This window comes from Tamandua tetradactyla, chromosome 6, assembly GCF_023851605.1.
Source record: "Tamandua tetradactyla isolate mTamTet1 chromosome 6, mTamTet1.pri, whole genome shotgun sequence".
NCBI classification, from domain to species: Eukaryota; Metazoa; Chordata; class Mammalia; order Pilosa; family Myrmecophagidae; genus Tamandua; species Tamandua tetradactyla.
The window spans coordinates 2,668,797-2,809,327 of record NC_135332.1 but is presented as its reverse complement, the minus strand read 5'-3'; the positions used below and the strand labels follow the sequence as shown (position 1 = coordinate 2,809,327).

At 53.3% G+C, this 140,531-nt stretch overlaps 2 protein-coding genes across 9 annotated transcripts; one reads left to right on the top strand and one right to left on the bottom strand.

Annotated features, from left to right (window-relative positions):
- Nucleotides 1-53,181: 53,181 nt before the first annotated feature.
- On the top strand, nt 53,182-121,416 carry EPN2 (epsin 2). Of its 6 annotated transcripts, XM_077163454.1 has the most exons (11): nt 84,891-89,131; nt 91,166-91,890; nt 93,624-93,791; nt 94,108-94,110; nt 106,676-106,788; nt 108,115-108,207; nt 108,779-108,956; nt 115,534-115,710; nt 116,321-116,407; nt 118,307-118,519; nt 120,073-121,416. In XM_077163454.1, the coding sequence occupies exons 2-11, from the start codon at nt 91,296-91,298 to the stop codon at nt 120,372-120,374; spliced, it is 1,929 nt and encodes a 642-aa protein (XP_077019569.1). In that variant the 5' UTR covers nt 84,891-89,131; nt 91,166-91,295; the 3' UTR covers nt 120,375-121,416. The 6 variants fall into 6 exon arrangements, with proteins under 6 accessions (XP_077019564.1, XP_077019568.1, XP_077019567.1 ...); XM_077163449.1 differs by lacking the exons at nt 84,891-89,131; nt 93,624-93,791; nt 94,108-94,110 and adding an exon at nt 53,182-53,268 and having other exon boundaries at nt 120,073-121,414; XM_077163452.1 differs by lacking the exons at nt 84,891-89,131; nt 93,624-93,791; nt 94,108-94,110 and adding an exon at nt 54,108-54,489 and having other exon boundaries at nt 120,073-121,414.
- Nucleotides 121,417-125,077: 3,661 nt separating this feature from the next.
- Nucleotides 125,078-133,627, bottom strand: B9D1 (B9 domain containing 1). Of its 3 annotated transcripts, XM_077163456.1 has the most exons (8): nt 133,439-133,625; nt 132,299-132,439; nt 131,976-132,044; nt 129,783-129,894; nt 127,805-127,949; nt 126,844-126,906; nt 125,584-125,651; nt 125,078-125,310 (listed from the first exon to the last, which is right to left on the bottom strand). In XM_077163456.1, exons 2-8 carry the CDS (start codon nt 132,344-132,346, stop codon nt 125,168-125,170), a joined length of 648 nt encoding a protein of 215 aa, XP_077019571.1. In that variant the 5' UTR covers nt 132,347-132,439; nt 133,439-133,625; the 3' UTR covers nt 125,078-125,167. The 3 variants fall into 3 exon arrangements, with proteins under 3 accessions (XP_077019571.1, XP_077019570.1, XP_077019572.1); XM_077163455.1 differs by lacking the exon at nt 132,299-132,439 and having other exon boundaries at nt 133,439-133,627; XM_077163457.1 differs by lacking the exon at nt 132,299-132,439 and having other exon boundaries at nt 127,805-127,901; nt 133,439-133,621.
- Between the last annotated feature and the right edge of the window lie 6,904 nt (nt 133,628-140,531).

The window sequence follows — 140,531 nt, the reverse complement described above, 5'->3', positions numbered from 1 at the left end:
ACATTTGTAAGAACAGGTTAACCATTGCCTCCTTCATAAAGCTGGGCTCACCTTAAAGAAGTTCCCTGGAAGGTGGAGGGGTTCCTGCAGGTTAGTAAAGCAGGGACCACACAGGGTCTATTGACTCCATGTGATCTGGTATCCTGGTCACTTCCACACCCTAGAAAGCTGACTAATCAAAAGATGTTTGCAGATGCCCTTCCAAGGTTGAATTTGATGGTAATTTTAAAAAAAGATATTAACTATGTGTATTTTAATGTTAACAGAAAAGGTCAGGGCAGCCCAACAGCTTCTCAAACTTTTCCTAAAGGTGGAGGTTCCCCAGGAAGTCATCTTAGGACCATCAATTCATGTCAGTAGCCAGTAGCATGCATCCCCAGGAAGGTGCTTGCCATGAGCTCAGCCATCCAGGCACCTACCTTGACCTGGAAAATAGCACTGGCTCAGGTAGGCTTCTGAGGCAAAATATGACACTAAAAGAGAGGAGAGCCATGTATGACTCGCTTTGATGAATCGAATTCATCATGGCCAGCCTCTCTTCAAGTACCATATGTGAACTCTGGTGAGAAATCCTTTGCCTTTCCTACACAGTGGAAACCCCTCAAGGGCGTCCTATTTGGAATGGGCAGGACAGCGTTGGGTAGGAGGCCAAGTGGCATACACTAGATTGGGTACTCCCTGGGGCCACACATACTGAGAAGGTGCTGTACCACTGCCCTCCCCCTTGTAGGGGGTGGGTCTTGGTTAGTTCTCCTGGCCGAGAGGCAGTGCCATTCCATAGCTGCCCCAGGGTGAACACATAATGGGTAGCTCCTTGGCTTCTAGGGTGAAGTGGTACTGACTGGAGAACCACTGCCACTTCCCAAAGCTGCCATCACTTCCAAGGATCCTCCTGTGGAGAGACAGGATGCTGGGGGTCAGAGGGCCAGGTGACATAGCTCCTAAATAAAGGAAATGGTCTGTAGAGGAATAGCACACACACCCTGGACTGGAGCTGGCACGCTTCGGATCCTGCATCCAAAGTCAACATCATACCCAAGGAACGTTCCAAGGAAGCTGTGAGAGGATGAAGAGGTTCCCAAGGATGACTCCTCACATTTAAGACACCCCCAAGACCATGTTTTGCCCCAGTCCACTGAATAGCCTCAGCCAGCAGTCTACCACTGCCTTCCTCAAAGTTGGCAGAGTCTCCACTCAGTCTTCCTGAGCGGGATGGTGTTGGTGGTGACTAGGTGGCCCACAGGGGAGGAGAATGTAACCCCCTGGTCAATCAGTCACATACCCTGGGTAGTGCCATCTCTTCTGGAAGGGGGCCTTGGGCCAGCGAAGCTTCTCTTCAACATCTTATAAGGTGACCATGGTGACAGAACTCCAGCTGTTCCCCCTGCTGGCCGGCCAACAGGAATGCTTCCTGGGATGGGTGCTCTGGTCGGCAGGCCAGGTGACTTACACCCAAGCTGGAGCTTGTTGCCCACGGTCAGTCATCCATTCCTGGTTTCTCCACACAGTAATCACAAAGTTTGACTACCTTGAGGTTGCCGTTGGGTCTGAGAAGTCCTTAGAGGTAGCATTTGGTACTGAAAAGTGTTGTCCATGAATGATTCTTCATAAGTAAAGAGAATCCACCATGAACAACTTCTCTTCAAGTACCACTGAAAAGCAGACAAGATAAACAAGGTGTCCTCTTTCGCTTCTGCCAAGTGGGCTTGGCCTCCAAAATGCATTCCTATGGAAGATTGGACACTGAGGCTTAGTGAGACATTTGACGTGTGGCCTGAGAAAGCCCAGTTGTTCAGTGAGCCAACTACTCACCTCTCCTAGAGGGGCGCTGACACATGCTCCCTTCCCTGAAGTTGGCATTGAATTCATGAGTCTCCACATGCAGAGTTTAGAAATGAGAAGAGGGAGGCTGCTTATTGGATTTCATAATAGCAGGTCACAGGTCAGGTAAACTGTGAGCATGTGTGGTTCTGGGGGTTCCTGAGGTGGGGGCTGGGGACTTCTCAGTAGAGCACATTGCTATTGATCAAACACAGCAAGGCCTCAGCTGAGCTCCTGCAGGACTGACGGGCCACCATGCCTGTTCTGGAGAAAGCCCCATCTCCACTGCTGAGGTGTGAAGGAGGCCTCCAGGGCATACAGTTTCCCAGAGAAACTCCTCAGCACTGGCCCCAAGGTGCCCACCCTCAGGAAGATTTGAGGGAAGCTCCTCAAGGTCTGCACCATTCTGGGAGACCCCAATTCCTTTCCATCCTCACTACCCCACCACCCATCTCACCAGAACCCAATTCCAAAAGGGACACTATCTTCCTTCTCCCCAACAACCCTGGGCCAGTCATTGCCTAATCCCATTTCCCAAACTCACTAGGAAAGTCTGTCATCCCTCCGAACCCAGATCCTCCTCCCCAAATGGCTCAATGTAAGAGCCCACCTTCCACTCTTCCTTACCCCACCCCCATCCCACCCCACAATCCCAACAACTCTTCCACAGCTTGTTCTGGAATCCAAGCCCCTCGTGTCTTCTCTACGTCCCCAACACTCATGTCTGGGGTAGATGGATGGCCTCAGAGCTTCACATTCCCCTCCCAGTTCACCTTTTCTCCCTTCTCCTCTTAAAATCCCTGCTTGTCCACAGTGCATTTGTCAGACCACACTGCCCACACCAGACAACTGCCACCCAGACCTTCCTCGATGACGTGAATTCCCCACATGCCCCTGATTTCCTGTTTGGTAAAGAGAGCATTCCTGTTGGTGCTCCACCCAGCTCACCAGCACTGGTTCCATGATCAGTCATGGCAAGGCCCATTACCTTTGCCTCCACCACATTTGGCAATACTAATCTGATACTAACTCCAAAAGCTCTCCAACCACCCACTGGCTCACTCTGGTGCCTGGACTCCTTTAGATTGTCTGGTCCATTCCCTCCCTCACCTTCCACACCCTTCCTCTCCCACCTCCTTTTCCCAGCTAGGCTCATCCAATCAATCAGCAGATCTGCTTTCAGATCTGCCTTCAGGACACCACCACATTTATATGTCTCTCTACCTCCCCATCCTCACCCCAGTCCAGCCTCCATCAACATTCCTTTGGATCTGTGCCTCCCACACAGACACTCTGCTTTTGCCTTGGTGGTTAGAATGAGCGTTCCAAATTAAGTTGGATGACAACCCTTCCTGCCCAGAACCCTCCACACTCCCCATCACACTCAAGAAAACCCCAAACTCTGCCTCAGCTTCAAAGGGTCTAGCAACTCCCCAGACCTTGGACCAGCCCATGGACCTTCTTGATTTCCCTCGAAGATGCCACAGGGCTTTCCACCATGCCATGCCCTCTTCTTAAAAAGCCCCCACCCCATACGTCCAGCAAGTCCACACCACCCCCCACACTTTGTTCAAGTCCCTATCTCCATGCACCCTCCCCAGCAAGGCCTTTCCAGACCTTGAATCTAACACAAACATCCACCCCACTCTGCCTCATTCTAGCACCCTAACTTGCTTTCCATTCTTCCCTCAAGCTTCTTGGTGGACAAAATTATATTTTGTGTCTTGTATTTGTTGTCTGTCTCTCTCATCAGAATGGGAAGTCCATAGGAACAAGGACTGTCTTGTTCACTGCTCTGCCCCCAGTTTAGAGGCAGCAGCTAAGGCCTAGAATCTTCTGAAACACAGCATGTACTTGATAATTATTTGTTGAATGATAAATCATTCCATGTTGACTGATCACTTCCTGTGGTATGTAGTCACACTGAATAATAAGAGAATGTGATAACAAAAAGATTCTCTATTTGACATCTATCATGAAGAGAACATATTTAGGGTGACCTTTCTTTCAATCCCAATAACAGACTAAGTGAAAGAGGTACCGTACCACGGCCCAAGCACAAACCCAGCGGGAAGAGAGAACAATGGGCTGGATCACACAGGATTGTGAACAAGCAAACCGCATCAGAAACAAGGCACAGACCTGGACCAACTAAGTCTTCACTGAGGATAACACTGCTTCCAAAATGCTCCCCCCCCCCAAGCAAGATTTGACACTCAAAAAAAGAGTCTGCCCTGAAGGAAATACAGCAAGGAAAACCAATTGTTCAAACAATAAAACTCTCAAGAAAAACACCGCCTCTTCCTTGCACTGGCATGGTCTCCAGGAATTCATGTTAGGAAAGGAGGAGACGTACACAACTTGAAATAGGGGATACATGTTCTGTGTGAGTGGGATTCTCACTGGTGAGCTTCCTACTATGTACAACGGCTGAAGGCAGCACTGCACACTTCCAGGAGATGGCAACCATATTTGGCAGTTCCCTGCAGCTTGGGTCCTGATCACATGCACAGCAAGTGATATGCATCACCAGCTAGTGTCAGCTGCCTGCGTGCTTACCCTGGGTAGGTGCTGCAGTCAAGACCTCTTTTCTGAAAGTGGATTGTTTCCAGGAAGCCGTCCAAAGCAGTATTTGATACTGAAGAACTGGATGTCCCCGTATGATTCATCATAAATAAAGCGAACACAGCAGGGATAACCACTCTTCAAGTACCGAATGCTAGTGCCGATGAGACACATCTTCACCAGTGCCAACCTCATCTCCAGCCAGTTCTCCTGAGGATCAATCAGGTTCTAGGGTTAGGAGGATTGGGGGTTGCACATTGTAAACCCAGTTCATGCTCTCAGGCCAACCACGCGCTCCTGTCCCCTCGAGAGGGCCCGGGGGCCAACAGCTCTTCCCAGGAAGTTTCTTAAGCAAGCTCAATACTTAAAACCACCAACCTCCCCTCATATGACTCAGCACACAGAAAGCAAAGCAAGAGAAGAGAACTTGAAGAGAAGTTCTCTTCCAATAATACCACCAACCAGAAAAGCACCACCTCTTCTTCCATGCTGATGTGGCCTCTGGGAGTCCATCCTAAGAAGTGTCTGGATAGGTAGGGACTGTGGATCAGTTGACATACATTGTTTATAAAATGTATGTTCTCTGATCAACCATCCACCCCCCTATCATGCAGTGGGTCCCAAGCGCTGGTCTTTAGGTTGGAGTCCTGTCAAGGCCTGTCTCCCAAGTGGGCCTTTGTCCTGAAAAACAGTAGCTCTGATGAGACTAGTCAATGCACAGTGAAGGCCCAGCAGTCAAACTAAACAGGATTCACCCCAAAGGCCCAAGATTTCCAGGCTGAGGCTCAGGGGACCATGTGGCTTAATCCTAATGGAAGGGTCAGTCTCTGCTGGGGACAAGTCTTTCAAGCATCTGGGGGAGGCCGTGACACTGATGCCCACTCCTTGGAGTCAGAAATATATCCAAGAAGGATACAATGCCGTATGACTACTTAATATTATGTTTCTTGTCGGGAAAGCATCACAGAGTGAACCTGCCGTAGACTGGGTCCCTGGCACAAACACAGCCTCACATCCAGGAACTCCTCCTTAAGACAGGTTGGAAATGGGGGTTAACAGAAACAGGTGGCCTCAGTCATGAATAAAGCATAAGCAGGCTGCTGACCTCGTGTCTTACCGCTGTCACAGTAGGACTGACACAAGAGACTTGTCCCTGACATTGGTCTTGATCTGGGAATAGTAATCCTGTAATATGTTATGAATTAAGTGAGCCCATCAAAAATAACCATTCTCCAAAAACCAAAGCACAGTGTGCTGATTCTGGGAAGTTCTCTCATGATGGATGGCATGCAGAAATGTGGGAGAGCACAACCTCTCCAGCCTCAAACTGCTAAAAGTATGGCCCATAGGCCAATGAAAAAAGCAACATGGGAGCTCGCTACAAATGCAGACTCAGCCCCAGAAAAAGAATCGGCCTTTGAACAAGATCCTTAGATGACAGAAATCATATACACATTTTAAAGTGTGAGAAACACTGCTGTGACCAACAACCATTCCTATAGCTCCTTACCTCCACCCCAAGTGCTGCTGCTAACCAAAATGCGTTATTCCTAAAGGTTGTACCACAGCCGAGAGTTTCACTGGATGTGATGGGCCCAAAATAAGGCCTGTAGCTCTGTCGTGCGTGCCAAGAATAAACAAACCCTATGGGAATGAAGGAAATGTGCTGTGTTTTCCTTAATGTCCATGTCTCATCTAAGAAGCCTTCCCTCTTCATAATGGACACCAAAGATCAGGAGAGGCTGGCCCTAGATGCCCTTGGTCCACCTGGCCTATCTGCCTCATCTGAGAGATTCCTGGTACCATTTCTCTTCAGTGGAGTCAGAAATACTTCAAGGAATTCCTCATGGCTATAATTTAATAACAAGACAAGAAATATTAAAACTTGTTAACATCCTTCAAGTAACATTGTGTGGCCCTAAACCCCCAAATAGTTTCTCTACCCTAATGCTGGCTTAGCTCAAGGGCAGAAGGCATGCCCCTCAGGGTCTATGAATTAGTTATTATAAATCATCAATAAAGTCATGCTCCACAATGGGGTTGGGTGCCAAAGTTCTCTTGCTGAAGCTAGCATGGTGCTTGAGAAACCTTTTGAAGCAAAGTTGGATACTAAAACAATGGTTGTCCGATATTAATCATCATAAATATAGAGACCATACTATGGACAGCCATTCCTTAAGCACCAAAGAATCACACCATCAAGGAGATCACAGTGTCTTCTCCAAAGTGATGAGCCGTCCAGAAAGTTCTCAGAACAAGTGGTTCAGACAATGAGCATTAGGAGGTCAGCTTCACATATTGAGAGTAGCACACACTGGGGTGTCAGTCATACTCTCAAACCCAGGAGAAGGGTGGCTGACACCAATGACCAACCCCAGGGGTGGGTGTTATGTCCGAGAAATGCCTCCAAGAAGCAGGATTTAAAGACCAAAAGAATGTCAGCCAAGTCACCCATGAAACAAACCCATCATCGAATGGCAGCCCCGAAGAGCCCACCCACTCCCAGAGGAAGGAATTGCATGCTCTCTCTTCTACCATCCAGGCACAAAGGGCTGACACATGCATCTCTTCACAGAAGTTGTCTTGGTGTCCAGGAAGTCTGCCGAGGCAGGATTTGATACTCGAAAAGAAATTGTCCTTGTATGATTCATCATAAATAAAGCGAACACATCAAGGATAATTTCTCCTCAAGTATGAAACAGCAGCACAGACAAGAAAATCAGCATCTCCAGATGTTTGGATCAAGGTTGGATAGTGATGGAAACAACTCACTAGACCGAGGTACTTACATGCATACTCTCTCTCTCTCACACACACACACACACACACATGCAGTGTACCATAGACAATCTCTCTTTAAGCAGCAGGGAACAAAGCTGCCACAGAAGCTATGTGTCAAAGGGTAGGGAATCTATGGAATGGCCCCCTTAAGTGGAGCAAACATTGTCAGTGGCTCTGTTTTCCCAGGTCCGCTGATCCCACCACATTTGGCATGGTGTTCTGGAAGCCACCACAAGGTTAGCCTAGCCACTGAGCCCCTAGCATCTCAGTCACCCCCGTGATAAATACAGCACAGACTCTGGGTTCCAGAATCCATCCATTCACATACCTGAGGGCAGGGTTGACTTCCACAGATGACAAAGCTCCAAAAATCCATGGCGAGATTTTAATATCACCACCACCAACAATGGCAGCTTCATATCATCATCATGACTGTTCACAAAGTGCTGTGCATTGAGCACTGTTCTAAGACACATGCAAGTGTGACCTCCTTTGGTCCCCTGCAGCCCCACAAGGCTGGCACCATCATGGCTTCCATTTGACATGGAAAACAAGAGGCACAGAATGATGGGATTCTTGCCCAGCCCACACGGTTAGTAAGTGTCACAGGTGGGTTCCAAGCACAGCAAACGGGGTTCGAGTCTGTGCTATTGATACTGAAAAAGTGGATGACCCTGTACGATTCGACACCAGTAAAACGAACAGGACAGGGACAACCACTCTTCAAGTACCAAAGACTAGAATAGAAAAGAAAGCCACTGGCTTGGCCGGACTTTGCTTCTCTTCCAGGTGAGGTCCAGAAGATGAATTAGATGCTGAGGGTTAGTGGCTGGGTCACAAGCATTAAGCGTAATACGCATGCTCAGAAACCATATGGTGAAGTTGGTGATAAAAACACTGCCCCCATGCCACACTGACTGGGCCGGTGACCCATCTTCTGGGGAAGCAGGGACCCCAACCGCATACCCAGAGTGTGCCTTCTGACTACTCCCCCAAGCAAATCCTGGCCAGGTGATGGTCCCGAGGCTGCTGCCTTCCCCAAAGGCAGCAGTATGCCCACAAAGCCATCTCTGCAGAGTGGTGACCCACACAAAACACAAGCCACATGGCTATGTATGCACATACCTCATCCCTGGAAGAAGTGTGGATGGGGTCCGTACAGACAAGGTTTGATGCTTACAGAGAGCTTGCCCTTGTATATTCCATGTCAATAAACTGAATATACAAAAGGTAACCTTGCTTTAAGTACCAAACAATAGCACTGGGCAAGTCTCTGTCATTCACGAGGCTGACCTCGTGGGGTCTCCATCCTAGGGAGGGATGGATAGGTAGGGTTAGCAGGCCAGGTGGCAAATACCATCTGGCAGGATTATACTCACTAGCCAGTTCTCCATCCAACATAGCTTAGAGTGTTGTGGATGCCAGTGCCTGTTCCCTGAAGTTGGCATTTCCAGGTGTCACTCCAAGTTCCTGAAAGATCGACCCCCATAGGACTTCAAGTGCACAGACTGAGCTCAGCCTCAATTTTCTGCAGACAGCACTGGGGCTGGAACCATTTCCTCCCTAGTGCAGACACTGCCTGCAGAAAAGTTCCCTGAATGATGTATTCAGTTCTGAGGGCAAGGACACAGTGAAAATTTACATTGTAGATAAAGCAAAGGCCCCATGGTCACCATCTGTCCACAGTGATGTCACTGTCATTCCCTGCCCCCACCCACCATCCCCAAAACTGGCATGGAATCCAGAAAGTCATGCTGGGAAAGGGGTGTCCAACTTGGGTGGGGGCTGCTCCTGCTGTCCCTTCCCTAATCTGACCTCAGGTCCAGATGCCCCCACAGCAGGCAGAGGGTAAAAAGCAGAGAACCACAAGGAACAAATACGATTGTGTCACCTTCCCTTTTAAAACACCCCACATGTTGTGATCACTGCAATATCTCCAGTCTTATACAATGCTGTCTGCATCCCGGATACACTGCTATCTTTACGTGGTACAGAGTCTCCATCTTCAAGTTTTACAAACTTCTGAGGAACTTGACCTTCCTTGAAGAAATCCTGTATTACTAAAATTATTTGCATTACAGAGACTCCGTTATGTGTTCTTTGTGTCAATGTATTCTCCTGACATTCACATGATGGAATTACACAACCCATGGCCAAATCCAAAACCCACAGTTTGGGAATGGTTATGGTAGTAGGCGGTCTGAGTGCTAACATGAATTTTGGCCAGCCACTGATTACACAGACTTGCACAGGAATCTTTAGGCTTTTGGGTGGGTGAGGGCAAATGAATGATTTATAATATGTAGTACACAGGTAGAGAAAAGTTGGCAAAAACACAAAAGAACAAACACAAAGAAACATATTTTCAAACCTTCCAAAAAGGTGATGGGTCTGCATATGTGCAGGTTAAATAAATACTCTCCAACAGGGAGGACAGCATGCTTAGCCAACAAACTTACAATCCTGGACACAGCACTCCTGCTGGGTAGCACCAGGGTTGTTTCCAGGACTGCCTGAACAGCCATGGAATTGCAGACTACACTCCCATGGTGTTTTATTTTTAAATAATTTCAAACTCATGTGAAAGTTGCAAAAATAATATAGAAATTAAAGAGAGACCTCCAACACATCCCCCAGATACTCAGTTACACTAGTTTGAACATTTCCCCCTCATTTGCTAAATCATTCATCCATCTCTCTCTCTCTCTCTCTCTCTCTCTCTCTCTCTCACTATATATATATGTTCTTGGCCCTGTTGTCTTATGTGCTCTCATCTAATCCAGGGATCCTGTTTTAGTCATGCTATATCCGCAGGGCCTAACCGAATGCCCATCACAAAGAAGGCATCGGGTATATTTTAGAGATATGAAAGAATGAATGGGTGAATGAATGAATGGATAATATCCTTTAGCTTCACTGAATATTGAATTAACTGTCAACTCTGAGGAAAGAATACCAAGATTTTTACTTTGATACCACAGTAAATTCTTTTCACTTCCTTTTCTGGGCCTTTTTTTTTTTTTTACCTTTATTTACCACTGCATTAAATTCTCTTTTTCTTTCATGCTCTCCCTTTCAAGAGAAGTTTCCATCCAGCTGACTTAAAGGCTAATATAGTGCACTTTATGGCATCAAAACTTTTTTCTGACTGACAAAATCCAGCTGGCTTTTTGTATTCCACTTTTTAAAAACCTCTGATTTAAGTTGTATTACTAAGTATTGCCACGTATGTTTTCCAATTTGGAAATTGGAGGAAAAGAGATAACTTTTAATTGTCTTTGAACTGGGCAGCTTAACAGGTAAACCCAGTACTCAGAGGCAGGCATTCAGAAAAACCAGTTTTGTTTTTTTATAAGCCAGCAGCCCATTCTCTGAGCTAGTTATTATAAAACCTCTTTCACCCGAAAGTTTCCTTTCAACTTCAGTAGAGTAGAAGAATGGACTCTCCAGATCACAAACTGAAATTTAAGGCATCCAAGATATTTGTCTGAGTGTTTCTGATAATATATTACAACAGTTACCTTTAACAGCAGCATAATTTGACCTTTCTGAACATGGTAATAATGATGCTTTCACTTCCTCATAAAATAACTTTTAAAGATAATTTTCTAAAATAACATACAGTATATTTTAAATGTCCCCTTACAGATAAATAATATAGTTTAAACTATTAACATTAAAGCTACATAACACAGTAATAGCCATGAGCCTATTATGTAGGTATTATCTTCCCTATTTTACAGATGGCAAAACTGAGGCTTAGTGAGGTTATCAGTTTTGTCCAAAGTCACATATTGAGGAGTAGTTCTCAGATTTTTTTTTTTAATACTAGAGACCACATGTTATGCCAATGGCTCTTCTTAACCAGTTCAACTCAACTGTTTTGAAAAACAGTTTTGAAAATAGTTTTCATTGGCGGATGGTGGATGGGGAGCTTTGAGATATTTTTTTTTTTTTTTTTTACATTTTTTTTTTTATTAATTAAAAAAAGAATTAACAAAACAATTAGAAATCATTTCAATGTACATGTACAATCAGTAATTCTTAATAACATCACATAGTTGCATATTCATCATTTCTTAGTACATTTGCATCGATTTAGAAAAAGAAATAAAAAGACAACAGAATAAGAATTAAAACAATAATAGAAAGAAAAAAAAACAAAAAAAACAAAAACAAAAAACCTATACCTCACATGCAGCTTCATTCAGTGTTTTAACATAATTGCATTACAATTGGGTAGTATTGTGCTGTCCATTTCTGAGTTTTTATATCCAGTCCCGTTGTACAGTCTGTATCCCTTCATCTCCAATTATCCCTTCTCTTTTTTTTTTTAATTAACAGAAAAAAAGAAATTAACCCAACATTTAGAGATCATACCATTCTACACATGCAATCATTAATTCTTAACATCATCACATAGCTGCATGATCATCATTTGTTAGTACATTTGCATTGGTTTAGAAGAACTAGCAACATAACCGAAAAAGATATAGAATGTTAATATAGAGAAAAAAATAAAAGTAATAATAGTAAAATCAAAACAAAACAACACAAAACAAAACAAAAACCTATAGCTCAGATGCAGCTTCATTCAGTGTTTTAACATGATTACTTTACAATTAGGTATCATTGTGCTGTCCATTTTTGAGTTTTTGTATCTAGTCCTGTTGCACAGTCTGTATCCCTTCAGCTTCAACTACCCATTGTCTTACCCTGTTTCTAACTCCTGCTGAACTCTGTTACCAATGACATATTTCAAGTTTATTCTCGAATGTCCGTTCACATCAGTGGGACCATACAGTATTTGTCCTTTAGTTTTTGGCTGGATTCACTCAGCATAATATTCTCTAGGTCCATCCATGTTATTACATGGTTCATAAGTTTATCTTGTCTTAAAGCTGCATAATATTCCATCGTATGTATATACCACAGTTTGTTTAGCCACTCTTCTGTTGATGGAGATTTTGGCTGTTTCCATCTCTTTGCAATTGTAAATAATGCTGCTATAAACATTGGTGTGCAAATGTCCGTTTGTGTCTTTGCCCTTAAGTCCTTTGAGTAGATACCTAGCAATGGTATTGCTGGGTCGTATGGCAATTCTATATTCAGCTTTTTGAGGAACCGCCAAACTGCCTTCCACAGTGGTTGCACCCTTTGACATTCCCACCAACAGTGGATAAGTGTGCCTCTTTCTCCGCATCCTCTCCAGCACTTGTCATTTTCTGTTTTGTTGATAATGGCCATTCTGGTGGGTGTGAGATGATATCTCATTGTGGTTTTGATTTGCATTTCTCTAATGGCCAGGGACATTGAGCATCTCTTCATGTGCCTCTTGGCCATCCGTATTTCCTCTTCTGATAGGTGTCTGTTCAAGTCTTTTTCCCATTTTGTAATTGGGTTGGCTGTCTTTTTGTTGTTGAGATGAACAATCTCTTTATAAATTCTGGATACTAGACCTTTATCTGATATATCATTTCCAAATATTGTCTCCCATTGTGAAGGCTGTCTTTCTACTTTCTTGATGAAGTTCTTTGATGCACAAAAGTGTTTAATTTTGAGGAGTTCCCATTTATTTATTTCCTTCTTCAGTGCTCTTGCTTTAGGTTTAAGGTCCATAAAACCGCCTCCAGTTGTAAGATCCATAAGATATCTCCCAACATTTTCCTCTAACTGTTTGCTTTGAGACATTTTATTGGCTTTAAAATGGTTCCAAGAGAGATGTATGTGATACCTAGAAACACAGTGTTTTCTGAGTTGTGGAACTTTCCCAATAGCTATTAGGTGGTTGTTTTTTTTTATATAATTTGCCTTCATATGATAGGAATGCTTGTCTGGTGAACACCTACAGATTTGCTGTAAAAAAAAAAGCCCATGATAGCTTCCCATAACCACTGTCAATGAATGCTCAGAACTAAGTCCAGGGATGTAGATACTCCACCAATCTATAAATGTGGTGCATCCCTGAGATTTTCACTTAAGGTCCAGCCCTTGCAGCCTCTCTGAAAATAAAGTACTAATTTTCACTCTGGGAGTATATTATTTGTGGACTTCATCTTCTCAGGGTCAGCCAAAAAAGAGGTGAAGCTGTTCTTGGAATTTTTGTGCACATCTACCAGTGATGTGCACAAAATGTGCACAAAATGCACAAAGACATTGTGAGCTTGTCTTTGCCTTTTTATTTTCAATGGCTCTTTTCTGTCTTAAACCCTTCTCTATTCCTGTCTTGTTTGATCTTGAATTAGAAAAAATGTGACAGGCACATACCTACAAGATATAATGTCATGATTTCAGGGGTCCTCTTAGAAAACGGTTTCTTCCCAGAACCTGTTGCCAGTTTTAGTTTCTTGGTGATACCCAAAGGCCTTTATGAAGTGACTAAAACTTTTGCTTTACATTTGGCGATAAAGGTTAAAAGGAAGATGTCCAGTGAGAGAGCAAACACACTGATTTGTATGTCTGTGAGGAGTATGGGGCAGATAGCATTGTACCCCAATTTAGACATGTTCTCCATCTTAATCTACATTTCTGGCAGTGTGAACCATAAATAGGACTTCTTGAAAATGTTATTTTTAGTTAAAGTGTGGCCCAATGGAATGAAGGTGAGTCTGAACTGAGATTACTGGGGAACTTATAAAGATTAGAATCCAGAAGTTGGCAAAATCTGGACGAGCAAACATGAGAAAGGAGAGGACATTATCATAGTCCCCCTTTTATACCCCCCAAAGACATGCTCTTCTCACAGGTCAAATACATTCACCCATCCCAAAATATCAAACGCCTTAAATCATTTCAGTAACAACCCTAAACCCAAAGTCTCATCGAAATCAGTTATGAGTGTTCTCATCCCACAACTTCAACACTTAGCTGGGAAATCTGCTCAGCTAAATATACAGTTTCATCACTTACAAGTTCTGTCTTTCATACCAAATCAGAAACCACTTTCAGCAACTTCTCTGACACTTTATAACAAAGGATCTGACTTATTAAATGACTTACTTAAAAAATATCGGCCGTAGTTCTTCTGCCCTGAGATAGCGTGTTTTATAAAAGGAAGCAAACTTTTAAAAAAGCACATAATTGCTTACAAATAAATAGTAATGCATTTCTGAGGTTTTTAATTTTGTTCTTAATGGAGATTCCTGTAGATCAAAAATCTTGTTCTATCATTATTGCAGATAAAAGGATTTGGTGTTGGGTAGACCAGTGGTTCTCAACTAAGGGTGATTTTGCTCTCCAGGGGACACCTGGCAATGTTGGTTGTCACAAATGGGGGAGAGGGTGCTACTGGCATCTAGTGGGAACAGGCCAGAACTACTATTAAAAACCCTTCAATGTACAGGACAACATCCCACAAGAAAGAATTGTTTAGGCCAAAATGTCAGTGGTGCCGAGATTGAAAAACCCTGGTTTAGGCTGAAAATTTCTTATTTATTTCTTTTCAATATAATAATGTGGAGAAGATACGCTATTCATTATCATATAATAACGTATATATTTGCGTGTTGGTATATTTTTGGGGTATATATAGTAAAGGCTCGTTGTAATTTGTCTGAGAGTGCTGTAATGTATATGGTACTTTAAGATTATATTAGTCATTGATATGCATTGAATTTAGCAAAAATGTGATAAACTATCTGATTATTTTAAATGCTTGATCACAACTGCTAAGATTCCATCTAACAGTTTCATGGACCCGGTGTTGGCCTTGTTGCAAGTGCAATTGAAAATACATGGTTGCGTGGTATACTGAGAACAAATAGGAAAGGACAGTTAATTCCCTCTATGTTGGAAAATGCTAGTTGTGTTTTTGTTACTAAATAGCAGTGATAAATGTATCATTGATATATGAAGCTTAGGAAAGTTTTAGGTGTTGAGAATGTGTGGCAAGAGCAGAAGTAATTAATGTAAAGAACAATTGCTGTTGAATCATTTGAAAAATCCAGAATCTAACTTCAAAAACGTTTTCAATCAATTTATTTGCAATAATAATTTTTACTGTTCAAACAGAACTAGGGTACTCTTTTTGTATTTCTGTATTTATACATATTAATGTGTGATCTAATTTTCTAACTGACTTCTGCTTCATTATAGAAGTAGTAGTTTGAATTTTTCCAAGTATGTTTGAATTATCCCATTTATTTTGGAATTGCATATATTCAAGAGCTTAGTTGCTATTTTTAGTTTTTACATCCCTGATTTAATGGATGGATAAGCTCTGGCTTTGCTTTTCTTGTTCCTAGTTTAAATGTTTACTGAAGCAGTGAACTTACTACAGCTTCTCTGCACCAATGAATATTTAGGGAGTGATTATTATTAACCATTTCCTAAATATCCACACTAAGGTTAGAGAACAGGCAGCATAAGTGCACAGGGCTGTCTGCGCACTTGTTCTATAAAAGGCCTGCAGGAGAACAAGGCACAGAGGCCACCACATTGCAGCACAGCACACCAGAGAGCTCCTGTGTGAAGGAACAAAAAAGCAAGTGTCATGTCTTCCTAGAGTATCTGGTCAAGCTAATGGTATCTTGAGGGTTCTTCAGACTCTCTCCTGCTTGGTGAGTCAGCTGTCATTTCGTGAATTCAACACTCTGAACCAATGTGGTTGCATCCACAGCTGATTACATCTGTAACTGATTAAGGGGAGAGTCTTCTGCAGGGAGTGATAATTAATCCAATCACCCAAAGGTTTTTTTTTTTTAATATTGATATCGAGAAATAGCCACACACATACAGTCCGACCATATTATACAAACAATGGCCCATAATATCATCACGCAGTAGTATACTCAGCTTGGTACTAGGAGTGGTTCTTGAGAAACAGAATTTTAAAATGGGTTTTCTACTCTGATTATACTCAAAGGCAGTAATGACTGTTTCCAATAATCAACATGGCACTGTCAGTCAAGGGGATAAACCTGTAATGATGTGCCCTGAGGACATACCTGTACCGCCTCTGTCCTGCCTTGAGGAAAGAGCTTCCAGACCTCCAGACTGCCCTGAGGAAAGAGCTACCCAAGGTCCAGTCCGCCTTGTGGAAATGGCTTCCAGACCTTCAGTCCACCATGAGGAGTCAGCCAATCAAACTATACCTGAAGAGATTAACACTTCAGTGCCAGTGAGACACGTAACCATCTCCCCTGGGGAAAAAACCAGGGAGAGATTAATCCTGTTTCACCAGATGAAACTGCAAAGGAATACCCTGAAGTAACTGGCTTGACAGACACCATTAATTCTTTTCATGACCTACCAGACCTATAATTAGACTAAAGTCCCAAAAGAACCCAAAAGGTGAGGTACAAGTGTCATCCATGAGGAGGTACACCACACTCCAAAAGAACTGCTTGAGTTTTCCAATTTATACAGACAGAAGCCAGGAGAATATGTGTGGGAATGGATATTAGGGGTGTGTGATAATGGTGGAAGGAATATAAAGCTGGATAAAGCTGAATTTATTGATATTGGCCCACTAGGGAAGATCCTGGATTCAATGTTGTAGCTCGAGGGGTTAGAAAGGGCATTAACAGTTTGTTTGGGTTGTTGGCTGAAACACAGATCAATAGGTAGCCAACATTACCTGAGGTTGAAATGGCAGGACTGCCCTGGTGTAATGTAGATGAGGAGATCCAAAGGCTTAGAGAGATTGGAATATTGGAATGGATTTATCATGGAAGGCCAGCTTGCACACCCCAGGAATGTCCAGAGGACATATCTTTTACCAGAACTGTGAGAAATAAATTTGTGAGACTAGCTCCATCATCCCTGAAGAGCTCTATAGTTGCCTTTCCCTGTGGGTCAGATATTACTATGGGAATGGCTGCCACTGAGTTGGATCTTTAAACAGAATGGGGATGATTGGATCCTGAGTTGGCAGAGGCAGATGCAGCACTTAAAATCACTGAAGACAAGGTGGGCACGGCTATCATAATGGTCAGCAGTCTCAAAGCAGGAGTCACAATACTCTGGCTCAGAGAGACCTATGTCGTTTGCTAGCAGATTATGGGTTACCTAGAAGTACAATAGATGGGCAGTCTACTACATTCTTGCTTGAGCTGTGTAAGCAGAAGAGTCCTAAGTCAAGTGAACGGAAGTCTAACTTGAATTATAAAAACAGAGAGTCATGGCTCCTTAATGAATTCCCAGACTTAAGACAGTTACAGATCCAGAGCCCCTTGAATAAGGGGACAGCCGTATCCCTTTGGGGAAGGACCCTGTTATACTGACACAAATTTATATGTTAATCCTCCTCCCAGCCTTCTCCAAGGAGACCTGCAGCCTTTTACAGTGGAAAAGGATTGGGGAAAAGAAAATGATTGTTAGACACTGGCTCAGAAGTGACATTAATTCCAGGGAACCCACAATGTCTCTACGGCCCGCCAGTCAGTGTGAGGGCTTATGGAAGTCAGGTGTCGATGGAGCTTTAGCTCAGGTTCATCTCACAGGTCTCGTGGACCCCTTGAATGCATTCTAGAATGCATAATTGGAATAGACATATTGATCAAATGGCAGAGTCCCCACTTTGGCTCCCTGACTCATGGAGTGGGGATTATTATAGTAGGAAAGGCCAAGTGGAAGCAGTAAGAACTGCCCCTACTTAGGAAAAAATAGTAAGTCAGAAGCAATACTGGATTACTGGAGGGATTGTAGAGGTTGGGGGAAAACGGGACCCCATTTACGCAGCTTCTCTGACACACTAGGAACCTCATAACCCTTGCGACGGGGTGAGATGAGGGCAGCTGGCCTACGAAGCAGAAGAGCTCGGGTTCGAACCTGCGACCTTGGGGCGTCAGAGGGCTCCTGCGATGAGCGCCTCTGCCCTCTAGCGGCAACTCCCGGAACTACAGGGCAGCGCGCGTGTTTGAGGTTTGGGGGCGCGGACGCGGGACAGACCCGCAGAGGCGCGCCTGTGTCCCTTGGCGCCCAGGCACAGACTTCCGGGGACCATGACCCTCCCACCGGCCCATTCCCCCCGCTGTGGACTGAGAGGTGCTGGGCCATGGGGCGTGCAGCCAAGAAGTCAGAGACCAGCCTGGAGCTGGGGACCCCAGTCTGCTGGCTGCAGGGCTGCAGGGGCTCCCCCAGACCCGGGTTTGGAGGTGCAGGAGCCCCGGGACTTGCAGGCTGGAGCTCGGGTGAGGCCGGGGCTGGCAGCCTTTCCTCCATTTCTTCATGTCCTGCCAGCCTCGCATTTCACCTGCCAAGTACTTAATAATGCTTATATATTTTTTTCTAGAAATAGAATGACATTTTATTCAGGAATGACTTTAAATCACTGCTCTAGACGGAGAACTTGTTATCACTTTTGCAGGCAGGAACAATGAAAATCTGACAAATAACATAAAAATACGAAAATATGATAAAAACCAAGGTTATTAATAGCTGCTGGACACAGTTGCCCATAAAAGCGCTGCAGAGGCTGCTCGCTCTTAATGACAAAGGGAGATGAGCAAAGCGTCAGAGCAGCGGCTTTCCGACACATTTACGCTGGACTCAGTAGACACGTATGAAGACGAAACAAAAGTTTCACAAAATAATGCTTTTGCTGTTCTGATATTTTCTATTTCTCAAAATACTCAAAGGTGGGTAGAGGCAGCAAACACAAAAAGATGTTGGTGGAGGCTGGAGCTGGGTGACAGTGTCTGGGGGATTTACTCTCTACCTTTGCGTGTGTTTGCAAAAAAAAAAAAAACACTACTGGTTTTGACCCAGTAAACTGATTTTATACCTCATTAAGGTTACAACCCACAGCTGGGAAAGTGGAATTGCGAGTGACTTAAAGTTGTCCAAGCACCAGCCGGAGATTTCTCCCGGAGGTAATGAGAAGCTTGAAAGAAGGTTCAGAAGGGAACTGCTCTCCCACCGTAGTGGATTATCTGCAGACTGCCTCCCCCCCACCCCCGCCCCCTCCAATCCACCTGGCCCTGCGGCTGCTTCAGCTGACAGAATGCACCAGAAGCAAAGTCCCGGGACTTCTGAGCCAAGGCAGCAAGAGGGCCAGCAGCTGCTGGGGTCTGTCTCTGTCTCTTGGAATCCTCCCTTTTGGAAGGAGCCAGCATGTCCTGAGGAAACCCAAACGGTGACATGGACACCCCCGCGGGGGGCGGGGAGCTGAGGGGACCAGTGACCAGGCACAGGTGGCAGCAACACCAGGGCTGGAGTGGGGGGGTTCCCACCTGCATCCAGCCAGAGAAAACACAGGAAGCCCTGGTGCCCGATGCAACTGGATTTTCAGATAAATAGTGAGTAATTCTTTAAAATATTGCATGGACATGCACAAAAATCTTTGTCGTTGTATGTGTAATGCACATTTAACTGGGAGTCCTGGATTTATTTTTCTTTGCTAAATCCAGCAATCCTACACCTCAGGCACCTAGAGGCTGTCTCTGGTTGCAGGAGCGAGCTCAGCCCAGGCGAACGGTGAAGGAGCAGCGGGCAGCTGAAAGACAAATGCCACCTTCCCTAGCGCTCATTGGGGCAGTACTGAGGACTGCGCCCCTAGTTTCTTTCAGAGTCCCCCGTGGCCTGGAGCTTCAATTGCTTGCGGCAGTAGCCTCCTGCTTTGTGGCTTTTCCTCCCTTTTTTGTCACTTCCCGTTCCTTGCAGGTGCTTCCTGGAGTGAACTCCCCAATAAAACCCCGCCCCCCATCCCTGACTTAGGGTCTGCTTTAGGAGAACCCAGACTAAGACAGTAAGAATGCAATAAAGGTTAACTATATCGTGATGACAAGGAAAATAATTATTGTTTATTATTACAAAAATAATAATTCTAATTACATAATAATATCACGATTAGCAAATACTAATAATGATGATGGCTCACCCACGTTTTCTACAGCAGTGAAGGAAAGTGAATCTGAAGGTATTAATCACAGCTAACATTTATTGAGCACTTACTTTACATCTGATGAGGAACTATGAACTCACTTCTCACTCAAGTATCATTATAGCCACTTTACAGATGGGGAAACTGAGGCCTGGGGAGGTTAAGTGACTTTCTCAGGGTCTTGCTGGGGTAAGCAACAGAAGCAGGACCCACACCCCGGAAGCGTGGCCCAGCAGGCATGTACCCCCCACAAGGCTGCGAGGCCCCTCCACCCCTCAAGCTGTAGGATGAACCCAAGCTGCCTGGCCTGGTCCCCAGCTTCATCCCTGCACCTTCACCCTCCTCTCCAGGCAGCTGAGTCACTTGGGGGGGGGGCCTCAGTGTCCCTGGCTTTTCATCTACCATTTCTTCCACCCAGAACACCCATCCCTCTGTCTTCGCCACTTTGCGATTCTCCAGGAAGCCTTTCATTTCAGGACCTGGGTGCCTTCGTAGGTGCAGAGGGAATATCTGTGGAATAAATACATACTTTTTTTTCTTGTTAAACTGCATATGTTGATTTAGTTGGTCGGTGATGGGCCCTAAGGATACGTTTTGCAGAAGAGGAAACCGAGGGTCAGAGAGGGAAGCCGATTTACTCCAGGCTGCGTGTAGAAGAGAAGCAAGACAGGGATTTGAGGCAGATCTGGGCCGACGCGCTCTCGGATCTTCCAGCCGCCTGTGGGCCCCTGGATCCGGGGATCCACGCGCCCCAGCCTCGGGTGCGGCCGGGTCCCCCGCGGCAGCGACGGCGCGATCAGAGCTGTCGACAGAGGGCGCTGCGGCCGCGCATCTGCACCCCGCAGGGCCCGAGGGGCTGAGCCCTGGGAAGAAACGGGAGCTGGGCCGGGGGAGGGGGACGCAAGGTGGGGAGAAGCGGAGCAGGGGGAGGCTCCCTTTACGGGGGAGGGGGCGGAGGGCCGCCGGTCCCGGGCCCCCTCCCTCCCAGCCCGGGGCTGAGTCCTGGCCCAGAGCTGCCCCCTCCAGTCCCAGCCTCAGAACGGGTGCGACGGGGGAACCCCCTGTTGGTACCCACCCCGCCCCGGCCCAGTGCATTGTCACAGACCGTGGGGAACCTGGAGCCCCCGGCAGCAGTCCTCGGGCCTCGCTTGGCCTGGGACGCTCTGGGCCTGAAGGTCAGGGGTCCAACGTGGTGGGGGGCTGGCACCCACATCTGGGCGGCCCCTCGGGCTCTGCAGTGCTGGAGAGGCTGGGGGGCGGGGCACGGCCTGGTGGGGACTGGGCAGGGCTGGGGGGCTGCACCAGGCTGCTTCACCCCAGGGACCCCACCCACATCTGCCTCTCCCCAGGTACTTTAAGTGAGTTACAGATTTCTTAAGTCAACCTCTTCGCACAGGAAGAAACAGAGACTGGAGCAGGGCCTGCTGTGCGGCCTCAGGGCGGGGAAAGGACCCCTTCAGATCCACCGGTCACTTAGCAGCCGGGCCAGGCCCTTGTCTGGACACGGAGATCTCTGTGTCCCCAGATAAGCCACCTCTAGGCCAGGTGAACTGGAGGCCCAAACGCAGGTCTCCGCAGCCAGGTCCTGAGCTGCCCTGTGGTGGGGCCAGCCCGGGCCAGGGGAAGAGCTGCCGGAGACTGGGAGGCAGGCCCTCGTGTGGCAGCCCTGGGATAAAACTCCCCACTTCCCCTCTCCCTGGCAGCGTGGTTTTGGGCAGGTTACCCAGCTGTGCCTCGGTTTCCCCTTCTGGGGAACGGGGATAGTTACTGTCACATGGGCCCTCCTCGGGTAGCTCTGTCGCTTCTGGTCCTTGGAACCTCCTCTCACTTTCGGGAGATGAGACATCGTGGGGAGCACTTGGGCTCCTCTGTTCTGTCCCCTGAGGCCACAGGTCTCCAAGGTCAGATGGGGTCACCTGCCCCCACCTGGGTCCACTGGCCAGGGTAAGGCCAGCCCAGAGCCCACCCGAGAGGCATCTCTCTGCCTCAGAAAAATGTCTTGACTTGTCGCAGAGTCAGGAAGCCAGCCACGTGCAAAGTCTTTCTTCGGCCCCTGCAAAGCTGCAATTTTCTGTATGCATCCAACCTCCGTTTCTGCCGGAATGGGAGGGAAGGACAGCGACATCCCTGCCCACAGGCTCCTGGAACTGTGGACCCTGAGCTAAGTGCTTCTGCCCTCCTACTACATGGCCTCATTCCCCAGAAGGGGTGACTGAGCTCAGAGAGGATATACAGACAGTCAGGAGAGAGCCTGGCCTGGAATCCAGGGCTGAGTGGCTCCTGCCCCTTACCAGGACTGAAGGATGTGAGATTCTCAGGATGCACATCGCCCTTCTCCTTCCCAAGGGGTGGGATTAGAGCCCACTTGCCTTTGCAGGGTTTCTACAACCTGAGTCCCTGTAGACTGTGTGACCCTGAGCAAACGAACTGACCTCTCTGACCCTCTGTGTCTTCCTTGATCAAACGAAGGTCCTTACCTCCCCCCTGATTCCCTCCCAATACGAGGCCCAAATGAGATAATCCTGTGAAGACAATAGGGATGGATATTAATGGTCAATAACCTGGGGCTCTTCTGGGGGCTGGCACGATTATTAGTCTCACTCCAAGAATAGGAAACTGAGGCTCAGGTGGGGGAGGGACTTGCACGGGACAAACCGCTGGCCGTGGCGGTGAGGGAGAGAACCTGGAGCGTCACGTTGGCTGGGTGCCTCATCCTGCAGGCCCACCTCCAGACTTTGTTCCCGGCTGGGTGATGAACGGGGCTGTGGGGGAGGCGACCCGGGGCTGGTGGGGAGGGGACTGGACATGATGACACCTGCCCAGGTCACAGCTCTGACCGTGTGGGCCGTGGCTCGCCTCCCTCAGGGCCTCAGGATGGCCATCTAAGAATTGGGGACTCGGGGGGCGACTAGACCCTGAACCTTGGCCCACATCCCAGCCATGGCCTTGGGAGGGGTCCGCCATCTACTCAGCCTCTCACTTTGTTCGGCCACGAGGCTTGCTTTGGGCAGTGGGGTGTGTGTGTTTCTTGTGACTGGTGTGACAAAAAAAACCCGCAAACCAAACATCAAAAATGTGTTCTGTCGCAGGTCTGGAGGGGCGTGGTCCAAAACCAGAGGGTCAGCGGCCTCCCTCTCTCCTAAGGGGACAGTCCTTCCCTGACTCCCCAGCTCCTGGGGCAGGCCGACTGCCCCTGGCTTATACATGCCTCACTCCAATCCATGCCTCCATTGTAATGTGGCCTTCTCCCTGGGGTGCTCTCTGTGTCCCCGTTTCTTCTTATGAGGATGCCAGCCTCCTTTGCAGGCTTTGTACAATCTGAGTCCCTGCAGGCTGTGTGACCCTGAGCAAACAAACTGACCTCTCTGACCCTCTGAAGGCCCCCCCCCCCCCAATAAGTATGGATTCATCTTAACTAGCTACATTACAGAGACTATTTTCAAGTAACGTCACGGTCCTGCATCTCCGTTTGCTATTTTAAGCCACTGGGTTTTGGGGTGGTTTGTTACATGGCATCATCATCACAAGAACTGACTGATACTCTCTAACTCTGCAACTACTTATGCCTCCAACTCCAGGACTCTGTGACCTGCAGTTAAGGCTTTTGGGAAAGTCAGCTATATTATTTCAGACAATAATTATTATCATAATTCTTATTAATTTTGCTCCATCTCCTTCCAGCTTTCCTTAAGACACACTGAGCGTGTAAAGGTCAAAGGTTATAAGCCTCAAAACAAAAATAACTGCCGAATCCCAGGTGAAGAATAATTTCTACTTCTCTGCACCCAGTTGAGCGCTGAATTTCTTGGCAGCCAAGAAAAGAGATGAGTTATTCGTACCCGGAGGAGCAAGTAGGTCTCCTGGGCTCTCGGTCCCATGGGTTGTCTGGCTGCCCTGTCCACCTCCCCCTCCCACCCCAAATGATATGTCTTCTAGCACAATCCCCTCCTCATCCTTCATCCCGGGGGCCCTGCCCCAGTGTCACCTCTACCCTGAAGTCTTTGTGATTATTGGAAACTTCCCACAGATTCTCGTCTCACTCAGGCATTATAATTAATTCAGTCCACAGATACCGGAAGTCACTTATGCTGTGCTCTGAAAGTGCTTACAGAGTGAATGAGGAGATGAATTAATGAACAAGGGAGGGAATTAGTGAGTTCGAAAGAAAGTGAGCGAATCAACAAAGGAGACAAAGGATTGATGAATGGGCTGAGTAAATACGTGTGAGAACAACGAATGAGTAAAACAAGGAAAGAGTCAAAAATTAGTTTTTTCTTTAATAAAAGTCTATTGAATATTCCCCGTGTGCCGAGTCCCGGGGTCTGCTTATGAGGGGCTCCTGCTTGAGGCAGGGAGGCAGATGCAGAGCCAGCCTGTGCTTGGCAGAGACATCCCAGAGGAACTGAGGGGGTCCACAGATGAGGGAGCATGGACAAATTTAGAGAAATGGGAACAGCTAAGCAGATCTGAATGAGAACCAAATAGAACTTCTAGAAATTAAAACTATTGTAACTGAAATGAAAAACTCAGTGAACAGTTTTTCCAGCAGATTAGATATAGGTGAATAGAGACTTAATGATCTGGGAAGATGGGTCTGAAGAAATTATCCAGAATGCAGCCAAGAAAGGCAAATAAATGGAATTTAATAAAAAAGGGAAATATTTCTTTAAGTGGTTAGGTGACATGGAGGATCAAACAAGAAGACCTAACATTAAGTTCCAAAAGAACAGAGAATAGGACATGTGATAGTTAGGTTCACTTGTCAACTTGGCCAGATGAAGGCACCTAGTTCTGTTGCTGTGATGATGAGCCAATGGTATGGAACCTCATCTGTTGCCGATTTACATCTGCAGTCAGCTAGGAGGCGTGCCTGCTGCAATGAATGACGTTTGACTTAATTGGCTGGTGCTTAAATGAGAGAGCGCAAAACATCACAGCCCAAGCAGCTCAGCATACCTCATCTCAGCACTCGTAGCTCAACCCAGTCCTTTGGAGATGCAGAAAGGAATCTCCCTTTCTTGTTGTTGGAACCCAGGGGCCTGAAGAGAAGGCCAGCAGAGATCACCCTGAGCCTTCCCACGTAAGAAAGAACCTCAGATGAAAGTTAGCTGCCTTTCCTCTGAAGAACTATATGTTAGCTAAATAAATCCCTTTTTATTGAAAGCCAATCCGTCTCTGGTGTGTTGCATTCTGGCAGCTAGCAAACTAGAACAAGGACAGAGGCAATAGTTGAGGACATAAAGTCTGAGTTTTTTTTTTTCCAGAACTGATGAAAAGCACTAACTCCAGAGACTGTGGATGTCCAATGACTCTCAGGCAAGATAAACAGAAATAAATCCACACCTTGGATGTGTCGCGGTTGTGCTGCTTTGAAAGGACGTTTGCCCCCTTTCATAAAGGTAGAATAATCCCTATTCAATACTGTGTGTTTGAAACTAATCAGATCATCTCCCTGGATGACGTGATTTAGTCAAGAGTGGTTGTTAAACTGGATAAGGTGATGACATGTCTCCACCCATTTGGGTGGGTCTGGATTGGTTTATTGGAGTCCTATAAAAGAGGAAACATTTTAGAGAATGAAGGAGATTCAGAGACAGCAGAGAGCCCACAAGCCAGTGACCTTTGGAGATGAAGAAGGAAAATGCCTCCCAGAGAGCTTCATGAAACAGGAAGCCAGGAGAAGAAGCTAGCAGATGACGCCGTGTTCGCCATGTGCCCTTCCAGATGAGAGAGAAGCCCTGACTGTGTTCACTATGTGCCTTCTCACTTGAGAGAGAAACCCTGAACTCTATCGGCCTTCTTTTTTTTTTTTTAAATTTTTTTATAAATCAAAAAAAGAAAAGAAATTAACACAACATTTAGAAATCATTCCATTCTACATATGCACTCAGTAATTCTTAGTATCATCACATAGATGTATGATCATCATTTCTTAGTACATTTGCATCGATTTAGGAAAAGAACTAGCAAAACAGCAGAAAAAGATATAGAATGTTAATATAGAGAAGAGAATTAAAATAATAATACTAATAATATATATATATAAAAAGGAAAAAGAAAAAAACAAAAACAAAAGATACAAACACACAAACAAACAAACAAAAAACCATATTTCAGGTGCAGCTTCATTCAGTGTTCCAACCTAGTTACATTACACTTAGGTATTATTGTGCTGTCCATTTTTGAGTTTTTTTATCTAGTCCTGTTGCACCGTCTGTATCCCTTCAGCTCCAATTACCCATTATCTTACCCTGTTTCTAACTCCTGCTGGTCTCTGTTACCAATGATATATTCCAAGCTGATTCTCGAATGTCAGTTCACATCAGTGGGACCTTACAGTATTTGTCCTTTAGTTTTGGGCTAGACTCACTCAGCATAATGTTCTCTAGGTCCATCCATGTTATTACATGCTTCATAAGTTTAGTCTGTCTTAAAGCTGCATAATATTCCATCGTAGGTATATGCCACAGTTTGTTTAGCCACTCGTCTGTTGATGAACATTTTGGCTGTTTCCATCTCTTTGCAATTGTAGATAATGCTGCTATAATCACTGGTGTGCAAATGTCCGTCTGTGTCTTTGCCCTTAAGTCCCTTGAGTAGATACCTAGCAGTGGTATTGCTGGGTCGTAATCCATTCTGCCATTCTATGTCTTTTGATTGGGAAATTCAGTCCATTAACTTTTAGTATTATTACTGTTTGGATAATATTTTCCTCTACCATTTTGGCTTTTGTATTACATATATCATATCTGATTTTCCTTCTTTCTACACTTTACTCCATACCTCTCTCTTCTGTCTTTTCGTATCTGACTCTAGTGCTCCCTTTAGTATTTCTTGCAGAACTGGTCTCTTGGTCACAAATTCTCTCAGTGACTTTTTGTCTATAAATGTTTTAATTTCTCCTTCATTTTTGAAGGACAATTTTGCTGGATATAGGAGTCTTGGTTGGCAGTTTTTCTCTTTTAGTAATTTAAATATATCATCCCACTGTCTTCTAGCTTCCATGGTTTCTGCTGAGTAATCTACACATAGTCTTATTGGGTTTCCCTTGTATGTGACAGATTGTTTTTCTCTTGCTGCTTTCAAGATCCTCTCTTTCTCTTTGACCTCTGACATTCTAACTAGTAAGTGTCTTGGAGAACACCTATTTGGGTCTATTCTCTTTGGGGTGCGCTGCACTTCTTGGATCTGCAAATTTAGGTCTTTCATAAGAGTTGGGAAATTTTCAGTGATAATTTCTTCCATCAGTTTTTCTCCTCCTTTTCCCTTCTCTTCTCCTTCTGGGACACCCACAGCACATATATTTGTGCGCTTCATATTGTCATTCAGTTTCCTGATCCCCTCCTCAAGTTTTTCCATTCTTTTCCCTATAGTTTCTGTTTCTTTTTGGAATTCAGATGTTCCATCCTCCAGTTCACTAATTGTAGCTTCTGTCTCTTTAGATCTACCATTGTAGGTATCCATTGTTTTTTCCATTTTTTCTTCTTTGTCCTTCACTCCCATAAGTTCTGTGATTTGTTTTTTCAGATTTTCTATTTCTTCTTTTTGTTCAGCCCATGTCTTCTTCATGTCCTCCCTCAATTTATTGATTTGGTTTTTGAAGAGTTTTTCCATTTCTGTTCGTATATTCAGCATTAGTTGTCTCAGCTCCTGTATCTCATTTGAACTATTGGTTTGTTCCTTTGACTGGGCCATATCTTCAATTTTCCGAGCGTCATCCATTATTTTCTGCTGGTGTCTGGGCATTTGATCAGATTTCCCTGGGTGTGGGACCCAGCTGGTTGAAAGGTTTTTCTGTGAAATCTCTGGGCTGTTTTTCTTTTCCTGCCCAGTAGGTGGCGCTCGTGGCGCTCGTCTGTCTGCATGGCAGTCGGCCCGGGAAACCGCGCGTGGAGGCGGGGGTCGCTGGCCGCCGCGGCTTAGGGGAGTGCTGGTCCTAATTGCCCAGCTGGCCCAAAACGCCAAGCGTGACGGGAGGGCCCCGCTATTCAACGTTCCCAGTCAAACCGGGGAGCCACGTGCGTGGAGGGGACCCCAGTCGCCAGCCGCCCCGGCCGGGAAAACGCGCGCCCCTCGGGTATCTCACCGCAGCAGATTCTCCCTGCCCGTTCAGCTGTTCCAGAATGGGGTACGCTGTCTTTTTGGTCTCTGTCGTGACTCCGGGAGCTGTTTCGTATTGTTTCTGTTTCTTTAGTTGCTTTTCTGGAGGAGGAACTAAGACCCGCGCGTCTTACTAAGCCGCCATCTTCTCCAGAAGTCTCTATCGGCCTTCTTGAACCAAGGAATCTTTCCCTGGATGCCTTAGATTGGACATTTCTATAGACTTGTTTTAATTGGGACATTTTCTCAGCCTTAGAACTATAAACTAGCAACTTATTAAATTCCCCTTTTTAAGAAGCCATTCCATTTTTGTTATATTGCATTCCAGCAGCTAGCAAACTAGAACAGCAGTGAAGCTGGAGAAAACCAAAGTCAAAGAGGGAATCCTAAAAGTGGTCAGAGAAAAAGAGAGGAGAGTCCCCAAATGTTCTAGGATTACATGAGTGAGATGCTAAAGGCAGAGAGTTACAGGGGTCAGGGGTAAAGAGGAGACTTTGCTTGACACCGGTGTTAGTTTCCGAGGGCTGCCATAGCAAATTATCTCAGTCTGGTGGCTTAAAACATCAGAAAATTATTTTCTCACAATTCTGGAGGCCAGAAGTCTGAAACCCAGGTGCCAGCAGGGTTGGCTCCTTCTTGGAGGCTCTGAGGGGGAATCCATTCTATGCTTCCCTCTACAATATCCACGGAATACCTAAAAAGGATATTCTCAACTTACTCCCTGAAATGAGAGCATTAAATCAGGGCTTCAAGCTCTAAACAACACAAAGGCCAGGCAGGAAATGCTAACGAATGAAAGAATCAACTGTGATATTAGGGAGTGGTGGGGACTGAGGCAAACTGAGAGTCATGTCCCATATAAACGGACCACCTACTCAGCATCAGCAGATTACTGACCTGTGGGAGTGCATGCCCACAGTTGCCAGAACTTCCTGTTTGCAAAGAAAAATGGAAAGGGGGTGGGCTTGGGATGCAGGAAGAGGTCAGAGCTTGGGGACAGAGAGGCTGGAGGAAGATGCAGGGGAAAGTGTGGCAGATACCATTAGGTGGCTGACCCAGCTGCCATTCCCAGTCCCCCCTTTCTCTGGCTGCCTTCCCTGTGGAGGATGGAAAGGAGAAATCACTCACTTTCCCAGCCTCACCTGCAGTTATAAGTGTCCATGTGACACATGGCCAACAAGATCCAAATCTGTGGGTGTGGGAGTGAGTGCTGGGAATTTTTTTCTCTTCATGATCAAAGGGACAAATATTTTCAATGAACTCTAAACCCAACTACTCCTCTTCTGTCCTCTCTTAAATGCAGATGCAATGCCAGGTGCAACAGCAGCCATAATGTAAATGAGAGGGAAAGGGAGCAAATTACAGAGACACTACCTTGACATTACAGGGCAGATGAAATACCAGCTACAGTTCATCTCCAGGCTTATCAGGAGGGGGAAAATAAACTCCTATGTTGTGCCAGTTTGAAATGATGTATGTACCCTAGAAAAGCTGTGTTTTAATCCTAATCCTATTTTGTAAAGGCAGCTGTTTCTTCTAATCCCTATTCAGTACTGTGTGTTGGAAACTGTAATTAGTTCATCTCCCTGGAGCTGTGACTCAATCAGGAGTGGTTGTTAAACTGGATTAGGTGGAGACGTGTCTCCACCCATTCTAGGTGGGTCTTGATTAGTTTACTGGAATCCCGTAAAAAAGGAAGCATTTTGGAGAAAGCGGGAGATACAGTGAGAGCAGAGAAGAATGACAGAGCCATGAGAAAGCCATAACAGAGAACATCTTAGAACCAAGAAGCAGAGTCCACCATCTCCTGACTTTTGAATACGAAGAAGGAAAACGCCTCCTGGGGAGCTGGAGAGAAAGGTAACAGATGATGCCGTGTTCACTGTGTGCCCTTCCAGCCAAGAGAGAAGCCCTGACTGTGTTCGCCATGTGCCTTCTCACTTGAGAGAGAGACCCTGAACTTCATTGGCCTTCTTGAACCAAGGTATCTTTCTCTGGATGCCTTAGATTGGACATTTCTATAGACTTGTTTTAATTGAGACATTTTCTCAGCCTTAGAACTGTAAACTAGCAACTTATTAAATTCCCCTTTTTAAAAGCCATTCCATTTCTGGTATATTGCATTCCGGAAGCTAGCAAACTAGAACATATGTGTTTAAGATAAATAGGTTTGGTTCGTTTTTACTTTTTCACTGAACACGTTCCTTCCTTTGCAGAAGATGAATGTCTGATAAAATTCAGAAGACTTGTCCGGAGGTCCACAGTTAGCCCTCACAGTATTTGAATTAGGCAGATGGGCTCCAGTGCTCTGACTCCTGGGTTAAATGGATGAGTGACAGGAGGGCTATGTGAGTAAATGGGTCTCCCTGCCCCTTTTGGGATCCTTCTCCAATGTGTGAAATAGGGCTGCTTGTCTGGCCTGTGTGATGGGGTGCTGGGAGCCTGCTTTTCTAGGGGCCCAGCCCACATGATGGTTGAGGCAAGAGAGGCTGGCACTGGGCCGGGCTAAGATGTGCAGGCAGGGCAGGCTGGCACCTGCTTGCCCATAAGGCTGGGGGTGGCGGGACATGCTTGTGCGCGGGGCCTGCCAGGCAACCCGCCTCGCATTCCGGCTCTATCCCCAGGTTCCCTCTGCCCTGCAAAGCTCCCAGTCAGGAGACAACCCCCCCCCCCAACCCCTGGGATTGGAGGGCTTTGTGGTGGGGGTCTGGGTCCGAGAGGAGACAGCCTAGCCCTGGCATGTGGATCAGCTTAAATGCACTGGAGGTCCTCCCAAGCTGGTGGTCCTCTCTGAGCCTCAGTTTCCTCTTCTGTAAAATGAGGATTGAAAAGCATCACCCGGGGCCACTTAAGAGGGTTCAAAGAGATGTGAAGCTTTAGCGCCCAGGGGAACGCGTGCAGGGGGAGTGTGCGGCCAGCGCGCAGTGCGTGGGCCCTCCCTGGCTGCTCCCGCCCCAGGGCCGGCCCCAAGCATTTCCGGCCAGGCCTCAGGAAATACCAGACCCCGGCCAATGCCGCCCCCGCGGCCCCGGCGTCACCGCTGATGGGGGGAGCTGCCGTCTGGCCCGCTCCTGGCCCCTCCTCCGCCTCCTTCCGGCCCGGGCCTCTGCTCCATCACCACCTCTGGCTGGGCCACCCCCGCAGGCCTCCTAGACCTGGCCACGCCTCTTCCAGCTCCTCTCTCCTCTTCCAGACCGTTCTTCCCCTGCAGCGCGGGGGATGGCGGACCGAGTTGCTGGTACTGGGGCTTAGTCCAGGCCCCTGGGCGGCTCCATCAGGGAGGTGAAATGGCCGTGATGGGGGCAGATTCTGGAAACCCAGAGAGGGGGAGGCTCCTAACCCAGCCCAGCAATTAGGGAAGGCTGTCTGGAGGAGGTGACATTTAAGTCTGGACCAAAGAGTAAGGAATTAGCTAAAGAGAAGTGTTTCAGACAATAATCCTTTTTCTTTTTTCGCCCTAAGAAGGCTTTATTGAACACCCCCTGGGACTGGGCAGGGAGCAAGATACGTCTGTGCCCTTGTGGGGTTGGCAGTGGGGGAGACAGAGAATGGACAAGGAGGCAAAGGAATAATTTCACTTCACAAACTGGGTTCTGAGTAGCAGGGGATGCGCTAGCCTGGGCAAGGCAAAAAGGGAGGTAGGTAGAGGGAACAGCAGCTCAGCACCTGAAGTCAGGGGAGGCATGCAGACCCCCCACCCCCACTGCGGGGCTGAGCCCATCAGACGTCAGCCACTGGGACAGGGAAGAGAAGCCATCACAAGTGCCGGGGCTGGATTTGAACCCGGGACACGGGAGCAGGAGCTGCTGGCCACGGGAGAGTCTGCGGCCATTTGAAGCATGCCCACCGGTGCCAGCCCCTCCAGGGGCAGCTGCTGGGTGGCAGGGCGTCCTGGGGCAGGTGCTGGCAGTGGGGACAGCCAGCTGTTGGGGGGGGCGGACTCTGCCCCGGGAAGAAGCAGCGGCGGAAGTCGCTGCGGCATGGCGGGGGCTGCGGTGGCCTTGATGTGTTTTCCCAGGCCGCCTGTGGTTCCAGCCTGGGCACAGCGCCCGTCCCCTGTGGCTTCTTTGCCTGCGACAGCCCTCGTTTGGCCGTATGCTCTGCTTCCTGGAGCTTGGGCCAGGGCCGGCAGCCCAGGAGGGCCCCTCCTCACCCCCTTCATGTCCAGGACCACTGAGGCCTGGCAACGCGCAGCTCCATTCATTCATTCATTCATTCCTTCCTTTGTCACCCTCGCGCTGGGGCAGATTCTCTCGCACACTGAGCTGAAGGCTTCCAGCTGCAAGATCAGTGACTGCCAGAGGCTTTCCCTAGAAGCTGCAGCCGGTGTGGCCCCAAGGCTGAGAGTACTGGAGTCAGCCCCATCCCCCCCGCACTCCACACCGGTGAGCAGGACACCAGCTCCCCACGCCCCTCCATTATCACCCCGGGGCACAGAGCCCCCAGGCCCTGGTGGTCGCCTGCTTCTCAGCAGACCCTCTGTGGGCTCCTTCCCTTCCCCGCTCACTTCTGCACTCCCCTAAAGGGGGTTCCGGGGGTGGCATCCCCCAAAACATAAGCTGCCCCCAAATCCTCATCCCACAGTGGGCTTCTGGGGGTGCCAAACAGGGAACCCCTCATTAGCCAATCTGCGCGCACGATGGTGCAGCCACCCCAGCTGCCCCGCTGGGCTCTGGGGATGGGCCGCCAGGCGATGGCCCCCTTGGGCCTCCAGGGTCCCTGGGCGGGCAGGAGGGGCTGAAGCGGCCACCTGCGGCTCTTCCCCAGCGCAATGTCTGCTGTGACCAGAGGGAGGGGACCCACTTGGCCCAGAAGCTCATTCTCGAGCCTGGCTTTGGTGCCTGGGGAGGGATTGGCCAGTGGGAGAGCAGTTAGGGGAAGGGCACTCTTAGTGAAGGGGTCAGCATGTGCCAGGGAGAGAGGAGGGGTGACATCTGGTGGCATGGGGGATGTCAGCAGGAGCTGGGCTGTGAAGGCTCTTAAACGCCAGGGGTTGGCCCTTAGATTGTCGGGTGGGTTAGGGGGAGCCACAGAAGCCTGATAGATTTAGTCATGTATGTACCCCCCAAGAGCCTGGTTCTTAGCCTTCCCCTGTGATCCCGTGGGCCTATGGTGTCGCTTGGTTAAGCCTCGTCTGTGAGCCGGACCTTCCTCATTGCACTGTCATTAAGGATTAAATGAGGTACGACGTGACCGTGCTGAGGAAACAGTCATGGCTACCTGGGTGTTGGCTGCTGTTATTGGGTGCCTGCTGTGTACTGGGACCCTGCACAGAGGTGCCATCCTCCGTGGCGGCAGATGAGGTTGGCGTGTTCACGCCTCCATTTCACAGATGTGGAAACTGAGGTTTGGGGCCGCCCGGAGCCAGCAGCTGGTGGCGGCTGGCATCGGCAGGGCACCTGGCCCGGCTGACTCACGCGTCCCCAGGCCCCTGGCTGACCGCGGCTGTGACTCACGGTGGCAGGAAGAGGAGGGGGTGGGGGAGGGGAGCAGGGGTGGGGGTACCCAGCTCTGTTTTCTCAGAAGTGGAGGTGCTGTGGGTGCTTCCGAACCGCCGTACCAGGGGGCAGGCCTGACGGGTCTCCGACGGGTCCCCAGAGTCGCTGCCCACAGGTGACTGGACCAGGCTCCGGGGAACACGTTGGGCCTCAGCCGGGGCCTCTGGCTGCTGGGCCTGGACACGACTGGGCCTTGGGCTCAGTCCCGGCAGCGTGGGGGGCCGTGCCTGGATGGGGCAGGAGTCCTGGTTCTCCCTGGCTCTACCCCTACCTGGGCCTTGGTCCCAGATGCCCACCTCTTGGGCCCTGGAACTGGGGGGTCCTGGACTGGGACGAGGGGTTCCCTTGGCCGCCTGCCGGGAGGCTGGCGAGTTGGCCGGGGCACTGGGCTGATGGCCTGCAAGCTGGGCGCCCTCTGGCCCCCAGTGGGGAAAGGCAGTCACCACCCCCAGCCCCCCACCCCGAGACACCTGCGAATGGTTCTTTCCGGTTCCAGGCCTGGGCTGTACCCTCCAGCAGGAACCTGGAGTCTTGAGGGTGCCCAGCCCTGGATGGAGAGGCCAGGGGACCAGAATCACTTTTCTGAGCATTTCTCCGGGCCGGTTTTTACAAAATTGTGGTAACCTGCTGTGCCGGTGTGAAAGTGTTATGTACCCCAGAAAAGCCGTGCCTTAATCCTGACCCACCCTTGTGGGAGCAGCCCATCCTTTCATCCTGATTCAGCACCGTAGTTGGAGGCAGGGATTAGATGATCTCTCCGGTGTTGGGATGCATCCAGCTGCGGGTGTGAACTGGTGATTAAGTGAAGATGTTACACCACCCTTCCAGGAGGGTCTTGATTAGCTTACTGGAATCCTTTAAAAGTGGACACGTTTTGGAGAAACGACAGAGCCCAGAGGAATGGCAGAAACTTCACAGTGGAGCAGACGCAGACGCCCGGAGAACTGGGACACGGGTGTCTGGAGACGCGTGGAGCCAGCAGCTGTTGCCCTGAGGTGCCAAGTCAGAGCCTGGAGCGTGAGACACCGGTGGCTGGGGACGCTCCTGAGCCACTGGTCTTCCTTGAGCGAAGGGAACCTCTTGTTAGGGCCTTAATTTGGACACTTCCACTTCCTTAGAACCATAAACTTGTAACTTATTAAACTCCCCTTTTGTAAAAGCCGTGCCAGGTCTAGCGTACTGCACTCCAGCAGCTGGCACACCTCTATGCAATGCAGAATTTCCCATTTTGACCACTTTCCGACAGTTCAGGGGTGTTGATCACCTTCGGTTTGTGCTCCCGCCCCCGCCGTCCACTACCAGAACCTTCCATCACCCCAGACAGAAAGTCCACACCCAGTAGGCTCTGACACCCCACCCTGAGCACCCCCACCCCATCCCTGCTGATGGGTGCTCTGCTTTCTATCTGTCTGGACTTACATATTCTGGTTATTTCATCTAAAAGAGAGCGTGCATTATTGGACCTTTTGCGACTGGCTCATTTTGCCCAACGCAGTGTCTCCACAGCTCACTAAGCCCCGCTTTCGGGTCTTTTGGGTGTCCACCTGCAAGGGGGGCTATCTCTGCACGCTGCCCCCCACATCGTCACTGAACCCCACTACGCTTGGGGGCTTCTGCTCTAAGCCAGACAGGCAAAGACCCCTCATGGCGTGGGTGGGGGTGGGGAGCCCGTAAAGGAAGAAATAACCGACCCCATAATATAGGGAAGGCAAAGTGGGGGATGGGTGCAGGGGCGGGGGGCTATGGGGACAGCGTGGTCCGGGAAGGCTGCCCGCGGGGCCTTGCCATGGGCCGTGAGTGCAGGGGACAGGCATGCAGCAGGAAGGACGTCCAGGCAGGGGCAGAGGGGAGCCGGGGCCGGCCTCGGGGAGCTCCTCCTGGCAGCCCCTGGCCCATGGGCAGCACCCCGCTTGGGCCAAAGAGGAAGCCAAGGCTCAGGGAGATTCAAACCCAGCTCCAGCGTCCATTCTTGGCCCTTAACCCGGCAGTCCTTCATATGGGGGCTCCCAGCCCCTCCCTTCCCGGCCGGGACCCTGTTTGTTTTTTACCCATTTATTTGAAAATCTGACTCGGACCCAAGTCTCCTGCCCTCCCCTAGGACGCTGCTGGACCTGGCATGGCAGACCCCAGGAGGTGAGCAGCCCGAGAAAGCCTCACTCAGCCCGTGGCCACTGGAGACGGCTCCCCGGGGCGTGGCACCCACCTGAGTCCCCCATGCCGAGCAGCTGTCCAGGCTGAGGATGCGGCAGGCCCGGGGAAGTGGCGAGGCTGTTCCAGGCAGAGGGAACTAGCGTGTGCGAAGGCTCAGGGGGCCGAGCAGGCTGTCTGAGGCGCACAGGGTGGGGGTGACGCCAGGTGAGGCAGAGGAGAGAAGTCCTGTCCCTCTGGACGCGAGTTCCCCAATGTGCTCGTGGGACAGCATCGCCCCACGGGCTTGCGGGCCCCCTGGGCAGCTCGGCCCCCCCTTTGGCCTGGGCTGCGGGTGGCTCTGGACGCCGCCTGATGAGGATGACAGAAGTGCAGCTGCGTCTTGGCCTCTGCAATCCTGTCAGCATTTATGCAAATCACAGTTCCCGGGGATTAAAGACACTAAAGGAAGGAAGGAGAGCGGGAGGGGAGGGAAGGAGGGAAAGGGGCAAGGGAAAGAGAAGGAGAGGAAGGAGGAAAGAAGAAGGAAAAAGATGTGGGAAAATGCTTTGCCTGCTGGGGGACTGACCTGGCTCAGTCTCACCCGTTCTCCATCCTTGGAGCAGCCCCCCATCCTCCTTTGGGTCCCCTGACTTGGCCTTTGGACTGCCTGTGCTGGCTCCCGCCTCCCACCCCACCCTCCCTGTGGGGCCTGGGGGCAGCTGGGGTTGAGGCCCGCTCTCCGGAGACGCCCACACCGCCCACGGGAGTAGCGCAGGGGAGTGGAGGCCACAGGGAGGACGGGTTTGGGGTGAGCTGGTGCTGCCCCCCACCCCCGCCCCTGAGCCCATCACCTGCCCGCCAGGTAAGAGGCATTAGGCCCCGTTTTGCAGATGAGGAGTCTCGAAGCTCGGACCCAGAGCGCAGCTTGTTGGGTCACTGAGTCCGGGTTTGAGCCCAGGCGAGGGTCAGCATTTTTAGCCACCACGTGTGACCTCTGTGAGGAACTGAGCTCGGCCACGGGGGAGACACAGCAAATCCCAGGCATTTTCTCCGCAGAGCAGAGCACCCCCGCCCCAAAATGAGTCCCTGTTTTCCCCAAGGCTGCAGGTCTTTCCTCTGAGAGCCCTCCGGGTCCTTGGTCGCATCCTCAGCCGTGGGACGGGCTTGGGCCCAACACAGTGGCCCATCCGAGCGAGCGGAGACGCCTTCCAGAGGATCGCATCGCCGAGCGCCACACACATGCTCCCTTCGGGCATCTTGGAGTAGACGGGGGAATTCCTGGAATCTCTTCTCCAACCCAGCCGCCTTGGGCTCTGGTGAGGATTGTGCAGCCCTTACCTTGTGACTGACCTTCACTTATGCCCATTTTATCTGTTTTTTTCATCTTTAGGGTCTGTGGTCACTAGAGACGGGACCTGATGTTTATGAATGAAGGTCCTGGGCTAGCCCAGGGCTGCCCCGCCCCGAGTCCACGGTCATCTCGACACGGAGGCGGGCCCACCTGGCATGCGCCGTAGCTTAGACGCTCACCTGTGGGTCACCTGTACCTCATTATAATACTGAGAACCCGCCCCCGTCGGTGCAGGCCACGTGTCCTCACCTGTGACTGCGCATGTGCTCTGTCTGCACACGCTCCTCACATCCCCTCCAACCACGCCACCCGGGCCCTGGGCCCTTCGCCCTAAACCCTGCCCATCTTTTAATGCTATAAAATTATCAGAATCTCTGCAGTTCCAGGAGACAGAGTTTGGGGCCGATAGGCTGTTGGTCTGCTTTGTGTCTAGCAGTGGCTCCTTCTGTCTCAGAGACGCTGGTGTGTCAGGAATCGGTCACTGAGCACATCAGGCCGAGAACCCACCGCCTTTGTCTGGTAACTATTTGGCAACCCAAATGGGACAAGGCTTCCCGAGGAGTCCAACTGCCTGAAGTCCCAGAGCCCCAGCAGAGCAGGCGGACGCAGTAACCGAGCCTTTTGCAGCCACAAGACATTCCCTAGTCCAGAGGCTTGGCCATCAGGTTTTGCTCTGTTCTGCCAGCACTCCAGGCCCTTTTGGCGCCTTAAAAAGCTTCACAGACAGAAACATTTCCAGTTCCGAATCTGGGCATCTGACTGTGTGAGTGGGTCATCAAGGGAAGCGTGGATCAGGGAGTAAGTTTGGGGGTTTGAGTTCTCTAGTGCCAGGCCTGGGTCTCACTTCCAGGACGACCGCCCCTTGCTCTGACCGCTACACCCTGTGTTTTCTGGGCATCGTTCTGTACGGGGTGTGACACCCTGACCTGAGTCTGTCTGTTGAGTCCACCCTGGGAAAATGAGTCATCCTACAGTTGATTGGTGTCCAGTGAAATTAAGTAAGCCTGTGTAACTGTTAACTGCTGTGCTACTGCTGTAGGTAAGTAAGTGTTTATTGCTTGTTTCATCATCAGTCGGTGTGTTATTTAGATATGGTAGGTGTTTAATGTCTGTTTGTTAATCTACACATTTGGTCTAGTTATTAATGGGTGTGTTACTCAAATACACAGAAAGTGAGAAGGGTTTTTAAATTTGTTAGGTGGTGTCATGCTGCATTTATATTGGTCAAATGTTCCTGATTGGCGACTGATCACAGAAATTTTTTAAAATGGGAGCCTTTGGGCTGTACTGAGAAGTTGGAAAGATTTTAGTTATGCGTCTATAAGATAAAGTTTTATTTTTATAACATAATCTTGCCTCATTTGATTCAGAATCAGGGGAGAAATGGCCTGAGAATGGCTCTACGGAAAGAACATTGTATTACAGTTAGAATTGTTCTGCAGAAGAGCAGAAAGGGGATGAGACGATGTATATTCAATCCTTTATTTGTCCCTCTCAAAAGTATTTCTGTTTCCTGGGTGACTAACTTCCTATTTGTGGAGCTGCCTGTCCGGTGTATATTCTCAAAGTTCCAGACGGCAATAACAAATTCCTAAAAAAATTCTTAAGAAGTTCTTTTCCAATTGCTTAAAGATAAACAAGCACTTATATTTCTAATTTAGTTCCCCTGGAGCCCCAGAGGAATATAAGAGAGAAAACAACCCTCTGAACATCAGGGTTCAAAGCCTTAGTTTTGTAATTACTATAAACAAACCTGAACATTAGGAAGAAACCGGCCCTGGGATTTCCCTGAGCTGCCAGTGGGCAGCCTCAAAATAAATAGATAAATAATGAGGCTAAGAACTTTTCCAGCTGACCTTGTCACAAATTGAGGTGAAATAGAGCTATAATTGGAAATAATTAAAAGAAGGGTGTAGACCCTTCCAACATGAAAAAGTTAGGATGGCCATAGCCCACATACCCTAAAGAGTGGAGGAAGATCGAAGGTGATGGTGGAGTTACACAGAGAAGGTCAGGTTTAACAGATGAGTATGAGTGCTGATCATTAGACTGATATTTCTTTTAGTCTACAGTATCTTAGAGCAGCTAGAAGTAAAAACTTCAACCTGTGGAATTGTAACCCATCCCAAACTGTGAAATCTGGTGTACAACTAATTGCTGCAATGTGCTTTGAAATGTATTGCTTTTCTGTATATATGTTATATTTTACAAAAAAGAAAAAAAAGTCATTTGTGATGATAAAGCCAGAGCTGTATGCTGAAAAAATTTAATGTAATCATGCACTGCATTAAAGAATAAAGAATTTAAAATCTTAAAAAAAAAAAAAGAAGGGTATAGGAACTCTCAAATCTCACCGCCCTCACCTAAAATTTTAAAAATCCAAGTTCAACTGGGTGTCCTTGTTTCTGTCCCACCTACCCTCCCCCGGCCTGGACCCTAAGGTGTTTGTCGGGGAGGGGCTGGTGCAGGGGGATGGGGAGGCATGGTTTGGAATCCGTGGGCCTGGGGACTAGGAAAGGCAGGCCGGAGGAAATGCTGCGGGACGGACGCGTTTGTTCAAGGCATTTTTCCCCCAATAATGCCTTTCCAGTGGAAAGCATAGTAATCAGATCATAATTAAAATATAAATAGCCTTGGGAAAGGAATAACTGAAAAAGATCTAATTGCCCAATTTCAGTAAGTAAAATGAAAGGTCCTTGAGAGCTATGGAAAAGTTTTCCTGGATTTCCGCTTGGGACAAATTAAACAATTGTGGTATATTTTCCAAATCTTGACTTATGTATAATTTTAGGATCTTACGAAAACAGAGAGATTTTTTTAAACTCCCAATAGAAGGAATAAAAAAGCAAACGCAGCTGCAAACATTGTTGTGACCAAGTCTAGTCTGATTCCTGTTTCTGTGGTGACATTTTTCTTCTTTTTTTAATTAATTTTTAAATTTTTCTTAAACATAACAACAAACAAACACAAACATTCTTATCATATGATCATTCCATTCTACGTATATAATCAGTAATCTGTGATGACTTTTTGAATTGAACAAATGCAATTTCATTGTGCTTAGGTATGGTCTCCCTAAAGTTATACAAGCATACGTCAAATAAGGCAGCATTATAAGTACATTCTCAAAATTCCTGTTAAGAATTGCCTAACCAGACAGGTAGCATAAACCGAGTAACACACCTGGCAATGATGACACTGACATAAAATATGATAAAAATAAAGATAAGCTGACGCTTCAAGCTTATCTTTCCTATTCAAGAAATCAGTTTCCTAAGAAATATAAATGAGATTTTTGCGACCTTAATTACCTGGATTTTAAAGAATCTGGCTTCTTAATTGCTTTGCCATTTGTTACCCCAGTATGTGGAAGAATTTGGATGTGCGGTGGCTTTGTGAATGTCAGGTAGTATACTTTAATGAGTATAATACATAATCAGGTTAGTAAATGCTGTCATGAATGGGAAAGAATAATTCTAAGCTTCAAATAATTTATGTTCTAGATAGAATGTACTTGCACCAGGGTGTTGTTTAAGACAGTGTATTTAAAGCACCTGCTGATTATCTTAAAAAAGGAATGAAAATGCTGGAAGAATTTTTTTTTTAAAGCAGATAGATAAAGAAAGACGTAAGGGAATATCTCATAGAAGAAATGACACTCATATGAACTTTGAATGAGAAAGTAGCATTTGAATAAACAGTGCTCAGAACTAATTTTTTAAGAAGCCATAACTTAATTTTGTGTACTAACATATTCTTAGTATTGTTTAGTTCTTGGGAATAATGTTGAAAAAAAATTGAGTTTTTTCTGTGTAGAAATCCCTTAATTATTGAAGAGCTGATTATATTTCAAACTTGGGCTCCTCTGACCTTTGAAGGTAATGCTGGATTGGACTGAGAGATTTGGGGCATATTGTGAAGCAATCATTTGTGTTTTGTGAGTATAAAGTATATAAATGACTGGCTGTAATCCAGCCAAGCAGAACTTTTTTTGAGGCCAGGAATCAAACCCGAGTCTCCCGCATGAAAGGCGGCCATTCCAAACATAATTTTTTTCTTCTTCTTTTATGTTGTAGTATCTCTGTCTCTTCTCCCCTTCATGAATACTGATATTGGAAGGTAGTATGCATGCTCAAAAAGCTTAGCAAATTTGTTACCAAATTTATTTCTAGTTGTATGCAGTCTGGAGAAATACAGACTAAAGTTGGGATGGATAATATTTTAATTATATTCCATATTTTCTGATTAAAGTAAATTTGTTTGTGTCTGACCCTGAATGGATATGGAAAGTTGTAGAAGGTTTGAGAAAGTTAATTTTGTTTGTTTTAGACATTGCTGAATGCAAGCCCACAATGGATATGAAAAGTAGCAGAAAGTTTATAAAAGTGAATTCTGTCTGTCATAGTCAATGCTGACCAAAAATTTGATGTTTATAATATTTTTTAAAAGAGTTTTTGTGTCTAACCATGTATTCATGCAAAACTAAAGTTTAGTTTGCTGTCTGTTAAAATAATGTGGATTGTTATTCTGTTCTTAATGAAAAGTTATAGAGAGACTTTCCTAACCATGCAAGTACTCTGACTAGAAGACAAAGATTTTATATCAGAATACTATCCTCAATGACGTTTATATTGAACTTATCATTTTTTATTTCAGAAGACAAGTCTTCTCACTTTTAAAGGAAAACTTACAAAAGATCTGTTCTTTCACCTCATAAAAGTGAGGTGCTGAAAAAGTTTAACATATTAAATAAGAAGTGTTTGGGAAGGAGTATAATAATTAAAATGGATTTTTATCCTTCTGTTAAATTTGTATGTGTGAAATGTTATTTATTTAGAGATTGTATAGAATTCCTAAAGATTGACAATGTTCTCACTGTCCATTTTGTATCATGATACTCATCTGTATATGGTATGGCAGTGGCATGAAGTTGTTAGTCATGGTTTCAATTATTCTTAGAAAAGGTTTTGTATCATGGAAACAACCAAATTTACTTGTCAGTCGCACTGCTTTGCTCTAATGATTCTCTAAAAGTATATGTGGTCATCTATAAGTCAGAACTTCATCTGTAACAAAAAGGGACTTTAAAAGAGAGTAAGACATATATATAAATTATGTTTTACCTGTTAAATAACATAACCGTGGCAAATGTGTAAAGGTGAGACAGGACAAACCTCTGCGATGGGTTGTGGTTGATGACCCCAATATAAGACAACTGTCAAATGTCTTTATTTCTGAAAACAGCTTCATTTAGAAATTCTTAGGAGAAAATTAGGGCCTAGTTTTTAAGCTCTTAAATAGCAGTCACATTTATTCTTTTTTTTTGGCATGGGCAGGCACTGGGAAATGAACCCAGTAACATTTATTCTTGAGCTTTAACTGTTGTTGCTCAATTCTGGGGGGCTCTGCTACTTGTATAATCTGGTAGTTCCCTGGAACTTTAGGTATCAGTGTGACACCCGAAGCTCAAAGTTAGAGTTATCCAGCCCTGAAAGTCAGCATTTCTCTACACAGCAACTATTGAAAAAGCTGAAAAAGAGATCAGACTTCGATTAGAGATGTGATTGAAGCTGATCTAGTTAAGACTAAAGTAAATCAGAATACAGAGTAAAAGATGATATTGTCTGCATGTTAAGACTTAAACTTCTGGGTGAGACCAAAAGAAGAGATTTTTATTTTGTCCAAAATTTAAATGGTCTGTAACACACTATCTAATTGGGCCTGTCTGGTCAGTTTATTTAATCAACCTAATTCAGCTTTATTTGACATGAAACCTAGTACAAGGAATAAAATCTAGATATTCTGTACAAGTTAATGTTATACCTCAATACATTTCAGAGTATTTTGTGCAGAAAATAAAAAGATATTTGCAAAGTCCCTTGAGGGATTGGAGAAAAAGTAGAACTATTAAACTTTCCTACCAGGAAATTCCTGCTATTCTTTTAAGCAATAGGGGCTTCCAATTTAATAAGTCAAGCCCTCAATCTTGGGGTTTGCCCTATGGAACTTATTCCTGCAAAGAAGAAGCTAAGCCTACTTATAATCATCCCTAAGAGTCATCCCCAGAGAACCTCTTTTGTTGCTCAGATGTCTCTCTCTCTCTAAATCAAACTCTGCAAATAAAGTTACTACTGCCGCCCATGTGGGACATGACTCCCAGGGATGAGCCTGACCCTGGCATTGTGGGCTTGGTTGACCAAAAGGGGGGAAAGAAGCAAATAGAGTTTCAGAGGCTAAGAGATTTCAAATTGAGTTGTAGAGTCATTCTAGAGGCTGCTCTTAGGCAAGTTTCAGCCAGATTTTGCGAACTGCCCCAGTGTGGCAAGCCCCCACCAACACTGTTCCTGGAAACCCTAAAGGGTACCCTTGGAGCCTATAAAAGTTTTACTAATTAAATTTGTTTTTCAGGAGACTTAACACCTCCAGATTTTTCCAATGCCAGGTAGCCCTGAAGCACAAAAGTAAGAGTCTCTCCAAGAACAACAGCCGGTTTCATCTCTGCCCCTTGATGTCAATGCCCCTTTTCAACATGAAGAAATTAGAAGAGTCGTCACCCAGATATCCCTTAAGATTGAGAGAATTATCAAATGGGATGGAGGAGTTGTAACAGAGAAGTTAGGATTTAAGGGATGATTTTGATCACTGAACCATTACACAGATGTTCCTTTTTGCTTTCTGGTATAGTGGAGTAGACAGAGGAAAATTCCTGAATCTCTCATCTGTAATCCAGCCTCCTTGCTGTCTGGCGATGAGTGTATAGTACTTTATCATCTGCCCCCATGATTGTAAAAACCTTGTGACTGATCTTCACTTGTGCCCATTTTATCTGGTTTTTCATCTTTGGAGTCTTGTGATCACTAAAGTTAGTCAGTGATGTTTAATAATGAAAGGTCCTGAGTCAACCCGGAACTGACCCATGCCCAGTCCAGAGTTATCTTGATAACTGAGACTGGATCTAACCAAAGTGGGCCCATCTGACAGGTGCAGTACCTTAGACTTTCACCTGCAGGTCACCTGTACCTCATTATAATACTAGAAACCACACCCACCATCATATGCAGGCTGTGTTCTTACATATGTTCTGTGAATAAGCGTGTAATCCCTCCATACGTGCTCAATAGCTAGATCCCCTCTACTCATGTCATCTGGCCCTCTGTGCTCATTATCCTAAACCCTGCCCATCTTTTAATGCTATAAAACTATCAGAATTACTGTAGTTCACAGAGATAGATTTTGAGCCTCTAGGCCTTCTGCTCTCCTGCTTTGCGCTTAGCAATAAACTCTGTCTTTGAAACCCTGGTGTTGCAGGAATTGGACATTTGAACACATCGGGCAGAAAACTCACAGGTCTTGTCTGGTAATGATGGGATTTCCTGATTCTCTGGGTGTCATCCAGGTGTGTGGGTCCCCGCAACAGCCCACACTGTTAAACTGCCCCTCATGGGTACACAGCACTTCCCTGTTTTTTGCTGCACTTTCACATTGCTTGTGCACTCCTGGTCTCTCTGCAGCCACGTGAGGTAGGTGGGAAGGGGTTATCAGTGCCCTGGCCATTTTACAGGTAGGAAAACTGAGGCTCAGAGAGACAAAGTAAGGCATCTGAGATCACACAGCTGCCGGTGTGGTTCTGAGTCTGAGGAATCCTAAATCTCTTGTGGTTTCTCACACTGAGTTAAATACTTCAGGATGGTCTCTTGGATGACTCTGGAATTTTCTGGGCTGCTTCCTCTCATGCCCACTTGTTTTACTTCTGGGGAAAAGGGAGGGGAACCTGGACTCTTGAAAGAGAACGGGAAGTGAGGGGCAGAGGGTCGAGTTAGCCTGGTCGCCTCCCCATTGCCCTCACCCAACGCTGGCAATAGTCTTACAAGGGGTACCGTGTTATGAACCCCACATTACAGGCTGGAGAACATGGGCCCTCAAAAAGCTTAGTTAGACTTTTGACCTTCCCCAAGGTCACAAAGGGAAGAGTTAGGATTTGAGCCTTGGCCTTCCAATGTCAAATTTCATGCCGTCGGTATTGGAGGGGACCACATATCCAGAGAGTTGGCTGAATCTCAGTCTCCATTTGGACTGTTTGTGGATATTGGCGTGATGCAGGCAAAGTGTGATCAGGGTGCGGGGCTGGTCCCCAGCACGGTGGCAAGTCTTCTGTTCCTGACTCTTTAGATCAAAGACTGTAACATTTTTTACATACAAGCAGGAAAGTTGTTTAATATTATATACAACATGTGGGCGGGAGGGCACTGGGTAAATACAACTAAGATTCCAGTATTGCCGCCACACACTTTTATTCAAAGCTGAATAGATATCAAGATGCAGGGGAACAAAATGAAGTTTTTTTTTTTTGGAGATTTCAAAAAGAATGGAGAGGTCGTTCTGGAGGTTATTCTTATGCCTTATGTAGATATTCCTATTTAGCTTCTAGGACATTAGAATAGCTAGAAAGAAATACTTGAAACTGTTGAGTGGAATACGGAAGACTTGATTCTTGAAGATCAATGTATAACTATAGCTTTTATGGTGTGACTGTGTGATTGTGAAAACCTTGAGGCCAACACTCCCTTTGTCCGGTGTGTGGGCAGATGTGTAGGAAAATAAAGACAAAATAAATAAATAAATAATGGGGGGAGGATAAGGAGTTTGGGATGTCTGGGGTATTTTTTTGTTTTTGCATGGTCTGGGAATGGAGCCTGGGTCTCCCGCAAGGAAGGTGAGCATTCCACCGCTGAACCACCCGTGCACCCTGGGTGTTCTTTTTAATTTTAATTTTTATTCTTTTTCCTTTGGACTAGTGAAAATGTTCTAAAATTGAGTGTGTGTGATGAATGCACAGCTATGTGATGATACCATGAGCCACTGATTGCATACTTGGCATGATTTTAGGGTATGTGATCATATCTCAATAACATTGCATAAAAGAAAAAAAAATGTCATGGAGAAGCACTCTGAATGGGGAGAGTCTCAGGATGGCCACAAGTGTTACTGCACTCTTTATTTAATAACGCACATTTGCACATGACTTAAACCAGGGAAGGAAAAGGTGTCAGATGGGGCTCTTCGGTTGCGAGCCATGGAAGGAGATTCTGGTTAACTTAAAACAAAACAAAGGAGGGGGTGGGAATTTGTGGAAGGAAACGGAGCTGCTAAGAGCTCGAAGTCCAGGCTTGCAAGATCCACCCACGCAAGAGAGTTCCAGGATCCCAGAAGCAGAATTTCCGGGCAAGCTCTGCGGATGACAGTACCAGGGGCGGCCCACAAGGGGGGGGCCACCCCAGGTGCTTAGGATATTGGCTGTGTGCCCCAAATCCCCAGAGACCTCAGCTGCGGCTGGCAGACTGAACCCGACTGAATAAGAAATGATTTTGCAGAGACAAGCTTCTAATCCCACTTTGGGGTCTGAGAACCTAACAAAGGATAGGGATGACTGCCCTAGCAGTCATTTGTAGACAAGATGATGGAATCACCCTCCTAGAAGTTTACCCAGGAGACAAACTTGCCCAGGAGTGTAAAGGCGTCTATGGCCAAAGATAAACATTTCACTTAGCTTTGTTTCTGAAGGCAGGAGCCAACTGTACACCCATTCATTGGGAACTGCTTAGATACACTAAGTCACTGAGAATGAGGCAGTTCTCTCTGTACTGATCTGAAAGACCCTCCAAGGTAATGGGGAGTGTAGAGGGAGTTGCCTTTCATGCAGAAAGGGGAATAGAGACTTTTGTGTCCCTAGAGAGCCCCTATGATGCAGGGACAGCCATGCTCCTAGGGAGGGAGACCACAGGTCTGTTTGAACTTCTTTTTGTACATGTATTTTTTTTTAACTTTTTAATTTTGGAAAGATTTTAGATTTACAGAAAAGTGGCAAAGCTAGTACAGAGAGTTCCTAGACTCTTAACCCAGCTTCCACAAATTTACCACACACTACTGTAACTCATTTGTCAAAATTAAGAAATGAACATGGCTCCGTTATGATTAACCCATTTACAGGATCTGTTTGGATTTCATCAGTGTTTTTTTTTCCACTGATGTCCTTTTTTGGTACTAGGATCCAATCCCAGAGGCCACATGGCATTTAGTCATCAGGTTTCTGAAGTTTCCTTTGATCTGTGACACTTTCTCAGTATCTCCTTATATTTTACAACCTTGACAGTTTGATGGGTGCTGCTCAGGTATTTGTGGAATGCATGCATGTATTTTTCTTTCTTTTTTTTTTTTAAAGAACTGTACCAAAAATAAATAGAAACAAAGAGAAAATGAGGGAAAGGAAGAAGGAAGAAAGGATGGACGAAGGAAGGAAAGAAAGTAAAAGAAAAGGAAAGAAGAATGGAAGGAAGGAAAGGAAAAAAGGAAGAAAGAAAGGACAGAAGGAGGGAAAGTAAGAAGAAGGGAAAGAAGGAAGGAAGGAAAGCAAAAGAAAAGAGAAGAAAGACTTTGGGTTTTCTGTCAATAGAGAGCTTTACTTGAGACAACAGTGGAGCTGGCCTTCAAGAAAGCCGAGGTGATGTCAGCCTGCACCAACCAGCTCTGGCTGCCTGGCTGAGCAGGTCAGAGCTGGAAGTGTTAAGAAGTATCTCCCCGGTGACAGAGAGGGCTCCCGGCAGCTCTGAGCTTCCCTGGTGATCGGTGCCCACAATCTCAAAGGCAGAGGGCCTCCTTCCTGATGGTTTTAGTTAAAGTCCCAGGGAAGGCTCTGATTGGCTGGACTTGGGTCACATGCCCATTCCTGAACCAATCACCAGCCCAGGTAGCTCTCACTGGCCAGCCTGGGACCTGCCCGCCCAGGGCAGGCAGTGGGGAGGGGGCTCTTCAGAGCAGGCCAGGACACGCGCTCACCTTGCCTGCCGCCCCACCTCTCCTGGGGTAGCTCCCGCTTCCAGCGTCTGTGCCTCCTTCTTGAGAAGCTGTGCTGTCCTCCATGCCTTCTCACTCCTCTGCCAGGATCTCTTACTCTACAAGGAGGACTCATCCGTGAGCCCTCTGCTGAAACGCTGCACCTCTGAGCTACAGGTGGCTACGTTTCTATCTTCCCCTAAGCTGAGAGCTTTAGGAAGTGACCAGTGCGCCCCAGCTGTCCTTGAAATTCCTGAAGAGGCAAGCATGGTCTCTTTCTGAGGCCCCGAGACCTCCTGAGCTCACACAGTGAGTTTCTGGTGGGAAATTACCGTGCACATTTCCAAGCCAGAGCTCGGGTGGGGAGGACATAGCAGAGCCCAGCCGCGGAGAGTCCAGTCCCTACTCTGATGACCTTGCAGAGGAAATCTCGGCTCCACTGCTTGTCAGCGGTGTCACCCTGCACACGCACAATGCACCTTTGTGACCCTCACTTTGCTCATCCATAAAATGGGGACAAGAAGTACTCCTGTCTCATGGGGTGGCTGTGACTATTTACTGAAATAGCACGTGTGCTGGTCTGGAGCTGTTTGTACCCACAAAAGGCCATGTTCTTTTAACCCATCCTTACGGAGGCAGAGCTATTGTGTGTGTGACCTTCTGGTTCAATTGAGATGTGACCCAGCCCAATCAGCGTGGGCCTTAATCCATTTACTGGGGTCCTGTAGGAGGATGAGAGGGAGAAAATGCCCAGAGCCATTTGGAGAGAACTAGGAGAGAAGAACCAGCAATTGTCACCATGTGTCTTCCCGTGTGACAGAAGAACCCTGGATGCCAGCAGCCTTTCCTCAGAGAAGGTATCTTCCTCTTGATGTCCTGACTTGGAGAATTTTCATGGCCTTAGAACTGTACATTTGTAACCTAATAAATCCCCATTGAAAGAGCCAACCCATCTCTGGTATATTGCATTCCGGCAGTTTTAGCAAACCAAAATGGCACATATGGTGTTTTAGTCCACATAGTAGGGGCTTCACAGGGGATGGTCACAATTTGAAAAAACATTTTTCAAAGGCCTGTCTTGTTTGCAGTGTTCGTCACTCCAGGGGAAAGACCCTGAAGCTGAACTGCCAAGAAGGAACAGAGAGGTCGTGTCGTGAAATCAGGAACTATATATTGAGTAGATGTTTTGTTTTTGTGGTTACACATTGTGCCCAAGGAGGGAAGCTGATGACGATAATTGAAACTTGTTTATGAACCATGATGAGAGCTTGGAAAGAAAGGCATTATGCAAATTCCAAAAGCAAAATTCTTAGCTTATTGATTGATTTCGTGAGTACTGCAAGTAGGAATGTGCCATGCTGGCAAAAATGAAAGGGAATCTGTTTGGAAAAGGGTGGATGACCATTATTGTCAGGAGTCTGGGTAGTGAGTGAGAAAAACTCAACTCAAGTCAGCTCGCTGAAGGTGGAAAGGGAATTGACTGGCCTTGGTGGGCACCGCTGGTTCTCTCCCCCAATTTGGACCCTGAATCCAGGGCTGAGCTCTGATTGGCATTAGCCAATCAGCATAATTCCATACCCTCCCCCCATTGGCTCAGGGTTGGGCATACTTGAGTTAGGTTTTCTATCAAAAAATAGTTCCAACTGATGTATTGGTACATGTTCTAGAAAGTTCTGGGTGACAGCTTCAGGCATGGCTGGTTCAAGGTGTGCACACACTAGCAACGGGAAATCTTTTCTTTCATCTCTGGTACCATCTCTGTTGGCTTCATTCTCAGGCTAGCTCTATCGGTGTGCAGTCCAGCTTTCATCCCACCAGCTCAGTAACCTGACACGGAAAGAAACTTCTCGTTTTCAGTGGATCTGCAGAAGTTCTGGGCTTGTTGGACATTGGTCTCATTAAATCACGTGCTCATTCCTGAACCAGTCACTGTGGACAGGGGGAGAAGGCTCTGCTTGGCTTAGCCTGGGTTATTCGCCTATCCTGGAGCTGGAGGTGGAGAGTCTGTACCCTAAGCCTATTCAAACTCCTCTTACAAGTTTAGTTTTGGAATCAGACGTAGGACTGGGTGTGACTCCCAGCTTGGCCTCTTTTTCAGCTGTGTGATCCTGGTTCAATCTCTCTTTAAACCTCATCTGTAAAATGGGGATAAAAGAGAATCATCTTGTGGTTGTTATGTGATAATCCATGCAGGGCTCACTACTTTGTGGTCATTATTACCATCATTCCCATTTCTTAAAAGGCTGCCTCCACTTTCAGGAGGCCCACCCTGATTACTCCTCCCTCCACCAGCTCCTGTGAGCTCCCACGACCCTTTCTCTTATGATTTATTTTTTGGTGGTGTTTCAGTTTCAGCTAATGGGCATGCTAAATGTGCTCACAACTCCTCTGTCCACCTAGACTCCAAGCCCCTAGAGAGGTTGGGACTGAGAACCACCACTAACACCTGTCCAGGGCCTTCCAGTTTCCAAAGCAGTTCCAGTTTCTCCTCTTCTATTCCTTCATTTGAACCAAAAGTGCAATCCTCCAGAAGGGAAGAGATTATCATCTGCATTTCACAAATGGGGAAACTGAGGCCTGGAGAGGGCAGTGACATGGCTGAGGCCCAGCCACACATTGGTGGATAGGAAGTGAGGTGCTTCTGGATTCCTAGCACGGGGCCCTTTCTGCTGGATAAAAGGTTTTGAATCTGGAGTTTAAACTTTCGCGAAGAGCCCTGGGATCTCCTGCCCCTTTACTGGCCCATTCTTTTCCCTGCCCGCTTCCACTCCCGCTGCAGTTCCCCCCACCTTACCTAAGCCAGGGACATCTTCCGTCGGCACAGCCATCTCTCTGGTTCTGGGATGCGCTACTCAGATCAGCCTCGCTAAGCATCCAAACCAACCTCCAATTCTTGGAAAGGCAGGTGAGGGGGTTCATCCAGGGGAGGAGGAGAGCAGTCTGCGCCCCTGGGCTGCTTGGGGCACCCTTCTTTGCAAGGCATGCCCATGTGCTCAGGCCTTGGTCTGTATCCTTGCACAGCCAGGTGCTGTCTCTGTTTTCTCCTCTGCAAAATGGGAATAGGGCTGCTGCTCCCAAAGGAGGGCCCAGCCGTGAGAGGACGCAGCCATAGCCGTGAAGTGTGCACGACCGTCCCCTCTGACCTGGCACGGGATATCACCCTCCAGCCCGAGGACCGCCCCCTCCCCGCCGGCCTGGCACAGGCTCTCCCTCTCCGGCCCCCCGCATGCCCTGTGTCACCTGGTCACTCCTTCACCTCCCTCTACCTCTGTCCAAAGCTGCATCTTCTGCCCGGGGCTGCGAGACCCGCAGCTGGGAGGCAAAGGGCATGGGCTCTGCATGCGGGGAAATCAACGGCGCGTCCTTACCCCGTCACCTCCCCCAACTCCGATTTCCCCGTCTGTGACTGGGGAATAAGAAGAACGCTCACCTTGGGACTCGTGATCAGCCATGGGTGGCTATTTAAATTTAAATTAATTAAAATGAAAAAAATAAATCCAGCCCCTTGGTTGCATTAGCCACATTTCGGGTGCTTGCTGGCCATGCGTGGCTCAGGCTTCTATACTGGACAGCTGAGCAATAGAGTGTTTCCATCATTCCAGAAAGTTCTACCGGATAGTGCTGATTTAGGAAATTATGAAAAGCCCTCAGGCCTGCATAAAGCACCACCTCACTGATGGCATAATTCATCTGAAGTCATCAAGTCTCCGAGGGCAGCAATTCATGAATTCAGTGTAAATTCTGAGCTGGCTTTCTGGAGCGTGGGGGTAGGCGAGGGACAGAGTGGGACACAGAGCTAATTCACTCTCTTGGCGAAGAAGGAACACCTGCCAGCAGGATTGGCAAACGGGCGCAGCAGGTGGAGCAAAACTTTGGGGAGGGGTTTCTAGCATCTTCTAAGAAACAAGTATTGCATTTCTCAAAGGGGAAATGGCCAGGGGGGTTGGCAAATATGTTGGAGGCTGCTTCCTTCTTCCTCTCTGTCTTGTTTTTCCCAGAGAAGAGAATTCCAGACCCCAGCATGTAGGAACAGAAGGAATACTTTTGGCCATCTGGTTCATTTACAAGGAGGTGCAGAGAAGTGAAGTGACTTGCCTAAGGCTCCTCAGTGGGCGAGGGACTGAGTGGGATTTCTGGATGCAGCTTTCTGAACCCAGAGATTTGGCTGCTGCTGAGGTCACCCGAGCCTTCTTGGAATTCAGGCAGCAGGGAGGGTGCCCCCAGCCCGCCCTGAGACCCCAGGGATGGGTCTCTGCTGACTGCCACTCTGAGCTGTCTCGGGACCACAGGCTCTGAATTTCACCCTACTCTGGCACTAACTGCCCAGAGGAGTGCCCTGTGGGTGCTGGTGGAGCTCAAAGGGCGAGGTGGCACGTGTCGTATGCATGCGTGCATGCGTGTGCGACCATGTGACGGCGTGAGCCTGCAGGAGGAGTGGCCACGAACCTGGGAGGGCATCAGTGACAGGGGACTTGGCCTTTTGTGTGCCATGGCCCCCTTCCCAGTATAATCTCTTAAGCATATCTCATTGAAATACACCACGTAATCATACATCGATGAAGTGCCACAAAGTGAACACCCCTGCGTCCCCAGCACCCAGACCAAGGATCCGAGCAGGACCCATTCCCCAGAAGCCACCCCGCTTTCCAGCCTCCAGCTCCCAGGACAGGCAGCTTGTCAGCGACTGTTTTCAAAGGCCCATTACACATGGCAAGGCCGAGAGCCAAGTCGAGGGTTCGAGGGGTGCTGAGGGCGGAGTGTCTGTGCATGTGGCCGTGAGGGGGTGCAAGCGTGCCCGTGGGAGGGCAGAGAGGTGTGGAGTTGTGGGAACCTGGGGGGTGTTATGCAGGAACCTGCAGGGACTTGAGTGAAGGCTGCTGGGAGCGTGTGGGAGGGCTGGGCAATTTGCACGGGGCTGCGTGGCGGCTGTGGGTCCGGGTGTTCGTGGGTTTTTATGGGAGGTGTAGGTACTGGAATGGGTGGGTAGGGTTGGGAGGCTGGGGGGGCGGAGAGGGGGCGGGGGGGGAGGAGGTGGTGGAGAGGGGGAGGGGAAGTAGGTCGTGGGGAGGCGGAGGGGGTGGTGGGAGGGTGTGGAGGTGGCAGGGTCGCGGGGCCGCGGCGGGCCGGGCGTGTCCCGGGTTGGCCGCCGCTGGCGGCCGGAGAGGGTCGCGGGCGCGCGCGCAGGGCGGGTGCTCGCGGGGCGGCGGGCGCGCGCACGCAGCCGGCGCGCCCCCGGCCGCCATGTTGGCTGGCGCGCGGGTGTCAAACGGAGCCAGGCGCGGCGGCGGCTCCGCGGGCTCGGCTGCCCCCGCGCTCCCCAGCGCCACCGGCGGCCGCAGACGCGCACCGGGCGGGCAGGAGGAGCGGAGGTAAGCCGGGGCTCGCGGGGCGGGGGCCGGGGCGCGGAGCCCCCCAGCGCACCCCTCCTCAGACTCCCCCCGGCAGGCGCGGCCGCCCCGGGCGGGGACCCCCTTCCCGGCCAGGCCCCGCCCTCGGGCTGGGCGCGCGTCCGGCCCCTCTGGACCCCCTTCCGCTGCGGGACCCCGCGCCTCGTCTGGGCGCCCCTCCTTGAGGTCCTCGGAGTCTGGCGCTCCCCCTGCTCCCGCCCCAGCCCCGAGCCCCCCCGCCCCTGTTCCTGCCCGGAGACCCCCCGCCCCTGTTCCTGCCCGGAGCCCTCCCGCCCCTGCCCTCGTCCCGGAGCCCCCCCCCCCGTCCCAGCCCGGAGCCCCCCCCCCGTCCCTGTCCCAGCCCGGAGCCCCCTCCCCCGCCCCTGTCCCAGCCCGGAGCCCTCCCGCCCCTGCCCTCGTCCCGGAGCCCTCCCCCCCCCGTCCCAGCCCGGAGCCCCCCCCCGTCCCTGTCCCAGCCCGGAGCCCCCCCCCCGCCCCTGCCCTCGTCCCGGAGCCCCCCCCCCGTCCCAGCCCGGAGCCCCCCCCCCGTCCCTGTCCCAGCCCGGAGCCCCCTCCCCCGCCCCTGTCCCAGCCCGGAGCCCCCCCCCGCCCCTGCCCTCGTCCCGGAGCACCCCCCCCCCGGCTCTGTCCCAGCCCGGAGCCCTCCCGCCCCTGTCCTCGTCCCGGAGCCCCCCCCCCCCGCCCCTGTCCCAGCCCGGAGCCCCCCGCCCCCCCGGCCCCTGTCCTCGGCCCGGAGCCCTCCCGCCCCTGCTCTCGCCTCCGGGGCAGGCCCTTTCCATCAGCCGAGCCTGGTCGCCCCCTCACCCCCGCCCCTGTGGGCGCAGCCCTGTCCCTCCAGGAATGGGGGAGTCGTGTGACCCCGACTCTGCCGGCCCCGGGCGGCCCCTCCCCGCGGGCAGGAGCGGGACCCCTTTTCCTCTCCCTCCCCCTCCTATCCCCGAAGACCGACCGGTTCCCCCTCCCCCCGCGGCACAGCGGGGACGGGGGCGGCAGAGCCAGGCTCCAGCTGCCTTTTGTTCCGCGTGGGGTGGCAGAGACCCCGCCCGGCCGTCCTGCGCGGTAACCGGGGCGGGGACGTGGGTCTCTGCTTGGAGACCCTTCCTCTCGCTCCCTTGGGCGGCGCCCCCGGAATCAGGCGCTCGAGAAGAGGCTGGCCCTTCCTCGAGGAGACAGTACCAACAGGTTTTTCTCTGCGACCTGAAGTTGGCTTTGCGGGGGAGGGAGGGAGGGAGAAGCCCGGGCTCCCCAGAAACCCCAGCCGGGCCTGTGAAAGCCCATCCTCGACTCTGTGGGGCCCTCCCCGGCTTAGCTAACCGGGGTCGCACCTGAAACCTGTGCTTTAAAATAGGAGGGGCTCAACCATCACTGGGTTCAAATGGGGGGAAACTGAGGCCTAGGGATGCAGCCATTTGCCCATGGCCACAAAGGGGTACAGTGTCAGTGCCAGGACTAGAAGCTCTGTCTCCAGGGCTCTCCCCACCACCTTTTAATATTTGTTCTTTTTAGAGAGATGTTGGGTATCTCCTCTCTTCCCCTCTTTATATTTAGCATCCACCCAAGAGAATGAGCAGGAAAAGGTAAGAGGCATGGATGCTAACCGTTCCAACTCCTGAAAATTCCCTGTGAAAGAAGGGATTAGAATGGGGTGGGGATGTGGGGTAAAATGATTGAAAAAGGTGAATTTTAATGATACGTGGCCTCCTCGCATTATATGAAATAACGAAGGTTTGGCAGAAAGCATGTGCGTCTTGTAGTTCTGGGGGCTGGCAGAATCTTAAGGTGAAGCACTGCAGTGGCTGAGTTTGCTTGGATGACTTCGTCTTTATTTAAGCCAACATCAGAATGGACCACAGTGTGTTTCTGAAGCTGTGCTTGTTCAGGTGGTTGTGTTTGGGGTGAATGATTGTGTACCGGAAGGGCACCCAGATCTTCTCATCTGCTATCTATCTGTATTTTTTACTTCTGCATTTTTTGAGCATACTTGTGTCCTTAGTTGTAAAATCCGCGTGGTCCCTAAGCATCGGACATTGAAGTGTTTGGTGAAGGATAAATGACTGCATCCCTGGGATCTCTCCTTGCTGAGCGGGGACGTTTGCCTCCTGAGCCATGAGGAAGCTTGGGGGACTGTCTCCAGCAAGGTTTGTCAGGCCGAGCATTTGAGTGTGCAGACCTGTAAAACTTGCACTGCACACGCGCAGTCCTTGACGCAGGCCCATCCCTTGTAGAGGTGCACGTGCCTGGGAGGTAACTGTGCCTGGGAGGTAACGTCTTCCACGAAGAGCCCTGGTTTCCCAAGAAAATTCTGATAAGAAACCTGCAAAACCAGTTGAAACGTTTCAGGGATGCTGATTCATTTTCATGATGTGGCTTTTCTCCGAATTTAAAGGGAGGGCAAAAAAGTTTTTATTTTTCTTCTTCTGAGATTTCTTTAGGAGGAGTGACAACTTTGAGTTCTTTGTGGACTAAAGCGCTGTGAGATTTTCGTGCGTGGACCCGTGGTCGCCGTATTTTTGGGAAGTGCACTTCAAAGCTTTTTGGCAACTGTTCTTTCCCTGTCTCCCAGAATTTTTCTGTTGTCAAGCTGGCGGGGGCATTGATGATCGTGGTTTTGGCCCTTTTGTGGTATAAGTACCTGGGGACCTCGAGCCTTGGAGAAGTCGTAGGGCTTGGATTTGGGGAATTTGAGGGTGGGGAGGAAGTGCGGGAGTGTCTAATCCCACCCTCCTCTGTGTCTGCTAGACTTTCTGATCACGCGTTTGGTTTAAACAAGTTTCTACTGTCAAACCTTTACAAAGCACCTCCACTGGTATTGGAATCTGGCTTCCTCTCTGCTCTTACCACCCTCAGTAATCCGTTGGATCACTCATCTCATTGTCAGTGCATCAGTGGGGTGGGCCCGTTACACTGTGACATCTTTGAGACCAAGAGTTGCCCTGTCTTCCTTTACTTCTCTATCCCTAAACTCAGTCTCTGACACTTGGTAGGTACCCAGCAAAGCCATGGTGCTGAATGAGCAGTCCTGGGGCGGAGGTACAAATTTTGTTGTCCTCACCCCCCTACCCCCACCCCCTGGCTCAGCTGTCCTGTTGCTCTTCTAGAACTCACATCCAGCAGGCAGGGGTCAGCTGTGTAAGCATGCTCTTCTTCTGTAAGGGGGAAACTGAGACCCTCTCTGGCTGCAGCCATGTGCTCGAGGTCCTAGTGCCAGCAGGGTGTGCGCCTGGTACTTGGGCAGAGCTCCGGGACCCCTGCTCCTTCCTCTGAGTCTCGCAGGGACGAAGAGACTTGCTTGAAGCCTTGCTGCGAGTTAACCAGGGCTTGAGGAACGTGAAATAATAGAATTCAGAGGATCGAGGCTGGGGAGTCCGTTTTGTTTTTGTCAACTGCATTGTTAAATGACTGTTTATGTCCATCTGTTGAGTTTTTTAAAGTTGTCAGGTTTTCTGATAAGTTTGTCAGTGGAATTTTCTCTGGTCTTAATTAGCTCGTTCAAGGTATCTAGAAATAGATGGCTTAGTTTATTTAGAAAAACAATTATGGTGAATTAAGTGTGTATGCTGCTTAGTGTGCATATTAAATCGCTCCCGTTTATGATTTGTTTGCCCACACCAATTGCTAGTCAGGCGGATCAGTTGTTTGATGTCTTGAATACAAAGATGTTTCAACTGTCTTTTTTTTTTTAACCATAATTTCATTTCATCTTCATAGTAGTAGGTGGGGATTAACACCTATCTTTGGGTGGGAAACTGAGGCTCAGAGAGATTAAGCAACCCACAGGAACTGGCACTGCCAAGACTCAAACCCAAGCCCGTCTGAGTCCCAAACCCAGGTCCCATCTCCTCTACTGGCTCTTGGAGAAAGCCCCATGGGGTGCTGGGTGACCATTTAAATAATAGGAGAAACTTGTGATCAGAAAATCACCACCGTGTTTTTTATTTAGAATGTTGGAAATCATAAATGCGATTTCTTTTTCCTGACCTTAAAATTTGTGACAGCACACTGCAGCTTGAATGGAGTTTAGCGGGCCACTTTAGTTGATAGTTACTAGGTTTAGGGTCTGAAGTGAACACAAAAAAGGCCGTCTCCTTTAAACCAGATCTGCTACATTCTTGAAATGTTACCTATATGTGCAGAGGGCTCTTTCTGGTGACCCCTGCCCAGGGAGCCCAGGCACTGGTGTCTGCTTTGTTCCTGGGCATAGGAAAGCCTTTTCTTGCTTCTCTTTTCCATCGGTCCTGGTCTAAGGAAAGTGTGCTGTATTTTCAGGCCCTCCAGAGACCCTAGAGGTAACTTAATTCTCTTTCTATTCAAAGCAGTACAAGGCACTGGGAGCCCAGTGAGCTTTAAGTAAAAACATCCCCTCTGTTCTCTCCTGGTGACCCAGCTGGTAAGCAGACCCAGCTCTGTCCCTGGGGCTGGCCCGTCAACTAGGGCTGACGCCATGTAGCTTTCAAAGCATCCATAATCCATCACTTTTGAATGCAGCCTTCGTCTGGTCTCTCACTCCCACCCTTGAGGTACTGTCGTGGAGCTGAGGGCACCCAGAGGCCCTGCAATTTGGCTACAAGGGCTGTGAGTACGAATAGTTTTGGACTCAGACGTGGGTGCTGATCGGCCCCCTGTAGGGGTGGCTTTTGAATTCCTGAGCTGTGGTTTCCTCATTTCTAAAGTGGGGTTAAAAGTGACCTCATGGAGCGGACGGCAGTGTTTCTGCTTCTCCAACTCCAAGCAGCAGCATCACTTGCAGGGCTTGCTTATTAAACAAATTGCTGGGGCCCAATCATTTCCACCCCCCTCACCCACCCACCCACCCCCCGATTCATTAGGGTTGGGGGCCAGGGGGGCGGAATAAGTCCAGAAAATTTGAATTTCAAACCAGTTCCCAGGATGTTGCTGCTGCTGGTGTGGAGACCAGGTCTTGGGGGAGAGGATTAAGTGAGAAGGTAAATGAGGGGCCTTAACACAGGGCCTCGCTGTGCCAGGGTAGCTCAGAAACGGGCGAGCCTTTCAGCCTCGTTGGTGCTGCCTGGGGTTGCTCTGCGGGTGCTGCCTGACACTTGGGAGGGAATTTGGTGTCTCAAAGAGACGTGTTCGCTTGGTTCTGCCGAGGATATAACTTGGGCTCAGTCCCGGCGTGGGCACTGTGCAAGTGGATCCGAGGCCTTCTCTCCGGTGGAAGGAGTGTAGTGCCTAGGGCCCTTTGAAGAGGCTGTGAATCTGAGGTTCTGTTGGAAAAGCAAGTTTGTCATCCCCTGTCGGGCAGGACGTTCACTGCTGAGGCATTTTAGAAGAAATGCAGCCTGGAAAGGTTGTGGGCAGCGGCCAGGGGCCGCTGGGGAGGAAACAGTTAATGGAAGCCGCTCCCCCTTCCTCAGGCAGCTCAGATCGATTTCATAGGCTTTGTTGTTCAGAGTTTTCAAAACAGTCTTTTTTCCTTCAGTTGTTATTAGTGGATTGTCCTTCAGAAGTAGAGAGGTGATGGCGGTGGGGGGTGGCACGATAGCACTGGAGGTTAGAGACCCCCTGTGTCAGAGCCATGTCTTTGATGCCCAGTATCTCATTTAATTTTTGCGACGATCCTGCGAGGCCTGTCACCATTTCTCTTTTCACCTCTGCTCAGAATAAGGCTCAGAGGGGCTAGTCAGCCTGCCCCAGGCCACACAGCTGGCATGTGCCCACCTGTGTCGCCTGGCAGCCCACCCCGATCCCATGTCAGCCGTCACTGTGCTGCCCCCGGGGCCTCCATTCCCTCATTTTATCTTCACAGCTGCCCCGGAGGAAGGATTTCACAGGTGATCAACCTGAGGCTTGCAGGCCCCGCTTGGCTTGTCGACCTGTTCCTAGCCAGTGTCCATGGCCTTAGTTCAGAGCCACTTCTAGCTGTCCTCTGACCACATTTCACATCCCTGTCCTGGACCACAGCTGTCAGTTCATGACCTAGGCTGCCTGGATGGGTACAGCTTGGGGAAAGTCTGTGTGGGCTGGGGAGGGTTTCTGTTTGCAAAGCTTTGTTAAAATAATTGGCCAAATTGCTCTAGGGAAGGAGCTGTTCCTTTTTACTCTGTAATCCTGAAACTGTGCACACTGGTTCTGTAAGCATGACACACAGGTTTTAAGGACTAAAATAATCCTCCAGCATTGTTACGATATGATCAAATTCATACCCAAACTCGATCGTTTTTAAAAATTACATCTCTGTATGTATATAAAATATCTCCTGCCTCAGCAGGCAGTTAACACATGAGTTCTAGCAACTGGGTAATTTTCTCTTGTCTAACAATGAACTGAGTAGCTGGGGGCGGGACCACTTTCCCTGGGTTTGGAAGTTGCCCGCAGTCAGGGAGTGGCAACCATCTATGTGTCAGTACCTGCCCTGGCCAGTGGAGGCCCTGGGAGTTTGGATTAGAATTTGTTACTTTATAAACTCTTTACAAATGTGAATTGAATTAATAAATGAAGGTAAAAAAGTTGCTGTTAAAAGACCCTTCAACTCCCCCCCTCCAAAAAAAGAAAAGGTCATAGCAGTACAGGAATGCACAAGCATTTTTTTCTTGAAAGCAGGTGCTCCTTGAGTGCTTACTTGAAACCTAGATCTGACCTGTGGCATAAAAGCTATACTTTTTTGAGAAACAGATGATCTGGAAATAAATTTTATGCTGTTCTATGAGAGGCAGCCAGGAGATGTAGAAGTATCTGCATTTCAAGGACCGTTTCCTGACAGTATGGCAGAGTATTTGATGTCAGTGCTAGCCTGGAAAATATGCAAGACACAGTCACCGGGCTCAGGATTACTGGTGAAAATGAAACACCAAGCTCCTGGCCACCAAGAAGTTAGTCTAATTGAAAAGACACAGTTGACATTCACCAGTTGGGATTTTGATTCTTTGTCAGTAGGAGGTTGAAGAGTGGAGAGAAGCCCAGAGAGTCAGGGAGGGTGACTGAGAGAAGGCGGGCTTCGGGCGGGTCTGGAGGGGCAGGGACCAGCATCCCAGAGCGAGAGCAGGCAGAAGGCGTCTGAAACCGAGGGAGCAGCAGGAGCTGCAGCTTAGGGTGGGCTTGGCTGTCTGCGTGCCTACGTGTGCATGCCACTTGTGTGTCCATGGGTATCTGTGTTCACATGTGCTTATGTGCACTGCATGTGTGCTTACCTGTGTGTGTCATCTGTGCCTGTGTGTCCATGCTAGTGTGTGTGCACGCGCCGTCTGTGTGCGGGCTCCTGCAGCTGTCTGCTGGGTGGAGGCTTGCAGGGGGCACTGGGGACGAAGGTGGAGGGGGCTGTGGGAGCCAGATGGCCACAGGGACTGAGCAGGCAGCGCTCAGGCTCAGTGGGGTCTGGTTTTTTTGGGGCAGGGAGCTGGGCGGGCCTTTGGGGTAGCTGTATCTGCCGAGTGGGGTGTGGGTGAGGCCCTGGCCCAGATGGCTTCTGTGAGCCTGGGTAGACGGCAGCAGATTCGGGGAACAGTGCAGGGGTGTGTCAGGATGAGGGGGGCCGCGGCCCAGATCTGTTTGGAAGATTTGGGGTCTTCAGACCACTGGCAAGTTCAATTTGCCCTGGCAAGCCAGCAAATTGCGTGGCCTGGAAAGTAACCCGTTTTTAGAAGGGCCCTGGATGATTCTGGTGGTCTGTGTGGCTGAGATGCTGTGTCCAGAGCGCCTCCAGGAGAGGCAGGGACTAGGAGGTGGGGGCACACGCATCTGCCCGAGCAGGAAGCCCTTAGGAGGTGTGGGGTGCCAGGACCCTGGACACCCGGAGTTCCCAGGATGGGTGGAAGAGGGTGGCAGGATGGTTGGCACAGGCCCAGACGGGTAGGAGGGCGTAGATTTTGATCCACCTGTTTGGCAGTCCTTCTTTCAACCCAAGTGTTGGCCAGGCCTGCTGAGCAGGTTCTTATCTGTGCTTTGAAGCTGGCCGGGCCCCTCCCGGAACCCCTCCGGACTGGCTGCAGTAGACAGTGCTGCTAATATGTATCACTGCGATTCCCTAAAGTTACTTTTCAAAAAGGGAGTTGTAAGGGAGAGTTGTTCCTAATCTAGAGAGGGTTCCCTTATCTGTCAGAGATTAGAGGTGGGGTTTTGCCTGGTTAGCCTAATGATCTGTGCTATTTCTGGCAAAAAAAAAAGTTTTATGGTCCTGTTAGCTCTGTATTTAGCATTCTTGGAGCACGTGCTGTAGGTGGGAATGCGTAGATGAACCAGACGGCACCCCTGCCTTCTGAGCTCCTCTGCAGAGGCTGCTGAGTTCTGGCAGCGTCTGCCCCGGGGGAGGAGGGCTGGCAGAGAAGTTTAGTGAGTGGTGTCAGCCACTGACCTGGGGGCCAGAGAAGGCTTTAGTGGGAGCGACGTTGATGTAGAATCTGGAAGGAAAAGTGGGAGTTCTGGAGGATCCAGAAGAAAGGGGACTCCCGGGAGAGGAAGTGGCCTGTACCAAGAGCCGGGGTAGGGCCAGTGGCTCCGTGGGTCTCAGGCCAGAGCAGGGGGTGCCAGGCTGCAGATGCAGGCACCGCCTGTCCAGGAGAGGCCCGCCTTCTAGGGCTCCCCTAGATTTAGCCCGAGGTTCCATCCCAGATCTTTGGGGGACTGGCAGGGCTGCGGGGCCTCGCTGCTGCCTCCAGTCCATGCTGCTCTGCTCTGCTCTTAAAGCAGGCCATCCGAAAGCTGCTCATTTGAAAAACGTAAAAATCCCACAGGCTCCCCTTGCTGCAGGTGCTGGGGCCCCTCTGAAGGAGTGTGAGCAGGAGGGCCCTGTGGGGGAGGGGCCAGTGATTTCTCTCAGAAACCTAAAGAGGACTCAAACCTCTGCAAAGCGGTGGAAAGAGCCCCTGGGGTAACACTGTGATGGACTGATCCGTGGGGTAGAACTCCTTTACAGGACAGCCTTGTTTTCCAGAAATCCCTAGAGAATCTCACTGGCCTGCAAACTGGGTGTGACATCTGATCTTCAAGCCTTGACATTCCTGTTTGGGGTTCCCAGTCTTTCATTAGTCCCCTCCCCCCACCCAACCCAGCACCTCATGTCTGCCTGCTGGTACTGTCTCCCCTGATGGCCCACTCTTGTTCTCTACCCCGTGGACACCACTCAGAGCTGGTGGGTAACTCATGATGCAGGCAGAGGCCCCCGGCTGTCCAGGCTGTTTGGGTGTCGAGGAGATGGCCCAGCCCACAGTTCTCCTCACTCTGTGCTGCGGGAAGAAAAGGTCCCAGGGGCTGAATCCTGAACCACGTGTGTATGTGTTTTTTGGGACTGTACTGTGCTTTTGAAAATTAGCAGCTTGCTGTATTACTTTTCTGTGGCTATTGTATCAAATTGTCACAAATGTAGTGGCTTAAAACAGCACAGATTTATTACCTCACTGTTCTGTGAGCTAGAAGTCTGACTCAGGTCTTGCTGGGCTAAAATTAAGGTGTTGGCAGAGCTGATTCCTCTCCAGGAGCTTCTGGAAGAAAATCTGCTTCCTTCCCTTTCCCAGCTTCTTCAGGCCACCACATTCCGTGGCTCGTGCCCCTTCCTCCGCCTGCAGGGCCAGCAGTGTTCGCTCGAGTCCCCCATCACGTCCCTCTGACCCCTTCTCGTCCACTTGAGGACCTGTGGTGACACCCTGGCCGGCCAGGCAGTCCAGGGTAGCTTCCCATCTGAGCTCAGCCGTGTAGCCGCTGTGAAGCCACTGCAGCCTCTCAGCCTCTTTACAGTGGAGCCTAGCGTGCTCCCAGGTTCCGGGGGTTTTGCACAGCCACCCTGGCTTGCACTTCGCTGACAGATCGGAAGACTTGGCAGCCAGGCCTGCGCCATTGCATGGCAACCGTGGGCCAGAGCCTGCAGCACCCTCAGATGGGGCTTGTGCTGCTGTTCTCCGTGTGGCCCCTCCCTGTGGTGTCCAGCCTCCTACCTGCTCCAGGGACCAGGGCCTGACCTGGAGTCCAGTGCCCAGTCCTGTCAGCGTCCTGGGGCCTGGTCACTGCGTGTGCCCACCTCCTCCTGGGGTGCCCCCCAAGCCCTCCATGCTAGAACAGGGCTCTGCTTCCTACAAAGTCCTGCTGCCCCCAGATCCCCGTCCCGCCCCCGCCCCCCCAGCCTCTTCCTGACCTACCTGTCCTCTCCCTCTCTACACTTCCCCTCCGCCCCGACCTGGTGCTCCCCGTTTTGATGCTGCTGTAGGTGGTTTTCTTTGTATCATTACTCTTTGCCTCCCACTCTCTCCTCTCCTGGCACCCAGCCGTGGTGCGTTCCAGTGCTTTCCATCTCACGTCTTGCATTGATTGGCACTGGTGAAAAGCAGGTCTGTAAGTCACCTTGAAAGCAGAGTCTGTCAGAAATCAGGACCACACTGCAGACACTTGACCACCTACCTGCTCTGTGCGTAGATGCCAGTGCAACCTGAGACGGAGTTTCCGCTTGTGCCCGCGTGCCCCACAATCTCCTCCTGCTTGGTAGGGTCTTCTAGCCTGCAGACAGCTGAGTTTGGGTCCAGCAGCCCGGGCAGCGTGTTGGATTCCCAGGTGAGAGGCCAGACATAACAAACTGATGGTCGTAGAGAGAAGAAGAGGTGACGGCCGACACACTTCGAAAGGGGTAGTCAGAGGAGGGTCCTGTTGTGGCCCCGTGGGTGGGGCCTGTCCCAGGTGACCATGCTTTGGATTCAGAGGCTGGGATCTGGCCAAGCCTCTAGTACGGCAGTTTAGGGGCATCTGCTTCTTTCACTTGGTCATTATCCAACATGCCAAGTATTGATCTTTGGAAACTTGCTTGAAAATGAAACAAAACTTTTCATTATGGAGAATTTCAAACAGATATACAAAAGTAGAAAAAAATAGCTTAATGATTTCCCCATCACTCGGCTTTCAACAATTTTAATCTAGACGTCCATCTCCCCCACCCACTGGATTATTTTAAAGCAAATTCCAGACTTCACGTCATCAAAAAATGCTGCGATGCAGTGCGTCTCTAACAGGTAAGGTCCCTTTAGGACTGGTTTCTAAGTGAAGGCTCGCCTCCAGCCCTCCTGAGTTCCTGTGTGTTCTGTTGCCAAAACTTATTTTTTTCAGTTGTAGAATAATGATCATCTTTACCCAAAAACTTGATTTAGTTTTTAAATTTTAATATTGATTCTATTAGGGCAAAACTATGAGAATTTTGCTACTTAGGTTTTTTTTTTTTTAACTGTGATGAAATACACATAACATAAAACTTGCCATTTTAACCATTTTAGAGCATGGTGCTCAGCGGCAGCGCTTTGATTTGCTGTGTGAGAGGCTGGGCCTAACAGACTGATGGTCAGAGACAGAAGAGGCGATGGCCAGCGCCTTCCGGAGGGGTGGGCGGAGGAGGTCTACCACGTCTGCAGTTCTGGAAGATTTTCCTCACCCAGAAAGAGACCCCAGGCCCATTAAGCAATGGTCTCCCCTCCCCTCTGCCCCCAGTCTGCCCCTGTCTCCATGGATTACCTGTTCTGACGTTTCAGACAGTATGTGGTCTCTGCATCTGGCTTCTTTCCCTCAGTGTGATGTCCTCAGGGTTTATCCGTGTTGTAGTGTGTCTCAGAATCTCCTTCCTTCTTAGGGCTGAAGAATATTCCATTGTATGGCTAGACCACATTTTGCTTATCCGTTTGTCCTCTGATGGGCATCTTTTGACTTCTGTGAAGAGTTACTGTTTTAACTCCACATCGCTTAATTTGAAAGGTGGAAATGTGCTTCCTGGATGGAGGAGAAAATGTAGTGTGTGAGGTGGTGGGAGGGTGAGTTACCCTTGAGTGTTTATTTCAACAGACGTTTTGAAAGAGTGTGTTGAGGTATAATCTATATAACATCATGCACAGCGAATGCAGAGCGCATCACGCAGTGTATCGTGAGTGTTGTGAGGACGCAGGGCCCAGAGGCCCCCCTGAGGGTCCCTCCTGTCTGGCTGTGCCCTGGGCCTGGGCAGTGGCCCTTTGGAGAAGGGCCTTCAAGGGAAATGTTCAGCAGTTCCTGGGCTCTTGTCCCCCTCCTGCGTCTTGGGGGCAGACTTGGTGTTTCTGGTGTTTGTAGCGAGCTGTTGGTAGAGGTGCTTGTTTTCCTGGATACCAAGTCACTACCATTATATATGTCAGTAAAGTAGTAAAACCGTCTGCACCTTTGTTTTTTGTTTGTGTTTTATCACGGGGTGCTGGAGTTCAGGTTGGCTGGTTAAAACATTGTTATCAGTATAGAAACAATGGATTTGGAGGTATGGTTTATAGGTGGGGCGTGCATATGATCTAGGAGTTGATGGGTAGCCAGACACAGCCAAGTGCTAACGGGGGTGCCTCGTCAAGGGCTGTGTCTGTGCACGTACCATGAACCCCTGTAAGGCTCGGCCTGTGCTGCTGCCTGGGCAGCTGTGGTCCCCACGTGGGGCACACTGTCTCCTTTGTCGTGCTCCTTGCCCCATTTCGGAGGGCTTGAGGGAGACATGTCAATTTCAGGTCTCAGCACAAAGAGAGCCTTCTCCCATGAATCTGCTTCGCTTTTGTCTTGTGCACAGTGTGAATTCTCTTTGCTTTGGCCACCAGGAAGCTCAGATCCAAGCATTAGTCCCAGCTATAGTGTGGCCTGGGCTTGAGATCTAACCTTGCTTCTAGTTCAGTTTGGGCTTCTTTCATTTTTTTGTTGTGGTTTTGTTTTCTCTATTTTCCCTGTGCCTGAGTTCCTTCATATACTTGCTTTTCATTATACTGGATTTTTCTAAGTGATTCCAACTTTGGTTGTACATTAATTAGAATCACCTGGGAGATGTTTTATTTAAAATTGACAGAAAGAAATTCCCTTTCTCTCTGAATCAGGACCTCCTATGGGGCGTGAACATAAGTGTTTTTCCAAAGTTCCCCAGAGAGTTGAGTGTGCGCTGAGGGTGGGGTGGGAAGTACCGCTCTCAGCCACTTAGCGTATTTTTAGCCACAGGGGAAAGATTAGTCAAGGAGAAGGCTGGTGACTGGGTGTGTCACTGAACCAAAGGAGGGCACCCTGCGCTCTGGAGCTCTTGTCCTTGGCTGCAACCGCAGGAGGCCTCCCCCTGCCCCTGGTGGCAGGAGAGGCGCGCCACACCTTGCCATGAAGACCTTGGGCCTTCCTTCTCATGGCACAGCTTTGTGACAGGGTCTTTGGGCCGTTCAGGTCCCAGGCCCATGTTTGGTATCTGATTCACACATCATTGCTTTTGCTGTTAGAATGCGGTTGTAGAGCGGGTCTTTGCCACTGTCTGGTCCCTCCTGCACTTTAGAAAAAAAACAAAAATCCCACTCTCCCTGCTTTAAAAAGAAACAAGAAATTATGAGAAGGAACACTATTTCTTGATTTAAATTAATGTGTTTTATTAGTAGAAGAAAGGAAATAGAAACAAATGTTTCATTAAACAGACAAAACCAAGTTCCTTCCTCTCCCCCCACTCCCCACAAAAAGCCCTGGACTTTTAAATTTTAGTTCTCTTGCCGTTGAACAACAATCCTGCTAACTCTTTTTCTTCTCCACCATCTGATAATCAACAGTTTCCAAAGACTGTGTACAAGTCAGCTGTGCCCAGTTAGACTGTGCATAGATTTTCCAGGTAAGGGTCTCACGGAGTGTGTTCAGAATGCATTTTCATGACCATCAGAGATTTTTGAAATGTGTGTTAAGTGGAGAGGCCCAAACTTGCCACTGGCCTGTAGTCTGAGCACCTGTAATCAGTGTTGATTCCCTTTGAGATTCTGGTTTTTGTCCAGTACACTGGGTCCTCACTTCCTATGTGATGGCTGTGGTCAGAGCGTCCCCTTGGGATGTGCCTTCTGCTCTCGGGGTGCTGTTGCTTCCGCCCTCCTTCTCCCCTGCTGCCCAGAGGCTCTGCGGGAGGGTGCACGTGGGGGGGGCGCTTTGTGGGTTGAGTAGGTAGGGCTTGTTGACCAGGCGGTGGGGGTGGGGGCAGGGGTGGGTGGCTGCCTACGCTGGTGGTGAAATAGGGTGGGGGCTTCAGGGCTGGACGGAGACTGCAGCAGGCACACGCTCCAGAGTCTTGCTCTTTCAGCTTCCACCTGCTTCGTCTGTGACTTTCTGTGTGTCCACTCTCAGCTTCTGTCTGTCTGAGCTTCTCTGTCTTTTCTGTCTTCTCTCTTTCCTCTTCTCATAAAGGACCCCAGTATGAGGGTTAAGACCCAACCTGAATGGATCAGCTTTTCTGGGGTCCTTACAGCTTTAGCCCTGCAGAGAAGTAAGTGAGCCAGTAGGACCAGGACGCAGCTGGGGAGCGGCGCGGGGCTGGCGCATGCCGTGGCCTCCGCGCGTGCTGTGGCGGTGTGCGCATTTGCCCCGGCCTGTTGCTACTGTTGCGGCGTCTCTAGAAGTAAAGTAGGCAGGCTCCTCGGGAAGTGACTCGTGAGCCAGCTGTGCCCCAGCCCAGGGAGCCAGTCCAGGCTGGGGGTCAGTGGGGTGGAGGGTGGTCCACACGCCAGGGCCTGGTGGTGTTTGCAGGATTGCTTGGCGATGGCTGTGCACGTGGACAGGCAGAGGTGTGTGCCCTGGGGTGGGCCCTCCTCTCAGCCTCCGGCCTCCCGCCTACCCTGCTAGCCCCCGAGCAGGCCCAGCAGGCGTGTCCCCCGGCCTGCAGGCCCTGGCGTGACCGGCACTGCTGGACACGGGTCACACACGGAGCCTGGTGCCCGGCTCAGGACACGTTCTGTTAGGCTACTGACGGTGGAGGTTTAAGAGATCCTTTTGATGGTAGTTTTTTTTTTTTTTAAATGTATTTATTGAGAAATCCTCACACACATGCAGTCCATCCACTCTGTGCAGTCCATGGCTCACAGTGTCATCACGTGGTTGTATGTTCATCATCGCGATCATTTTATAACACTTGCATCACTCCAGAAAAAGAAATAAAAAATAAACAGAAAAACTCACATATCCCATACCCTTCCCCCTTCCTCTCATTGACCACTAGTATTTCAATCTACCCAATTTTTTTACCCCTCATTCCCACCTATTATTTATTTTTCCTTACTTTTTACTCATCTGTCCATACCCAAGTTAAAGGAGCATCAGACACAAAGTTTTCACAATCACGCGGTCACAGTGTCCACTCTAATACACTGTGAACTAAAAAGGAATGTCTATATAATGTGTAAGAATAACCTCCAGAAAAACCTCTTGACTCTGTTTGGAATCTCTCAGCCACTGAAACTTCATTTCATCTCATTCTCTCTTCCCCCTTTTGGTGAAGAAAGCTATTTTTCAGTCCCATAATGCCAGGTCCTGGCTTATCCCAGGAATCCTGTCCCATGTTTCCAGGGAGATTTACACCCCTGGGAGTCATGTCCCACGTAGGGAGGAGGGCAGTGAGTTCACCTGCTGAGGTGACTTAGAGAGGCCACATCTGAGAAACAAAAGAGGTTCTCTGGGGTGACCCTCAGGCATAATTATAAGTAGGCTTAGCTTATCCTTTGCAGGAATAAGTTTCATAGGGGCAAACCCCAGTATCGAGTACTCTACCTATTGAATTGTTTGTCCTATTGCTTACGAGAATATCAGAAATTCCCCAGATGGGGAAGTTTAATATTTCCTCCTTTTTCTCAGTCCTCCAGGGGGACTTTGTAAATACTTTTTTATTCTCTGCCCAAATTATTCTGGAAAACATTGGGGCATCACACTAGCCTGTCCAAACCAACAAGATCTCACGTCCTATTCAAGACTCCATGTAATTATGATGTTCAGCTAAATTGACCATACAAATTAAATCAGATAATGCACTACCTGAAATATAAATGTTGCACCAAATAAACATCTCTCTTTTTGGTCTCACACTGAAGTTGAAGTTTAAAATATGGACCGTATCTTTTTGGTGGACATTTTTTTGTTTTTGTTTTTCATTTTTTGCGTGGGTAGACACTGGGAAAGGGTGGGTGAGCATGGTCTTCCTTCAGAGAAAGCACCCATCCTGTGATGGTTCTGAAACGAATGCTCAGAAATTGGAGATTGTTTTTTAACTGCCCTTTGTGTTCCACAGAACACAGTTTGGAATGTGCTGGCTTAAGGTTCCTCTCCTTTCCGCAGGTGATGTGGAAACATGGCTCTGCTGCTGTTTTTGTCAACGGTGAGTGGCACCTTGCTGGTTTGACATCCTCTGAGCACAGAGGCCATTTGAAAGTGCAATTTCCAGACAGAAGATCTCATCCCTTTGGGGGCCACAGCCTTGCTTTTTTTACTTGCAGCCTTTGTTTTTCCTCTTTTCCCCTTTCCCTGTTTATTGTCTTTGTCTCCCAACTCCTGCTTCTGATGGGCTTGGGGCTTGGAAACCCAAGGCCAGGCCTGCTGGGTGGGGCAGCAGCGGCAGGTGTGTGAAGTGGATTCACAGGAGGCTTTCAGGCACTCGCTCCCGGGACCCCAGATACCTGGAAAAAACCCCACATTCTTCGTTGTTGGCCTTGGGCCCATCCTGTGTCTTCCTTCCAGGCTTCTGGCTCTCTGCCCTTTTCTCCTTCTGTGCTTTTCCCCAACAGAGCTGTGGGCTCTCCTTGGGATAATGCCCTTTGCCTGTTTCTTACCTCCCTCGTCACGTCCCCCTTGCTCCAAGGCCAGAGGCCCACAGGGTGGTGTTTTTTACTTCCCTCCTAGGGCTGTGTGCTGGTTTGAAAGGATGTGTGTCCCCTAGAAAAGCCATGTTTTAACCTAAATCCTATTTCGTAAAGACAGAATAACCCCTATTCAGTACTATATGTTTGAAACCGTAATTAGATCACCTCCGTGGAGATGTGATTTATCAAGGGTGGTTGTTAAGCTGGATTAGGTGACATGTCTCCACCCATTTGGGTGGGTCTTGATAAGTTTCTGGAGTCCTATAAAAGAGGAAACATTTTGGAGAATGAGAGATTCAGAGAGAGCAGAGCAGAATGACAGCCACGAGAAGCAGAGTCCACCAGCCAGTGACCTTTGGAGATGAAGAAGGAAAATGTCTCCTGGGGAGCTTCATGAAACAGGAAGCCAGGAGAAGAAGCTAGCAGATTATGCTGTGTTCGCCGTGTGCCCTTCCAGATGAGAGAGGAACCTGACCATGTTCGCCATGTGCCTTTTCAGATGAGAGGGAAACTGTGACTGTGTTCACCATGTGCCTTCTCACTTGAGAAAGAAACCATGGACTTCCTCGGCCTTCTTGAACCAAGGTATCTTTCCCTGGATGCCTTTGATTGAATATTTCTATAGACTTGTTTAATTGGGATATTTTCTCAGCCTTGGAACTGTAAACTAGCAACTTATTAAATTCCCCTTTTTAAAAGCCATTCCATTTCTGGTATATTTCATTCTGTCAGCTAGCAAACTAGAACAGACTGCCATCTGTCTGTCCCCTGCTCCTAGCTTTGTGTCCTGTGAGCTCCTAGCAGACAGGCCATGCTTGTTCAATCTAGGTCTCCCAGCACCACGCCCAGTGCGCGGACACTTGGAGGCCTCTCCCTCCTTCCTTGGCCCTGTCTGTGCCTTGGGATCAGCAAGACCTAGGTGCTGAGTGGCCGCCTGGGTGGGTTTATGTGTGGTCTGTAAGCCGTGGGAAGACGGACCCAGCCTAGTGGGGCTGATGGGTTGGCAGGGGCTGAATTGTAGCTCTACAGGTGCAGAGCAGGAGGGCAGGAGGGGGCAGCTGGTGGCCCTGTCCCCATGCAGACGGCCAGGCCGAGGCCGCAGGGGAGCTACTGACAGGTGCCCTCTATCCCACAGCCTGTTGCCCACGGGATTTGATTATTTTTTCTTTCTGAATGAGGATGGGGCCTTATTAATATTTAAATTAGAGGCTCTTTGGAAAAGAAATGAATAGGATATAAAAGTGTATTTGGGGAAGTCTTGCCCTCACCTTGATCTCAGCTGCTTGTGTGCCTTGACTTTTCCCTATAGCCTTCTCCTGTTTCTTCATACAAATAACAAGCAAATATCAATTTACATTCTTCCCTCTCCTTGTTTTTAAGATCCAAGGGCGCCTACTGCATATGCCGTTCTGCACCTTGCTTCTTCCCTCTGCAGTGTGTTTGCCGGGCCGTAGAGGTTTCCAAGTCGTGGCTCTCTCTTCTGTGAGTCGTGGCTTTCTCAAGTCACGTCCTCCTCTCTTCCAGCGAGTGACATCCCCCTGGGGTGGTGCTCTGTGTCGCTCATAGAGGGGCCCCTGGGGTGGTCCCATCATGCTGTTTTATTGCAGCCCCACGGGTCGTCCTGTGTGCACGCAGGCAGGTCTGTGGGGAAGAGCCCCAGGGGGCACCGCTGGTCCAAGGGCCCCGCAGGTGACCTGACAGCTGCTGCCTGGCGGCCTCCCCAGTGACCTGAGCGTGTGAGAGCCCCTGGCGCCCCTGCCAGAGAGCCCGACAGCAGGAAAGCTACTTGGGGTGTCTTGTGTGTACCCGCTGGCCTGGGGCTGTGCACCCCGGAAAGCACGTTCTTCAACTCCATCCCTGCTGAGTCGGGCCTTTGGTGTGGCCCCCCCCAGTCAGGAGGCCTTCATCGTAATGCTGGAGGCCTTTGTGGGAGAAGGACGTTGAGATGGACAGACAGACAGTCGCAGCGGGAGCAGCTGGAGGTGGAACATTCAGCGGAGCTGGACGGGCAGGGAGAGCCTGGCGCATGGCCTGGCACGTGACCGAGGAGCGCAGCATCTCCACAGCCCGTCCTCCTGAGAAAGCGTCGCCCGATGACACTGTGATTTGGATTTTCACTCGGCCTCAAAACTGTGAGCAAACAGGGCGGTGCGGCGGTGCTTCTGTGGCTGAGCTCTTGCCTGCCATGCTGGAGACCCGGGTTCCATTCCTGGTGCCTGCCGTTGCAAAAGAAAGAAAGAAAGAAAGAAGAACTGTGAGCAAAGAAATGCCCATTGTTTCAGCTGACCCATTTCATAGTATTTCATGGTATGAGCATCCAAGGAAACTAAGACTGTGGGAATGGTGTGAGGAAAGTTTAGTGGATGTCACATGGCTTACAGGCAGGTAAAGGTGCGCCCACCTCGTGTGCAGGGTCATGATGACCCCAGAAGCCACCCCTTGGTTCTGGGGAGCTGGCCTCAGCCTGTGCTTGTCAAAGAGACACTGCCCAGCCAGGTTTGGGGGGCCCCGTCTCACACAGGTTGGCTAGCGGTCCTCCGGTGCTCTGACAGTTCACCCACCCACTCAGGTGATACAGCTCATGGAGTCACACAGGAGGGGTCGTTCCTGTCAGCAGCCAGTTTGTGCAGCTTCAGGAGTGACTGGCCCTGCTTTCCAAGCCTCTTGCCATCCTGAAGGAAGGCCCGGCCAACTGTAAGCTCCTCAGCAAGTTCCCTCCCCTCCTGAGGCAGGTGAGGACAACTGGCAAGGTTCTCCAGAACCCAGTCTTCACAGTCCAAGCAGTAAGACTGGGCAGGTGGGTGCCAGAGGTGTGGTGCAGGTGCCTGGCTGAGGTTCCGTGTCCCTGCAGCCAGACATGGTTCTCTAGGTGGGCAACTGAGGAGTGGGCTGGGGGCTGGGGTAGTCTGGGGCGCTGTGAGGAGGTGGGGAGGCTGGCTCTGAGCGGCCTCCCGGGTGGGCAACGCAGCTCTCTGCATGGTGCCTTTCCTTGAGTCATAGTTTGCATTTTTCTTAAGTAGACTCATCATATCTGTGCATGTTTAAGAAGGACCATTTACATTTTCCTGTGAACAGTTCTTTTTTCATGTTATTCTCTTGGGCTATCAGTTGGTATTTTTTGCTCAATTTCTAGGAGGTCTGTATATTTTTGGAAGGTTAGCTCATTGTGTTATGAGCTGCAAATAGTTTTTCGGACCAGCAGTTATCCTGTTCCGCCCAGATTAAATAACTCTGCCTCCCCCCATCCCCACCCGCCCCAGTTTCCTGGGGTTTAAAGATTCACACTGCCATTGGGACAGTCCTGTCTGTTTGGGGACAGAGCATCATCTCGACTTCCTTCCAGGACCGTAAGTGAGCTGGCACCGACCTCAGCACGAGCAAACAGTAGTGCAGATGGGTCTGAGTCGATACTGGGAGGGGCTGCTTGAGGCTGCGAAAACAACCAGCCCGACATCCCTGTGGCCCAGTGTGGCACCGGCTTGTTTCCCATGCATGCCGCGTGGCCAGAGCCCATGGCTGGGGTTTGCCCAGCGCAGGCCTGGACCCAGGGAGCTCTATCCTGTTGTAATTAACCGTCTTATCGATGTGTAATTTACGTAACATAAAGTTCATTTGTTATGGAATAGTTGCAAAGTTGTGTGATATAATCTAATTTTAAAACATTTCCATCACCCCCAAAAGTAACCTGTACCCAATTAACAGGCACTCCCCATCCCTCCCCTGGCCAGCGTCTAATCTGTTTACTCTGTAAATTTGCTTATTCTGGGCATTTCATATCAGTGGACTCATACAGTATGTGGTCTTTTTTTAATGGTTTATGGATATGTAATTGATGTTGTACTTTACCACATAATTCAGCCGTTGAAGTGTACAATTCAGTGGTTTTTAGTGTATTTACAGAGTTGTGCAGCTGTCACATGATTAACTTTAGAATATTTCCATCAGCCCCCAAAAGAAACCCTATATCCATTAGCAGTCACTCCTGTCCCCACACCCACCAGCCGTGGCTGCCATAATTGACTTGCTTTTCTGTAGCTTTGCCTATCGTGGACATTTCTTTTTAATGGACTCATGCAGTGTTCATTTAAATGAAGCAATTTGTTCAGACTAAAGTCTGGCTTATTTTACCAGCGTCATGTCTTCAGGGTTCATCTGTGTTCTCACCTGTTTCAGGACTTCATTCCTTCTTATTACAAAATAACGTTCTGTTGTATGGAGGGGTTGCGACAGCCCTCGGCATCTTCTGCCTGCTGCCCGCTGTGGACACGGCCACCCTGGGCGCGGGCGCTGCCTCCTGAGCCCACTCTCGGCGCCTTGGGCTCGTCCCTGGGTGGGCCTATGGGTCATGGCCGGGTGGCCCTGCCTGCTGAGGGCCTGTGCGGTTCTCAGGCCCGGCACCCATGGGGCGTGCGGAGCCTGTGGGCAGTGGAGAGAGGCCCCCTGAGCCCTGCCTCTGACCCTGCGACATTGCCTCTGGTTGTTATTGTTTCAGGCAAAGCAGGACAATGGCAGCATAAACATCATTTGCGAAAAAGCATTTGGCCCAAAACCAAAAGGAAAATAGCAACTTTAATTTCCTTTTGGATTTTGTTCCTGATGTTTGACAGTATGCTTCTAATCTTTGAAGAACTGAAAAAAAAAATCCCTTTCAGAGGTAAACTGCTGTTTGTTTCTGCTTGTTAAATTTAGTGTGAAATAGACTAAAAAAATCTCCCTCCCCCTCCACGGGATGTCCACTCACTACTGATTTACTTTTGGTGGGGAGGGGTGGCCAGGGGAGGGGTGGCGAGGGAGAGGGCCTGCCCAGGTCCCGCCAGAAGCAGGGGGTCAGCGAAGGAGCCTGGAACAGGAAGGAAGAGCGAGCCCATTTCACGCAGCTCGTCCTGTCCAAGGCCATGTTGATCCTCTCCAGCCATCATTTCCATGTTTAGGGGGGACACCGAGTCACCGAGGTGGCCAGAAGAGGGGTGGGACAGCAACTCTCTGCTGAGTAGCTGTTGTTTTCATACTGGGCAGGGTTGAGAAGAGAGGCCGTTTATGTTCCCTGAGAGCACCTGGGGCTTCTCCCGGTGGCTCTCCTGTGACAGCAGGGCGGTTGGGGGGCCCAGGGGAGAGGGAGGGCGGGGGCGGGGGAGCGCGAAGCAGGTGGGGCCGCACGCGGGCCTGTGGGAGTCATTCATCCCAGGGCAGATGTGTGCCCGGCGGCTTGCCAGGCCTGACCCGCAGCAGTGAGGAGACAGTCGGGGCCTCTGTCCCCCAAGAGGCTGCCGTCCAGAGGCTGTGGAGGGAGGGAGGGAGGGAGGGTGGGGGGAGAGCCGGATGCCCGGAAGCCCAGGGCTCCAGGGCCTGTGACTCTGCAGGTGCGGCTGGGGTTCCTGGGGAGGGAAGCGGGGCGGGGGCTCAGTTTGTCTGCGTGGAGGGGCTGTGGCAGGCCACAGAGGTGGGCATTGGTGGGCACGCCTGGAGGTGCTGTTTGAGTGCCCGTGACGGAGGGCAGGCGAGCGTCTCCCAGCTGCCGTGCACACGGCTGCACCCCTGCCTTCTCGCTTCCTGTTGACTGGCACCCTTCCTGGCTCCTCTTGTCCACCCCTGGGCCTCTGCAGATGGCCCTCGCCCCTTACCCCGGCCTCTTCTACCCCGCTGTGGCTGGTGCTGGCCCTGTGCTCTTCCCCATCCACGGCCGTCTGCCCGTGCAGCCAGCCAGCCACCCTCCTGGCCCTGGCACCCCTCCTGCCTTATCCCCTGCTCACCTCTTCTCTTGGCACCTCCATGGTCTGCCTGCCTTATCCTCCCACCTGCTCCGTGCCCCTGGCCTCTGCTCCCGTTGCCCCTCGCTGAGGATTTCAGAAATACAGTTCCCCTGCTCCCAGCAGGACAAAACCAGCTTCTGTAGCTTTGCCTTCAGCAGCGTTTCCCAAAATAATTCTGAGTGGCACGTACATGAGCGTTACTGGTCTTCATAGTTATTTATCTTACGACTGCCGTGGCACTTTGGCAGTTCCTCAGAACTGCAGACGTGGAGGTACCCCACAGTTGAGCGGACCCACTCCTGGGAGAGAGGCCAGGAGAACCGAAGCTGTGGCTGGCCCAGGAGCTCCACGCACGCGTCCTGCAGCAGAGCCCACCGGGGGAGAGCACGCAGCTGTAAGAAGGCTGGACCTGATCCGCGTGACAGCACTGACGGGCTGGAGGACATTGTGCTGAGTGGAGGGTGCAGCCCTCAGCGCTCGTGCTGTGGTGTCCCGTCATTCGCGTGGCTGCAACGGGCTGTTCCAGAGACCCACGAAGCAGGTTGCCGTGTGCAGGAGGGGAAGTGGGGCTGCCTGCTGATGATTCAGGGTTTCTTTTTTAACTTTTTATTTTGAATACTTTCAAACTTATAGGATAGCTACAAGAATAATACAAACCCCACACAGAGAATGCCCGCCAACCCCCATTCCCCCTGATACCCAGATCCACTTTTTAGCCATTTTGCTGCATTTTAGCCATTTTGCTGCATTTGCCACGCCATTCTGTCCATCTGTCTATTTATCAGTCCTTTTACTGAACACTTGACTATAAGTTAAAAGCATCAAATACATAATACTTTATGTGCATTTCCAAAACAGGGGTATTTACTTATGTGACCACCTTGAGTGTAGGTACCAAATTCAGGAAATTTAACGTTGATCTAAAGCTCACCATCTATGGTCCAGGTTTTCACCCGCGTCCTAGTGTTCACACACACCCCAGTGTTCACCCACGTCCCAGTGTTCACCCACGTCCCAGTGTTCACCCGCGTCCCAGTGTTCACACACGTCCAGTGTTCACCCACGTCCCAGTGTTCACCCACGTCCCAGTGTTCACACACGTCCCAGTGTTCACACACGTCCCAGTGTTCACACACACCCCAGTGTTCACACACACCCCAGTGTTCACCCACACCCCAGTGTTTACCCACGTCCTGTGTTCGCACACGCCCGTGTTCACCCACGTCCCAGTGTTCACTCACGCCCCAGTGTTCACCCACGTCCCAGTGTTCGCACACGCCCCAGTGTTCACACACGTCCCAGTGTTCACACACACCCCAGTGTTCACCCACGTCCCAGTGTTCACCCACGTCCCAGTGTTCACCCGCGTCCCAGTGTTCACACACGTCCAGTGTTCACCCACGTCCCAGTGTTCACCCACGTCCCAGTGTTCACACACGTCCCAGTGTTCACACACGTCCCAGTGTTCACACACACCCCAGTGTTCACACACACCCCAGTGTTCACCCACATCCAGTGTTCACACACACCCCAGTGTTTACCCACGTCCTGTGTTCGCACACGCCCGTGTTCACCCACGTCCCAGTGTTCACTCACGCCCCAGTGTTCACCCACGTCCCAGTGTTCGCACACGCCCCAGTGTTCACACACGTCCCAGTGTTCACACACACCCCTGTGTTCACACACGTCCCAGTGTTCACACACGCCCCAGTGTTCACCCACGTCCTGTGTTCGCACACGCCCGTGTTCACCCACGTCCCAGTGTTCACTCACGCCCCAGTGTTCACCCACGTCCCAGTGTTCGCACACGCCCCAGTGTTCACACACGTCCCAGTGTTCACACACACCCCTGTGTTCACACACGTCCCAGTGTTCACACACGCCCCAGTGTTCACCCACGTCCTGTGTTCGCACACGCCCCAGTGTTCACACACGTCCCAGTGTTCACCCACGTCCCAGTGTTCACCCACGTCCCAGTGTTCACACACGTCCCAGTGTTCACACACGTCCCAGTGTTCACACACGCCCCAGTGTTCACTCACGTCCCAGTGTTCACCCACGTCCCAGTGTTCACCCACGTCCCAGTGTTCACACACGTCCCAGTGTTCACACACACCCCAGTGTTCACCCACGTCCCAGTGTTCACACACGTCCCAGTGTTCACACACGTCCCAGTGTTCACCCACGTCCCAGTGTTCACCCACGTCCCAGTGTTCACACACGTCCCAGTGTTCACCCACGTCCCAGTGTTCACCCACGTCCCAGTGTTCACCCACGTCCCAGTGTTCACCCACATCCCAGTGTTCACACACACCCCAGTGTTCACCCACACCCCAGTGTTCACACACACCCCAGTGTTCACCCACATCCCAGTGTTCACCCACGTCCCAGTGTTCACACACGTCCCAGTGTTCACACACGCCCCAGTGTTCACACACACCCCAGTGTTCACCCACATCCCAGTGTTCACACACGTCCCAGTGTTCACACACGTCCCAGTGTTCACACACACCCCAGTGTTCACACACACCCCAGTGTTCACCCACATCCCAGTGTTCACCCACGTCCCAGTGTTCACACACACCCCAGTGTTCACACACACCCCAGTGTTCACCCACATCCCAGTGTTCACCCACGTCCCAGTGTTCACACACGTCCCAGTGTTCACACACGTCCCAGTGTTCACACACACCCCAGTGTTCACACACACCCCAGTGTTCACCCACATCCCAGTGTTCACCCACATCCCAGTGTTCACACACGTCCCAGTGTTCACCCACATCCAGTGTTCACCCACGTCCCAGTGTTCACCCACATCCCAGTGTTCACACACGTCCCAGTGTTCACCCACATCCCAGTGTTCACACACGTCCCAGTGTTCACACACACCCCAGTGTTCACCCACATCCCAGTGTTCACACACGTCCCAGTGTTCACCCACATCCAGTGTTCACCCACGTCCCAGTGTTCACCCACATCCCAGTGTTCACACACGTCCCAGTGTTCACACACACCCCAGTGTTCACCCACATCCCAGTGTTCACCCACGTCCCAGTGTTCACCCACGTCCCAGTGTTCACCCACGTCCCAGTGTTCACCCACATCCCAGTGTTCACCCACGTCCCAGTGTTCACCCACGCCCCAGTGTATCCACTGAGCCTTTTCTCTTCCCTCAGTAGATCCCGTCCAGGATCATGTTTGTTGTTTAGTCGTCGTGGTCTCTAGCTGGCGCCCTCCCTCCCTTGCTCCCTGCTGTGGGAGCACGTATACCACACAGACTCCCCATCTCAGCCTTCAGTGGGATTTATCACATTTATAATTTTGCTCTATCACCACCACCTTCCGCACTAAAATGTTCCCATCTTGGGGTTCCTTCTGGGGGCAATGAGAACGTTCTGGAGTTCCATGGAAGGGATGGCTGCGCTGCACTGGGATGTGCCAAATTTCCCGAACCATTCACTCTAACGTGGTGAGTCTTTCGCACTGACTGAGTTGTATCCCAATAAAAACAACAAACCAAAAGGCCAGAGGAAAACTGCCACAGCAGTAATACCTGGTTTCCTATATATTATGACTTAAGTGGGTATTTGACTTGGAAGTAAGTTGATTTAGATGAAAATATTAAGAAAATGACAGTTCATTATGGGGAGGGCTCATGAGCTGATTCTGCAGCATTCCTGGCTCCCGGTGCTGTGGAGGGCAGACTCGCATTGTTACTGGGGCTTTGACAAGGATCGTGAAAGCGAGGAACCAAAAGTCCAGGTAACCAGAAGCCTGAGCTTGGGGGCGACAGCGCAGTGCGGCCTCGGCCCCCCTGCTCAGACTCCCTCTGTGTGCCCCTGCTGGCCTCTTGCGCCTGCCCCAGGGGGAGGTCGTGAGCTGCCTGGAGCGCCCAGGGCCGTCGCTGGGGGTAGGCGTGCCCACAGCCTGGACCCGAAACCCATTCAGGACTGCCTCAAATTTCTGGGCCTGCGGGCACCAGCCTCCGTGGCACACGGTGAGTGGGCAGAAAACGCCCTGGTGAGCTCCAGCGCCAACTAGACTATGTGTGGATTTGCTCACTAGGGGTGAACGGCTGCAAAAGAGGAAAGCGAGCGCTTGCACAGCGCAGCACAGTGGTCATCTGGCACCCTGTGACTGGCGGGATCCACCTAGGGACGCACCCATGCAGCCCCTGGCCACAGCGCGGCCCAGAGATGGCCCAGGAGCGTGGGGAGGTGAGTGTCAGGTGCGAACACGAGCCGGTGCCAGGAGCTGCCTGAGTGGACAAGCCACAGCTGATGTGCCACAGCACAGATGAGCCTCAGAGCATAATGCTGGGGCCGCTGCGTCTACGTCACGTGTAAGCGTGGTTTCTTGTTGGAGAGGCGAGGGACTGTTGAAGCATTGACGCCCCCCCCCATGCTGGTTGCCTGTTTTCTAGTTTCTGACTTAATTTGCAGTTGCACTCCTTTCACGTGAGAGACCATACAGTGCTTGTCCTTTGGTGTATGGCTAATTTCACGCAAACAACATAACAGATGACCCCTAAGTAAACTGTGAACTACAGTTTATGATTTAATTATAACAGTACTGGTTCACCAATTGTAACACATGTACCCCACGAACGTAAAATGCTAATATTATTGGGCAAACTGCATTTTGGGGGCGTCCTATACTTCGCATGGTTTTCCTACAACTGCTCTAAAAACAAACAAGAGGCAACAGGCTGAAGCATCCAGACCCCAGCTGCTGGGGGGTGCAGAGGTTGGGGGCCGGGACCCAATGTCCTGGACCTCGGGCCTCCCCTCTCACAGGCACTCACCATTGCACAATCAACAAACAGAGAACAGGAGGACAAACGAAAGAAAGCGTTCGGCCAGCTTCCTCTTCTCTTGGGAGGAATCTGACCTTTCAGGATTAGGCAGGAACATTCCCTCCTCACGTGTCCAGTCAACGCTGCAGAGAGAATAGAAGGCTGGGAATGTCTCCAGCAGAGGCGGAAGGAGGGAAATGCTGTCTGTATTCTGGACCAAGATGTGCGTTTCCCTCTTCCCTGTGTGGTATCTCAGGTGACAACAGCCAGTTCCAAGGGGTGACCCTGACCCTTACTGTGACCCCTGAGGTCATTGGAGCTGATGTGGCTGCTTTAGTAGCTGCACTGCGACAGCCAGAGGCGGGTTAGCAGCTGTGGGTTCTGGAGCACCACTGAGTCACGTTTCCTCCCTCGCTCAGTGCACAGTCCTGATCTGGAGCCCCTTCCCGCTGCCCAGGCAAAGCCCCTTTCTTATGTTGGGGTCCCCACCGCGGCCCCTCTGCCACCTCCACCTCTTCAGTGTCTGGACTCTGGGCAGGGGGGGCAGGGCGGGGAGCATGGACTTGTCTAATGGGAGGGGGTAAACGGTTTTAGGAGGACGGGGCCAGAAGGAGGTCTGAGATCGAATCCTGGCCTGCTGCTTGCTGGCAGCTCAGCCCTGGCCAGGCCCTCAGCCTCTCCGTGCCTCAGTGTCCTCCTCTATCTAGTGGGGGTCCACTGACGCCCCCCACCCTGCAGCCTGTCTGTGCAGGCCGAGTGAGCCAGCACGCAGCGCAGGCCCAGCTGGCTTCTTAGGAGCGCTCCTACTTGCTCAGAACATCAGCTGCTGAGGAGCCCTGCAGCCTCCACAACAGCCCCTCTCCTGCTCGGAGGGCGTGCCGAGGCCCCCCTGGAAGTGTTCCTGGGCTTGGGGCATTCTGGAGGGCACCCCTGCCCTGGGGCGGCTCATCTGGGTCCCTGGAGGCCTTTCACAGGGGCCTGGAGAGGAAGGAAGATTCCTTTCCACCAGCCGCTCCTCGACTCCCATGCAGCGGGGGACTCACAGGGCCTGCTATGCAGTTCCCTACCTGAGGCCTCCTCTGGGGAATTCGCATCTACCAATCCCATGGTTGCCTGAGCTGATTCCTATAACAATTCTCTTAATATTTACATATATGCATGTGTACATATGTGTTCTGTTGGGTCTGTTTTTCTGCTGAACCCTAACAGAGATTTTGGTACCAAATGTGGAGTGCTGCTGTAAGTACTTAAAAATGTGGAAGTGGCTTTGGAGTTGGGTAATGCGTAGAGGCTTGAAGAGTTATGCAGAACTTGACTGAAAAGACCTGGAGACTATGAAGAGACTGTTGGTGGAAATATGGATGCTAAGGGTACTTCCAGAGAGGCTTTAGAAGGAAATGATGCAGTGTTTTGGAAATTGGAAGGAAGGCAGTCCTTGTTATAAAGTGGCAGAGAACTTGGGAAAATCGTGCTCTGATGCCGACTAAAAGCAGAGCTGGTGAGAACTTGGGTTTTAGCAGAGGAGATTGACAAGCCAAGCACGGAAAGTGAGCCTCACTTCCTGTGGCTTTCAGCAAGATGCAAGACCCCGCGTAGAGCTTTTGTGACCTGCAGTTGACAGGAGTGGAGGTAGAGGCTCAGAAAAGCTCGTGCACTTGAGCCAAGCCACCCAGCTGGAAGGAAGGCTGGAGAGCTGTGTGGCTGCTGCTCCACCGGGCCAGCTTTGTCCTGTGCCCAGGCTGTGGGGTGTCAAGTGGTTCCTATGCAGAGGCTGCCTGGAGCCATCCCCGTGCCACCTTGTGCTGCTCCCGGGCCACCCCGGGCCATGCTACCCCTGTGCCTCTCATTCCACCCCTGTGCCACCTCGTGCCACCCCCTGCCACCTCGTGTCATTCCTGTGCCACCACCAGCAAGCAGTCCGTGGGGGACAGAGAGAGGAGGAGACCACCTGTCTTGAGCTGCCTGTGGGGTCTGCCTCATTTCTCCCGCCTCTGCTGGTTTAAGAGTGGAAGTGAGCAAAATTCCCTCTTTCTTTCTGGCTTTGCTCTCACATTTACAGAGTTGCTGGGAGTTCTGCTGTTACTGCAGGGTTCTTCCTGGCCCGCGCATTGAGCTCCTTTTGAGCAGAGTGTTAAGTCTTTATGCCTAAAAGAAGCACCCTGAGGAGACCTGGCCCAGGGGACCCCCGGCTCCCTTCTGCTTGCTCACCCTCAGCACTGCGTATCCCCCAGAAGCCAGCCAGTCTGAGTTAAGCACCACAGCGTGGGATTCTAAATTTTCCCAAGCAGTTCTGCATTTTTTCCCAGTGTCTCAGGCTGGAGGATTGTACGGATCGGACTGCCATCCACAGCTTGGCTGCCCGTAGAAATGGAGTCACTTGCCCAGGGGACTAGCCACACTGCAGACTGCTCTTCCTGCTCCCAAAGGCCAAAGGGAAGCCCGGGGCTTTCATCCACCGTGTGGGCCAGGCCGCTTCACTTGGGGCTGTCACATGTGCAGGGTCCCCGCCGGCCCTGACCGGAGAGAGGCCTCTGGATCAAGTTTTGGGGAGCAACTGGTCTAACCCGCGTGTTTAGGGGTGGGGCAGCAGGCCGCTGGCTGGGCGCGTCACCGGACAGAGCTGGGAGCTCAAGCCCTTGCTCCCACCTCTGACTTCTGTGCTCTCACTGCCACACCACATCGTTTGCTTTTTGGCCTGATCTTTTAAAAAGTGTGGCCCTTGATTTCGTCATTTGCGGAACTGCTTGAAGGAATAAAGGAGGCAGGTAGCATTGTGCCTCCTGGTTTCTTTTGTGGGTACTCACATGCTCCCTTTGCGCACTTGTCAGAGCATTTACTCCTCAGCCCTGCGAGGGAGGCACGGCCTACCGCCCTTCTTTGGAGGATCAGGGGAGGGGGCTTGGGGGGTCAGGAGGCCGCGGTGCAGCCCGAGCAGCACACCAGGCCTCCCGGCTCGGCCCAGAAGCCACGCTGGGGTTGCCCACCATGAAGTCATGTTTGCGCCATGTGATCTCTTAAAAACGCGTGCATTTCACCATCTGTGTAATCCACACTACCAGGCTGCCTTTCCCGGATACTCAGTGGTGAGGTACTAAAGAAAAATGAAGTTCCTCACTTGTGCTTTCTGTCACTGAGTTCTGCTTTTAGAAGTAACCACGCGCGTGTAAGGTCATAAGAGGCTGCAGCTGCAGACGTGCAGTTTGAGCGTGCCTGTCTGTTCTGACTGCAGGGTCCCCAGGAGGCTGTGTCCCCAGGAGGCCTGTCTCACCCAGCACGGCCTCTGGGCCCCTCCGTGATACTGGGTGAGTGGACACCCTCTTCCCTCCCCCGAGAAAGGCACCCAGGAGAGAGGAGAGTGGGTGGTTTGATGTTAGCTTCTTCATCACCTGTAAGTCTGGGTGTGAGTGTGCGCTGTTCCCTCCAAATTCTTCAAATATATGAATGCACACGGTTGTTGTGTTTTTTTGTGTCTGTGTATAGTGATATATAACATTTAAATTCTCAAACCAACAAGAAGTTGCTGGAATACAGGTGACTGAGTTTAGTTAATAGAATCTCACTGTTTTGCTGGTGGGAAGAAAATAAAGGATTATTACCTTTTCCTTCTGCAAGAGCAAATTAGGCGTTGAATTGTTGCCACCTTGGTGGAGGCAGCATCATATAAGCCTTTCTGGTTGACTGAAGCGATGGCCGTTGGAGAGGACATGTCCCGTCTGTCCGTCCATCAGGCCCAGCGGCTGCCGTATCTCCCGGAGCACCCATTCTGCCAGCACCTGCAGTCTCAGCCTTGCCCTGACCGAGTGCCCTCCCCTTTGCCCCAGTCAGAGGAGGGAGCTGTTCCCGCACCCACGGGAACTGCAGCCGGCTCCCCCAGACGGTTGAGTTTTCCACATGTTCTGCTGCAGATCCTGTAGCCTTGCCACAGCCACCCAGGGCTGGCTAAGAGTGTGACGTTCCCTTGGCAGCTGTGTTTCCGGGGCTCTCCCGGGGGTGCCCACGCACGTTCCCCTCCCACAGCTCTCTGCCTGTGGTCACCTGGGGATGACGTCCGGGTCCATCCACTCAGGGATCCTGCTTGGTTGTGTCTGGGGTGTCACCTATTGTGGTCCCTCCTGATGGACTCTGGCTGGACCACAGCTGCTCGCTGCTCATCTTCTATGAGCTAGTCATGGTCCTGGTGGTGGCGGGTGAAGAGCCCCTGCCTGGAACCTTCTTAAGGCTGGTGGAGAGGTGGCTCTGGGCGTGGGGCAGGACGGGGGGCAGGGATGGGGGGCAGGGATGGTGAGTAAAGACATGGGGGTCAGGACTTGGGGTAGGACCCAGGGAGCAGGACCCGAGGGGCAGGGACAGTAGGCAGGACACGGGGCAGGATGAGGGACAGGACCCAGGGCAGGATGGGGGTCAGGACCTGGGGTAGGATGGGGGGCAGGATGGGGGGCAGGACAGGGGGCAGGACAGGGACAGCCGGCTCCTTTGGGTGTCTGGGAGGAGGCCCCAGCACGGATGGCTCGCCTGCGTGGCTCTGTCCTCTCATGGTTGCAGCCGAAGGCACCCCATCCTTGCACCATGCTGGGATGGACCCGCTCCCCTGCATTGTGTGGGGCGCAGGCCTTCCCCGCTGCACCTTCTGGGTGGCAGCCCTGGCCATGCGGGGCTGCCCAGATGCATTGAGGTTCCCAGGAAGCCCGGGGCATCCAGGAGGGAACATGGCGTTCGGGGGTCAGGCCCGGCTCCCAGAAATGGCGAGGCAGGAGGCACCCTTTGAGAGGAAGGGGATGTGGCCGTGACACGGCGTGGGCATGGCGGAACCAAGCCTCCTCGCCTGGTTCTGGGGGCTGATTGTGGAAAGCGAGCATCCTCTTTCACCCTCAGTCAACTTTGCCATTGGGCACAGCACCTCCCGGGCACCCAAGGGCCTGGCAGAAATGCCCCCCCACCAGGCCCTGACCGCCCACCTGTCCCATCGTCTCTGTGCAGCCAGAACCCCCAGTGCTTGGTACAGTAAGTGGTGACAGCTGCAAACACAGGCTGCTTAGGGCTGGGGGGGGGGTCAGGGGGGTCATGATGGCTGGAACCTTTTCCCACTCCCCACCCCCCGTCCAGGGGTGAGGCAGCCCCTGCTGTTGGCAAGCCCAGGATAACTTGTTTGCCTTGAATAATCCCAATTTAAGGCCAATCTGGTGTCTCCATTCAAAAAATTTTAAATTGTAACAGGTGTACAACTCATGAACTTGACCACTTAACGTAAAATAGTTCCCAAGAATGTCCATTGACAGAACGAGCTTTCTAGAGGCCAGTAAATGATGGATGTTGAGAATCGACGGCACTGCCCCAGGCTTCAGCAAGGACGAGACCTGGCCCCTTTTAGTTGCTTGCATGTTAGTTCAGGTTCAGCAAGCTGGAAAGGGAAGAAAACTGGCAAATTAAGAAGGAAAGTTAGAAAAGTGGGGCATGTGGATGATTCAGAGCAGAAGGATCCAAAGCCAGCTGGGGTCCTGCAGGGACGCTGGATGGTGATGTGCCCGGGACTCACCTTGGGGAGGGCTACCAGCCTGGGCTGCAGGCCACTGTGGGCTGCATGGGGCCCCTCGAGGGGAGAAGTGCTAAACAGGGACAGGGGTCGGTGAGACAGAGCCTGGCCAGCCGCCAGGGACAAGCAGGCAGGTGGGCACTGACTGGGCCTGCTGCGTGGCCCCGGCCTGGGTGAGGTTTTCTCGTGGAACCCCTCTGCATCGTGACTTCTTGGCCTGGGGCATGCCCTTCTCGTGTCGCCAGTCCTGAAGCTGCCAGAGCTTTGCTGTTGTGACAGCATGCATTCTGCTAGCTCCTTTCTTCCTCCCGAAGCCTCAGCAGTAGGTCCAGCAGCAGATGTCTGCGTGTCAAGCAGCCCCTCTTTGGTGAGGGTCCGTCCTGAGTGGCTGAGGGTCTGTTCTTAGCCTGGGCACCCCCAGCCCTCGCTCACAGCACCACTGCCTTTTCTTGGCCACCACAGGCCCACGAGGCACAGTGGGTGTCCTGGCTGGCCTCCCAGCACCAGCCTCTCCCCGAGGGGACACTGCCCGGACCATTCCGGGAGCTGGAAGGCCTAGAAGAGGGGCAGCAAAGCCCGGGCACTCGTTCCTCCTTCTGGAAATTATCATTTTTTTAAATATGATGTCTTCAGCTGCCTGAAGCGTCTTTCCCGGGACCATGGGCTCATGCTGAGCTGCTTCGTGGCCTGGCAGAAGAGGCTGTGATGGCTAATTGGGTGCTAGTGTCAGCTCGGCCAGGTGATGGTGTCCAGTCAGGCAAGCACTGGCCCGACCGCTCCTGATCAATAGCTCCAGATGCACACCCCTCCTGGCGTGCTCAAGGGTGGGGCCAAGGCTGCATTGGCTGGACGGGGCACCAGCTAGCACCAGGCATGGGATTCGTTGTGTGGTCATGTGTGTTGAGTGATCTCTTTGGCTTTTCCCCTGCCCCTGTTGCCTTTTATTTATTTTGACGTATCTGTTGCCGGTTCCAGGTTTTGGATGGGAACATGGACGCTGTGCGCTGTTCCTCTGGTGGAGAGTGGGAGCCACCAGGGAGGAGGGGCAGCTGCTGACCCCAAACCCCCAGGGCTGTAGTGGGCAGGGCCCTGGGACTGCGTGGGGAGGAGGCAGGCAGGGCCAGGCCGTGGACCCCAGCTGCACCGGCTGCCCTCCAGGGGGCAGCCCCTGGAGCCCTCTCAGCCTCAGAGTCTCTCTTTTTATTTTTTTATTGTGAAAACAATAAATTTCAAAGCATACCGCCACAATTAGTTATAGAACAGATTTCAGAGTTTAGTATGGGATATGGTTCCACAATTTTAGATTTTTTCTTGTAGCTGCTCCAAGACATTGAAGACTAAAAGAAATATCCAATGTAATGATTCAGCACTCATTTTCATTTGTTAAATCCGACTTTCTCTGTATAACTCCACCATCATCTTTGGTCTTTCTCCCATCCTTTAGGGGTATTTGGGCTATGCCATCCTAACTTTTTCACATTGAAAGGGGCTGTCAACAATATGGGATAGGGGAATGGAACTAGCTTATGTTCTGAACAGGCTGGGCCCTCTGGGTTTCAGGACTTACCTGGCCTAGAAACCATCCGGTGGTTATAGGTTTCTGGAAAGTTACCCTAGTGCATGGAACTTTTGTAAAATCTCAGACAGAGTCCTGGGTGTGCTTTAGGGATGGCAGAAATGGTCTTGCTTGGGGTTTGGCAAACAGTTAGGGTTCTCTAGAGAAACAGAATCAACAGGAAATATTCATAAATAGGAAATTTATAAAAGTGTCTCACATAACTGTAGGAATGTAGAGTCCAAAATCTGTAGGGCCGGCTCTGAAGCTGATGATTCTAATAGAGGGTCTGGACGAACTCCACAAGAGAGACTCACTGGTCGAAGTAGGAAGAGAGCCTGTCTCTTCTGAATCCTCCTTAAAAGGCTTCCAGTGATTAGATTAAGCATCACTGATTGCAGAAGACCCTCCCCTTGGCTGATTACAAATGGAATCAGCTGTGGATACAGCCAGTATGATCATGATTTAATTCTATGAAATGTCCTCATAGCAAAAGACAGGCCAGCACTTGTCCAGCCAGACAAACAGGTACCACCACTTGGCCAAGTTGGCACATGAACCTGACCATGACACATGGTAAATAGCAATATCTAGTTGAAGCTTGCATAAGAGTAGTCTCCAGAGTAGCCTCTTGACTCTATTTGAACTCTCTCAGCCACTGATGCCTCATTTTGCCACAACTCTTTTACCCCTTTTGGTCAGGAAGGCATTGTCCTCCCATAGTGCCAGGGCCAGGCTTGTCCTTGGGAGTCTTCTCCCACGTTGCCAGGGAGACTTTCAACCCTGGATGTCATGTCCCACGTAGTGGGGAGGGTAATGATTTCACTTGTAGAGTTGAGCTTAGAGAGAAAGAGGCCACATCTGAGCAACAAAAGAGGTCCTGCAGAAGTAACCCTTAGGTATAACTATATGTAGGCTTAGCTTCTCTACTTTATAAATAAGCTTCACAAGAGCAAGCCTTAAGATCAAGGGCTTGGCCTGTTGACTTGGAAGCTTGTTTGAGAAAGTATCAAGGGTTTCCCCAGTGGTAAAGTTTTATAGTTCCATATTTTTTCTTCCATCCCTCAAGGGACTTTTCCAATACTTTTTGATAATCTGCTCCACATACTTTGAGATGTATCCGGGCATCACATTACACTATACAGAATTACAAGCCCTCATTCCCATTTTGGGCTCCATGTGTTTGGGTTGTTTAAATGAGTTTTCCAGACAGGTTGAGTTAGAGTATGTGCTACAGAAAATTTAGGATTTGAACAAAATAAACCTCTCTTCCTTTGGTCTTATAGAGTGGGTTAAGTTCTAAAATTCAATATCCTCCTTACCCCTGTGTTCTGATTTATCTTAGTCCTGACCTACTTGGCTTCGTTCTTATCTCTAATGGAGGCCTGATCTGTTTTTCAGTAATTTTAACAGTTGTATGTGGCAATGCTGCCTCGCTGACCTGAAGATCGCCTTCTCTGAGCCTTAGGTGTCATACAGGTACCCAAGGTTCTGGGGAAATGCCAGATTATACCTACATAACACAGCCTCTCAGAATCTAGAAATGACAATTTAACTGCTCCAGACCAAATGTGACTGCCGTAAGAGCTAACAATCTGTGACAGCTCTGAGGGCCGCAGTGACCGTGGTTGCTGGCAAGTAAGTATTTTTTTTTAACTTTTTTTATTAATTAAAGAAAAATTAACAAACGAAACATTAAGATATCATTCCATTCTACATATACAATCAGTAATTCTTAATATCATCACATAGTTGCATATTCATCATTTCTTAGAACATTTGCATCGATTTAGAAAAAGAAATAAAAAGACAACAGAAAAAGAAATAAAATGATAACAGAGAAAAAAAGATTATACATACCATACCCCTTACCCCTCGCTTTCATTTACCACTAGCATTTCAAACTAAATTTATTTTAACATTGTTCCCTCTATTTATTTTTATTCCATATGTTCTACTCTTCAGTAAGTATTTTTTAAAGGTGACCTTACAATATTTACTCTTTTGTTTCTGGCTTATTTTGCATCATATGATGTCCTACAGGTTCGTTCACAATGTTGCATGGCTCCCGTCTTCCTTCCCTTCTGTGACAGCCCAATATCCCATCGTACGTGTACATCATGTTCACCATTCTCCTTCTCAGTGGGGTGGTGCATCCTTCACTACCACCGTCCATTGGGCATCATATGTAATGTCCACAGTCAACAGTCCGTGTCTCACATTATTTTCACTTAGTGGACAACACTTTCAATTTTAGACAATGTTCGTTGCTCCCAAGAGAAAAATGACTGATAGCACACCCTCACCAAATAGAAAATCCAAACCACCCCTTAACTCTTGTCCTTCCCCGCCCATTATGTCTCCTGGTATTGCTGTGGTACTGTTGCACGTTGTTAAACATAGCATGCAGTAGTAGTTTCCCCCCTGTACCGTGATATTATTTACTCTTTGCATAAGATTTGTATCTTTTCAGTAGCTCATGCAAGAACTCATTTATATTTGTAGTGTTAATCTGGGGGGTACGTGGCTCTATACAACCTCTTTCAATTGTGTTCGCCTTGAATATGACAATATTACTTATAGACCCACTATTGAACTGCCTTCACTGCTCTCCAGTCCCTTAAACATTTGAGTTCAACCTCCGTAGCACTCTGTTCACCCATCTCTGTCTTCCGAGCATCTCTAGCTCCCTTGTATTGAGGTCTCATTTTATAAATGGCGAAGAGCCTCTGGGATGGCTTCCCATCTCCTGTCCTGTTCCCTTGATTGGTTTTACCTAGCTCTGAGGGCCGCAGTGAGGGTGGTTGTCGGCCAAGAGCCCGTGTCCCCTCCATGGTCCCCTGCAGGTGGCTGAGCTAGGTGTCCCTGCCAGGCCGTGGTGACCTTGAGGGCAGGGGCACTGTGCGGCTCTCCTGGCAGGCACAGTGCCGGGTGCTGGGTTCTTGCTGGTGAGCAAAGCAGATGGGTCCCTGGACTGTGGAACAGAGCCTCCTGCACTAGCTTGCGAAATGTTTCTCCTCTGAAGGAAATGAAGGGGTGGGTGTGCCTGGAACGTGGGGCTGGGGGATGCGTTAACACCTTACCTGGGGCCTCTGCTTTCTCCTCTGTTAAACAGTGGGGCTGAGCTAAAGTCAGGTGGTTTCTGAAGGTATGTCAGCACAAATCAGCTGTTGCGGCTTTGGAAGGTCGAGCAGTCTTTAGCTAGCAGAGCAGCCAGAGCCTTTATAAATTCTTGAGTAGGGAAGGTCAGGAGAGAAGTGGTGCTCCAGGATTCTCTGGACATTTATAAGCACCATGGAACAAAGCCAAAATGTTAAGTAATTTTAAAGGCATAGCTGGGTATTTAGGGTTAAGAGATGCCCAAAGTGAGAGGCTTCTTGCCCCCACGTGAAATTCATCTGTCAGGACTGACTCACCGAGCGTTATGGTTCACAGACACGACGGAACAGTCGTTGTATGTACTTCTTTTCTTCTGAAGGTGCAGAAACCTGAGTTTAAATTTTATTGATTATTAACGTACAGTGTCGATCTGATTATTGTAGTTTTGAACGAAGACGAGCGTCCTCCATCCGGGAGGCGGGCGTTATCCTCCCGTCTCACCTGCCTCTGGCGCCTGCTGCTGCCCTGGAGGAACGCGAGTCACAGTGGGTGTTTTCCTTTCCCTTCCTCTAGGTCATGGCGCCCGGTTCCTTGAACCCGAGGCTCCAGAGGAGGCAATGATCGTCCGGGCCTCTCGCCCCAGCCTGACGGCGGAAACTGAGCCTCCCTAGGGTGCAGGCAGGCACGCAGCGCAGCGGTGGAGATGGCGACCTCGTCCATCCGGCGGCAGATGAAGAACATTGTCAACAACTACTCGGAGGCCGAGATCAAAGTCCGCGAGGCCACCTCCAATGACCCGTGGGGCCCGTCCAGCTCGCTGATGACCGAGATCGCGGACCTGACCTACAACGTGGTGGCCTTCTCGGAGATCATGAGCATGGTGTGGCGGCGGCTCAACGACCACGGCAAGAACTGGCGGCACGTGTACAAGGCGCTGGCGCTGCTGGACTACCTCATCAAGACGGGCTCGGAGCGCGTGGCCCAGCAGTGCCGCGAGAACGTCTTCGCCATCCAGACGCTCAAGGACTTCCAGTACGTCGACCGCGACGGCAAGGACCAGGGCGTTAATGTGCGCGAGAAGTCCAAGCAGCTGGTGGCCCTGCTCAAGGACGAGGAGCGGCTGAAGGCCGAGAGGGTCCAGGCCCTGAAGACCAAGGAGCGCATGGCCCAGGTGGCCACCGGCGTGGGCAGCAGCCAGGTCACCTTCGGCCGCGGCTCCAGCCAGCCCAACCTCTCCACCAGCTACTCGGAGCAGGAGTACGGCAAGGCGGGGGGCTCGCCGGCCTCCTATCACGGCTGTGAGTAGCGGGTCCCCTTGCCTCACCCGGCCCGCCCAGGGCAGGGGCTGCCCCGGGGCCCAGATCTCAGAACCTGCTCCGCGCACCCGGACGGTGACCCCCGCCCCGGGTCCGGGTAGGGGGCAGTGGCAGAGGGGTTTCGCTGCAATGGCCGGCCTGGTGAGGTGGTCGCAGAGGCTCCATGCTGCTCCATGTCCATCCCTCGGGAAGGTGGGCAGTGAGGCAGGGTGCGCCCTGCTTCCCTAGGGTGCCTCTAGCAGCACAGGGGTCATCTCGAGGAAACGAGTGATCTTCCTTGGTGACCAGGCTTCTTTAAGCACATATTAAATGTTTTTCTAAAGGCAGAGCCTCATGTCTCCTCCAGCACCACCCCGGCTGGATGCAGTGTCTCTGTCCAATGTAGGGGAAAAAGTAAATCCTCCTGCAGGTTATTAGGGTGACGGAGGGGTTAGGTGCCAAGGAGAGTTCCCAGTGATTTGCCGGCATGGCTGGGGCTGTGCTGGGCAGGGCTGGCCTGTTTTCTCTTTTTGCATGTTGGAAGATTTTGGGTCTTGGCACAACGGTCAGAAGGGGGTGGGGGTGGGGCTGATGGGAGTTCAGACTAGTGGCTGCTCCCTGGGAGTGGCAGGTGCCCACTTGGGGTTTACAGCACCGACACTCCCCATGTAGAATCCCCCGGGTGGCAGGGGCTGGTGCTGACGTATCATCTGGCTGGGCCAAAGTGCAAACCCGAACCCAGAGCCTCTCTTTTTTGAAATCAGTAAAACTATGTCTGTGTAACAGAAAACTTCTTTCCTAAAGGAAGTCATTTTACTTGGCAAAACCCTGCCAGCCCTTGCCTTGGCTGGTGGTTCTTCTCCCACATCCCCTTGTAGTTTCCCTGCTTCTGCTGGTTTCCAGTTGACGCCACACCGCCCTCGCCAGTACTGGGAGCAGTGTGTCACATAGAAGGCTTGCGTATGAAAGCCGGACTGCCTGTCTCTAGGAGTTCTAAATTATCATCAAGCTTGGAGCAGGTAGCGTTTTCCTGTCCTGTTTCTAGCTGCAGCTGTTTTTTCCTCTTAGTTTGAACTCCTCTGCTTAAGCGAGCTCGCACCGCTCATGAAACCACTGGAAAAGCATCTGAACTCGATCTCCCCAAGTCTCCGTCTGGGTTAAGTCGGACACACTATTGAGATCATGTTTTAAGCAGTGAAGTCACTTGGCTGACCTCCACGACCCTGTCTCCCTCCACTCAGGAAGGCTTTTTGGGTTGAGTGGCCATTCACCCCAGGCCATCCCCTGTGGGGAGCCCTGGCTGGTTTGAGGCGTACCCGGCGAGGGAGCTGATTGCCCCTTGAGCTGCCTTTTGCAGTCGTTATTCTGAAGCCAGAGGATACAAAGCAAGGAACTGAAGTAGACCTCAAGTCTCTGGGACATGGGGGTGCAGGGGCAGGCAAGGGCTGGGGTGTGTGGGCCTGGGGGCACCAGTCTCCCCCTGGACCTCCACAGGTGGATGGCCTGGCCTGCGCCGTCTCTAGAGCACTGTCCTCACAGACCTTGAGCTAGAGCGGGCGGTTCAGGGCAGGAGTGGGGCCAGCGCCCAGCCCTTGAAGGGGCAGCGGCAGGTGGGGGCAAGGCAGGCTCCATGGGCCTGTCCGGCCAGGGGCGCCCCTCAACATGCAGAGCTTCGGATCCTCTAATGGCGTCTCTCTCTCTGTGTGTGTGTTGTGTGTGTGTCCCTGCCCCAACAGCGCCTGAGGCCTCGCTGTGTCCCCAGCACCGCGCAGGGGCCCCACTGGGTCAGAGCGAGGAGCTGCAGCCGCTGAGCCAGCGCCACCCCTTCCTGCCGCACCCAGGGCTGGCATCCCGCCCAAATGGTGACTGGTCCCCCTGCCTCACTTGTGACCGCGCAGCCCGAGGTGGGACGGCGGTTTGCTTTCTCCTTCCTAGAAATGCCGTGCAGCTCGCCAGGGTGGGGAGGACCTGTCCTGCCCGTGCAGCCACCTCTCTGCCCGCCTCTCCTGGGGCCTGGTAGTCCAGCCGCAAGCGGGCCCAGGCCCTTTCCTTCTGGCTGCCCAGGCTCTGCCTTGCCCTCCCAGGGGAACGCTGTCTGGGCATGCCACGAGGTGACTGCTCCGTGCTGCTTCAAGTCCCCGTGGCCTGCAGGGCTGGCGCTGAGCGCTGCTGTCCCCCAGGCCCTGCATGACAGTGGGTGTCGGCCCTGGGTTCCCTGAGCCTGTGGCCCTCGCCCCTATCAAGGGCCAGGTAAGGGTGTGCTCACGTCCTCGTTACTTGCCATCTTCTCAACGCCCCTCACCACAGTGAGCAGAGAGTTGGCTGTACTTCCTGTGCTGTTACCTCATGTGACAGTCCCTAGTTCCAGCGGGAATGGAAATGGGACCGCTGTTTTGACTATAACACATCTGGCTGGTGCCTGTGCCGGCTGCCAGCTGAACTGGAGACAGGTTCTCCCTGCTGTCCACCAGGGCATGCTCTCGGGATGATCTGCCTGTGGTCCCAGTGGGCCCCTGCTCTGGAGAAGGAAGCCCCCTCCTCTCTTCTTAGGGGAAGGGTGCCGACGAAGAGCTTGGGAGCGACGGCCCCAAAGCTGGGGCCAGCCTGTATGCAGCCCTGGAAACAGCCACTGTCCATGCATGCCTCATTCATTTCACAGTCCATCTGCCTCTGTTTAGCTCTGGGATATTTTTCTTCATGCCCTTGTCTTCCCTTCACTGTTTATATGGGATTTTGCCTTACTGTAGTTAGACATTAAGAAAACATCACAAGGACCCACTCTGTGTCATGAGGGATGTAAATGGCCAGAGCATGTTTTGGAACATCACTCAGGCGCACTTTTATGTCCCTGCCTCTCCCCCAGATAATCAGGGAGCTGTTTGTGGCCGGTTCCAGGATCCCACAGAACCCCTTGGCGCTTCCCCTTTGTTTTCCCGTGTGCTGCCCACACGGGAACTGTCAGAGTCTTTCTTAGTCTCTGTGGTTGGTTTTGTGCCCGCCAGTCCACGGGCGCCGGCTCTCTTAAGGCCTTCCGGGTTAGTGTCACCCCGGGCTGCCTGGCCCCTGTTTTCTCCCACTGGCCCTGGGGCCAGCCGCTGTCCCCTCCGCCCCACCCTGAACCCCCTGCCCTGGTCCTTTCCACTCCTGACTGCAGGCCCCACCCAGCCCTCCCACAGGCGCCCGTCTGGTGGGTTGTGAAGGTGTGCAGGCCACAGCTCGGGGGGGCAAACGCAGGCTGAAAGGAGTGTTTTTCCCTTTGAGCGTTTCTTGTGCCTAGCTGAGTTTCGGGCGTCGAGTGTGCCGGGGTTTTGCCTTCCATCTTTTTACTGCTGCCATGTGCACGCCTCTCCCTGTCTCTCGCTCCCATCATGGTGAGCCAGGTGAGAGCGGGACCCTGCCCCACGTTTCTTTTCCTTCTGCAGCTCCTGACAGAGGGGCAGGGGGCTCGGGGTCCACACTCTCTGCTTTTGCTGTGAGTGCGGGAGGCCTGGGGTACTGGCCAGATCCCAGGGACAGGAGCCAGTCTGAGGGCTGCTCTCTCGGCCCCCAGCCCTCCTGTGGGGGTTGCGGGGAGCTCTCCTTCATACCCTGGACCCCTGGGAGCCTCCTGTCTCCTGCTCCCTCACCACCCACACATAGCTGGAGGTCTGACTTTGGAAACCACTCATATTTGCCCTTCGTCTCTAGCTCCATGGCCCCAGTTCAGTGCCAGCCTTTGGACCTGCTCCCTGGCGGTGAGGCTGCCCAGTTCTCATCCCCAGCGCTGGCCCTGGTGGTGCTCTGACCCCAGGTCCTAGAAGGCCCTGCAGGCCCAGGCCCCCTGCTGGTCAAGCCCGCACATTTGACATCGCAAACGGAGGCCTTCCCTGGGGTCTCGGGCTCCCCCTCCAGCTCTGTCCTCAGAAACAAGCACATGCACTCACGTGCAGCTCACACATGCACGCACACGTCATGCACACTTGCACCTCATGTGTCCTCACAGGCATCTCACACGCACCCATGCATCTCACACCTGCACGCTGCACAGCCAGGTGCCTGCAGAAACCCTCCAGGCCTCCTCAGGGCCGCCCCCTGCAGGTAGTCCACCTCGGGTCTCCCTCTCTGGGCCTCGGCTGGCGCAGCTGCAGGCTCTGCCCGGCTGCGCTCTGGGCTTGCCTGCGTCTTCTGTCGTTGCCGGGTGCACTGAGTCCCTGCCCGGTGCAGGTCCTGGGCTCACCTCAGAACAGTAGAAGAGTCAGAGCCTGTGACACAAATCGGGGAACAGCGTGTTGGTTGCTTAGTGTGCTGGAAAGAGAAAGAAAGCAAAGCAGAGGGGTAGCAGTGGTTGGGGGTGGGGAACGTGGCCCAGACAGGCCTTGCTGAGGAGCTGGTGCCCAGCAGAGGTGAGGGGTGACGAGGCCACCAGACGGAGGACTGAAAGGAGAGGAGGCAGCAGGGCAGAGGCCCCGGGGTGGGCGTGTGCACGGAGGGTTTGAGGAGCTGGAAGGAGGCCAGCGTGGCTGCTGCTGAGGGACGGCGGGAGTGCAGGGGTGGGTCGGGGTTTGAGGGGCAGGGGTTGCTGCAGGTGTTGCAGGGCTTGCACTCTGCCCCAGCTTTCTCACCCGGCACAGCTGGTGCTCTTGCATCTACGTCTGTGTGTCGTTACAGTGTCTGGGTGCTTCAGCTTCTATACCCATTCTCAGCAGTGGCTGAACCCCTGAACCCCACCTCAGCAGCCTGGCACGGGCCCCTGGAGCCCTGGGAGGGTTCTGAGCTGCAGGTCACCCTGACCCAGCTGGCAGCCGGAAGCACTGGGTCCCACTGGCTGTGCGTGGCCGAGGTGGGGTGGGGCGGGTGGGAGGCGCTGGACTCTGGGCGCATTCTGAAGGGGAGTCAACAGGCCCTGCCAGCAGGTTGCAGAGAGGGGATAGGGGAGGAGATGTCTCTGCTGGGAGGGACGATGTGCCCCCGCCGACTGCCCGCCCCCTGGGCCTAGCTGCGGCCCTCCAGGCTTGGTGGGTGGGCTGGAGCTGCGCTGCCCAGAGTTGACCTCTCAGCCTCAGGGGGTTGAGAGATGGCAGCCGGGTTGCCTGGGGCCAGGGCGGTAACGGCCCCCGCAGCCCCACCAGGCCTTCTCCTCCCCACCCCGCCCTGCTGGCAGGTGGCAGTGACGTTGCGTGGGCTGTGGAGACCCTGCTGGAGGGGACGGGAGCTGCATCTTGGTGTGAGGAGCAGTGGGTGCTCTTGGGGCCATGTCACCCTGGCTCTGCCTCTCCCCAGTCTGGGGAGAGAAGAAGATGCCAGCTGGGCCCATGCTGCCCTTAGCCGAGCTCCCGGAACTGTAGAACTGGAGCCAGGGCCGGATGGGAGCTGGTGGGCGTCTTGATGCACCCGTGAGCCTGTCGCCTGCTGTCTCGGGATTCTTGGTGGGAGCTTAACAAGCTGCCAGCTTTCCTGTCCTTAAAAGAATGAGGAAGGAGAAGGAGGAGAAAGAGAATAGAGTCTCTCACCCTCCGACTCAGCCAGTCCCAGTGGTGCCCGAGGTGGGCGGCTGTCTGCAGAGTGGGGTTACCGTCCGAGGCCGGGTCTGCCCAGGGCCGTCCTTACAGCCCCTCTCGTCTCAGAGACACCCTGACACCTGGCCAGGTCGCTCCAGGCTGGCCTACCCTCCCAGCGGGCTGGGGAGAGCCAGTCACCCCCCCCCCCCCCCACTGAACACCCACCCTGCAGTGACTTACCAGGCGGTCACTAGAGATTACGACCTTTTATTTGCCCTGCAGCAGTCTAGGATGGATTTGTGTTGGTTTAGAAAACACATGCAATACTGGGATTAAAGAGACACCAGTAGAAACTGGGCTAAAAGGAAAATAACAGCAAGGAAGGAAAAACCAACATCAGAAAGTTGTACGCAATTGTTAGCGCTGGACGGCTCAGCCCCAGAGGCCTGCTTAGTTTCTGGACAAGCATCCAGCTCTAAATGGTGTATTGAGAGGCTGCAGGGGTGGCGGGAGGTGTGGAACCTGAGCTGAACCACAGAGGGTCTCCGTGGAGGAGTATTGGGGGGCACAGATGCCACCGCCCCCCCTCGGCAGGTGCCGCCCTTGCCTCGGCCTCCCTGGTAGCACTCCAGCCCAGTCTGTGCCCTCCTGGGGAGGTTCAGGCTCTCCGGGAAGTAGGGGGTAGCCTGGCATCACGCCATCTGCCCTGGTTGTCAGCCCTGCTTTCCCCTGAAGACTCGGTGAAGAGCCTGTCAACTTCGGGCATGGGGCCATGTGTGTGTCTGGGAAACCCCAGTCCTGCAATGCCCTTCCTCTGATGACTCTCCAGGGAGCTGGTCCCCACAGCAGGGACACTCAGGGCTAACTTGAAATCTCTGGGCGAGCCCCTGGAGTGGGGCTTGAGTGTGTGCACACGAGTGTGCTTTCACGGGTGTGGAAGAGATTCTGAGAAAGAGAGGCCTGGATGGTATATTTTTGAAAACCCGAGGAGATGGGGAACTATATGAACTGTTTGGAAGTAATCACAGCCAGCCCCCACGCCCCCAGAGGCCATCCTGAGGCCTCACCCACGGAAGGAATGTGGCTGATGAGCCCTGGAAGGGGGGGGAGTGGTTGCCAGGTGGGCTGCCGGGGAACAGGGGTGTGCGTCCTGGCCTGAGGGCCCCATGGCTGCTGGCTGAGCCATGTCCCGGGCCAGGAGGGCCAGCTGTGGGGACGTGCCACCCCTGGGAGCCTCCACCCAGACCAGGGCGCTACAGCCGGAGTGTGGTTGGAAACGGGCTCTGTCCTGCCAGGCGCAGGGCAGGGAGGGCTTGTCAGAACCGCTGCAGGAAGCTGAGCAGGGGCACAGGCACGGCCTCCAGCTGGCAGTTGTGTTTACCTGTCCCCCAGGTGCACCCGGAGAGATACTCCTTGCCGCGGGGCCTTGGGGCTGGGTGGGGCTGGCCAGCGCCCTTGGCTGGGGCCCACTGCCCTCCCCAGGGCCTGTCCACACCCCCCACCCCGATGCCGGCACGAGGGGTAGACGGGGCTGAGGTTGCTAAAGGACAAGGAACTGGGACGGAATAGCTCACCCACGTCCACTTGATGAAGGGACGAAGCCCAAACCTGAGCCCGGGTTTTCCAAAACTCTGGCTCTTTCCCCCGCTTTTCAGGCAGAGAGAGCGGCTAAGGTTTTTTATAGAGTCGGAGGCGTCCCACGGGCTGCTGTCCCATGCTGAGATCACGTGGTCCATCTCCTGGCCTGCTTTCCCTTCTGTGGTTTAAAAAGTAGCAGCACCTGTTTCCGACTATTGGGGAGCCTGCCCAGAGGCACGGGCTCCCCTCTGGCTGGCAGGGAACGTTGTCAGCCTCGGAGCGCAGCCCCCAGAGCCCTGACCAGGGGTTGTTAATGAGCGATGGACGTTTTGGATGACTTGTGCCGTGGGAAGTGGAACTTAGAAACTGTGCCTGTCTCTCTGTCTGTCTGCCGGTCCTTAAAACGTCCTTTTCAGCATAAGTAAGCACACTTTTATCTGTGAACTGTCACCAGTGTGCTGTAATCATTTTAAGCCAGATGAGCCGACAGCACCTTTGACTGCTGGGTGTGCTCAGGACAGGAGTTGCTGGTTTCGTCAGCTGTGAGGGGCTTTACGGATTCCGTGGGTGAGAATGGGAGCAGAGGTGTAAGGATAGGTTCTTTCTCTGAATGAGGAAGGAGACCAGATAATCTCAGTGTCATCTCTTTCTCATGTTATCCTGTTTTGTTATATTCAGAGCCCTTTGCACGAGCTGGAATTGCCGTGTTTATTTCCTGTGCTCTGCTCAGAAACAAGCTCTACCAGCGAGCGCCTGGCCTGTTGCTGGCCGCAGGTTCTCCCTGTGCCCCTCACCGGGGCCTGGCCCAGGAGTGACGCTCGGCCTCGAGTGGATGGGTACTGGATAAACGGGTCCCAGCTGACCCAAATCCTCTTTTTTTTTTTTGGTGTTATTTTTGTCATGTAGCACGAGTGTTAGTCTCTTCAAATTATTTTGTGGGCTTTTGTAGAAATACAGAAGCATTTATGTATCTGTGTTGTTTCTCACTACTCTGAGATCGGCTTGAGCGGCAGCGTGACCTGCAGCTCTGGTGTGGGCCCGTGGTGAGACACCATCTCCTTCTCGGCGGGTCACGACTTGGCCGCACAGAACTGTCTCCCAGAGCTGCTGGACGCCCAGTTCTGGGTCACCTCTGACCAGTCCGATTGGAGACCCTGGGGTGGAGCCCAGGCTCCGCAATGGGACAGTTTGCTGGGTCCTCCAGGCGCAGCCGGGGCGAGAGCCACGTTCGGGGTAGACTGAAATGGGCCTGCGGGGAGCAGGTTTCATGGCGCTGCGGGCTTCTTCCTGCTGCTCGCCCTCCAGCCGCTTTCCGTGGCAACGTCACCCGCTCTCGGGAGCGCAGGGCTGATGCGACATTGGGTGACTCCCCTGCTGGCTGCCGACAGCCCGGCTCATCCGCCTTCTAACCTCTGCTTGCCCGACCCTTCTGAGGACTTCATTCAGGGACCCGCTGCTGCGGGTGGTGGGAGAGGAAATTAAGGAGCCCTTTTGTGTCTTCTGTCACTATAAAAGCAATACACGCCCAACCCCTGAGAGCTAAGAGAATATGCACAGAAAGAGGAGGGAGAGAAAGGCACCCTATGGTTGCACCCCTCTGGCACCTGCCCAGACGCCGGTGCAGTTCGTCCCAACTTTTCCCCACGCACTCCCTTCTTCTCTCAGTTCATTGAACTGAGATCACACCAGCCCTGGAAAGGACGCTGAGCCACCCGGGCCGAGGCCAAGTGGGAAGTGCCAGGCAGCCCCGCGGCCCCGGGGAGTGCGGGCAGAGCCCCCGCACAAGCCGCCTCGCCCCGCTGCCCGCACGGTGCCCTCTCCTGTTTCTCACCTGGTGAGACAGGATGCCCCCAGTGCAACACACTCAAAAACCAAGCAAGTGGATAAACGAACGTTTTGGAAACCATGCTGGGAATGTGGCGCGTGGTCACGGACAACCCTCCTGCAACAGTCGGCGCCCTGGGCAGTTAGAGTGCTGGTGGTCAGCTTTCGGGGTGCACGCGGCAGCCCCATGGCTTCACCCGGCAGCACCACTGCCTTCAGTTCACTCCTGAATGAAGGTTCTGTAGCCAGAACTTGGCCACTTCCCACCTCCCTCGGGGCCGCTTTCCATGGCCTGGTCCCCTGGCTCTGCCTGCCTAGGCCCTTCGTGCCCCTCTGCCTCCATGGTCCCCTCCACTCTGCGCCTGGCTCCCGGGCTCACACCCAGGGCTCCACAGAAGCCTCCTTATGGGGAGGAGGCGGCCTGGCCTCCCCAGGCCCCCCAGCAGCCCTGCCCGCGCCCTGCTGAGCTCCCTCCGCAGCACCTTGTGCACCTGACTGTGCTGTTGTTCGTGGTCTCGCTGCTGACCAGGGCGGTGCCCAGAGCACGGGGATGTCCCCAGCCTCAGGTGGCACCTCTGTGTCACTCCCCTCCTGGAGCTGCCGCAGCCTCTGGAAGAGGGTTTGCTGGTGACCGGCAGGACCTTCAGGGTGCGTGCCTGCCACACTTTGTGGCTCAGCAGGGAGGCCCCTGTGCCTGCCACGCTCGTGTGCAGCTCTCACCCACCCCCAGTATGGAGGCCTGTGTGCCTGTCACGTTCGTGTGCGGCTCAGCAGGGAGGCCCCTTTGCCTGCCACACTCATGTGCAGTTCTCAGCCACCCCCAGCAGGGAGGCCTATGTGCCTGTCACACTCGTGTGCTTCTCTCAGCTCCACAGGGAGGCCCCTGTGCCTGCCACACTCGTGTACGGCTCAGCAGAAGGCCCCTGTGCCTGCCACGCTCATGTGCAGCTCTCAGCCACCCCCAGCAGGGAGGCCCATGTGCCTGTCATGCTCTTGTGCCAGCTCTCAGCCTAGCAGGTAGGCCCGTGTGCGTGTCACGGTCACGTGCTGGCCCTCAGCTACTCCAGCAGGGAGGCCCGTGTCCACCAGTGGAGGCCACTCCTGAGCCGGCATCAGGGCCTGACTTGAGCCGGGCAATGGGACCCCAGGGCTCCCTGCCTCTCTGCTATGAGGCCCACGGCCGAGGGTCAGCCTGCAAGGAGAAGAGCTACACACATGACAGAGGATGTAGGCCCCTGGGGACACTGCAGACACTTACACACACAGTGTACACACGCATAGATACACACTCACATACCCACTTACTCTCACACGTTCCCAGACCCTTACTCTCTCATGTTCCCAGACCCTCACTCACACACCCACACTGGAGTGTGAACTAAAAGGTTCTTCCGGGTGGAATCACCTGTGCGTCTGTAGGCATGCGTCTATAAAAAGATCGTCCTGAATCGTCCCCAAGCCATTGTCCATTAAATGACATCCTCAGTGTCCTTTCATACCTGGGTATCTTCAGGTTTTGCGCGTCTCCCCGAGTACCCTGCAGCTGATCCAGGCCAGGACAGCCCCCAGCTGCCACCCCCAGTCTGACCCGTGGAGCCTCCCCTGCTCCCGACCGGCCGCCATCCCACAGCGCCCGGGTGCTCGTGCCCGCCCACTCCTCCCCGAGTGTGCTGGGCCAGGGCGTGCCACGTTCTTGCCCGGACATGCCAGGGGAGCTGTGACGGCAGGCTTGGCACCCCCCCATGAAGTCACCCCTCACAGCCTCCTCCTGGTCTAGCTGGTGGGACTTGGGGCTTCCCCTCTGTGCCTTCTGGGCCTTTCTACCGCACGTTTCTATTCTTCTCCTTTTTAGCAGCCACAGGCGAGCAGATCTTACCTCTCAAACTTTGCCTCCTTCAGCTGAACATAACCCCCCACCCTCTTCCCCAGGGTGGCCAGCCGAGGGCCGCAGGGCTCCTGGGGGAGGGGGTATGGAGGCTCCTGGTGGTGGGGGGGTCGGCCATGGCCGAGCGTCACTGCTGACTCTGGGAGTGGGCTGCAGAACCCCAGAAGCTGTCACCGTGTGGGGAAAGGTGTGGGTACATGAGGGTTTCCCTGCAGTTGAGCAACGAGGAAGGAAGTCAGCGGGACTTGGGGAGCTGATCATGGGTTTGGGGGGTTGCACTGCCTGCCAGGTGGCCTCACTGATCCCCTACCTCAGCTCGGGAGCGCTGCAGTGTGGCAGGTGGGGGAGAAAAGGAAAGCCTGCTGGAGCAGTGGGGACCAGGCAGGCCCTGTCCTGGAAAGGGTGGGGGAGACCCGCTCAGGGTCCCTGTGGGTGAGGGGGAGGTGGGCTGCTGGGAGCGAGGCTGGGCAGGTGGGCGCTGCGGGCAGAGAGCTGGCTGGGGCAGGACTGTCCCGTTTTGTAGGGCAGCTTGTTAACGCTTCCCCCACCCCCATGGCCCTCTTTCCCCTGTGGGCAAGTGGATACTCGGACAGGTCGAGGGGATGTGTCCCACTGCAGAAGATGGCCGGGTCGCGAGTGAGCGCAGTCTGCCGGTGGCCACTGTTTCCCCACGCACCCCATGGGCTGTGGCAGCTGTCCCGCCCGGGCCTGCCGACCTGGGATTCTGGCCGCAGCGTCAGGCCCACCTGTGTCGAGGCCCGGTGAGGATGCACAGGCGCCTCCTCCCTGGGGACCTTCCCGGAGTGAGCCCGGGGCTCTGCCCTCCCCTCCTGCCCGTGATTGGCAGGTGCTGCTTCGGACTTTCTAGGAAGATTGCAGAACGGAGCCAGTGAGAAGAAGCAATTGCCTGCTTTTCTGTCCACTTGACCGCCTTTCTTTCTTCTTACAAAATGAACTGAAATTGGCCAGCGGAAGCATCTTCATAGAGAATGTGGCATCCTTGTATTGGGAGCACGTGTGGGGAGGGGCTCCCACGCAGGAAGCCCGCACCAGCGGGGTGGGGGGGTGGGGGACAGTCTTCCCCCAGGGCATGAGAGTGTTTCTTAGTCCTTCGGACCTGCATGTGAGAAATACATGGAGCACTCGTGGCCTACCTGCCCCAGCTCGTCCAAAAATGAGGCCTGTCATCAATGGTGGTTCTCGGCCATAGTGAGTTTAGGCCGGGCTCTTCCAGGTGGGGTCCAAATGCCAGGACAGTTCCGGCTGGAAGTCGGGGAGGTGTTGGAACGGGCATCTCGTCTTGGTGGGGGAGACGGGACGTCTGGTCCTGGTTGGGGAGAATGGGGCGTCTGGTCCTGGTGGGGGAGACGGGGCATTTGGTTCTGTCCCTGCTTTGGAGACGAGCTTCAGCTGACAGTGACTGTGCTTCCTTCCAGAGGGCAGCTGGCTGAGAAAGCAGCCTGCATCACTGAACTGAGAGCCAGACCTCCTGGCACTTGTGTGTCCCACGGGTTCCTATACATTGTGAGCCTTCAGACCCCCGGCTCGTTGTGGCCCAGCTGAGTGGTCAGAGGAGCCTCAGCACGGCGTCTGTGTCATGGCCTCGTGCTCGCCCCAGGAGCCCTTTGTGGGCCGGACATGCTGTCAGCAAGGCCAGGGGGTCGCAGCTGAGACCCACCGGGTACAGCTCGGCTAAGCGTTGGGTGGTGGCTGTGACTCCTGCCTGCTGTGGAACCGAGCGCAGTCCATCCGCTGGTAAAAGCCACAGCCTTCGGGGGAATACCCTTTGCTTAGATCTCCACGTTGATGTGGCGAGCTGTTTCCGTGCCAGCCGGCTTGCGGTGCCGGCAGACGAGTAAGCACATTTGCGTCTGCAGCTGGGTGGCCTTGCAGATGTGCCCAGAAGCTCAGAGCGCTAGGGATGCCTTGTGTCCTCAATAGGGCCCGATCAGAGCCCTGGCCTGACCGAAAAGGGCACTGCCGCTGCCCAGCTGAGCATCTTCCCCGCCGAGGGAGCTTGTTTTTCAGGGCTCTCCTCTGGGATGGGTGGGTGTGGGGCTTCTGTTTCTTAGTTCAGGGGACCCTCTGGGTAGTCAGTACAGGTGTGCCGTGTTAGGTAGGAACCGAGGCCCTTGTGAAGCCAGCCCTGCAGAGCCTTCCTATCCCAGAAAGAGCTGCTGGGGCCAGCCCAGCGGGTCAGTGTTGGACTGGGGGTGGCGTGTCTGGTAAGGAGAGTCCCCGGGACTGTCCGCCGCCTGCTTCTGCCCACCTGGGCAGCGACCTTTACATTGTGACTGCCACAGGCGAGGTTTGGGAGCAGAACAGGCAAAGATGTCTCATTAGGAAGGATTTGAGGGTTTTCATTGCCATCTAACTTTATCTCGACAGAAATTCTTTGGAAAATGTAATTGGGGTGATGTGCTGGGATGTGATACTTCTTGATTTTACTTAGAGAAATACCCATGTGTTTTTATGGCTGCAGCAGTTTTTTGCCATAACCTGTTCAAGTAGACTATGGTGGGTGGGGGGCAATGGCTACTGGCAGTTTGGGGGGGGCAGGGTGGGGAGGATAGTTCTTCAAACATTCAAACATACCGTGCTTCATGGCACAGAGTTGTTCCAAATGAACTTCTATTCCTGTGTCTTTTTGGTGTATTTTAAAAAAAAATTGTGACAAAGTATTTCATCTGCTTGGCAATGTCAAAGAGTACTGCCGTTGATAGTCTGTCCCGCCCACCACGACTCGGGACTCCGTCCACTACCCCCCTCTACCTGCTGTCCTGCCCTGGCCCCGCCCACTACCCCCTCATTCCCGGTCTCTGCCATCCACTCTGCCCAGAAGCAGCCTCTTGCCCCATCTGGCCTGTCCCATGGGACCTGAGGCCCTAACTGCCGTAGTCTGCTTGTGTTTTCCCACAGTGCAGCCAGAGCCTGCCACCTGGTGACCTCCTCTGGCAGGAATCCTTCCCAGCCCTTTACTTTCTCCCAAAGAGGCAAATCCTAAGGAGCAAGTTTAAATTACAGATTTAAAGCAGAAGTCATTTCTAGTGCCGGACCAGACAAGACTTAATAAAAGAAGAAAGTAAACTGATGCACAGAACATCTGAAAACAACTTCCGTTAGCTGGGAATTTGAATTCTTCATGTGCCCATCCATCCACCCATCCCTCATCTGCCAGCTGCTGGGTGTGGCGGTGCCAGGGCAGGCATGGGCCAAAGCTCAGGGGTGAAGGGCACCGAGCGGGGGGAGCGGAGGCCAGGATGCCCCCTGAAAGGGAGGGAGGCTGGGTGGCCGAGGGGACAGGGCCCAGGGCCCTCTCCTGCCCTCTGGGCCCGCTCCTGCCCTCTGGACCCGCTGGTTTCTGGAGGCATAGAGGCGCCCTGAGTGGGTGGCCAGCCTGACTATTCACACATGGGCACGTCCAAGGCTCCTTTATGGGAGTGTTATGTGGGGCGTGTAGCATCAGCTAGGAATTCACGTTTCATCCCTTCAATGAACTCTGTCTTTCCAGGAGCTGCTGCAAGGGCTTAAGCTACCTAAGGATTTATAGCAAAAATGTACATGTGCTTTTTCTAGTAAATGTTGTGTTACTAGAAGAAACAAAAAATTTATCTTGTGATTGGATCACTGCAGAAATGTTCAGACTTCATTTCCCATGACCCTTCTCCCCAGGGGGTGCAGAGTGAGATTCCTAAATGTTGGGGACGTCTCCCCATCAGCCCTATTTTGAATTAGTCCATGTCTCTGAAGCACTGCCAAAGTGCAGTGACCGCTCAGGCTGGGTTCCAGGGCCAGCGAGGATGGCAGCACGGTTTGGAGGGCTTCTCCTGGTGGCCGCCCCGTGGCTTATGCCCCTGTGGGACCAAGCGAGCCAGTATGTGCATTGAGCCTTGAGAGGGCCGGGAGGCTTCTTTCCCAGGCCCGCACTGTCCACCCAGGAGGGGAGTGGGTGTGATTTGCTGGGGCATCTACCGAGCAGTCACCCATGTTTTGCACATGGTGACTGCACCTGTTGCTCCCACAGCCACCTCCCCGCGGGTATCCTCCGAGCTGGAGCAGGCCCGGCCCCAGACAAGCGGCGAGGAAGAACTGCAGCTGCAGCTGGCGCTGGCCATGAGCAGAGAAGTAGCGGAGCAGGTCAGTGCTGGGGCGGGCCAGGGTGGGCACCAGAGGCCAGGTCACACAGCCCCTGTTGCAGCGTTTCGGTGCTCCCCAGACAGGCTTGTGCAGACAAGCCCGGCGTCCCTGGGCTCTGTTCTCAGTAAACCGAGTGTGCCCAGTCCCTGTGGAGGGGCAGGACGGCAGGGGATGCTCTCCCTGGGGGGACCACCTAGACACGCTCTTTCAGGGTTGCAGGAAGTGGGCAGGCCCGTGCAGTGCTGGAGGGGGCAGGATCGGGTGGAGGCCTTTGGAAAGGCAATTTGGTAAAATGTATTCAGGGTACAGCACAGGGAGAGAAAGGTTAGAAGGGAATGTTCTGAAAACAAGAAGGCTTATGCTGCGATCATGGAAGCAGATGCAATTTTAATTTCTACCTCAGCTCTGGTTTGTCTTCAGTAAGCACACACAACTTTAAAATGGGGGAGGAGGGAGAGAGTAAAGGTCCCTTGGGAAGCTGTCATGCATTCTGGGTCTGTGCCTGTAGACCCCAGGTCAGAGAATGTGGCAGGGTCAGGCCTTCTTTAGAAACGAGAGCGCATGGGGAGGACGAGGTACAGAGATAGTTGTCCCGCATTATTTCTGTCCTTAGAATTGGAAATATCAGGAAGCTCAGCGAGAGTGGACAATTTCTAGAACTGCGGTGAAGTGACACAGCTAGATAAGCTGTCCCTGTGGTTGCAAACTGTCATCAGGAACAGGGGACAGACACATGGCTGAACCCCGTTTTAGTTCAGGAATTGTAGTTGCGTCTGTGTATGTTCTATAATAATATGTGTATTTATAAATAGGAACATCTGTAATTTCTTTTGGCCATAGTTGTTTTCTGGGGGTGTTCACCATGGGATATAGAGTCATCTGTGACTTCCACTCTCTTTCTGGTTCCTTTCTGGGGTGGTCCGATTTTGCTTTTTTTTTTCACATGGGCAGGCACCGGGAAACCAACCCGGGTTTCCAGCATGGCAGGTGAGAACTCGGCCACTGAGCCACCATTGCCCTAATTTTGCGTTTTTTAAGTAGAGATATTGCTTTCATTTTTAGGAAGAACAGGAAGGCCATTTTTATTTCGAGAATTGGTATTTTGTTTTAAAGCCTTTGGTGCTGGCCCGGGGGAGCTGGGGTCCCACGAGGCAGAGCGGGAGGAGCCTCCAGAGCTGCAGAGGGCTCTGGGCACGAGCACGTGTTGTTGGGGAGCCGTCCCCTGATACAGCGCCTGACGGGTTCCCTCCCCTGGCGGCTAGGGCTGCCTGCGGGCCCTCGTGCTGGGACAGCACTAAGGTCCACTTGCTTGCTGTCCCCCTGCAGGAGGAGCGCCTGCGGCGGGGTGATGACCTGAGGCTGCAGATGGCCCTTGAAGAAAGCCGAAGAGACACAGTCAAGTTTCCAAGAAAGAAGGAGGTGAGGGCCTGGCGAACTGGGAAAGGGCTCCAGACGTGGGCACCACCAGGGGAGCAAGCACAGGCCCAAAACACGTCATCCCCAGCACCTCCATGGGGGGCGGGTGCTGGCGGGTGGAGACCCTGAGTCCCATCCACTGGCCCACAGGGCCGCGGCTCCTTCTCTGTGCGGCGAGGGTGCTGAGCATGTCCTGGGGCCAGCTGCTCGTGCCACATCCTCACCCAGCCAGGGAGACAGACCTGCCTCCCGCCCCAGGGCTGAGCTCGGGGCGAGGGCTGAGGGCGCGTGGCCCAGTCCTGGAGGGAGGGGCCCAGGGAGGGCTGCAGACGGGGCTTGGGGGAAAGGTTCTGGGGTGGGGGCTGCCGCAGCCTGGAGGAAAGCCCGTGTTGGCCTGGGAAGGTTTGCTGAGCCCTAAGGGCTTGGGGAAAGGGGCGGCTGTTGGCTCAGCTAGTCAATCGCCGGCTGCGGGGGGGTCCCAGCCACCCCAGGGAGCAGCGACAGTGGGGCACGTGTGGGTACTGACTGAGCCTGCAGCCAGGTAAAGCCCATCCCATTGTCTCTGTGTTGGAAGCACGGCTCCCGCCTGCAGCAAGCCTCACTGGTGGACCTAATGGACGCGCTCCCCTCCTCGGGCCCTGCTGCCCCGAAAGCCGAGCCCTGGGGCCCATCGTCATCCACGGCTGACCAGACCAACCCCTGGGGTGGGCCTGCGGCTCCTGCCAGCACCTCGGACCCCTGGCCATCGTTTGGTAAAGACCCCTTCGTCTGGCCCCTGGGCTTGCCTGCGACGGGTGGGGGGCAGCGGGCAGAGCTGCTGTCCTTTCCCTCTCGCAGGGGTGGTGGGTGCTCGGGCGCTGCCCCCATCCCCTGCTGCCCCCTGGAACTGGCTGCCGCCCTCTGTGTGGCGGGTTACTCTGCTTCTCTTCGTCCTGAGTGGCCTTCAGCTTTGGTCGAGGGAGAGCTGGTTTCTGCTCTGCTCCCCATGCTCCCAGGAAGTGCCCAGCCTTCCCCGGGTACCCTTCAGCTCCCGCCGTCTCCACACTGGGCCAGCGCCCACCCCAGGGGGCGGGTGAAGGCGGCAAGGGGTGCCCACAACGGGCGGGGCGCTGGGCTCCGCTGAAGGCCATGGCGCCCCATCCAGGCTGAGGCCTGCCCTCCCATGCAGTCACTCAGTGGGACCCGGCGTCCCTTTTGGTGCCATGGGAAGGGACCAGGCGGTGGGAGGTTTGAGTTCTCAACACAGCCACAACCTTTGGCTGTGACTGGGGCCTTGAGCATGTGGTTTTCCAGCCTGGCCGGCAGGCGTCACAAAGGCCTCTCACCACGCACTCCTGAGGGCCTCTCAGTGCTGCCCTGAACCCCGCAGGCCATGGCTGACCCTTGGATTCAGTTTAGGACTCTTGGCTTTGGTATTTCCTCGTGGCTTGTCTGCGTCTCTGGGAGTCCCTGTTTCTCCACCTGAGCCGTTGCTTCTGTCCAGCTCGGGCGCTGAGGGGACCACGCGCTGTGTGGTCTGGGCCTGAGGGTCACACGGGCCCCGGGGTCAGGCCTGGCTCAGGAGTCCAGGGGATACAAGGTGGCCTCTTGGAGGAGGGCTGCCATCCCTTGGGTCTGCACGGAAGAGTGGGAGGGGGTGGGCGATGGGGAGGTGAGGCATTCCCAGCACAGGTACCACATGGGTGAGGGCACAAGGCCGGCCGGGGCAGGGCGGGGGCAGGGTGGGGGCGGGGGTGGGGCAGAGCGTGGCCTTGGGCCCGGTGGCCTGGCAACACTGCTGGCTCTGGCCCAGGAGGCACAGGGAGCCCCAGGGGCCGCCCTCTGGGTGGGTTTGTGCCATGCTTCCGCCAGCCAGTCCCCAGGCAGCCTGTGGGGCACAGGATGGGCAGGCGGGCTTTCCCTGAGGCCACGCCCATAGACGCGGGGGCTTTCCCACACAGCTGCTTTCAGTTCATTTTCAGGTCTGAGAAATAGTTCTGTATCCCCTTAAGTCATGTAACGGATAGGAAGTTGCTCAGGATAGAGAAGGCGGTTCTTTTGTAACGCTGAGTGCAGTGCTGGACAGACAGGCCTCAGTGAGGACAAGCAGGTGCCAGATGAGCAGTCAGGGGGGTTGATTGAGTTCTGCCGAGTCAGGGCCGGGCCGCGGCAGTGGGCAGGACACTTGTTTTTTCATGTCACCCAGGCAGGAAAGACGAAAGTACATATGTGGTTACATGAGCGAGTTGTGCCATGGGGCCGGGTGCAGAGCTGTGGCCTCTGTTGGAGCTGGGCTTGCTGGGCTGCGGCCCTCAGAGGTGAGCTGGCCGGGACTCCCTGCCAGGTGCCCTGATCACGCGGCAAGGCCGGGCAGCAGGAGGGGCCTCCAGGGGTGCCAGCGCAGGTGCCCCGGCTCTCATTGTATGGCTGTTTTTTGAATTGAGACAAACTTCACATAACACAAAGTGTACCATTTCAGCCCTTTCAAAGTGAGCAATTCAGTGGTTTTTATTAGATACACAATGTTGTACAACCATCACCATTATTTAATTCCAGAACACTTCCATCACCCCAAAATGAAATCCCATGCCCATTGTTCCCCAGCCCCTGGCAGACCCTGCTGTGCCCTCCGACTCTGGATTTGCCCGTCCTGGCGTTTCATGTGAATGGAATCATGCCTGCCTTCCTTTTCCCACCCCTGGTTATACCCCCATGTTCCAGAAAAGACGTGAAGAAGGTCATGGTAAAAATCCCACTAGGACACTTTTGTTCCTGCCACACGGCAGACAAGACACCCCGAATCACCCTACTGGAGAAAACAGAGCACCGTTGAAGCCTGAAAGCCGCGGTGCAGAGCTGGCCTGCATAGAGGCTCCTCCGGACTCGTGGAGGGGACCTCACTGGGGCTGTGCCCAGAAGGGGCCGCAGGAAGCTTGGGTCTCAGGTAGCAAGGCAGACACTGGCCCTGATGATTCGTAGCCAGGTGGGCTCGCCACGCCGAATGCCTTGAGCCGAGCGCGGAACCCGGGCTGTCCTGGGCTGGAGTAGCCTGACTGGCAGGTGCGGCTGCAGACTCGTGTTTGGAGGAAGCACCGTTTTAACCTACGCCTCAAAGACGCTTCAAACTAAACTGCTGAGGGCAAGGAGCAGCTCAGAAAAAATGTACAAAAAAGAACACATGCACACGCACACACACAAAACACAACACGCTGAGAGCCAGGAGAAACAACGGAGCGTGGGAGAAGGCTGCAGACTTGAGAGTTAGGGCTGGCGGTGACAACAGTTCCCATGCTCAAGTGTGCATAAGGGCGGCTGGAGCACACCCACTAGGGCTCGGAGACCTGAAGGATCAGAACCTGCAGTGAGGGCACGGCAATCAGCATTAGAGGTTCAGCGGCCACAACAAACAGCAGATGAGAAGAGCAGAGCTGAGAGTCAGCATTGTGCAGGTAGATGCCAGTATTTACCCAGGTTTCAGCTCAGAGACAGAGAAGGACAGTATAGCAAGACTGAGAGACATAAAAGGCCAAACAGGGGAGCCAGACACATTTCTGTTTGGAAGTCGAGAAGAATTACTGTTTGAAAAATTACTGGCTAAAGGATTTCAAGAAGTACGGAGAGATGCGAATTCTTAGACCCAGCATGCCAAGTGAATCTCATGAGCAAGATGACCCCGAGAACTCCCTGCCTAGGGACACCTTCAGGAAACTGCGGAGAACCTGAGAGTGAGGGCACCTTAACGACAGCTGCAGAGAAGAGGCTGTCCATTGCAGAGGGACAGCAGCAACTGACAGCCAACGTCTCAGCCAACGGGAGACTGTGGGATGAAAGCTTCAGTGTGCTGAAAGAAAAAAAACTCCAATGTAGAATTCTGTTCCTTTAAAAATCTTTTTTCCAAGAATGACGGTGAAATAAAGACATTTTTAAGTGTTGAAACAAAACTGACCGCCACCCTTCAGGATTCTCTATTCAATGAAGGTATTCTTCAAGAATGAAGGTGAAATTATGAAGGTTTGTGGCCAGCCCACATGCAGTGTAAGAAATGCCAAAGGAAGTTCTTTAGGCTGAAGGAAAGAAAACCAGATGGAAACTCAGATCTTCAGAAAGGAATGAAGAACGTAGGAGATGGAAAATAGGAGGGAAAATATTAAAATTAATAGGAATATAAGGAAACTTGAGCAGCACAAAATTGCAAGCTTGTGAATTCATTGTTCCCAACAGTTGGAGAGCCACGCATTCTTTCCAAGCACATGCAGAATCATTCACAGGTTATTAGGAAAATCATTCACATGTTATAAAGAAAGTTGGCCCCAAGAAATTTTGTAAAAATTATGATCGTAAGATCACGTTTTCTGACCACAAAATACTCATTAATATCAAAAACAACAAAATAGGAAGGCTTCATACACTTGAAATATTAAAAATACTTCTAAATTCTCGAATTGAATAAATTATATTGGAATTATGAACTATTTGTAACTGAGTAATATGAATCTTTCCTGATCAGAACTTGTAGGCCCACTGAAACAGTAGTAAAGAAATTTATAACCTTCAGTGTTTACACTTGTAAAGAAGAAAGGCTGAAAATGAGTGAACCAGCATAAGAAGTTAGCATCGTGTTACCCCCAGGTAAAGTAGGAGGAAGAAGATGATAAGGATAAGAACAGAAATTAATGAATCAAGGCACAAACACATAACAGTATCCAAAGAGGCAAAAGTTGGTGACTGAAACCAATAAGAAAACAGATTTGCGAAATTAATCTAAAAAATCAGGAGGGATTGGTGCAGTGGTGGCTCAGTGGCAGAGTTCTCGCCTGCCATGCCGGAGTCCCGGGTTCATTTCCCGGTGCCTGCCCATGTAAAAAAAAATTAAGAGGAAAGGCAAAATCTATTTGGAACAAAACAGCAAACATGACTCGGATGATGCCATGGTTTAACCTGGAGTTAAGAGGCTATAGGATCAACTCTATGCTTGGAAATTTGAAAACTCTGATAAAATGGATATATAAATTCAAAACTTAGCAAAGCTGACTGAAGAACAATTGAAAACCTATAAATAGAAATGCTCCTATAATCATGAAAGAAATTGAGCCAGAACTTAAAAATCCCCCTTCCACCACCACAAAAATCCACCCAGTGGGTATATCTGGCAAGTTCTGTTCAAAAAATAATGAGTTCTGCTTTTAGACAGACACCCTCAGAGGATAGGTGATACCCCTCCTCGTTCTATGAGGCTGGTGTAACTGTGACGGCAAACCCAGAAGAGAACAGGGCGGTATGAAGTGGAAAGTTCAGGCCAGTCTGAGTTACGAATGTAGATGCAAAAATCCCAAAGTGGGCGCGCAGAGGAGAGACGCACCGCATCGAGACGGCGTCCGTGGGGACCAGGTCACGCGGGTCCGTACACACCTCAGCCTGTTAAAAGTGGAAGCTCGTCTGCCTCAATAAAGACCCACGTCGTTAAAGGTCATTGGCCATTTATGACAAAGTTTTTCACAAACTTGGAATACAGCAGAACTTCTGTAACCTGATAAAGGGCTTCTTAAAAGAAAAAATTTTAAAAGCCCATTGCTAACATTATTCTTAATTGCAAAATATTGGAAACAGTTCCTTTCAGATGAGAGTGAGGCAAACATACCCGCCATCAGTGTGCTGGCTTAACGTTGTAATCTGGTGGTCAAGCCAGTGCAGTATGACAAGAAAAAGAAAAGCTCAGCAATTGGAAAAGAGGACACTGCACAATCATTGTCTACAGGCAATATGAGTATGTTCATAGAAAATCAAAAAACTTCTACAGGTAAGTTATTAGAAGTCATCTTAAAATTAATCATTAGAATCAGTTACAGTTATTAGAATTAACAGTTTGGCGAGATTGTTAAATACAAAAAATCAATATACAAAAATAGTTTTTATAACCGTAAATGAATAGAAAATGAAAATGTAAAAAGATAGCATGAAAAGTGCCAAGTTCCTAGCTATTCCTGGAGCAGCAGGACTTTCCCCAGTGCAGCAGGAGCACAGTTGGTGCAGGTCCTTTGGAGAGGGGCATCTGTGGCCCCCAGACATGCACAAGGCGTGCACCAGACCCGGAAACACGCTGTGTCCTTCGTCGGAAGAGCCAGTTGGGGTTTTGTCATAGACTGGGCACTAGATGGCAGGAAAGTGAGCAATTCCAGCTCTATCTTGGTACCCATGCGTCTCCAGCGTGAAACGTGGAGTAAAAGACCCGTCACGAGACACAGAGCACGTGTGGCCATGTCTACAAAGTTGAGGAACGAGGGGCCACCAACCAGTATATTGTCTCAGGGCAGCCTCCCGTGCGGTGAAACTGGAAGCAAGGGGGTGGCTAGCATAGTTTGCCATGCGTGGGCCTTCCACTGCCCTCCCGGCAACAGCAGTGGTCATGCTGTCGTGGCGGTCACACGCTGTCGTGGCCACGCTGTCATGGTCACACTGTTGTAGCAGTCACATGCTGTCGTGGTCACACACTGTTGCATTCACATACTGTCATGGTGGTCACACTGTCATGGTCACACTGTTGTGGTCATACTGTCGTGGTCACACTGTCATGGTGGTCACACACTGTCATGGTGGTCACACTGTCGTGGTCACACTATTGTCACAGTGTCGTGGTCACACACTGTCGTGCGCTCCGTGGGAAACAGGGACCATGCAGTGCGTTCATGCAGAAACAAGCGTGCGTGGAGTGGGGGCTGCGCAGACGGTGGGGGACGTCTCCACCACGCTAGGTGCCTTGAGGGACCTTCATTTCTGTTCTTAAAGGAAAAGTGCCCATTGCTCCCCGAGTCCATTGCGCTGTGGAAACTGGAGCGTTTTGCCACTTCACCTGGGCGGGAGGTCTGCGGGCGCTTGTGACCCTTGACCCCGCGCCCCTTCACCGTCTTGACAGTTCTGTTGGAAAACAGAAGCCACTGGCGCCATGCGGAGAGGACATGCAGGTGGCCGGAGGCTTCGCGGGGGTCCCCAGGCAAGGCTGGGCGGGTGAGGGTGTGCTGCATCTGTGGGGCAGGTGAGGCTGCATCAGGGCCGCCGCGGAGGGGGCTGTGTGGGCAGCTCTTGGCGGGACCCCAGCATGGCATGAGCCGGGAAGGGTGTCCCTGCGGCCAGCTCCTCTCTGCCCCTTAGTGAGGGGCTGTGGCTGGCCCAGGTGCTCCCCAGGGTGGAGGCACCCCGCCATGGGCTCTGGCTATGCTCAGCTGGCACGGGGCCCTCCCTGAGCCTCGCCGCCCCTTTGTGGGCCCCCTCCCAACGCGGGGGCACAGGCCGCAGCGGCCCACATGCCCTGCCTGCCCTGAGGGTGCCTCCCAGCGCTGCCCACCCTTCCCGCAGGAGCCAAGCCCGCCACGCCCGTGGATCCCTGGGGCGTCACCTCTGGAGCTAGCGTGCGCCCCGCACCCAAGAGCTCAGACCCCTGGGCAGCTCCGCCACAGCCTGTCCCCGGGGCCGGGAGAGCAACTTCCGATGCCTGGGGCTCCGCCTCGGCTGCCAAGCCTGTGTCCACCTCTGGTGAGATGCCCCCCGCCAGCCCAGGAGCCCCTTTGCACCCGCAGCCCCCCACCTCCTGGCTCTGGCCCTGGACCCGGCTGCACCCCACCTGCGGCCCCCCCTTAGCACTTCTGCATGACAGCGGCTGGTATGGTGGCAAGCCCACTGCCCTCGGTGTGTGTGTCCAGTGCCCTCGGTGTGTGTGCCCACTGCCCTTGGTGTGTGTGTCCACTGCCCTCGGTGTGTGTGCCCTGTGCCCTCGGTGTGTGTGCCCGGTGCCCTCGGTGTGTGTGCCCAATGCCCTTGGTGTGCCCAGTGCCCCACACAGGCTGTGGCTGGAGAGGGGCGGCCCTGGCCGGGGCTCTTCTCCCGGGGGCTCCCGTCTTGCCCTGTGCGAGCCCCAGACCCTGTTCAGATGCCCCATCCCCGCCCCGGCATCAGCATCTCCCTCGGTGTGGGGGCCTTGGTGGGCGCAGGGGCAGGAGAGCATCCCACATCGTGGCCTGGGCCCCCTGGGTGAGGCAGGGCTCAGCTCTACCCCCCCCAGATGTGGGGAGAAAGCCCTCTTGGTGGCCTGCCCCCGGCTGTGGGTCAGGACTGACCATCCCTGAATCCTACCCCCGTGTCCCAGGGTCCTTTGATCTCTTCAGTAACCTGAACGGCTCCATTAAAGACGACTTTTCCGAGTTCGACAACCTCCGAGCTTCGAGGAAAGCAGGTGGGTAGAGGTGCTCGGGCTTCCGTGTCCCCGTGTGCTGGGCCAGCTCAGCTGTGGCAGAGATGGGGGTCTGCTTGAGACCGGCCCCGTCCTGCCACCAGCCTCCGCCTGCGCCTGGTTTCCCTGAACCTTCTTGGCGGGCCTGGGGTGCCTGCTTCAGGCACCTCTCCCCAGCGGCATGTCACCAGGTCCTGGATGGGACCTGGACGGGAGCTGCAGAGGCCCCCCAGCCCGGCCGGACTCGCCACTGCATCAGCTTCCACCCCTTCACCCGAGAGGCCTCCTTTCTGCAGGTGTGCAGGCCCTGCTCCGCTTTAGCGCCCCCCAGCCCCTGCCCCGGTCCTGCCCAGGGGGCCCAGGGCCTCCTCCCCGCTGACCCCGGCCTGGAAGGGTGGGCAATCAGGGCATCCCTTCCAGTGCACCTCGCGGGCTGGGAGCGGGCCTGACCACCTCCTGTCCACCTCGCGGGCTGGTGCCAGCCGTACCCCCAGCCACACGCACCAACCTCTGCTTCCCTCGTGTCTCTCCTCCCTCGGCTTCTCCTCCTCCCCCTCCCCACCTCTCCCCTCTCTTTTTGCTCTCTCAGCTGCAGCTGCAGGCCTGGCTGGGCCCTGGTCTAAGGTACGCTCAGCCCAGCCCCCTGCCAGCCCCCTAGCCTCTCGCCAGTCCAGGGGGCCTGGCCCAGGTGGCTTGGAGGGCGTGCTGCTTCTCAGGGCCTTGGTTTTTTTTTTTTTTTTTTTTTGCTGCATTCAAAAAAAACAACTCCAAGATTTCCTGTGCCTCCTCTGCACCGAAGTCCAACCTAACCTGTCCTTGCCCTTGGCCATCGCCATCTGTTCCCCGCCTGCCTGGACTTGAACACGCCGTATTCCCAAGCACAGGAGTGTTCTTGTCGTAGCAAACCTGGAACACACGGCAAAGTTTACGGCAGGAAATAAAAATCACCTGTCACCCGACCCTACATTCAGCTCCTGTGTTTGCTTCCAGTGTTTGTTCCGAGCCCCCATATGCTGTCCTTCCCTGTGGCTCGGCTCATGCTGCCAGGCGCAGTCCTGCTCCCACCCCCTTGTCAGGGGACCCCATGAGCACCTTTTCCCGTGACGTTAAACAGCTTCTGGGAAAACCTTTCATGATTATGTAGCAATCTCTTGTTGTGGCTTTTGACACTGATCTGTACAGCCATCGACCCGGCGGAGGACACCTCAGGTTGACTTTACGTTCTGCTGCTGTGAATAATGCCACAGTGAGCACCTTTGTGTTTAAACCCAGTTCACATCTGATCATTTCCGTAGGCCAGACTCCTGGGCGTGGTGCTACCGAGTGCAGAGTGTGACCATTTTTAAGGACCTCTCTGCCCGTTGCCATGTTACATCCGGCAAAGCAGTCACGCACCCACCAGCTTATCTCGGCATGTATATTTTAATAATCATTTCGTTGCTTTCTACCTATCAAGAAATTCATGTTCATTGTGGAAACATCAGAAAATATGGAACATTTTTAAAAATTGTAAATTGCCCATGCCTTGCCACCAGCCCAAACTGTATTCCTATTTTTGGAGGATTGTGCTGTGCGTCTTCTTTTTTTTATTCCTACTTGATACTTTGATCCAGCCTTCCCTCTCTGTGCAGTGTCCTCCTGCAGCTGCGTCCTGGTGGCTGCCTGGCGTGTGGCTGGTCTAGCTGTCCCTGTGGCCGGCTGGCGGTCCCCAGCCTGGGACTGCTGCACACAGCCTGCAATGAACATCCCCGTCTCCATGCAGGGGTCCCCAGCCAAGCTCCCCGGGGACGGGGTCCGGGGGTGCCTGTTGCTGGATCTGGATGAGAAGGGGTTGGCGGGTTTGCTGCCATGTCTCAGCCCCCACCCTCCAGCTCATGCTACCGGCATGCCTTTGTCTTGCAGAGTCCATGGCCGCGCTGCCTTCCCCCAACCACGGAGCCACCAGCCCTGACCCCTTCGAGTCTCAGCCCCTGGCTGTCACCTCAGGCAAGCCCAGCAGTGCCCGGAAGACGCCCGAGTCCTTCCTGGGTCCCAATGCAGCGCTGGTGAACCTGGACTCGCTGGTGACCAAGCCGGCCCCACCTGCCCCGTCTCTCAACCCCTTTCTGGCCCCAGGTACACACCTGCCAGGGCCGTTCTGCCGTGGCCTGTCCTGAGAGCGGGCTTGTGGCAGGTCTCTGGGTGCTGACCCGCCCAGCCTGTGCAGCGGCTCTTCCTCTGGGAGTTCAGGCTGCCGACCTTGGCTGGGAAAGCTCCACAGCTGTGACCTGGCCTGCCCCCACTACCAGGGCTTAGGGAAGCCGCTCTGCAGGCCGGGGCGGGCATGGCTGGGTGGAGAGCACAGTCTTCTCACAGCTGAGGGCCCAGAGCTGAGGCCAGGCTGGGGAGACCCTTGCATGCCAGTCCTGGGGGAGGGGGAGGGGGGCTGGAGGAGAGAGAGGAGGCTCCGATTTTTGCTGTCCCACGTCCCCCATTTCTGGGGGGTGTAACTTAGCCCTTGAGCATGACCCACCATTTGCTTCAGCCCTGGTGTCGTAGTTTGCATTGCTCAGGCTTGGAGCTCTGCTCCCCGACCCCAACCCATCCTCCCTCTCGCTGCTCTGTACTCCTCAGGACTGGTTGGCTGTAGGATAAGCCCCCAGATCCTTACTTTGGTGATCTATCCAGGGCTATGTCAAGCTCCCCAGTGTTCCCTAAATGTGCTGAGACCCTTCCTTCAACTTCAGGTCTTTGCACGTTCTGTTCCCTCTGCCCGGAATGTGCTCCCCGCCCCGTCCTCCTCCAGCAGAAAACTCTTACTCAGCCTTCACTACCCAGCTCAGGTGGCCCTTTCCTCAGATTCCCAGCAAGGCTTTGGGCTCCTCAGGGGCAGGAAGGCATCACTTTGAGGGGACCCAGCCTTAACTCTGGCCCCGAGACGAGGACCTTACAGGGGACGGTGGCTCATGAGGTCTTGGGCAGGCTTGCCGGCTGCACGTCCCCTGGGGGTGGCCAAGGTGGAGGACGTTTGGGGTGCCCAGCCAGGCCCCCAGGGCCACTCTCCAGGCCACCCAGAAGCAGCCCACCACCCCAGGGGTTCAAGAAGTAGCAGCGTCACTCTGGGGGTGGCTGCCCAGGGTGCCTCTTGGTGGGAGGCTTTGTCAGCAGGGGCCGTGCTTGCCTGTGACCTGTCCAGCAGCTCCTGTGTTTTTTGACAGAATATTAAGTGATATTTTGCTCCATGGGGGAAAGGCTTTCTGACGTGATATAAATTCTTGAAACAAGAGTTCAGATGAGGCTGAAACAGCGCCTTTACAGTGGGACTTCTCAGTGCCTTCGTTATACCTGTAGGCGGGTTCTGGGATGCAGTGTGCTGTCGTCCCTCGCTCTCCCTGCTCCCTCCCAGGCCCCCAAGGCTATGCATCCGAGTCAGGGAGGGTCCAGCCAGTGCTGGGGGAGCCACCCCCGGGACCCTGGTGCCACCACCAGGTGCCACCCCTGGGACCCTGGACAAGCATCTGGCTTTCCCCTGCTGTGGTCTCCTCTATTCCAGGGGAGACCCATGCTCCCACTCAGCCTTGGGGGCTCTGAGCGCCTGCGAGGACCCTCAGGCAGGGTGCCGCCGTCTCTGTTCCCCGTGGCCCCAGCCTGGCTGACCCTCTGACTGCTGCCCCCTGCTCTCTCCCCAGGCTCTGCCGCGGCCCCTGTCAACCCCTTCCAGGTGAACCAGCCCCAGCCGCTGACACTGAACCAGCTGCGGGGCAGCCCCGTCCTCGGCCTGGGTGCATCCTTCGGGCCTGGCCCGGGAATGGAGCCCGTGACCGCAGCCTCTGTGACTTCTGTGACCTCCATGGCCCCCGTGGCCGCACCCCTGGGTGGCAGCAGCTCAGCCCTGACACCGCTGGGCCCTGCAGCAGCAAACGTGGTGGGCAGCACGACCATCCCCCCACCAGCTCAGGCCAGCGGCACAACCAACCCTTTCCTCCTCTAGTGCCCAGGCCTGGGGCCGTCCCCCGGGTGCCCGGACAGGCTGTGTGGGGACAGCAACAGGGACTCTGGTTTTGTGGAACAGTGTCCGGAGGAGTGGGGGCGGCAGGCATGCACCCCGGCTCCCTGTGGAAGGGCTACCCTCCGGCCCACCCTGCCCCGGGCAGCAGGGGTCCCGGCTCAGCGGCCCCAGGACAAGGAGGTCAGTCTCAGCAGGGCCACCCCCAGCTGGCCCTGGCCCTGCCCCAGTCCCGGGGAGGACGCCGGGGCCACTCCCCTCCACGCGGACCTTCCTGGGCAGCGGCCGCACACACTCCCTCTTCCTCTGGAGTGGACGCAAGGAAACCCGACCGCCGAGGGACTAGTCCTGAATTAAACCCACTAGAGCGAGCTTTAAGACTAATCCGAGCATAACCCTCCACATGGCTGGATGCTTGTATCCGTTTGCACATTTGTTTAGTACAGTTTCATATTTGAGTTTGCAGAATTACCTAATAGTCTTTTTTTGGCTAATATTTTTATAATGTGGTTCTTATTTAGCTGTCTAGTTTTGATAGAATTTACCAGGTCTGGCTGAATTAAGATATTGGCACGTGTCATTTTAGTGGTTTAAATTCTTATTTATGGTTTTAACTCTAAGAAAATTTAAAAAGGAAGAGACATTTGGATGATAGAAAAAAATGCCTTATGGACAAACAAAAGCAAATTCTTGTGACTTTATAAGAAAAAAATGGAAATTTAATTACACATAAAAGATGTTTATTAAAAAAAAATACAACAGCAACAAAAACTCCTGCCTGCAGTTGCCTTTTCCTTCTGTTTGGTGAATTACCATGTCAGCTGATTTTCAGCCTTTGGGCTAGACCTTGCGAGGACTCTCCTTCTCACTGATCTTGCAGCGCCTTGAAAACTAGAGAAGGAGCAGCTAATGTATGAATGTGACGCACCCATTTTTATCAACTAATTCCATTTTTTTTTAATTAACGGCACACACAGATTAACAAGGACTTCTGTTTATCATGGAAATGTGAAATGGAAGAAATAGCTTTCACTTGCATGTGTATGGTCTCCTCTGTCTCTGGGTGCAGGCGGGGGGAGGGGGGTGACGGGGGCAGGGGTAACTCCATGCCCTGGGCCCTGGGGGCCGTCCCCAGGCTGGCCCCGGCATCCGCCCTCTAGCCCCGTGCGCATGGCATGGACCTGGAAACAGTCACTCTCACTTTAGAGAGAAAGAAAAAAATCCTCATGCAGGAGGACAGGTTTTCCACCAATGTGCCTTAATATGACCTCCTTTTCCATCGTCCTGCTTCCTCGCCCGCTCCTGCCCCCATGTCTGCTATATTAAGAAAGTGGCAAGGCACAAATGAAACCCCATGAAAGCTGCTCGCCGGGGAGCGGAATCCCCTGAATGCCTGGTGGGGACCGGCCCCGTTTCACAATGACTCCTCTGCTCCACCCGCCCTGGGACCGGCTCAGCCGCAGCGGCCACCTCGCAGCCCCTCGGGACAGGTGCGAGACCCCTTTGCCCGCTCCGCTTCTGTGACCTCTGACCTCGGGCACTGCACATGGTAGAGGGTCAGAAACGGCTTCTGGCCCAGCAAGAGGACATGCTGGCTCCGGTGTGAAACTCATGCAGGCCACTGGCCTTTTCTCCTTAGGAGAACTCGCCGTGTTGGCCCCAAGGCGGCCTGTCCGGCCCCCCGAGAGCAGGTGGGCTCCACAGGCACATCTTGCCCACTCCCGCCGGCCCTGCTTTTCCCCAGGCGCGCCCCGAGGTCCATCCGCTCAGTTAATTCAGGAGAGTGGGTGGTGCTCTCCCTGCCTGGGGGGTGCATGGGGAGGGTGCGGGCCGCAGCAGGGCTCAGCAGGCAGACGCCCCCAGGAAGGCGCATCCTTCAAAATGGCAAGGGCCAAACCAGCCTTATGGCCCCACAGACCACACTTAATGACTTGGGATGCGTGGTTCTTTGTAAGTGAAAAGAGTTCCTGCTGGCCTGACCTTGAGACCCCGAGCGCTGCCGGCTGGTCCCCCACAGCACTGGAGCCGCAGGGCCCGAGGGGATGGATGACCAGGCGGTGCCCTGCTTCCCAGCTTGGGGGACTGCACCTGGCAGGGGGGCTGCACCTGGAGGGATGTACCAGATGTAGGGGTTCGCTGAGGAAGGCTGCACTTGAGGAGGGGTGCACCTGGGGAAAGATGCATCTGGAGGGAGAGTTCACCTGAGGAGGGATGCATCTGGAGGGCTTCACCTGGGGTGTGATGCACCTGGGGGAGGGGTTCACTTGGGGAGGAGTGCACCTGGAAAAGGTGCACTTAGAGAGGGATGCACTGGGGAAGGGGGTTGCTCGGGGGCGGGTATATACTAGGAATGCACCTGGGGGAAGGGTGCACCTGGGAGGTTTTCGCAGTCCCAGGGGCCAGTGGCTATTTCTGAACTTGTGCTGACCTGACACTCGTCTGCTGTACAAACATAACTGGTTGTTTGTAGCACACTGCAGTTTCTGGCTGTGTCCTTCCCCCACCCCCATCTTCACCAGGCCTGAGGCAGGAGGGTGGGTAGAGGGTTCGAGCTGGGCAGCTGCTCTCCCTGGCATGGATTCTAGCCCAGAAGCCAGTGGGGGCTGGGGTTCATGAGGCCACCAACTGGAGGTCCGTGAGACCCTGGAGTTCAGGGTGGAGGGTCAGAAAGGAGGTGGGGAGCAGAGGTCCAGCAGCCCTGGGGGGACTCCTGTCCCTAGTGGGATGGTGTCCTGACCAGGCGGTCCACACGGGGAACGGGGTAGCTTGAATTCCTGGCCACAATCCAATACTCCTTCCTGCACCACGCCCTCACCAGGGCCCATTGCTGGCTGAGTGTGTTGCTCAGCCCTCAGTGTTGAGCTGGGCCATGTGACTTGTTTTCGGTGAGACAGAAGCGGCAATGCACCAGCTCCAGGGATGCATCTTCAGACGCTTTTCTTTGAAGTGCTTCACCTCGGGGAGCTGCTGCTGCTCCAGCCAAGACTCCAGAGTGAGCATGTGGCATAGAGCCACCAGCCTGCAGATCCATAAGAAGGAACAGTAGCATAAGCCACTGTCCTGGGATTGTCTGTTATGCAGCTTCCTTGTGACCACAGCTGACTGATACAAAAGGCCTGAAGCAGTGATCAGAGGAGGGGCAGCAGCTGAGGCATGGAAACTATTTTCAGGCGGGGCTGGGAGAAGTACTCAAATTGTAGAAGAATGTAAGGCAAAGGTGAGGTAGGGATGTAGCAGGGGCAGGGACTGCCATGGAAGGGTTGTTGGAGAGGACCCAAGAAGAGTTGGAGGGAGGGCCAGGACTGGGCACAAGGCCAGCTGCACCCCCTGGGAGCACCCTGCAAATCCGGGTGTTCCTCTGCTCAATACGCGGTGTCCCCAAGGTCCTTCCAGGAGCCAGAAACTGCAGCCTAAGCCCTGCCAGGAAGACTTGGGGCAGGGGTCTCAGGGAAGGCCTGGGAGAGTTCGCCAGAGTCTGGAGAAGGGGGAGCTGGCGGCCAGGGGTGCCACTCAGCTGAGCGATGGCAGCGGGCAGGCGCAGCAGCAGGCCTTGTGCACTTGTGCTGCAGTAGCAAACCTCCCTGTGTCAGTGGCTCAACCCATAAAAGCTTATTTCTCAACGTCTGAGGGCCGGCCAGACAGCTGTCCCAGCAGGGACTCGGGGACCCAGGCACCTACGCCCAGTGACGTGCCATCTTCAACACACCCTGGGAGGGCACAAGAAGCAGAGACTGGGGGGTACAGGCTGCACCCCCACTTGCTTTCAGACACTTCCTTTGTGCTCTGGGGGTCTCTCTGATCACGTTTCCCACCCAGAGACCACTGCCCCTCTCCCAAGGGAGACAGATGTCCAAAGAGGACCCCTCGAGTCCCAGGTGGCGCTCCCCATCACCCCCAAGCCAGGTGTGGCCACGACTAAAGGGATGCGTCACTTGCTCCCCCGAGCCCCAGGAGCCCTAAGTAAAGGAGCAGCTGCAGGGCCCCCGTGCCACCCCCACGCGCAGAAGCAGAGTGCAGGAGACACCCAGCAGCTGCGGGACCCTGGAAGCCAAAGCTCTGGGGGACCCTGGTCACACTCTGGTGCTTCTCTCGGGGGGCCTCCCTCGGACATTTTTCTCCAGGGCCCCAGGCTGGAGAGAAAGGGGGCAGCGCCTAGAGGGGCTCAGGTGGGGCCTGTTGGTGTCCGTGTGACGGTCCCATAGAGGGGCCACGGGGTGTGGGAGGGCTGGGAGAACTGTGGGTGCCACGTCCCTGAGGAAGCCGGAGAAAATGGGGTCCCGGGCACAGGTGCTGCCCTACACCGAGGTGTCCCCTAGAGCTGCGGGGGGGGCTGAGAGGAAGGTGCCTCGGGGCAGAGGTTTCCAGCCCTTCTGCTGGGCAGCAAAGCAGAGAGCCAGGCGGGGCACTTGGGGCAAACGTCCATGGGACGTGCTCGGCCCCGCCACCACCAGGACCTCTCTTTCCCGCCAAGGAGCCTGGTGCGGCGAGTGCCCAGCACGGCCAAGTGGCCTTGAGCGCCAGTGTCTCTTCAGGGGCGGCGGGTGGGGGTAGCCGTAGAAGGTCCCAGCTGAGTGGCTGCTGGGCTCCATCACCACTGGCGCCGGGCAGCTGGAAGCCCACTCCCGCTCCTCTGGGCTGCAGGGACCACAGGGCTGGGGTGAGCACGAGGGGGTAGGGGGTTACAGGTGTAACAGGTGCAAACGTGGCCCTTTATTACACGAGACCCTCTCCCCACGGCGGCACTTGCGCCGGGTGGGGGTGTGTGGTGGCCGTGGGCCTCAGGGGAGGGTGCCCCCCGCAGGGCTGGGCCCCAAGGCACCAGCTGTGTCCGCGGGCCCAGCGTCGTAGCCCAGCTTGCGCAGGTCTTTGGTCACCACGTTGAACAGCAGGGTGACGAAGCCCTGGGAGCGGACACGGGTCACTGTGGGCAGAGAACAAGGTGTCAGGCCCCACCTTCGGCCTCCTGGTTCCTTCTGTGAGATGGGGGGAGGGCAGGTGGGGCCCGCTGGGGGGCACCGGGGCTGCCACGGGGATGGGCGGGGACAATCCTCTGGGCTCAGCCTGGCACCCCTTCCAGAGGCCCGGCCTCCAGCAGGCCCAGGCTACAAGGCGACGTGGGGGCTCCCAGGCCCCTGGGGTCCCCTCTGCCCTCCCAGCTCCTGCCTGCCTCGGCGTGGGGGGCAGCAGGCCTTACCTTCGCGGCCTTCTCCCTGAGCAACCACCTTGGGGTCTGTGAACTCAGGCCGCCGTCCCATGAACCAGCTGGGGAGACAGGAGATTGGGGTGGGCAGGGCCCAGGCACCCCCCCGGTTCCTCCCTCAGGTACTGACGTGGCCGCCCCCGGTCAGGAGCCAGCTTCCCTGCCCTCTTCCCCACCCCAGGGGCCAGACCACAGGCAAAGCCTCTGGCACCCACTATCTCTCTGGGCTCCGACAGGGTGGGGGGCTGTGTGGTCACAGGGAGTGGAGCCCTGCCCCCTCCTTTCTGGTGAGCGGTGCTGTCAGCAGCTGGGGCGGAGGAGGCGCTGGGGTCAGGTGTGTGAGGCTCTCCCACCCTGCCCAGGAACAGGGCCCCGAGGGCTGGAGCATGTCCGTCCATCCGTCCGTCCGGGGCAGCAGCCGCACCTCCGACACACCCACGCCAGCCGGAAACAAACCAGTGCACTATTCCCGGCTGGGTGAGTCAGGCAGCTGTGGGCTTGGACCCCTGAGCGCCCCCCGAGCCCTGGGCGCCTGCCAGCACCACTGTGGCACCGCTGCCCTGCCAGACAGCCCCCAGCAGCCGTCCCCTCCCAGTGACATCCTGACCCACAGCCACAGAGGGACAGGAGGGCCTGGGGGGCAGGGCACCCAGGAAGGGACCAGACCACAGCCACCTCCCCGCTCATCCTTACCCCGGGGCCTCCGCACAAGCCGCTGTGAAGCCTGCGCTGCCCCTCCCTAGGCTCTGGCCCCTGCTCCAGTACCACCCTCTTCCCGAGCCACCCCAGCTGGGCCTCGGACTCTTCACCGATAAAACAGAGAAAATAATAGGGCTTAACTGCCAAAGACTGGGGTTTCCTTGGGGTCCCTAAAGGTGTAGGACCCGGCGGTGAAGTGGGGAGAGCAGCACCTCCCCAGCACAGCTGACGTGGAACAAGCACCCCAGCAAGGAGTTGGGGCTGGGGAGCCGCGGGTAACGGGCACGATGGCTCCGGCGGCTCCTCCCTCGGGCCCTGCGCCACCGTGACGTCAGGAGGCCGGGGCAGGGCACAGAGCCATTAACAGGCTCAAGTACAACCTCAGGAGGGTGTGCTGCGAGGGGTAGTAGGGTGAGGTCAGGGCCCACTGCCCTCTGTCCCTGGGACGGAAGCTGCTGGAAGGCCTGGCACAGGGTGAGGGGTGGAACGTGCCGGCACCCTTCCCTGCCCCGATTCCCCAGGGGAGGTGGGCCCGGATCACGGCAGAAAACCCACCTGGTGAACTTCTGCAGTTTAGACGTGGATTCCGGGACAAACATGGGGATGGTCCTTTTGTGCCTACAACAAAGGTTCCACAGGCAAATGGGGCTCACTGAACAGCGGGGGACAGAAACGCAATGGGACTTCCTGAGCCTTGGGGGGAGCGCAAGCTGACCCCTCACAGACCAGGGGCCTGGGGGAGTCCAAGCACCACCCTCAAAGCCCACTCTACTGGGCTGGGTGCTGGCGACAGCCTCACAGAGGGCAGAGGCCAGAGGGAGACTCGATTTCTTTCAAAGGGCAGGAGGATGCTGCTGAGGCTGAACACAAACCCTGGACGCACGGACACTGGGCCCCACAGGAAGGCCCGGCCTTCCTCTGAAAGTCTAGATCCTCTGCCACCTCTGAGGCCCTGTGTGGATGTCCCTCCTGCAGGAAGCACCTGGCGATGCCCTGCCCCCCAGCCATGGTCACCTGCTCCGTGCCCAGCCCTCGGCCTGGGCTCTCCCCACACCACACCCCGACGGCCTCTCTGACCTCCCTGCTATGTCCCCTTCCCCTCCAAGTCCTGCATTTTCTGTCTCAGCAACGACCCTCCCAGATGCTCCCAGCATGCCGGCTCCTCCTGCTTCCTCCAGTGCCGCCAGCCAAGGCCATCAGCCTTTAAGGCCTGGGCCCCTGGCCCCAGGTCTGTATCGTGACCCCCGTCCCCTCCATCTCGGGTCTGGCCCTCCTATGTCCTCAGCCACCCTGCAGAGGTGGTCATGGAAGAGGCCCCCATGGGGGTCCCGAGCATCGAGGAGGACAATGGATGGAGGCAGTCAGGGAGTATGTGAACGCAGCACCCGAGGTGCCCGTGAGCTCCCTGTGCTGGCCCAGCCTCTCAGGTCAGCCCGGGGCTTCTGGGGGTCCTGTGATCCCATCTCCTCCTCCCCTGGGGACTAAGGCCACAGTCCAGGGCGAGGTGGGGACCTACCGGCCAGGTGAGAAGGGCACATGCACTGCGCCATAGCCTCGAACCACGTCGTTCCCGAACACGTCTGGTCCGTACACGCTGAGCACAATCTGGGGCCCTTGGGAAGGCCAGAGCAGGGTCAGCAGGTGGGGGAATGCCAGGGGGCCTGACAGGGCAGAGGAGCAGGTGTGGGGACCCCCTCTCACCAGGGCCTCTGCTAGGCAGGGCCCCCAGGGGGGCAGGTGACCAAGACCTGCTGAGTAGCGACCCTGGCTCCACAGCCCACCGCTGTCAGGCCGGCCCCTAGCACCCCCGCCCCAGGCAACCCTGGCAAGGCCACCTGTGCTCAGCTGGGTACCAGGTGCCTGGCCCCAGACACCCCGCTGCAAAAAGGCAGCCCACAGGCTTCCTGACAGAGGCTGCCGGGTCGGAGATGAGCACTCAGAGGCACCGCGGGGACAGAGGGGCTGGCTGGGGAGGTCAGAGGAAGCACAGCTCCCGCAGGGTCGTCCCTGACTACACTAACAGCGACACCTGCTCTCTGCAGGCACGGTGCCCCGGAGAGGACTCATCGCATTATTTACTTGCTCCAGTTCTACAACATCCCTCGTCTGCTGTGCCGGAATCGCATCGTTCATTCCAGCGCTAACACAGGGGCTTTCTCCTCGGGGTCTCGGTACAGACGGTGTGGCACGCCTTGCTTCTCCAGTTCGGTGCCAGCCATAGTACCGGGAAAGTGAGAGCCCCAGTCTGAGGTCCAGGAGGGGCTCCTTCTCCAGAGACGTTTCTTACTTGCTTTGGCCCGCTGCCTCGGGCTCTGACAATCTAGGAGTCAAGTCAAAAGGCAGGGGCTTGCAATGATTAGGAGCTGGGTGGCCATCCCTGGGGGGGCTGGTCTACTTCCGTCTATCCCTTCTGGATGGCCCAGCAACAAGCTGCAGGGGATTTCCAATACCCCCCGCCTGTCCCCTAGGAAGGCTCTGGGTACCAGACTTCACGCACCTAGTCCAGAGAGGCTGCCAAAGACACCCAGGGAGAAGGGACCTACTGGAGACCACTTCTCTGGGTTTCTGTTTTTCTCCAGGACCTCGGCCTGGGAAATCTTTCACTACTTTGCTAGCTTGTTTTTTTCCTTTAATATTTTGGCCAGCTTTTTGGCTGTACTCAGCAGGAGGGCTGGTCCCCTGCCAAGTGCACCGTTCCGGGAAGCTATCAAGGCACTGCCTGGAGGTCCCCCTGCCCCAGGCCCTCTGCACCCCAGGCAGCCTGGGCCCAAGCCAAGCACAGCCAAAAGGCTTGGACTGTGAAATCAGATGGACCCCCAATTCAAATCCAGACTCAGCCACTAGGAGTAAGCTGAAAAGCAAGGGGCTTCCCTAATTTAAGGCTCAACTTCCTCACATGGGAAAGGGGGAGCAATTCATCCACCAGGGTTCTGGTGGCTATGGCGCTCAGAGAAGGCCACGTCAGGAAAGTGCTCACAGCCCCTCTGCACCCAGCCGCAGGCTCTGCACACAGGAGGTGCTTGTTAGGTGAGAGGGAGGGGCTAGAGTGGGTGAGATGCACCGGACAAGAGAGGAAGATAACAGTGTAACAAGGGGGGGATTGTAGAAGGTCAGGGTAAGACATGGGAAGGGCGTCCTGGGTGGGGGAACAGCACGAACGAAGGCTCAGAAGGGGAAACCAAGGGACACTTGCAGGAGAAGCCTGGGGCACAGGGGTCTGCCCTCGGCCCACCAGGTGCAGGAGTTTCAGAGGTGGCAGACCTGGTCCCAGCTGAACTTCCAGAAGGCCAACTGTGCTTTCTGTGGCTGAGCTGGGGTGGGGTTAGGGATAAGGAAGAGGCCACAGATAAGGGCCAGGGCACCCGAGGGCACTGCCCAAAGTTGGTTTAAGAGTTCACTGACAGGCTAGGAAGGCACAGTGAGGCAGGGGCTGCTGTGGGGCTGCTGCCTGGAAGCCCTGGCCCCCGTGGCCGCGGCCCCTCCCGCAGACTCACAGCCGTAGGGATTGGTGCTTTTGAAGGTGACGTCGATGGGGAAGTTCCACACGAGCACTCGCCGCACGTCCTGGCTCTTAGATGTGATCTGCGAGATGCCCTCCTCTAAACCCTGAATGGACAAGGGCACAATGCTAGGGTCCGCCCCCGGGCCACCCGCCCTGTCCCTGCGCCTTGGATTGATCTACGAGATGCCCTCCTCCAGACCCTGAAAGGACAAGGACACAATGCTGGGGTCACCCCCGGCCACCCACCCTGTCCCTGTGCCTGTGCAGGGCAGACGGGGCCATGCTCCTTTCCTGTCCTGTCTCACAGGAGCTGGACAGCCTTGGGAAGCTGACCCCTCTGGCCTCCCGAAAGCAACGGCACCACCAACTTGTCACTCTTCCGCCTCATCTCGATCTGACCAGCGCATCCCCAGAAACGCCAATGTGGCCACACCCAAGGGCTTCCTCTGGCCTCACTGCTTGTCCCCCCAGCAGCACTTGAGCCCACGGATCACACTCTGCTCCTCCTTGCCTTGGTTTCCAGGCCAGCACACGGGTCCGGGTCTTTCCAGCTCACGGGACAGCCCAGGCTCACCTCTCTGGCCGGTTCCACCCTCATGGGTAGTGGGGTGGGGCCTCCGCGGGGTCTGGTCCCCTCCTCTTACTGCCCTTGGCGATCTCGGGCAGGAACCCAGCTTTAATGTGGTCCACATGCTGCCACCCACTTTCACATCCAGCCTGACCCTCCTCGTCTCCCACTGCCATCTCCCAGCACCGGGTGGAGACCTAACTGGCATCTCAACCTTCTCATGCGCCAGGCTGAGCCCTGGCTACTTCCCCCAAGCTGGCTTAACCCCCAGCCTTCTACTTAATTGCAACTCTCTGCTGCCAGGTGCTGGGGCTAAACACCTTGGCATCATTCTCAACTCCCCTTTTTCTTGTACCCCACAGCGAGGCCAAAAGGAAAACCTGCTGGTTCTGCCTTAAAAATACATTCAAAATCCCACCGCCCTCCCCACTCCCACTGCCACCCACATCGGTGTTTCTGTAACCATCAGCTTGGTCTCCCTGCTGTCGTCCCTGTTCCCCTGTAACACAGCCTGTTCTCAACCCAGAAGCCAGAGGGATCACTTTAAAAGAGAAGTCAGACCCCATGTTTGCTCTTGGTTCCCAGTGCTCAGATGGGGTTTGGGTTTCACGTCACCGGGTAAAGAACAGGGTCGCATTTTGACCTCAAAGCCCTATGAAACCCGCCCCTCTACCACTACTCTGCCTCGCCTTCAAGTTCCCTGCTCCCTCACTCTGCTCACTGGCTGCACAACTTCCCTGCTGTTCCTTCAACATGCCAGGTCCACTCCTGTCTCAGGACCTTTGCACTTTCTGCTCCCTCTTTCTGGAAGGTTATCTCCATACACTTCCACGTGGCTTGTTCCTTCCCTTCCTTCTTTATTCAGAAGTTACCTTATCTGTGAGCCCCTCCATGACTACCGGATGGAGAGGCCAACCTCCCTCTTTTCCTTCATACCCCTTCCCAATTTATCTTTCCCCTCAGCACCTATTGCTAGCTGACAGGCGAGAACGTTTACTATTATTGTCTGTCTCTCTGCCATAAGAATGTGCACTCTGGGAAGACAGGGACTCTTATCTGTTTTGTTCACCACTGTCTCCCCAGCACCCAGAAGGCTCTCAGTAAATTGCCACCCAAGGAAGAAGTGGACGGAAGACGAGCACTATTACCTCAGTTGTACAGATGAAGAAACTGGGGCTCGGGGGTTAACAAGTTGGCCCTTCATTTCCTCAACTGCCCAAGCAGCCTAGAGACAGACTGTTCTGGGAAATCTTGGAAAGAAAGCTCTTGGCTGCCTTCCTACTCTCAGAAGTTGTCCCCGTGGCCGAGGAGATGCCACACAATGGGGGGACTGGCCCGCAGTGTCACAACTGGCCCCATGTGGGCTCTCTGGGGCCGGCCTGCTGCCTGCACACACGCTCCTCCTTGCTGCTATGACCGTGCACACGGGTGAGGGCAGCCTGCAGGATGAAGTGACAGTCCACCCAACCATGGCTGCATTCTCCACTCCAGCCCTACCAGGAACAAACTCCTGTTGAGGTTCCCCTCCAAACTGTGGATTCACCTCTCCATTGGCTCTGAACCGGGCGGGGAAGGGCGTGATAGACGCCATGAGGGAGGACCAGGAGTCCAGCTTACCGCCGTGGGGGCCCAGTCCTGGCCATACACAAAGCAGTACTTGCAGTAGAGGTCGTCATACTCCGGGAACTGTGGAAACAAGCACACACAGGCTCTGTCTCCGAGAGTTCGGGCTCAGACAGACAGCAGCGAGCCAGGTGCAGCCAAGAGGAGTTCTGCACAGGAGGTACCTGATGCGGGGCCTGGGCGACAGCTGGGGCTGAGAAGTGGGACCCTGAGAATCCCAGGCTGCTGCAGCCCCTGGACTTTTGCTCAGGCTCTGCTTCCTGTGTGACATGCTTTTCCCAGTCCTGGCAAATCCCTGCTTATCCTTCAAATCTCACCCTTTGGGAGGCCTGCCCCAGCTCGCCGGCTGGTTGAAGGACCGCCATTTGGCCGCTTCAGCATCTGTGCTTTCCTCCATCACAGCACTGATAGCACATATCTGTCTGTCAATCCTAGTAGACTGTGAACAGGTCTGACCCCTGCAATGGCACAGGAAAGGTGGGAGGGACTGGTACCAAAGCGAAAGGTGTAAGAACGAGGAAGGCCACAGGAAGCACGAGAGGGCCTGGAGAATGGGAGGGGCCTAAGAAAAGGGAGAGAAAGGGCAAGGGGGGCAGGAGTCTGAGTTCTCAGACACATGTGGCCCAGGCCAGCTGAGAGCCCCCTAATGGGATAGAACACGAGAAGGTGGGGGCAGGGAGAAAGTCCTGGGCACTAGGCCAAGGGAGAGGTGGAGAGGGCAGACCTAAGATAGAAACTTCCCTGACAAAACTGGGGAAGATAGGAGCCACCCACTAAGTGTCAGGCCCTGGCAGAGCTTTGCCTAAACCAGATCATTTAATCCTCACAATAATACAATAATAAACGCTATCTCCAACCTCCTGAAAGGTTGTAGCAGAGCTGTTTTAGTCGGAAAGACGGGTTCAAATCCCAGCTCTGCCAGTCCCCCGGGCAGGTGTGCCCGTCTGTGAAGTGGGGGTGTACCTCCAAGGGTGGTTGTGCGGATTAAATGAGAAGTGTTCGGCACGTACTTGGTGCACGTTGGCTTTCACTTCTTTACAACAATAAATGTCTTTATAAAGTGTCGGGGGATAAGCATTCTGTCTGACACACCCTCCCTGGTACATTCTAGGCCCCGGTCACCATCGCTGGGTCCTATGACCTGAATCCGGCCCTACGAGCCCAAGCTCAAGGATACCTGGGTTCAGAGGGCGCCCTGGACTCGGGGTCGCGAGGACGAGGCCCCGTGCGCCCGCCGGGCCGGGTCCTCGGCGACTCGGGTCCGAGGCGTGTGACCTGGGTACGACTCAGCTTCTCAAGGCCTCAGTTTCCACCCGGCTCGTGCCCCGCCTAGCCCATGCCGGCTCCGTCCGCGCGCCACCGAGGGAGTCTCAGGGGAGCGACCCGGCCCGCCAGGGTCCACACCGAGCCCGGGGGAAGAGGGGCGCCGGCCCGCGGCGGGGCCCACGGCCGCTCACCTGGGCGCTCTCCACCTGCCCGTTGACCATGAGTAGGAAGACGCTGGGCACCGCGGCCGCCATGGCGGGGTTGGGGGCGCGGGGAACCCACCCGGGCCAAGCGCGCTGTTGCTAGGAGGCGCTGGGGTTGCCTTGGAAACCGACGGCGTGCCGCACAGGACACGCTTCTCGGCAGCACGACCTTCGCGAAAACAACTGCGTGTGCGCCGTCCCCAGGCGTTAGGGGAGGGGCGGGGCTTGCAGGGCCCTGGGGGCGGGGCTTCCGCGCGAGTCTCCGGGCCCGAACCGAGACCGTCCGGCGCGCGTGGGCGCTGGAGGCAGGGAACTGAACGAGCCCGGAGCCCCGCGCAGTCACGCCCGGAGCTGGCCGCTGAGGGGAGGAGGGCGCCCTCGGCCGCGAGGCGTCGCTGTGGCCCGCGGGGAGGACGGCGGGGACCGCGCAGGACGGTGGGGGGCTGCCAGGGCCCTGGGGATAGCTCGCGAGCCCATCCAGCAAATGGGGCCCTCCAGGCTCCTCGGAGGAAACCGAGGCGCTGTCCGATGCCCGCAGGCCGTTCGGACAAGGCCCCGGCTTCTGCTGACAGGGGACCCGCGTCCCCCGCGTCCCCGCGTCCCCCGCGCCCCCAAGCCCCCGAGCCCTCCGCGCACCACTCGCCCTCCGCGCCCCCTGCGCCCCCCGCGGTCCCCGCGCCCCCGAGTCCCCTGCGCCCTCGAGCCCTCCGCGCCCACTGAGGTTTGTTCTGCACGTTTGTCGCGTCGGCGTCGGGGCTGACGCTTGCCCCCCTCCGGACCAGCCCGCCCCAGGACAGGTGTGTAGCCCCACTGGGCGACGTCGGAAGTGCTCAAGGAAGACTCCTTGATGAATGGGTGAGAGAACCCCCCATTCAGCAGGGAAGGCAGCTGGGACTCAGAGCTTGGGGAGCTGACGTGGACACTCAGGGGCAGCAGCGGGACGACAGCCCCGAAGTTGCTGCTGGGCCAGTGGGTCGAGACTGGCATCCAGGCATCCTCCCGGATCCAGGAAAGGAAGGTGGGCGTAGGCGCACAGACTTCAGGGAGGCCGTGGGAGCAGGGAGCCCAGGCCATCACCCCTTTAGCACCCAGTGCCTGCTGGAGAGCCGATGGGGGGGGGGCTGTCAACCACCCCAGAGGGGAGGGAGGGAGGGGTCACAGCCCAGCTCCACCCAAACAGCCCCCCCCACCAGGTGAGCAGAGAAATCTTTTGGGGGAAGGCGAGCTGTGGGCTCACATGTGACAGGAGAGGCTGCGGGGAGGCCGGATGGGTTGGGGGCCCCTCTGGGAGAAACAAGGCAGGAGCTGCCCCCTCTCCCCCAGGGCACTTGGTCACACCCCTCACTCACGCTGTTTCTCGCCATTTAAAATCACTAGAATACAAATTTAAACGAGCAAACCTAGGCCTGTGCAGCACAGTTCTCACCCCCTCACCCCAAGCCAGGGGCTGTAGTTAATAGGACAACAGTCAAGTGTTCCTTCATGGGTTGTAACAAATTACTACACTGAAGCAAGATGTTAATAATAAGGTGGGTGTATATGGGAACTCTGCATTTTCTGTAAATCTACAGCTTCTTTAATAAAAGAAATCATAGTAATAAAAAAAAAAACATGCTTATTCCTACAAACTCCACAAACCGCCCCCTTCTTTCCTTCTTATGGCTCTTCAGGCCGAGTGTTGCACAGAAGTATGTTGGTAGCAAAATGCTTGAGGTTACAGAATAAGCAGGGGGTGACCGGTTCTTTAAAGCCTGGCTGTGAAAAAGGCTGCCCCCCATTTCAACAGGACATAGCATGCGGGGTTCCCCAAGGGGCAGGGGCAGGCTGGCCCCATGTCTTGGATGTTGGGGAAATGGGAGACCTCAGGGTGGAGTGGGAGTGGGTGGGAGGGTGGCCATGCTGAGCTCGATCGAAGTCTGGTGGCATTGGGAGGGTGCGGGTGGAGTGAGGGGTTCACAGGAGTTCAGGGGGGCGGGAGGGGGGTCTGGGGCACGGGCCACCCCGGGGCAGGGGGTGAAAGGCACTGGCTTGGGCAGATGCTGTACAGGATTGGGGTGGGAGGAGGGGTCTGCCTGTACCTGCTCCCACATTTCCTCTGTTGCCAGGGCCACTTGGGGGCAGTGGCTCCTTCCTAGTCAAAATCTCCGGGAATTTCAACCAAGGAAACCCTCGTGTCTGGCCTCCCAGCCCAGGTCGCCTCCCCAGCCTCCCTCTCCCGAGGCTTCCATGGAGCCTGCAAACTGCTGGAGGCCCAGCTCCCCTCCAGGCAGCAGGTGTGGCTCGGCAGAGAAGGAGGTGGGAGCTCTGGTTGGCTTACTGACCATCTCAGGGCCACCCAGCAGGAGGGGACAGAGCAGGACTGGAGCCTCCATGCTCCCCCTCTGCACCCCAGAGCATACACTCCTGCCTGTATAATTCCTGGATCCCTATGGCTTGCAACCTGGAGTGCTTCTTGGAAGAAGGGTCCCTGGGAGGTGAGTGGTAGAGAGTGGAGGAGGGGGTTTAGGCACCGTGGCCAGAGGTCTTGGGAACTCTGACCAGGTTTCCCTCCTTGGCTCTCAGGGCTCCTAGAAAAACCAGCTCACAGGCCCACCCTCTACCAAGCAGAATTCTCCCTCTCGTCCCGAAGTTCATTATCAACTCTGCTTGCTTTCCTCTCAAGACAGGGAGCTCAATCATTCCTATGGCATCTGGGTCCCCTTTACAAGAGCCTTCAACCAGCTCCTACCCTCAGGATTTTTTTTGTTTTGTTTTGCATGGGCAGGCACCAGGAATCAAACCCAGGTCCCCAGCATGGCAGGCAAGAACTCTGCCTGCTGAGCCACTGTGGCCTGCCCCACCCTCAGGATTTTAAAGGCCATTTCCCTATCCCTGCAACTTAGACAGCTTCCCTGCAACTTCCTGTCACCTTCTCTGCCCTGGACCCCGTGCTCCTGTTAATCTAACCCAAGACCGGGTGACTGATTTTAAGAAAATCTGGATGCTCAGTCCTCAAGGGGTGGGCCCTTTCCCTCTACTGCCCAGGACCCCTCCCCACTGCTCTTTACTCAGTAGCAGCAACAGAAGAAGTGGCGACATTTCTGGAGGGGGTGCAGGTGCGTCTGGCCTTCTCGCTGGCAGCCCAGGACATTTAACCTCTCAAATTTCCTCCCATCGGCTCCCGTGAGGCCCATGCACCCGGCCAGAGGGAACTGGCCCAGGGAAGAGGAAGCTGCCAGAGCCCTCGCTTTCAGATCTGCCCTGGGGTCTGTGCCAGGGGGACAGGCCTCCCACAATGGTCCCTCCGGCTCCGCCTGCCACTGCCCCCTGCCTCCCCTGCACCCCGCCATGCGATCCCTCCCCAGCATGCTCCCGACGGGCATGACAGCTGCCCCACTCCCTCGACTTTGCAGCTGCTATTCCCTCGGATGCCCTTTCCACCTCTTGTGACCCAAAGCGTCCCATGGAACATGGACATCCGGGTAAAGCACCCCTGTTTTTGACCCCCACGCTGTCTGCCCCCCAGCCCCTTGGCCCCAGGCCTGCCACACCAGTGCTGTCTTCTGGTGGCCCCGACTGGACTTGAAGCTCTCAGGGGGGCCTGGAGGAGGGTGCATACTTTGGAGTCACTTACCAAATGCCTGTTACTCTGCACGCATGAGGGGATGGGGGCTTCTTGGGGACCCTCTGGGGGCCCCCAGGCCTAGAGCTCAGCTCTCAGCTGAGGGCCGGGGCGGGAGGGTGCAGAAGATTCAGGGCCCCCAGACTCCAGCAGCACAGCAGACTGACAGGTCCCCAGGAGGGAGCTGGGGTCAGGGGCAGAGCCCAAAGCGGAGGTTCCCATCCCTAGCCTGTCTCTAACATGCCACGTGACCCTGGGCAAGTCATTGCCCTGCTCCAGGGCTCTGCGTGTTCATCAGTGGGGTCGGGGTAGGGTGATGCCTGGGTGTCCTCGCTCCACTGTAAAGTCACCCATCTGCCTGGGCTGGGATGTATAATGAAATATATATACATAATGAAATCTGACATTTTTTTTTTTCATGGGCAGGCATGGGGAATCGAACCCGGGTCCTCGGGCTTGGCAGGCAAGCATTCTTACCTGCTGAGCCACCGTGATCCACCCTAAATTTGACATTTTTAAGTGCACAATTCAGGGGCATTAATTAAACTCACAATGTTGTGCCACCATCACCACCATCCATTACCGAAACTTTTCATCACCCCAAACAGAAACCCTGCACCCATTAGGCAATAATTCCCTATTCCCCTCCTCCCAATCCCTGGGAACCTCTACGTTCTGTCTCCATGAATGTGCTTATTCTAGATATTTCTATAGGAATCCTGCAATAGCTGCCCTGCTGTGTCTGGCCCGTTCACACAACATCATGTCGTGGAGGTTGGTCCACATTGCAGTGTGTCAGGGCCTCATTCCTGTGGCCGGCTGGATGTTCAGCCACCATGGGGAGGCACCAGGGTTCATTTCTCCACACACCTGCTAAAGGACACCTGGGGATTTTCCACCTCTGGCCTATTGGGAATAATGCTGCCACGCACATTAGCGTACAGGTATCTGTCTGAGCCCCTGCTTTCAGTGCTTTCAGGCATACACCTAAGACTGGCATTGCCGGCACACCATAAACCTATGTTTAACTTTCCGAGGAGCTGCCAAACCGTTTCCACAGCAGCTGTACCATTTTACACTCCCACCAGCTTCTGGGTTCCTACTTCTCCATGTCCTCGCCAGTACTTGTTACTGTCCCTCCCGTTTGGTCATGCAGAGGCACAGGTGCAGGCTGCTAAAGCATGGGTGGGGGCCCATGCTGATCGACAGCCCCAGTCCTGGAAAGATGGTTTTCCTTGTTCTGAGACTCCACTCCCTCCCAGCCTGTCGCAGGAATTCCAGCCCAGCAGAGACACCAGGGTGAAGGGAGGGAAGCAAAGGGCCGGGGGAGATAGTGGAAGAGGTTGCCTGGGAGGAGTCGCTGCTGAGAGTTAAGAAGATTTGGCATGCATGGCCTGACTTGTAAATGGACTATTAAAAAAAAAAAGAGTTACAAATTTTCATCAAATAGAAAAGAAAACCGAGAAAGTCGCCTTAATGTTTCTCCGCTTAGAGAGACTTCTCTTCCATCAACGTGTGGATGTGGGCATGTGTGTGCGCCTTTGCCTCAATTGGGACCCTTTTTTTTTTTTTTTAAACCATGCTCCTGCCGTCTTCCCAGCCTTGGTAACTGCAGGCCATTTAAAAGTTGGACCATACCAAGCCATGCCTGCCACAGGGCCTTTGCTCCTGCTGATTGCTCTCTCCACAGTGCTCTTTCCCCCGATCTCCATGTGGCTTGCCCTCTCGTCCTTTCAGTCCCTGCTCAACCGTCTTCACCATTCTATTTAAAACTATAATCACCCCATGGGCACTTCCTACTTGCAGTCTCTGCTTCACTGTTCTGGAAGGCGCCTGTCTCCTTCTAAGATGAGTGATTTATTTCGTTGAGTGACTTACTCCATTGCTTGTTGCTCTCTCCCAAACCCAAATCTAAATTCCTTGAGGGCAGAGATTCAGCCACCCAAATCAGGTCCCGTCACGGCATTTCCAGGCAAAAGGTTTGGTTTTTTTTTCAATGGAAAGACTAGGCAAGTTGGTGGTGGCTAGTGACTAGCTGGGCTTCTCAGATTGATCTTCAGGTTAGAGAGTGACCGAGTTCTTTCTCTTGTGGTTTGCGAGTGGTGTCCAGCATCCTGCGGTTTTGAGGGACACTCTTTCTGCCTTGCCCGCCTGGGCAGCATGTGCCATCAGCCTGAGGTTTGCCACGGTAGTGTCCAGAATGACTTCCTGCCTCTGTCTTACATCTCCCGGCCGCAGTAGCTCTATTTTATTTCCGTTTTACAGGCGAATGGGGTCTGGGATTGGGGGCCCGCCTTGGAGGTGGGCAGTGGGTGGTGGAGCCGATGCGCGGGCGGGAGGGGGGCTGGGGGGGTGGAGGAGCTGCGAGCTGCGAGGAGGAGCCCGGGGGTGGGGGCGCTGGGGGAGTTGGCACTGGGGCTAAGGAGTCAGGGGCACATGGGGGTGACCACGGGGAGCTGCTTCTGGAGCACTGGGTATGTCTCTGGGGTTCAGGGCTGGGCTGGGAGGGATTGAAAGGGGCCCAGGGCAATGGCGCGAGGTGCGAGAACATGGGGAGGCTCGGGGCTGGGCGTGCTGGAGAAGGGCAAAGGGCCGGGAGAGGGGCTGCGCCCTGCCCGACACATGGAACGGCAACGGTCTCACCATGTGCCATCTTTCTAAGGACACGCACATTTCCCCAGGCCCACACCCCGCCCAGGCACGGAGCAGGCCTTGGGGAATGTTCTGGAGTAGCTGATGGCAGCCTTGGCTGTTTGCCACCCTGGGGCCACAAAGGATGGTGGCGCTCTGGGTGGGACTCGAGGCCCTGTGGGGGCAGGCGACCAGCTCCGCCCAGGCTGGTGCTCTGCCTGGCTTTGCTCCAGGGTTGGGCCGGGACCAGGAGAGGGACGCCCCAAGCCACAAGCATCTGGCCGCGAGGCCACCCCCCCACCCCAGGTCCTGACAGCTGGGGACACTGCACCCTGGCTGGCCTTGGGCCGTGGACTGTGCGAGAGGGAGCACCGGAGGGGGGCGGGTGTGTGTCGTGTGTGTGTGCATGTGTGTATGCACGTCCCTGTGGGGTGTCTTTGCCAGCTCCTACATGTGTGCTCCTGGAGTGGAAGCCCTGATCTGCATGTGCACCTGCGTGGTGCGCTGGCGTCCCTGTGAGCGTGCATGCCCTTGTGTGCTTATGTAAATCCCTGGGCCTGTCTGTGCAAGTCTGTGTGTATTTATGGCAGTGTCTGCATGTGTGTGTTTGAGGGCCTCGGCCGTGTGTGAACATAGACATGCAAGGAAGAGTGCTGTCGGTGTGTGTGTGTGTGCGTGTGTGAGGATATGTGTGCACAGCAGTGCCCCCATGTGGGGGTGTGTCTGTGGCTTTGTGAGTGTGAAGGGACGTGCACACACTCCCATGGGAGCACGCCGAGCTCAGCAGGCCGTGGGTGAGGGGACGTGGGTGGGAGGCTGCCGCCAGCCCCTGCAGCTCCAGTCCCGGTC

Bases quoted from the DNA above. Each gene is read 5' to 3' on its own strand.
- EPN2 (XM_077163454.1), top strand. From the start codon at position 91,296: ATGGCGACCTCGTCCATCCGGCGGCAGATGAAGAACATTGTCAACAAC. The intron at 115,711-116,320 runs GTGAGATGCCCC...CCCGTGTCCCAG, and splicing joins CAAGCCTGTGTCCACCTCTG to GGTCCTTTGATCTCTTCAGT. The intron at 116,408-118,306 runs GTGGGTAGAGGT...TTTGTCTTGCAG, and splicing joins CCGAGCTTCGAGGAAAGCAG to AGTCCATGGCCGCGCTGCCT.
- B9D1 (XM_077163455.1), bottom strand. From the start codon at position 133,501: ATGGCGGCCGCGGTGCCCAGCGTCTTCCTACTCATGGTCAACGGGCAG. The intron at 132,045-133,438 runs GTGAGCGGCCGT...TTGTTTCCACAG, and splicing joins GGCAGGTGGAGAGCGCCCAG to TTCCCGGAGTATGACGACCT. The intron at 129,895-131,975 runs GTAAGCTGGACT...TTGTCCATTCAG, and splicing joins AGGACTGGGCCCCCACGGCG to GGTTTAGAGGAGGGCATCTC.